We start from the raw sequence: 138,802 nt of genomic DNA, 5'->3' as shown, positions 1-138,802 counted from the left end.
TTTTCGTTGTGAAAAGTGTGAATCCTTAGAAATCTCGTTATTCTGAAGGACCAGCAAATAATGTAACTCGACCAGTAAATCAATATTGAGAAGAAGATCACCAAAGATGTTGCAAATTTAGGGGGTTTATAACCCGCCCCCTCCCCCTCAGGGGCTGCCAAGTGAAAATGTACGTGATGTGCATAGAAAAATGCTATCATGTGTCCAGACCTACACAGTATTAGTAGATGCCAAGAAAACATCACTAACAGGGATTCAAAATAGCACTAAAAAATCGCCTTGCCGCTTTGCGGCTCGTGGACGATGCTTCGTATATTATGCCAGAAAAACATCACTAATGGGGATTCAAAATAGCACTAAGAAATCGCCTCGCCGCTACGTAAGAGTCAGCAGCCTACACAAAAACGAAAATGCAACTTTGCGAACCTATTCGAAATTTATTGAAAGGAAATTTCTTGGAGGGAAAATGTTGAAAAGTATCACTTAAGGAAAAAATCAATATAATTATGTATTTTGTATGCAAATGTGACAGGTCGAAATGTTTCTTAATATTTGTTGCTGAGACAGCAACTATTTAACATGGGAGAATGTGACAGGTCGAAATGTTTCTTAATTCTATTTGTTGAGGAGGTCCCTGAATGAAGGATCCATGTCTCTGAATAAGGAGATCCCTTTAATTGTACTTCTGAGGTGGTCCCTAAGAGAGGGTATGGGGTGATTTAAAGAGAAGAATGGTGTCCCTAAAAAGGGAAGTTCACTTTGACCTTAGGTCAGAGAGGGTATGGGGTGATTTGGAGAGAAGAATAGATTTTTTGCCACATCATAGGGGAAGTGCACTTTGACCTTGGGTCAGAGAGGGTATAGGGTAATGAGAGAAAGGATATTTGGCCACATCACAGGTTGAGAGGGATGAGCATAGACCATGCATCCACTCAGGACTTAGGAGGTTGGATTTGACAGAGAAGCTAACTCTGAGTAGAACTTCATACTTAATAGTATTTCTGCAGCATCTATGGTAAGTTCTAAGTGGAATTATAATGTATTTGACATGCATCATTAGATTGAAACCTTATAGAGGAAACTTGATTACATGTGTAGTTGACAACTCCTGAGTGTCTTATTGAGTTGTGAGTTGTGTTTCACATTCCGTTGCTGTTATTATGTAATACTACTAGAAGAATCTATAGAGAAACACTCTGTATAGTACCCAGGTGGAATTATGTCAAAGTCAAAGTTGTCAAAGTCAAAGTCTTGCAATTGGTCAAATGTTGTCAAAGTCTTGCAAGTTGCATGTCACTTTCTAAGAATGTGAAAGTTATAGAAGTTATCATTTAAGTTACCATTTATGTTACAGAGTTCTTACTTCATCATTTGGTTGGAGATGGCATTTGGTTGGAGATGATGCACTAGCTAGTTGGTCTAATAGTCTTGGTGTCTTTGTAGGAGTCTCTCCTCGAGAGCTCAAGAGGGGTGAGTCATTGTAATAGTAAAGAGAACTATACAAAAAGGCAATTTATATTTCTGTATTCATGATTACTTATGCATATTTGGGCATTTTATTGTTATACCTTGCTTATTGCTTTTGGATGTTACAGTGTAACTATAAACCATATATGGAAAAGTATCCAAAATGTATAGTATTTCTATGGTGTGGGGAAAATGCCAAGTAGGACAATAGTTATTATTGATGTATCTATTCCTATGAATGATCATAATAGTTGTTATTGATGTATCTATTTCTATGAATGATCATATAGTTTTGCTGATGTTTAATATGTGAAAGAAACAAAAACTAATCTGTTTGCCTGTTTCTTTTTGTCTCATTAGGGGTTGATCCATCCTCAAAATAAATACCACATTAAACTCCAAATGACTTCGTCGTGTGTCATATGTGCCTGCTGTTACACAAATATTATATAATAAATAAATGATGGAGAAAAGGAGACTTTGTAAGATTACTTGTGTTGAATAAGAGGGCTAATCTGCCTTGTTATTTCTTACATTACAAATAGTACATTGTCAGATACTAACGGTTAAGAATTTAACGCGTGACAATAGATGCAATATTTAAGACAATATAAAGTACTACCATAACGGTGAAGAGAGATACAAAAACAAAGCAAAAGATAACATACAATTGTCAATATTTAGTAGGGAAAAAAAAAGAGAAAGTAAATACAAACAGCTTGTTTAAATTAGCATTTAAAGCATACAAATTACAAATCAATAACTGATTTACAAATGGCATTTTGATGGTCTCATTTTCCATTGAAAGGCTAGGGCTATCCTACATTGATATCAATACTGTCAAAATGAAAATAGATAAACCCAACATGCCATTTTACTTGCACATGTGTTTGTTGTTGCCTAGCACTAAACAAAAAAGTCTGTAGCAATTCTGTGGTCGGTGACCATTATAACAATATTATAGGATTTCTCGGTCAATTTCGTATGTTGGCCACACAAATCCATTTTATGTTTATTCAATTTCGACGAGAAATCCTATTTTAAAAAAACCTATACGAGCATAAAAGACGATTGCTTAGTTTCAGTTGGTGATAACATGACGCATATTATTTCGCTTTGTGCTTGCCCAACAACAGGGTGTTATTCGCCATATTGTGCCCAACAAAAAACGGGTAGGCCCAACTCTGTATATAAATGACTCTGGAGGACATAAGGTTTTGTTTTTACTCTTTGGCAATAGCTTGTCTGTGATTGTTAAATTCTTTACTTTGTCCCTGTATAACTACGTCATATAATGTTGTCCTAAATCATTGAATTTCTATATAAATTGTATTACCATGTATATATATATATTTTTTTAGTTATAGCTGTCTATTTCTTTTGTGTATAAATTGTATAAAAAAGCACTAATACAAAAACTATGTACAGGGACCTTTTTAACTTACATGAATTAAACAAAAAAAAAACACCTTCAACTTTAGTAAGGTACAATTACAACTTCACCGTGTCCTTTATTTCCTCTTGTTGGATGATCGATATTAAAATATAATTTACAGACAGTATACAAAGTAAGGGGCCTCAGAATGAACTCGGGGAGACCCCGCAAGTAATTGCTTGAAAGTGAGACAGTTAAGAATTATAAACAGTACATTGACGACGATTATTAAGGTAGCTAGAAACTGTCAACAAAGGCCTTTGACGGATAAATGAATACACCGATAGCGAGTGAATTATCTTCAAAGTGAGAGTTGAGCTGAGTGGTCTTTCCACAAGCCAAATTGATTTACAAAATGACAAATTTGTATAGGTTTTGTTGTAAATGATACGTTCTAGAATCTTGGAGAAAACAAAGAATGCTGAGATAGGTCTTTAATTGCTAACTTGTTTCTTTACTCCACTTTTGAAGAAAAAAAATGGGTTCTTCTTGCTAATTTCATTTTATCTGAGAATTTATCGGCACTAAGTGATAAATTAAATACGTAGTTTACATATTAGGTCAATAACAGGTTTAGTAATTTACTACAATTTACTATATTGCCCAATGAATAAAGAGGTGGCGCTATTCAAAAAACGTTCACAGAGTCATTAATAACTACCTCTGATAACACTCATGGAGAGGTATTGCTGACTTAATGTACTGTGTAGAGAGCAAAGAGTTGGACACACTATAATACAAAATTATATTCCGCTTTTGTATAGCGCTTGATACAAATGTCTCTAAGCGCTTTACATAATTACCTCGGTCATTGGATTCAATATTGCCTGCACACACTGTGTGCACAATCTCCACTCGCTGGGGAGCATTCCAGCCAGGCGTTACTTGACGCTCAAAAACTGTTTGACCAACAATGACGGTCGCATTCTACCGGGTACCGGTACCCATTTAACACCTGGGTGGAGAGTATTAAGTGCAGGTTAATATCTTGCCGAGGGATATTAGTGCTGTCTCGGGATTTGAACCCTCGACCTTTGCATTTCCAATAAAGCGCCTTAAACCACTCGACTACGACACTCCTACTATAGCGAATACTGCTTTTTAGGAGAAGCTTAAACCAAGAAAATATATGTTTAATGTTGTCATCAAGTGAAACAAAGGTGGCCGAGCTGTGTTCAACGATAGCTCTAACCACTGTACGTGTACATGGAATATCAAGTTGAAGAGAAACAAAGAGAGAGAGAGAGAGAGAGAAAGAAGCAGAGAATTTTTATTTGCATATGCTTTACATGAAAAAGAGAAATACCAGTTCATTGTCACCCTCCGACACGCTTCCCGAGTTCCTTTAAACTTTAGTCACATGATCTGCATACAATTTATACAATTAAACTTGGTTGAGCGTGGCAGACAAGCAATGCATTCTGATCTTACAGAAAATTAGCGATATTTTTCCCCTGGCACACGTGGAATGACTTCTGTCGGTGAACAACATGAACTTTGTACCCCACCGAGTGGGCTACACTGGGTGCAATCTGCCTGTTTACTACTAAACTTGTAAGAAATGATTTCAATTGTACAAACACAATAAACAGTTTTTGTATTATAAGCCTAAAAAGCTAGAAGCGTGTTTACTCTATATACTCTATCAATGAGTTCTAGTGCTCAACACACGATACCACATGTTGCTGTTGACGTGCATTTGCGCTAACTGAAAGCAATTATTAAAGATCAGATTGGACAATAAAACTTGCAAAGGTTTACAGAGATATATGCAAGTTAACGAAACAGCAGAGAGAATAGAGCAATTACTATTTACTGTGGTTTTGATAGAATAACATTACAACGAAAAGGCACAGCTCACAAAGCCTGTATCAGATGATCACATTAGATCACTAGCATTAAACGTTGCGACGTAATCATGTGTGTGTTCTTTACTCCCTTGCTAGTAATTTATTTCAGAGAATGTATTTACATCATACCCTTTATATAAGAATGGATAAAATGCTGGTAATCAGATTTAATAATGCAGTTAGTTAGCGGAGACAGGCTTTGACTAGCATTTAGCACCAGAGGACAATTGAGGAAGCGAAGCGAGTGATGAGGGGCAGGCGCGGATCCAGGATTTCTTAGGGGAGGGGGCCCAACTTTTTTTTTTTTTTGCTCCCGAAAATTTGAAAATCGCGCAGTAGGGGGGGGGGGGGGGGTAAGCGGACACTTTTTTTTTTTTTTGAAGTCCAAAAAAAAATCGCAACGACTGAGCCAGCCGAAAAGTCGCTCAGTGGGGGGGGGGGGGGGGGGGGGGGGGGGGGTAGTGAGCACATTTTTTTTGGGGGGGGGGGTCCTCGAAAATTTTAAAATTTGCACCCCCCCCCCAAAAAAAAAGGTAAAAATCGCGTGATTTTGCATGATTTTTTTCTCAAGGGGGGGGGGGGGCCCGGCCCCCCCCCCCCCTGGATCCGCCACTGGTGAGGGGTGCGGGAGGGGTGTGGGAGGGGGGCGTTACCCATCCCCGTAAAAATTACCCCTCATTCGGCAAGAGATTTTTGCATTTTGATATGTGTAAAAGTGCTCTTCGGTGCATGTTTATAGTATGCTTTATTATATCCGAGAATCTATCTCCATCATACCCTTTATAAGTTCAGCCCACGGTGAATAAAACATAGGTGTTGCAGAGGACAACGTGATAGTCCAGGCCTTGTATTTCCACATTAGACAAATTGAAATCATTGTAAATCTCTAAATACCACCGAGAAGTTGTCAGTACTCATTATGTTTAATTTTACTTATGTCTGTAACATATACGTTATGATTGCGATATGATATACGTGTAGAAAACTTGTTGATATGCTTTAAATAAGTAGGGTAGAATATTATCGCTTTAATTAATCAAGTATGTCTTTGATAACAATACATACAAGAATCCGAAATAGAGTACATTCTAAGAAATCATGACAAAGTGGGACTTGTCAAAGTAACTGATTTTTGGAAGAAAATATCATTAATTATGAATACTAGAATCAACAGATTGTGCAATGCATATGTTAGATGTCAAGAGACCCTTATATTATATATTTATATAATTGAATTCAGATGTAATTATGATTGAACAAATCACTAGAAATTGGTTATATCTATATCTTATTTAGCAGGGTGTTGAGCATTTATGTAGCTATACTGTAACTGGAACTAAGGGAGAGGAATGAACCGTGGGTCTATTCAGGTCTATCCAGCGACGGGGGCTTACGTCAGACAGACAAGTCGTCGTCATTACACGCTTCATACAACAAAATAATGAAGGCAGACATAGCAAAAGATGGTGTTCTTATCAAGTAAAATAGCCAACACTAGCAGTAGAAACCCAAACTGAAGACATAGCTATTAAAGGATATACATTAATCAGTGAATTGTATTAATCTTCTGTTTAAGCCCCATATGCTGTTGATTCATTTATCAATTTTCTTGTAACCCTTGTTTCGAATAGTTTACATTAATAAAGGTTTATTCAACTGAATTATTTGTGTGACTTGGTCTTCGGTTTGCAAGATACCAAAGTCTTAGTGGCAGTATTTCCCACCTTCTGACACTATCACGGTGAACATGACGGACAAAGAAAGAGGACAAAATATACAGTTCCTTATTCTACCCTCAACAATTGCTTTGGTAGACAAAGGAACATCCCTTCACTGCTATTATGTAAAAATGTGTAGAGCAGGTGAATATGCATGTGAAACCTGTTCTACACATTTGTACATAGCAGTGAAGGGATGTTCCTTTATCTACCACAGCAATTGTTGAGGGTAGAATGAGGAACTGTATATTTTGTCCTCTTTCTTTGTCCGTCATGTTAATAGTGTATCCTAGTGGTACGTGCTCGGGTTTAATCATCCCCTTATGCCACCCAGGCGCGTACGCAGGGGGGGGGGGGGGGGTGTTTTGGGGCATTTTTTATGTGTGTATTTTTAAGAAAACCCTCCTAAACCCCCCTTGTTTTGTTTAACCCCCCCCCCCCCCTTGAAAAAATCCTGCGTACGCCCCTGATGCCACCCATCGGTCTACGCCGTAGCTACAGAATGGTTGACATCATTTTGACACGCTCCCTTTTGTCGCAAATGTGTGTATGAATTAAAACATGAAACGCAAATCATGTGGGAAAACCCAAGCCGTATCGTTTGCTGCTGACTTTATGCTTTGATAAAATGAAATTCGGATCATTGTCATCACAGGAATAACAATGGCGGCCCGATTTATACAGTTGCTCTGCATCTCATACAATGTATGCATGACACTTTATGTGTGCTCGCTACAGGGTAAGTCTATTCTAGTTGAGTCTGTTGAGATGCCAATTACATATATATATTTAGATCAAGATATCATATTGCGACGAATGATGCACGTACATTAATATTCCCTTCCCTTTTCCTTGTCTTTTGTAGTTAAAGGTAAAGACCAGTATTGGAAACGCCCCAATTTCAAAAAATGAAATGGAAGCTCTCATTACCAATCATGTAAAAGAACATGTTTTGACTAATACATGATGATACAAAATTTGCCGGGAAACCGCCTACTAATTCATATATTTGGTAAATTTGTTTCTCTCATGGTCTGTGAGAGATATAAGGTAGTCCCATATACATCTTTCTGTATATAGTGCTTGTAACTTTACGAAGAATGGGCCAAATTTCTTATCATTTTGATGATTCCAGAACCTTACAGATGCTAGATGCTAGACGATCAACCTTTTATGATCGATTCCATAACGTGTCTTTCACAATGCAATCGCATGACCATAACTGGTCTTTACCTTTAATTGTGAGTATTGGTTCATGTATCCATGTAATTACCCTTTCCCTGTTTTAGCGTGTATTTGTATTTTATAAACTTTACTTTAGTTAATTATGTCATTTGTAGTTAAGGAGCCTATGTTGTGGTCGAGTGGATACGTCGCCGGACTGTCGATCACAAGGTCCGCGCTTCGAGTCCCGCCGCCGCACTAATGTCCTTTGGCAAGACATTGATCTACATTTGCCACACTCCACCCAGGTGAAGTAAATGGGTACCTGGTAGGAATTTATTCCTTGAAATGCTAGAGCGCCGTATGGCAGCCGTGCTAAAGCCAGGGTAATAATCGGGAGCGCCAGAAGGGTCAAATCTGACCGACATGAGCGCTATACAAGAACCCGCTATTATTATTATTATCCACAACACTGAAGCTCTGCTTTTCCATAGGTTCCGCCTCTATATCTCTTAAGTTCAACTTAATGGACAATATTCTGAATATTGTGTACCGGTACATGTATATTATAATCATTTTTCAATATGTTGTTACACTCTTTGTAAAATGAGATATTGTGGAAACCAATAAACCACTATCTATCTATTAATTCCACAGTCCTATTTCGTCAGTAATAATATACAGCGAGGTCACTTGGCAGTTGTATATAAATCACATAACGGTAACGGTATATAACAAAAATACCGATATGCAGCATGCAGTGCGTTAGTCTGATGGAGAAAAAAATGTCGGTTTTTATGGGGGGATATAATACCAGAGACATGGACCTGCTCATACCGTAGGGATCCACATACTAATGCAGGGACATAGTTGATGCAAACATGTATAAACCGCTCGTTTGACCTTAAATTGCAATAATGACACCCGTACGTGAGTCGGTTGCAAAATCCGGACAAAAAGTGGAACTAAACGAGTATATGTCGACTTTAGATTTCGAATTTCAAGAGGGAGAGAGTTCCAGCCCCCCCCCCCCCCCCCCCACTCTGGGGTCGGAGGGACCGCATGCGTGTTCCCAAAATATCCGGTAAAGGTACTTTTCACACACCAAAGTTCGGCTCGTAGGACACAAAAATCCGGTCCGTATTGACTTTAAACACCGAACTTAAGGGGTTGTTTTCAAAAGGAGGGAACATGCATACGCGTACCCTAAATAACACTGAGTTGGGGGGGGGGGAGTTCTAGGAATATGAGCCAGTGTGTCGAATTGATTTAAGGGCTTATACGGTTTTCGGATTTCTTAAATGGAATTGTCATTTTGTCTAGTGGGATGAGGGAGACTGTTAGGTGTCCTTTTTAGTGCAACGTGTAGATGCATGTAATCACCCTTTCCCTGTTTTAGCGTGTATTTGTATTTTATAAACTTTACTTTAGTTAATTATGTAATTTGTAGTTTAGGGGCCTATCCACAACACTGAAGCTTTGCTTTTCCATAGGCTCCGCCACTATATCTCTTAAGTTCAACTTAATGGACAATATTCTGAATAGTGTGTACCGGTACATGTACATAATAATCTTTTTCATTATGTTGTTGCACTCTTTGTTAAATGAGATATTGTGGAAACCAATAAACCACTATCTATCTATTAATTACACAGTCCTATTTCGTCAGTAGTAATATACAGCGAGTTAACTTGGCATTCGTATATAAATCACATAACGGAAACGAGGGCGGCTCTTTCACGAGTTTTGTTAAAGGTACTATGTCCCTTTTGCAGCCAACCTCAAATTCTGTAGAACTTTGCAAGAATTATGAATATGTCATGTATGTCTTATCTGTGAAATTTAAACGTTAGCAGTGTCCTAATATTCATATTATGCAAGGAAACCCGTTTGCTTGCTAGACTTCACTGTCAGACACTATTGAGTGACTGACTGGCTTTTTTTCTTCTTTGGTAATAACATACATAAAATGAGCTGTAAGGGGTACATGAGCATTTGTCTACATCAATAACCCACACTTCTTGTGATGGCCAAAATTAAACTGATTGAATCTTTGCGCAGCATAAAACGTATGACCATTGGATTAAATGGTCTGAAAATCAAGACTATTACTTATTGGCACTATAGCTCCTAAATCGATTTGACAACTAATAGTCATTATTTTCCCACTTGAAGACATTTTCAAGCCCCACCTATTTTATGGAAGTTCTAAAATAGTATTATCTTTCAAATGCCGTTGGAATTTTATCTTTTCATATTTTGGCCTACAAATGGGACATAGTACCTTTAAAGTAATACCGATACGCAGCATGCAGTGCGTTAGTCTGATGAAAAAATGTCGGTTTTATGAGGGGATATAATAGAGACATAGACCTGCTCATCTTTGCTTTGCAATAATTCACCACCCAAAGTTTTTTTCTCAATATTTGGTAAATTTGTTATTGCCATTATGAAAGTTGTTTTGATTAAGGGATAGCTATTGGCATACAATCAATCGTCTTGATAATTTTGGTAATTCAGTATGGATTATGCTTGAAAAGGGTTCGAAGATCTGAGCTGGAACAAAATACATTGGTGTCATCAGCGAGTTGTATATTGTACTGCATTTGATAAATATAGGGTATTATTACCCGTATCAGACATCTGAGCGGGTCATTTACAAAACCGTATTGCCCTAGTTTCCACTAGCAGTGGGAACGGAGGGGTATATTCTTGGTATTTTCCTTGGTCTCCCTGTGCGTATTGACTTTGCGTGTAGAGACGAGTGAAAATATACCTTGGTATTTTCCACGGTCTCGCATTTTCATTGCGCATCTATTAATATTATGCGTACGAGAACCTGCGCACTTTGCGCGCACTCTATTGTGACGTAATAATCACACCAAATACACACTGTTTGTAGTGTATCGAAAATTTTGTCAAGCACTGGATGCACAGTGTTGGTTTGACAAAGTTTGTTCAGTTCTTGAGATTGTCATGGTGGATGTCTGTATTTGCTCTAGATGTATGATTTGGATAACAATAAAAATATTGACTGGCTTTACTTTCGGGGGATATCAGAAATATTGACCGCGCTAAGACCATATTGCCCTCGTCTTTCGACTCGGGGCAATATGATCTGAGCTTGGTCAATATTTCTGATATACCCCTCAAGGCCAGTCAATATTATATAAATGTCTGGCGTTCCCCAAGGGATAGTGCTCGGACCTTTAGTCTTTCTAATCTTTCTATCCTCGACTGTACGACTATACTCTGACGACTGTATTATATACTCTGACAGTAAAAATCAACTTGACAATGAAATATATTGAGAAATACATTGGGTCATTAAACAATGTATTTCATTGTTTTGGAACCATGATAACCATGGTTACCATGGTGGATGGTAATTTGGACAAAAGTACCATGGTTACCATGGTACATTTTTGTAAGGGTAAAGAACATACCCAGGAAATCGGCAAGGTGCAGAGAAGGGCAGCAAGAATGGTATGCAATGACTACAGACAAACTACCTGCACTACAAAAATTATGGTGGGGTTAGGCTGGGACCTGCTTTCGACTTGAAGGAAAGTTTCGAGGGTGCGCATATTGCACAATGCCTTTGGGGGTACTTGGCCGTGTTGGTGTCCGACTACTTGCGTCCAGCTACACGAGCCACCAGACGTACTTCAAGAAACTCCTTCAATAATCCACTCGCAACAATTGTTTAAAACACTATTAGATTCCACACACAATCAAGGACTGGAATTCAGTACCCCCCCCCCCCCCCCGACGTTCAAAGGATCTCAGATATCGACATCTTCAAACTAAAAGCAACCAAATTTTTCCCGCAACCCAGACTCAAGCAATAAGAACTAAATAAGCAACAGTGCGTACCCCCTCATCCTCTTCATTTGGTTCTTAACGGGACGTTGAGGAGTATACCATAGAAGAAGCAACAATTAATTCTGTATGTTCCATGTCGCTCTACTGTAACCACAGCACATGGAGGTTTTAAGGAGTTTTAATACAATGAGACGAGAACATCACAGGAAGAGATTAAATATTTAGGTTATAAGATACAGATAATGTAACGCTTTATATAACCTTCCTCATTATAACATAAACCGCGGTTTACCGCTTCATATCTATAGACGAGGTTTTAATTACAAAATATCTGTGGGAACTATTGTTGTCCTCATACAGGTGTTTCTGGCGATGTACCAGATGGTTTCGTGTACACTGATTTACACAAAACAGTACGCAAGGGAGACAGTGTCGTACTGACATGTCGATTTCGTGGGACACCTTTAGCTGTCTATTGGAAGAAAGGAGATGACCCACGATCAGCACCAAACCTTGTCTCATGGATTCCAACCGATGATATAACAGGGTTATGTGAAGGTGTACGGCCATGTCAGATCATGGAGATGAATGAAGACCACTCTTTGATCATCAAAGAAGTCAGCATAGCAGAACAAGGTCGATATATCTGTAGGGTATCAAGTAAGGGGATACTGATACACAACTTTACGGACATCAGTGTATTTTGTGAGTAATGCATTAAGCCTGCCGAACAATACACGATTCTCCCACGATCCGATTTTCGTAGAAAGGGCGGTTATATCATATTAGAAATTTAAACAACAACTATAACCGTCTTTATTACTAGGTTACTAAATAATGATGAGAATTTAAACAACCGAAATTGTTGTGCATTTAACTCTTCTAGTCGGAATAAAAGCCAAATCAGCGTAAATACGTAGCCAATTTTGTTTTCTGGTCTGGCGTCACTGCGGTTCTGAGCCGATTTAGCTTTGTTTTCCTCCGAGGAAACGTAAAATTCTTGATATTCAGTTTAATTGGATTATGTTGATATTAAAATCCTGGACCATCGAGATTTAACAGGTCTCATCAAATGATATTGCAAATTCATCCAGAATTGGATCATAGTCAGATTGTGTAGTGTGCGCCGAGATTTAGACTTACTTTTCTAGAATATAATTTTCCAAGTCATAAAAATAGTGATCATTCAGGCTCGATACATGACCATAGGCAGATCCAGTACAAGACCAAACTCGACCACCCCTTTTATTGAATCCTACATTTATCATTGTAAAACATATTACTTTGCGTCATCGCTACAATCCCTCGCATGTTTATTTCAAGTTTTATTACATTATAGAAGCTCTGTCTAATCTGATATAGTCCAATCCTTTCTAAGATCATTAAAAAAGAAAAGAAACAATAGAGAGAAAAATGGGGCTCAGAAAGCCCTCCTTTTATGTTATCAAATTCCTTGTATGCGAAGTGAGACAAATCACGTTAACAATTGCTGTGAATATTTCTTTAGGAAATATTTCATGATTGTATTTCCTCGTTCACAGACAAATAATTTATTGGGAACATTGTTTCTTGTTATATTATAGCTCCTCCAATGGAACCCTTCCCAATCATCAATGAATGTCAAACGATCTCTCGAAACGACATTAAAACCACCTGTACTATTTCAACGAACCATTCAGTGAAGATAAGCTGCACTGCTTCAGGTTACTATCCAGATATCGATCTTTACTTTCTACATGAATCCGTAAGTCTTCACACGAAAGACACGACTGAAGTAACAAATGTTGACGGGACGAAAAACAAAACCATATACGCCATCGCTACAGCCAGTGAAAGCAGCTACATTTGTATCGCGTCCGATATTCCCGGATTGCAAGAGCAGAAAACAACAACAGTTTTAGTTAACCTACCAGAAACCCCTTCCCCCATGCCTACTGGATCCACACTTCCGATGGTAACTCGATATCGCTTTGAAACTGTAGCGAACCAACCAACCAACCAAACTACCGTAGCTACAATTGACAAGACAGATGGAAATGTAGCTAAAGTTGGTGAGAACATGTATATTCTTCCATTTCATTATTTCAACAATTGTGTCAAATACCAGAAAAAGTAATTGAAATAAAAATTACACGATAATTTTTTTTTTAAATTTCGCGACAATAGATTTCTCTTCCGATATAGACTTTACAAATACATTATGCGCTGATGATATACTTTAATCTATTTGCAGTTGTACCAGTTGTCATTCTTATATTGGCTGGGATTTCTGGTTGTGTTGCCATCATAATTTGGTACCAGAGGAATCAAGGTATGTTTATATATGGCTCGTCATAACTGCATGGGATGAGTTATGTACTCTTGTTTTCATCAATATTGCAAACAAAAAAGAAAATAGCTCACAGTGCAAAATGTACGGATTTATTTAAAAAAATTATGGAGCCATATTTTCCTATTTTTTGTTTAATGTCATGTATTATGGCGTTGAATTTGTATTTGGTGAGCTTTTGATCATCACGGAATAGAATCTGAAACGAAAAAAACTTGAAAGAAAATATCATTTTGAAATGTTATGGGGTAATATAAATAGATTTAAGCCTAATTTGTTTATCAAAATACCAACACGAAAAATAAAGTACATAAACTTCTACGATTACTAAAATAACAATGCTATAAAATTGGATACATCAAAAAGAAATTTCTTGAAGTGCTGTCATGCTGTATAAAACCGGACAAGGCAAAACAATTGTACATTTAGTGTTTTTATATTATTAAGTGTTTGGCGTCACCTGTGCCTGGGAGGCGAAAAGCGATCTGAATCACTAATGGTGTAGATTTGTTTCTAAATAACTCGTCGCCTGGCTGGCAGAAGGGCGTTAGCTCAAATTTCAGGTCAATAATAAACTTTGAGCAGAAGAGCGTTAGCACTAAATCGCCTCAAACTTTTATAAAACTGACTTATTTCCGAGAACAAATTTGTGGCCGTCTTCTACTACAACATTTCTATTAGTCTTTAATGTATTAAACTTAAACCAATTTTAGGGGCGGCAAGCAGTTTAAATATAAAACAAATCTTTAAAGGCACACTGCCATACTTGTAGCTACTTGCTCCCTCTATATAGAAAACTTCCCCAATCGGTGCCTGTTGGTCCCCCATGATCCTCTTTTTCTTATGTTAAATGAGAGCTGAGTTAATGAGATAGCCACCTGTCACAGCGACCTCGCTGGCTCGCTGTGTGGTCTAATCCCCTCTTGCCCAGTAGTGGTGACGGTCTTTAAATGCGAATATTTCGAAAAGAAGTTTTAGAGTTGCTTTCACGCTAACGTCATTCTGCCACCCGGCCGACGAACTGTCATTTTAATTCGGTCACACTTGTTTCATGTGATGATATATGTATTTTCCAATATCATTTTCCATGCAGGGCACTACTATACGGTAATCAATCAGCAATCTCCAGCACCTTCAGAGGGAAACACAGAAGGTAAGTTATTTCTTGTATCATGACAGAGTTGAAGAGTTGAAATTAATTTCTCTTCAATTTTTCCATTTTAGACAGAACAATTTGATTTGTTTTCTTTTTTATTAAAACACTTTTATAAGAATATAATATGCCATCTATTAAAAAATCGTCCAATTTGTACACTGAACATCATGTACATACGCTGTTGCTAAATGTGTCTTTCATCGTCACCACCAGCGGATCTAGGATTTTCCAACAAGGGGCGGAGGGGGTGGGGCGAATTTGGTGTGCACGCGGAAGCGCGAGCCCCTCCAAGCCTTTTCTCCCCTGCGCTAGCCTTTGGACAAGGCCTCGCGCGCTGCCTGTCTGCTGAGCAGGGTCTGAAAATAGACTAACGCAGTGTGGCTTTACAGCAGTCGTCGTGCGATTAGTCTATGTATTCAGTCGCGTTTAGGGAAATAACAGCACGAGTGCCTTGACTAAAGGCTACCCCTGCGCCCGATTAGTGATCGATTCTGGCACTTCGTTAGCGCGGTTATATGTGCATGCTGGAGACTTAACAAAATTCCTACTCAAGGTGTATGCTATTCCTATTTCATCATGTATATTGGTAATTTGTTTTACTTTCAAGAACTGATGCATTAAGCGTAAGGCGCAGGGCACAGATTAAATTTTAAAGATCACTTTCACAAATCAAATTTTATTTCAATTCCTGTCAATTTTTTCAGTCATGACAATAAGTTTCCCTTATAAGGTAACATAACATTACGATAATGTCTCTTTCGCTAAAGCACTTCTACGAATGATTTGACGAAAATGAAAAGGCTGTTTCGGGTGGGGCCCATGAGCGGAGCCGGTCGGCTTAGTAGCAATTAGAACCTTCGGGATGGCCATCAAGAGCGATAGAAATTGTACTTTTCTCTTAGTAATATAACACAACCCCAATTATTTCAGGCTATTGTTTTATAATTTTGTTTCTCTCTCTTTTTCCTCTCAAGTCTCTTTTACCTTCTTTTCTCTCTCTTTTCCCTTTTAATCTAGATTTTTAAAAATTGGGAGGACGGTGAGCGATTAGACACCCTCCTAGGTCCGCCACTGGTATCAATGAGCCTACACCATTCTGATTTTAATATGCTGGTTGTATAATCATTGAAGGAAAGCACTTTTGCGCTTGGTAATGGGGCTTTCACATATAGACTCCGGGGCCCATACGGCGAGTAAAAACAGCCATTTTGGGAATTTTCGGCCGGTGTCCGGCCGGTTGCCATAAAGTTCCTACGGGCACCGGGACAGTTTTTTAAGCCGTACGGGCCCCGTGGTGCTTATGCTACGGTCACAAAGGTTCGTACGAACGATAATTTCGTACGAATCTCCCTGTTTTTCCATTGTCTTCCCGAATTTCCATTGTCTGAAAATCGTTCGTACGGCGTTCGTAGCAGTTCGTAATGGCATTTGTGACCGAGGCTTAAGTTGGCTGCTCCCAAATCTCCCGGCGTTTTTATCTGACCGTCAGGCCGTAGAAAGCCCGTAAAGGGCCCGCGGACAACATTAAGCAACTTGACCAAAGACAAGTTCACCTCTCGAAGACTTAAGAATGATGAAATATTCAGGGCCGGATTTTTCGAACTTGCTGAAGAAATCATGCTAGTCGAGTATCCCAGATTCCCATCTGCTTAGTTCACAATTGCCTTTCACGGGCTGCCTTATAACTAAATCGCTCACTTACATTACCAAAACATAAAGAGAATGTTCGGCATAATCATGTCAAATATTACATTTGATAGTATGACCAATTCAGGATCTGATATGGTAGCACCCTTGGTTGTACATTTATGTGCTCGTGTATTTTTACTTATTTTAACTGGATTTCGTGGACATCAAATAATGTTTACACCATCGTGGAAGAGCAATGGCTTAGTGGTAGAGCATTGGTCCTATAACCTGGAGATCCCTGGTTTTGAAACCAAGATAAACTGGTGTACATTTTTTTTTCTAAAGTAGTCTCCCCCTCTGTTAGTTAAATTCTGTATCCAGTTGAATGTTTAATGCCATCATGTCTAAGTATTTCATTCCTAAACCTATAACTTTCCAAAGATGCCTTCTATATTATGTAACAACATTATAATCCGAGCATGCCCAGTGTTATTAACATTGTATATTTGATCCGCATTAGTAGGTTTAAACCCTCACGTGCTTTTTTTTTTTTGCATTTCAGTTTGAATAGTTCGCCATTTTTCCCTTTTCCCCCTTTGTTCTTCTAAAATTGAATAACCATATCTGTCATTGGTATTGCTTTACATGTAGATGGAAAATGTTTATCCCCAAAATTATGTCCTTTGTACATGTCAATTATCATATTCAAGTATGATTATGATTGAAACATAATATAGTTAATACATAATAGTTATTACTCTTCTTCTTCCTTTCTGAACTATCCTAGATTAAACTCCTGAACAAACAAAAAATCCGTTATCTTTAATATTGAAACTAATTAAATATCTTGCGTGTGGCAATGAATCGATTAGACATCATATGTAATCCGATGCTATTTCTTTACATTACTACTAAATGGCTTTCCTTGAAAGACTTGAGTTATTTACTGACACCGAAATGTGATAACTCTCAATTTCTTTGTATAATTCTATAGTTTTTTTTTAAATTTATATTTCTGCATTATTATTGTTTTTATTTTTGTTGTTGTATGGCTGCACATTATTATATAAGTCTTCCTTTAATCCCAATGTACATGTATGATTTGTGATTATCAATTGCATCTTGTTCCTTTTTATGCCTACACCTAATGTTAACTTTTATGTATTATGTATAACATCGTATTTAAATCTTTTATCTTTTTTTAAACATTTATTATTTCATCAGCATGTTCTTCTGTTGTTGCTTGTGTACCTAACTGTTATAATTGGCATGATTGTTTATATTTGTTATTTTTTTTTATCTGTAGAAGATTTCACCCTTCGGCCTTTTCGATTTAGCTTGTCCATATATATATATATATATGTATGGTATAATTGTCTTTTTACAAGTGCCTTCTTTATTTGTTTATGAGTAAAAATGTACATAAAGCTTTATGGAGAGGCGACGTTGAGACTATATTTTTAATATTTTCATTGTTATTGAATGATGAATTAGGTTGAGGGAGGGGATCAAGTCTCATGTGAGTATTAGTCTCGAAATTATTTGCATTATTATTAATGACTTTGTATTCGACCCTGCTTAATGTCCTTATTTTGATACGTTGCTGATCATACTCAGAGGTGAAACAATTTTATACGCAGCCAGAAAAAAGAAAAGATTGGTAATTTAGAATGTGATTTAAAAAGTCAAAGATAGATTTGGAGAAGACATTGATATCTAAAACGTACAAAAATAGAGTTTTAGTTATATTAAGTGAGAAGAAAGTTCAGTTAGAATCGTTATGAAAAGAAAAAAAATGGAAGGAATAAATCTGAGATCTTAAATGAAATGGATGGAATATGGCGGGAAGCATCAAAATGTTGTTTGAATTTAGAAAAAAGAAATGCTGTGAATAAACGTATATGCAAATTGGTCACTACTGAAAACAAGGAGATAACATCGCAGGATACTATATAAAAAAAAAAAAATTATTCTATTCTAAATATTAGGAAGTAATCTTGTTGTTGATGTAGACTTAAGTACAATATTAAATGATTCAGAAATAAGTAAATTAACCACTTCAATGTCACAGAAGCTCGAAGGAGAACTCTCCTTTGAAGAGGTTCATCAGAGATATATAAATATGAACAAATAAAACATCACCTGGTCTAGATGGATACACCGTCGAATTTTTCAAACATTTTTACAAAGAATTACACTTATTTTTTGTGAGGTATTTGAACTCTGCATATTTATCCGGAATATCCTATACACATAGGCCTAAGTTGGGATTAATCTCTTTAATTCCCAAAGGAAATAAAGAAAGACATTATTTGAAAAATTGTAGATCCATATTTGTATTGAACATGGTTTAAATTAGGTTCTGCTTGTGTAGTAAACAGATTGAAGAACGTACTTCCTTTTCATATACATGAAAATCAGAAAGGCTTTATGTCAGGGAGTTGGTTTTGTCAATGATATTTTAGAGACAAATGGTGACTCTTTTTGCTCTCTGGAATATTTCCTAGAAAAGTATCATATTCAAATAATTATTATTTTTTTATCGTGGATTATGCGATGCAATTAGACAAGGGTTCACAATTATACTATTTTTAACAAGGTGCCACAAATCCCTTTTCCCAGATACAATGGCATTTGTCATGAGACGTATTAAATGATCTTCACATATCTATGCAATTTTATTAAAGAGAAGAAAAGGAGGATGTAAAAGTTTCTTAATTGGAAATGCGTTTCCGACCAGAATGACAAGAGTTGGAAAACATATTGTTCCATTGGGTTTGATTGTACCATTGATGAGGGCTGACGATGGTTTCAGTTTAAGGTTTTGCAACGCATATAATATACGAACGATCTACTGTGTAAAATATGTTTTAAATTAATTTAGTCCCAATAAAAGAATGTACATTTTGTAATGAACAGATTAAAACAGTTATACATCTGCTATGTGATTTTACGCATGTTAAACATATTCGGGATAGGTTGGAGCACTGGATATATACTGGAACCGGAAACGAATTAATATTTTCGTTACAAGATAATTGTTGGGGTTTAAGACGTTCAAATAGTTATGCACTCAATTGTATACTGATTGTGGTGCGACAGATGGTGTATACTTCTAAAATGAAGTAACAATTGTCCGACTTTGATAATATAAGAGTTGCGATTATAAATAATTGCAGATTCGAATTGTAGAAATAACAAATTCACGAGAAAATGGTTTCAATTCAGGAATTTGTTTACGTAAAATAATTTTTTTTCTGTATTTGTTATTCTTTCCATGAATATCAGAATTACATTATCAAAAAATGGTTTCAATTCAGGAATTTGTTTACATAAAGAAAGTTTTTTCTGTATTTGTTATTCTTTCCATGAATATCAGAATTACATTATTAAAAAATTTGTTAGTTTTCTGTCAACCAACAGTTGAACAATACTTGTATCTTGAGTAGTCAGTTTTGTTTATGTTATAAGTGTTAATTACCTTTTATATATATATATATTTTTTAATTTGTTACAAATAAAAATCAATAAAATCCCTGTGGAGGGAAAAATATGGCTCTGAAATGGGTTATTTAATGCACTAGAAATGTGTTTTTGCGAGCTGCATGCGTCTAATAGCACCAGACGTGTAAAAAGGCTTACACAAGTGTTTAAAGTGGCAATTGGATTGGTTCTACTTTAGCACAATTTGGGCAGTCCCTATGCGTGCCCTTACAGGTGCTGCCTCAAAATCTTGAGGTGCTAAAATTAGCACTTGATTTTTTAGAGTGAAGATACGCGATAAACAAAAGAGAAATGACAAGGGAGAAGGGGGGAAAAGAACGAAACAGGTCTGTTATGATTCGTGTTTCACCACGGCACCTTCCCCTAAGCCATGCCCTTATTAATTCAGATTTCATCTCCGAGTAAGACCAGTGCACCCCCATCGTTCCAGCGCTCCCTTTATCTTTGGAGTCGGGCTATGCCACTGCTCATACCCCCTACCCTTAATACCTCCATACACGGAGCAACGCCCCTCCCCCACCGTCCCCGTTGGCAGATCACTGTATCTTCGCGTGGTTGAATGGGACTTTGTTCATATCTATTTTGATATTTGCTTTCTTTATGAAAATGCCATCGCCATATCATTGTGTAAACTATGTGTCACTGCGTATACAATATAACGTTTCGATTTCTGTCTGGCAAAGACAAGGCATATCATTTGCATAACTTCTGAGACATGGCAGACAGTAGTGTTGCAGGTTCAGGTATGTTGATTTATATTTATAATAGCAAATAGCGAAAAAGGTTAATTTCTTACCATCCATTATTTTTATATTTATGTCCCTGAGTATTAGACATATTAGACATCAACAAACAAAATTAACAAAAGATTTAACTCCGTTTCGTTGACAATTAGCCATGGCTAATTGTCAACGAAACGGAGTTAAGTCTTTTGTCAATTCTGCTTTTTGCTACGACAGGCAGCCAGTGAAAACGAATTTGTTTGCTAAAATTATGAAAATGTAAGGGCTTCTTTAAACAAACAGAACTTTGTCATTTCTTGCTCATTTTTCCTGATTGAGGTGTCATATGAAAGGGCAGAAACCCAACTTTCTAGAAATATGATTTTCTCTTTGAAATTCAGATACCACCCGCCAAACGAATTTTCGGTTTCCTCTCTTCAAATTGATTTTAATCACTCATGCGTGAAATATGCATCATAATGAGTTGCATCAAATGAACAAGGAGGATCTAAGCTTTCCAAATATGTGTCATTTATTAATTATAAATGTGATTAAGTTATGATAAAACATCGATAATTCTCGGTTTCGTTTTTTCTGGGACGCACTGTACAAAGGCGATTAAAAAAATATTGTTACAATGGTTCATCTTACTACTTTAAATTTAATTTAGCAGAAGTATCGCCGAATTTTGTGTTTGACGAGGAGTCAAAGACCTTAACTGTGAGACACGTTGACACACTCCATGTTGGGAATGTAGACACAGTCCACGTTGGAGACATTCATCATCATGTATTGGAAAGCGTCCAGGATCAAGAGGAATATGATGGATCTACCAGTTACAAGGGTGAATTCATGTTTAGCATCGTTCTGTCAGATGAAGATTGAAATTCATTGTGAATTTATCTTGTTTAATAAGCTTAATATAATTGATTTTATAATAATAATATCAAGAAGATATAAAAGCATTTTCGTCTTTTTTTTTAAACAAAAACTAATGATGATAAAAAGTCATGTTTTGGAGACATTCATTGGTTGATACGTATCCAGAAATGGCTCATTATGAGAAATGTTTATCTCTTGAAAATTAATTACGATCCTAAGGTTAAAAGAATACGAAATGATAACGATTTAGAGTTTTAGTCATTCTTAATAATCAATAATAATTCTTATCCAAGTTCTTAATGAAGCTCCAAAACAAGTTTAAAACTGTTGCCCATTATATTTAAAGCTAACTACGAGTTCATAATGAAAGAATCATATCTGTTTCAGAGATGGAAGTGGATACTAACATTGAGCCCGTAAATGAACCCGTGACAACAGGAGAAGATGAGGCTGGTGCTATTGATGCTGATCCCAGAGATCTGCAGCACCTTGAAAAAGTGCTTTCAAGTTGTCACAACCCAGGAAAATGGGAAAATAACCAGCAAATGTGCCTCGAATTAGTATCCCTGTTCGAGCAGCAAGGTCACGCTTTTCTCACTAAGGTTCGGTTTGACTCGGTGTACTTCTTTGTTCGTGTCAAACTCGGACCTGATCATGATGCCTTTCTTCAAGCCTGTACAGACGGCACACTCTCACGAGGCTTGACAAAAATCCTCGTTACTCCAGAACTTGAGGAAGAAGTTGGAGTCAAACTCAGAGTAAGGCTGGACGTAAAAGAGACATCAAACACAAATAACGTCTCGGCACCAGCGGGTTAGTATCACAGGATGGAGTCGATGAGGGAGGGGGGGGGGCTAAAGAAAGTTGTACATGATAATGAACGAGATTATACGGTACTCGCTTGTAATACATTTTTAACAGTAATGTATTTTTCACCTGCAAAAGGTGTTCATTATTGATGATTCAAGGATTGTTGATTATTGATTACTGATCAAGCACATTCATGACTTTGACAGTTATTACTCTAAATGCATGAACTAGGAATTCACCACGTGTAATATATGTGGATATTTGTGCTCATAAACTATGTGCTTTAGTACGAACTGCCAACTGGTCTATTCGAACTTTACATTCTCGTTGGCCTATAAGGGAGTTTACAGATAGCACATGGTACAAATGACCCCAAATATCCACAGATCTTTTACACATGGAGAAGTTCCACTTTGAGCATCTTAGAATAATAACTGCGAAAGTCCTAGATGTGCTTCGTGAAAACCTTTTGTTTGCCCTCTTGAAAAGAATACTTCCACCTGCGTATCTTAGAATGTACCGTTGGTGCATAAATGAATAATGTTACATTACTTTCATGAGCGCATATCCAGTATTCATCTCTGTGAGTTTTACCTTTTTGGTACAAATGACCATTATCTGCTCATGCTCAGACTGCAACCGTAAACTGGCTTATTTAGTAATACCCAGGATCTATGCGCTAGGATGAAATATGTGTATTTTGTTGTACCTTGAAGAGTTATTATTCTCATCTTCTTAATTTTGAGCAGATAAGTCGGCACAACTTTCGGGAGAGGGTAACAGCGCTGCGAACCAGGCAGAACCTGGAATAAGGTATGTATGAACAAGGTACTCAATTAGTATTATGAATACACCTAAGATTCTCCTTATTTCCGAAAGGAATAGCTATAGCTACTTTTACGATTCAGACAAAGATATGTTTTTTTTCGTTTACTTTGTTTTGTTTTGTTTTTCCTTTCATACCGTTTCACCATTTTTTTTTTTTAATTCCTTCATTAGTTTGACTCCCCTATTGAAAAGTGTTTTAAAATCATGAAAACAATTCTAGAAACAGTACACAAGTTTCCATTTACCAGATTTGGCTACGTATTTATTTAAAATGTTAAATGGTGAATAGTGCTTTCTCTATCCTTAATAATTCGCTTCTTCCTCATTGCCTTATTCGCTTGTTGTCTTTCTGCCCTTCTTCATTTAAACTAGTATCCTTTTCTTCTTTCTTCAAATAATCGGGGCAGAGGAACAAGAATCAACAAAAACGTCTCCCAGGAGCAACTAGACAAGATCTCGCAGGAATTTCCTAATGCAAACTTCGAATCCTTCAGCAAAATATTAGGCGTTGGGGCGAACCAAGCCAACAACATCCTGACGAAACAATGCAAGGACTACCGGAAGGCCATGATGGAAATCCTCATGGACTGGAAGAACAGGACCTGTGGTCCTTGCTCAGAACTAGAAGCTGCTTTGAGTGCCTCAGGGGCAAAAGCTTTGATAGCGGATATACTTTATCGATAGAGCCCGGGGTCGGTTATGAGCCAAGAGACCGAACTCCGTCTCGACCAAAATATCGGTCTCGTGGGCCTACTGAAAGGTTTATCTGAAAGCTTGCGAGACCGATGGCCTACGACAGCCACGAGACCGATAGCCCTTGGTCGAAAAGGAATTTTAGTTCATTACTTATGTAGAAAAAATAGAAATGGAATAATTGAATTTAGTAATGATGATAATCATATTGATAATAATGCATCTTGTATATATCGTTGGCTAATTTTTCTTCTTGTACTACCAGATTTGTTGTACAATTTTTTTAATGCAGACATATTACAATTGCGAATGTATAACTCAACGTAAGGACTTATTTCAATAGCCTTGTCTATCACAGCCAGAAGTATGCGGACATTGATATGACTATCACGTAATCCGAACATGATTTAAGTAGGATTACGATAGGGTATTGAAATTGATTGCTGATTTTTTTTTTCTTTGAAGATAGTTGCTATCGTGTGACACTTAAATTTGGCTATGGGGTTCCACGTGACTATGTATTATTCTTTCCTATCGTGCTTAAAAGCTGCTTTAAAATGTAGATCGCATACGGTTAAAATGTTATAGCCTAAAGGCTCGTTCAGATATGAATCAATACCGCAGCTATTTCTATTTATTTGTCTTTATGTGATGTTTAATGGTGAATATTTTTTTTGGAAAAAAGTTATCCTTGGCGAGTATCTGGAAAAAGAATTTGGCATAAACTACGTCAAAGAAATATGATTAAAAATTGGTTTAATTTCAAATTACTCGATAAGATAATTGAATGTGAAAAAGTTCTACATCTTTTCAAAAATTATGATCATGATTGTTGTTTGAAGTGCAAATGCGCAGAAAATCATTATCATTTATTTTATAAGTGTGATTACTCAAAAATATTTTCTCGGAAAAACAGAATTACTTTTTGATAATGAAAACATTGATTACAGTGATAAAGTTGTTGGCAAGCAGTGTGATTATATAAATTCAAATTTTGAATTAGAATCTATAACAAAAACAAATATGCATATCAACAACTGTTAACATGAAATCACAAAGTCACATAAGTAGACATGACATCGATTAGCTTAAATTGTAAATTTGCTGGGTTCATTTGCAGTATTTCATTTATTTTCTAAAAAGAATAAAACATTTAATTATGCGATCAATGACACTACTCACAGCAGAGTTAATGTGTATGTAAATGGACAAACTTTGCTTTGAATGATATGCCCTATAAACCCATCAAGATCCTACATCAAGTTACGTATACATGGAATCATGTACAGTTTTAGTTATCTTGTCGGAAAGTGTTTCAACTCCCAGTCGACAATGTCATAAATGACTATTTAGACATCAACTAGATCTATGAACATATTGTAAATAAAGTAGATGATTCGTATTCAGCATGATTTTGCAGATCTAAAACATCAAGAAGCTCCTGTCGAGGCAAAGCTGCATTGTGAATAGTGCACGCACAAGCTGTATACAGTTGACAGCTACCACTGCTGTCAACTTGATTTAGAGGCGCGATAGCTTAGTCGGTAGAGCAGTGGTCTCGTTATCAATTGACCCGAGTTCGAAAGCAAGTCGATGCGCTAGTGCCCTGTGGTAAGGCATTAATCCTCATTACCAGCTCCCTCGGAGACCTTAAGCCGTCGGTCTTCTGGTTGCTTACTAACAAGCATTTATTGCTTTCTTAGCTGTCAGGTAAAATAACCACCACTATCACTATCACTGCATTGAATACACGTATACATCGACCCTTTGGCACACACACACGGCCATTCAGATAATGGGGGGGGGGGGATATACACAACGGCAATTAAGGGCTTGTTTGTTGTGTGTATACTGAGTCAGGTGTATACCTGTGTGTGCTGAGTGGGTTTGGGGTTTATAGGTATTTAGGCTTGACTCAGGCGCGGATCCAGGGGGGCCGAGCGGGCCTTGGCCCCCCCCCCCCGCAAAAAAAAAAAAAAAAAGGAGAGAGAAGAAAGAAAAAGAAGGGAAAGGGAAAGAGGAGAGAAAGGGAAAGAAAGAAGAGGAAGAAGAAAAGAAAAGGGGGAAGAAGGAGATCGGGGGGCCGCAAGGGCCTTGCCCCCCTCCCCCCAATAAACAAATAATAGAAAATGAAGGAAAGGTAAGGAAAAAAGGAAAAGAGGAGATACTGGGGGAGGGGGGGCTTGGGGGAAATCAAATTCAAACGTGGTTTATTTCTAATTTCACAACGGTGGATTACAAATAACGCTGAAATGACATAATTTCCGAGATTTTTCCTCATTTTTTTTGTAAATTATACGTTTTTATGTGTTTGTTGGAAATGACAAATTCCTAAATTTACAGCCAGGCAGGAAATATGATTTTTGAGATTCCTACATGTCAGGGCCCGAGGAACGGCGGGGATCGGGAGCCTCGAGCTCCCCCCCCCCCCCCCCCCACTTTTTTTGAAAAAGTATATAAAAGAGAAATAAAATAGAATGAGAGCAAGAAAGAAAGAATAGTTAACAGCCAGTGTTAAAAAATAATGAGGCATCAAAATTATGCTCATCTGACGGTAATTTAATGCCTAAAACCCCTGATTTTTTTTTTGGGGGGGCTCCGCCCCCTGGACCCCACGCCAAATAGTGACCTGCCAGTGTCACAAAATAATAAGGTATAAAAAAAATGCTCATCTGACCTCAATTAAACGCCTAAAACTCCTGAGCTTGCGGGGTCGGACAAGGTATCAAAATGTGTTTATCTGCCACTATGACCCTTGCACTGACCCTCGCGAGAAGCCAGGGAGGGGGGCGGTCCCCCCAAATCGGAAGAGGACGTAGGAAGAAAAAGAACATCTTAAGAGTATAGAACACGGTACAACGCATCGTCTTCTTTCTCTAATAATTTAATGAAACGTCAAAGCTTCGCGTAGGAGGGGAGGGGTGGGGGACTGAATTTAGACAAGGATTAAAAATCGAGAACGGTACAACGAATCATCTTCTTTCTCTCATCATCTTATGAAACGTCAAAGCTTCCGCGCTTCACGCGATAGGGGGAAACCTGAATTCAGACGAGGATTCAGAGGCGAAAACTGTACAACGAATCGTCTTGTTTCTCTAATGATTTAATGAAACGTAAAATCTTCCGCGCTTCGCGCGGGAAGGGGTGGGGAGAATAAAAATTCAGAGGAGGATTATTTTCGAGAACGGTAAAGCGATTCGTCTTCTTTTTCTCATATTCTTATGAAACGTCAAAGCTTCCGCGCTTCGCGCGGTAGGGGTGAACCTGAATTCAGACAAGTATTCAGAGGCGAGAACGGTAATACGAATTTTTAATGATTTAATGAAACGTAAAAGTTTCCGCGATTCGCGCGGGATGGAGGGGGAACTAAATTCCGACGAGGAATATTTTCGAGAACGCTACAACGAATCATCTTCATTCTCTCATCATATCTTATGAAACGTCAAAGCTTCCGCGCTTCGCGCGGGAGGGGGAACCTGAATTTAGACGAGGATTCAAAGGCGAAAACTGTACAACAAATCGGAAGGGACGTAGGAAGAAAAAGGAGCAGACAAAGAACATCTTAAGAGTATAGAACACGGTACAACTCATCGTCTTCTTTCTCTAATAATTTAATGAAACGTCAAAGCTTCGCGTAGGAGGGGAGGGGTGGGGGACTGAATTCAGACAAGGATTAAGAATCGAGAACGGTACAACGAATCATCTTCTTTCTCTCATCATCTTATGAAACGTCAAAGCTTCCGCGCTTCACGCGATAGGGGGGAACCTGAATTCAGACGAGGATTCAGAGGCGAAAACTGTACAACGAATCGTCTTGTTTCTCTAATGATTTAATGAAACGTAAAAGCTTCCGCGCTTCGCGCGGGAAGGGTTTGGGAGAATAAAAATTCAGAGGAGGATTATTTTCGAGAACGGTACAGCGATGCGTCTTCTTTCTCTAATAATTTAATGAAACGTCAAAGCTTCGCGTAGGAGGAGAGGGGTGGGGGACTGAATTCAGACAAGGATTAAGAATCGAGAACGGTACAACGAATCATCTTCTTTCTCTCATCATCTTATGAAACGTCAAAGCTTCCGCGCTTCACGCGATAGGGGGGAACCTGAATTCAGACGAGGATTCAGAGGCGAAAACTTTACAACGAATCGTCTTGTTTCTCTAATGATTTAATGAAACGTAAAAGTTTCCGCGCTTCGCGCGGGAAGGGTTTGGGAGAATAAAAATTCAGAGGAGGATTATTTTCGAGAACGGTACAGCGATGCGTCTTCTTTCTCTAATAATTTAATGAAACGTCAAAGCTTCGCGTAGGAGGAGAGGGGTGGGGGACTGAATTCAGACAAGGATTAAGAATCGAGAACGGTACAACGAATCATCTTCTTTCTCTCATCATCTTATGAAACGTCAAAGCTTCCGCGCTTCACGCGATAGGGGGGAACCTGAATTCAGACGAGGATTCAGAGGCGAAAACTGTACAACGAATCGTCTTGTTTCTCTAATGATTTAATGAAACGTAAAAGCTTCCGCGCTTCGCGCGGGAAGGGTTTGGGAGAATAAAAATTCAGAGGAGGATTATTTTCGAGAACGGTACAGCGATTCGTCTTCTTTCTCTCATATTCTTATGAAACGTCAAAGCTTCCGTGCTTCGCGCGGTAGGGGTGAGCCTGAATTCAGACAAGTATTCAGAGGCGAGAACGGTAATACGAATTTTTTTATGATTATATGAAACGTAAAAGCTTCCGCGATTCGCGCGGGATGGAGGGGGAACTAAATTCCGACGAGGAATATTTTCGAGAACGCTACAACGAATCATCTTCATTCTCTCATCATCTTATGAAACGTCAAAGCTTCCGCGCTTCGCGCGGGAGGGGAACCTGAATTCAGAGGCGAAAACTGTACAACGAATCATCTTGTTTCTCTAATGATTTAATGAAACGTAAAAGGGGAGGGGGGGGGAATCAAAATTCAGACGAGGATTATTTTCGAAAACGGTTCAACGAATCGTCTACTTTCTCTAATGATTTAAGGAAACTTAAAAGCTTCTGCGCTTCGCGCGGGAGGGGGGAACCTGAATTCAGAGGAGGATTAAGAGTCGAGAACTCTACAACGATTCGTCTTCTTTCTTTTATAATCTAATACATCGTAAAATTTTCCGCGCTTCGCGCGAGAGAGGAAAAACTAAATTCGGACGAGAATTATTTTCGAGAACGGTACAACGAATCGTCTTCTTTCTCTAATAATTTAATGAAACGTCAAAGCTTCCGCGTTTCGCGGAGGAGGGAAGGGGAAACTCGCCCCTCCCTGCACCGACCCCCCCCCCCCGCATTATATGTCACTGTTGGTCACCATTACGTACCAATATTTGGCTCGCATAATTTCAAATTTGGGCCCCCCCCCCCCTAAAAAATCCTGGATCCGCGCCTGGCTTGACTAGTGCAGACCTTCTTTTCGATAATTCAAGCTGTTGCACAATCTGTAAATGTACACACCATCGATAATAGCCAAATGAAAGTTGAGAGTTTTCCCCTAATAATAATTGGATACGTCGTAACTACATTAATGCTTACTTTTTGATATAATAAATTTAAATCAGATTTCTATCTGTACTTTTCAGCTTTTCAATTCAAATAATACCTTAGAAAACTAATGGACTATGGAATTACATCAATATTTGTTTTCCAATGGTGGATATTTGAATTAATTGCGACCAAAGCAGAAAAGTACATGCTAATACCACACAGCAATGGTACTGAACCATGGTTAGATCCATACAAACATGGAATTGAACAATACAACTGCCATGTACCGCAATGTACAATGTACCATGTACAAATTCGGAAGAACCATGGTTACCATGCTCCTTGTTTTTATAACCATGGTAATACCATGGTTCTTGCCTGGTAGTACCGTGGTAAGAAACGAGTACCACGGGTACCATAGAGTACCATGGTTACCATGTTGTTGTTTTTAAAAGTGTCATACAATGGAGTAGTCCCTACCCCCCCCCCCTCAACACACACACTTTTTTTTTTTTTTTTTTAACAATTTTGTTTTATTTCTCCAGATGTGTAATACAAACCATGACATACAATTGAATAAAATAAAGTGTTCAATATTGATGCTTTTACATAAACATAATTAAACACAAACTTATTTGCAGTATAATATAACTTAGCAACAAAGTAAACGTATAAGTACTTAAACATAATATGTCAATTGTAAATGTTATTTACTTATATATTACTAAAAATAAACAAATCTGGAGGTAATTTAACTGAAACCATCCTGCCCCCTCCCTGCCCCCTCCATCACACAGACATACTCACCCTCTATCACACAAACATACTCACCCACTCACACACATACTCACCCACCCACCCACCCACCCACCCCCCCCCCCCACACACACACACACACAGTACTCACTCAGTGGATGTCTGCCAACATTCTCAACTCAAGAAAAATATACTAAACTAGACATAATACTTGTTTGGAACAAGTATAGGTGGGCTGGTCAACTAAAATTTGAGACAAAATAGAGCAAAAATAAGCGAGATACTGCTAAAAAACAATGTCATTGATGTAATGATGTAAACGAATTTCACCTTCCATAGGCATAACACGCAACGTAAGAAATTTTTGATATGTGCCCTTTAATAGTAATTTTCACTATGATGAAGTGATCAAAATGAAAAATGGTGTTGACTGAGCTTGTAGAGAATAGTGTTAGCTACATCATATCGAAATTTGGAAGAAAATCGATCAATATTTACAGAGATACAATCAATGTTACATAAATATGCTGACGTCATTATATGCAAATTCGTATTTTGAGTTCCAAGGCCATTATGATGATGTCATGATACACTTAATGGCCAAATGAGACATGGAATCATATTTCCGACTCATACTCTATCTAAATATGAAAAAACATTGAAGGTCAAGGTTCATTCCAAAGAGCTATAATGGATTGTGCATAGGCATGTTTTTGCCCATATATGCTATGTAATAAAAGAGCTCGCGCGCACGGACATTTATCTTGAATTGACGCTCATCTTGTTATTAATGGTCATAAAGAGATAAACATGGTATCAAATTCCTCGAAAAAATATGAGAAATATCATGAAAGAAAAAAAAATGGCGATCCTATGTTGTGTAATGGTGTTACGCGCGAAAACGCGCGCGCATGCCCGCGCGCGCGATTTTTTATAAAATGCTTAAAATGACCTGAAACGTATGCAAAAAAAAAATTTAGACGATTCTGAGCATTTTGCGAGCGCACTGACGCGCGGACGTACGCGCACGCGCGTGTTTTTTTACCTGAAATTGACCGGACTGATATTGACCTTGATCATGATAAATATGAATGAGAAATACCTTTTGGTTATGAAGATATGATCATGAGATGATTTTCAGAAAATTTCACAAAATGGCGCCTAGATGACGTCATCAGTCAAGGTCAAGGTTAAAAACCTTACCTTGCTTTGTTCATATGCCTATACATATGTGTGCTAAATTTCAAATTATTTGATTGAGCCATTGTCAAGTTATCTTGCTAACAAAAAAGTGGTTCAAAATAAGAAAAATAAACTAGACATGTAATACTTGTTCGGAACAAGTATAGGTGGGCTGGTGAACTAAAATTTGAGACTAAATAGAGCAAAAATAAGCGAGATACTGCTAAAAAAACAAAGTCATGTAGATTCATGATGTGAACGAAATTCACGTTCCTTAGGCAAAACACGCAAATTAAGAAATTTCAGATATATGCACTTAAATCGTAATTTTCACTATAATGACGTCATCAAAATAAAACATAATGGTAACTGAGCTTGTAGAGAATTGTCTTAAGTGACTCTCACACTCTGCCGTGTAGGCCTACCGTGTGCCACCGTGCGCGAAAATGTCTGCGGACGGTGGAGAACGGCGAGGGCACACGGTGGTTCGTTATCAAAGCGGGCAACACGTTAATAGGGCGTTGGCGCTTATTTACACCCGGTGGGACCCGGCGAAAGTTTTGGCATGTTCAAAACTTTGGCCGGCTGGCACCGGCCGCAAGTAAGCGGCAAGAGGACGGTGTTGAACGGTATGAGGACGGTATGAATACGTTATGAAAACGGTCACACTGTATGAACACGTTCACAACACGCTCATAACCCGTTACAGAACGGTGATGAAAAATGGAGAGCGGACTGACCGTTGCCGTTCAAATCGGGGTATTTATGGCAGTCGTGTCATGACGTCAGCAGTCCGGGGACTCGCTCACAGGACGCTCCGAGCGGTGAGGGGACGCTAAGTGACTGGTAGGTGGCTGCTACAAACCCGGTGCATACGTTCGAGACCCGGTATGGGCCCGGTATGGAAACGGCCAAAATTTTCAACAAAAGTCAATCTGGGCGGTGAAGACGGTAGAAGCACGTTCAACACCCGGTATGCGCCCGGTCAGAAGATGGCAACGAAACGGTGAAAAGATTAACTTTATGAATTTTTTTTGCGGCCGGGGACAAGTTCGCTCAAAACCCAACGTTCTGGACTCTGTTTTTTTTTTAATAGCCCGGCAGGTGGACGGTAGGCCTACACGGCAGAGTGTGAGAGCTCCATTAGCTACAACACATCGAAATTTGGAAGAAAATCGGTCAATATTTACAGAGATACAATCGATTTTCCATAAATATGCTGACGTCATAATATGCAAATTCGTATTTTGAGTTCCAAGGCCATTATGATGATGTCAGAATACACTTAATGGCCAAATGAGACATGGAATCATATCTCCGACTCATACTCTATCTAAATATGAAAAAAAATTGAAGGTCACGGTTCATTCCAAAGAGCTTTAATGGATTATGTATAGGCATGTTTTTGCCCATATATGCTATGTATTAAAAGAGCTCGCGCGCATTGACATTTATCTTGAATTGACGCTCATCTTGTTATTAATGGTCATAAAGAGATAAACATGGTATCAAATTCCTTGAAAAAATATAAGAAATATCATGAATGAAAAAAAAATGGCGATTCTATGTTTTGTAATGGCGTTACGCGCGAAAACGCGCGTGCATGCGCGTACGCGCGATTTTTTTATAAAATGCTTAAAATGACCTTAAACGTATGCAAAAAAAATTTGAGATGATTTTGACCATTTAAAAATTTTGCGCGCGCACTGACGCGCGGACGTACGCGGACACGCGCGTTTTTTGACCTGAAATTGACTGGACACATATTGACCTTAATCATGATAAATATGAATGAGAAATGAATTACCATTATGAAAATATGATCATGAGTAAATTTTCAGAAAATTTCACAAAATGGCGCCTAGATGACGTCATCAATCAAGGTCAAGGTTGAAAACTTTGCTGTGCCTTGTTCATATGCCTATACATATGTGTACCAAATTTTAAGATATTTGATTGAGCCATTTTCAAATTATCTTGCACACAAAAAAGTGGGTCGAAATAAGAAAAATAAAGAAACTAGAAATATAATACTTGTTTGGAACAAGTATAGGTGGGCTGGTCAACTAAAATTTGAGACAAAATTGAGCAAAAATAAGCGAGTTACTGCTTAAAAATTCTTTAAAAAAAAAATATCATGTAGTTTCATGACATGAACGAAATTCACCTTCTATAGGGATAACATTCAAATTATGAAATTTCTGACATGAGGCCTTTAATCGAAATTTTCATTATGATGACGTCATCAAAATGAAAATTAAGCTTGTAGAGAATTGTCTTAGCTACAACATATCGAAATTTTGAAGAAAATTGATCAATATTTACAGAGATTTCCCATAAATATGCTGACGTCAAAATATGCAAATTCGTATTTTGAGTTCCAAGGCCATTATGACGATGTCGTGATATTTGTAATGGCCAAATGAGACATGATTTCATATCTCCGTCTCATACTTTATCCAAATATGAAAACAAATTGAGGGTCCCGGTTTATCCAAAAGAGGTATAATGGATTTTGTATAGGCAAGTTTTCGCCCATATATGCTATGTACTACAAGACCTCGCGCGCACGGAAATTTATCTTGAATGGACGCTCATCTTAATATTAATGGTCATAAAGAGATGAACATGGTATCAAATTGCATAAACAAATATGGGAATTATCATGAAAGAAAAAAAATGGCGATTCTATGTTATGTAATGGTGTTACGCGCGAAAACGCGCACACATGCGCGCGTGCGCGATTTTTTATAATATGCTTAAAATGGCCTGAAACGTATGCAAACAAAATTTAAGACGATTTTGAGCATTTTCTAATTTTGCGCGCGCACTGACGCGCGGACGTACACGCAGGCGCGCGTTTTTTGACCCGAAATTGACCGGACGGATATTGACCTTGATCATGTTGAATATGAATGAAAAATGATTTACCGTTATGAAAATATGATCATGAGTAAATTTTCAAAAAAATTCACAAAATGGCGCCTAGATGACGTCATCAGTCAAGGTCAAGGTTGAAAACTTTGCTGTGCTTTGTTCATATGCCTATAAATACGTGTGCCAAATTTTAAGACATTTGCTTGAGCCATTTTTAAATTATCTTGCACACAAAAAAGTGGGTCGAATTAAGAAAAATAAATAAATAAATAAATAAATAAAGGCGATTTTAACAAAAATATAAGGTGGTCTGTATTATATACAGCCCACCTGATAATAAATAAAGGCGATTTTAACAAAAATATAAGGTGGTCTGTATTAGATACAGCCCACCTGATAAGTTATCCAGGCCGCAAAATCGAGTTACGCTTTTTGACAGGCTTACGGTGGAGAAGAAAGCAAATCTTAATTAATCTTAAGCTGTTCCCACTTTAAGAAATGTGATCCTAGCTTTCCCATTTTAATTGCTATTTTCTTTTCCTCATCCCTATACTTAAAAATGCTTTTTTTCATCTTTTCTAAAGTTAGTACTCGCCCCCCCCCCCCCCCCCCCCCCGATCTTGACATAAATGTAACATACTTCACCATGAAAATGATATAGTCCGGCAGCCAAATGCAGATTATTGGCCTAACCTTGTTTTAGGGTCTATAGTTTTTTTTTCAATGGATTTTGATTGCCTAGACCTTCTATTTCAAGAATCCGATTGCTGACACTCTGTCAGCCTTGAGCAATTTAAGATATATGACGTCATACAAAATGGCCGCCAAAGTACATGATTTTCCTTTAAAAATGAATAATAAATATATAATAAGGATTTTTTCTACAATTTTTGGCAGCCAAATGTCTGTATCTCTCTAGGACCATCACTAACAAAATGTTTTGTGATGTTGCATGGCCATAGATGACCAGCTTATTTGCATATTTTGAAATAGCGCCCTCTATAAACATATTAATTTGAATAAAATATATGTGCCAGCCAAATGCCAATTTCTTAAATCTATGTCACGTTGAAATCATATTAAATGATTTTTGGGGGCAACAATTGCAGTTGTGCTGCATAATCTTTCATCGTGTTTGGTACAAATTTAGATAGGGTACAGTGTAGGTGTGGGGAATGGAAGACCCTTAAGCACATTTGCATAATTTACATAAACATGAACAATGTTACACATACAGACATTTTTGTATTCCCTTTAGTATTTTTTCTCTTTATTTTGTAACGAAATTATGGTCATGATGTAACTGATTAATAAGATAACAATGATTAATGACGTCATCACCAAAGGTCTCTCATTACCTACATGTGTAGGTAATAAGGGAGAGTTACAAATCAAGACATTTTAAATACAATTTGAATGAAAATGGGATTGTTATAGTTAGTTCAAACATTTTTTGAAAGAGATATATGGAGCCAATGAACTTACTGAAATTTTGAAACGATTTACAAACAATGTGGCCCAAAATATTTCTGTAGTTTTTGTTTACAGTAATAAAGGTGTTCTCAATTATGTTAAAATACTTTCAGAATAATGTTCTGGCAATATGACTTTTACATTGATCAAACTCACAGCATAGAAACAACTTCTTAAAATTGAATGCATTCAAATTAGAATGGTGACACGTACGACCAAATATGTTTCATGATAGTGCCTTTCAACATGAAATGGACAACTGGGGAGAAGTAGGCCCCCATCTTGGACCTGGTGTCCCCAATTACCTACACACATTTCTGATCAGACACCAATGTGAATTGCAACACCCATTCACAACATACAATGGCCATAAGCTTTCTGTGATGGTTGGCACATTTCATAAACTTCCTTTTAAAACTAATTTTTAAGAGCCACCCCTAAATATCTGCATACACCACAACATTCAGTGAAAATTGTGTTTTTATATCGGAGCAAATTTTTACGATCAAAATTGCTAATATCTTGGTCAATTTTGCCAATTTTCTCGGAGAGAGAACGCATTGTAGTCTTCGAAATGAATTGGATATATGCAGAAGTGTTGTTTAAGGCCACATATGTCGCTATATCAATATTGGAGCCAACACGGACAGACAGTGATGGGTTCAAGCTTGGTGGTCTCCAATTCCCTACACCTACCCTACATATGTCAAGAAAAAAAAATGGCTATGAAAGAATTCATTTTTCATCAAATCGGTGATAAGTGGTTTTACGGCACACATTATTATTCAATTAATAGGCTTTATTTAGACCAGCATTGCTCCAACGTCAGTGAATGTGGATAAAGCAGTTGACATCTATACTAGACAGATGCATGAATTTCAAAAGATATTACCTGGTGGATTCTATGACACAATTTCCAAGAAAGTTCAAACCATGGCTGCCATGAAGAAGTCAATGTTGGGATACGAAAATCTATGAAAAGTTGATCTACTCCAGAGTAATAGGACTGCAGACAAGTTCAAGAGAGGTCAATATCAAGGACATTTGTCATAAGAGCTTTCACCAGTCCCAACAGCACTTTTTGATGATTCTGGAAACGAGCACTCCCATGTCAAAGACGGACTTATAGAATTTGACAAAAGTTGAGATGTCAGCCAGGCATGAGACACTGGAACAACCTTGTACAGTCATTGATGGTTGTGCTCTGCTGTGGATGAAAATCTGATGATTTTTGCTTGGTGTTTGACAGATCCGAGAGTATCTAGAGGTCATAACGGGTCGAGAGTCTTCCAACTGAGTCCCGCGTCACTGCTGCCCTCCAAGAAACTATCTCTTACTATTCGTCGTCGTCGTCGTTGTCATATAGATCATGGCTCACCATTGTGACCCGTTTGATGAGACCTTTTGATCGGCATCTGTCTCCTGCAATCCGGTAGAGTGTCTTTAGTATTTAGAGGGTGGCTAGTGATTTCCCGAAGGTCGTCAGTCCATCTGAGCTTGAGTCTTCCTTTGTTACGTGTTCCTTCAAAGGTACCTTGAATGATAATTTGTCAAGGTTGTCTCCTGATCTTCTGCTAACGTGACCAAACTATTGTAGCTTGTACCGTCAATCCTGGTAGCAAGTGGCGGTTGATCTCCGATGATGGACATTAATTGTGTCCATTGGTGTTGTAATCTCTTCATGATATCCCAAGTAGCTTCCTCCAACACCACATTTCAAAGGCAGATATTGCCGAGCTTCCACCCTCCTTGACAATCATTGACCCAAGAACATTATATAAACTTGTCCACTTGATCAACTTCTTCTCCATCAACCACCATGCTCTGTTGCATGTAGTTAATTTCCACCAATCATGATCTAGGTCTTTTTCCCATTGAGGTAGGGTCCAAATTATTCACTTGCATCCTTCACTCTTTTTTAAAGAGTTCTAGTAGTTCTTCTGATGTTCTTGTTATAAGTGTTGTCAGTGGCATACTGAGCAAAAACACTTAGAGGGGCAGAAAAACAATCTGCATTACCACCACTCATACATGTTACATGCAGGCCCCACAGAACTTTTTTAAAATCGGGTGGGAGGGGGGGGGGGGGTGAAGTATTTACGATCAGGAAGAGAGGAGCGCAAATTGGCGTGGTGTTCAAGGGGCACAGCCCCTGGAAGCTCAAGGGTTTCAGGCATTTATTAACTGTAAGATGAACATATTTTGATACCTCATTTCACCTCGGGTCACTTTCTTTCTTTCTTTCTAGTTCTCTTCAACATACTTTATACAAAAAGTGAGGGGGCTCGAGTCCCCTGAGCCCCGCTGTTCTGCGGACCCTGACATGTAGGCTTTTAAATAAGCATACTTTTTGCTTGACTGTGAATTTAGGATTTGTCATTTTCCAACATACGCTTAACAAATAATAATTTACTAAAAAGTGAGAAAAACCCCAGGAAAATCATGTCATTTCAGCAACATTTGTAAATCACTGGTATCGAATATATAGAAAAAAACAGTTTGAATTTTGTTTGGGGGTTTAACTGTCCCCAACCCCCCCCCCCCCAACCCTTCCCCATCAATACGCCAGAGAGTGTTGTATTGTCGGCGTATCTTAGGTTGGTGATCGTTCGTCCACCAACAGAAACTTGACCATAAAATGCCTTTCTCATAATGAATACAGCATAGATGGTGATAGGATGCAGCCTTGACGGACAACTTGACCAATAGTGAACCTTTCGGTGTAGCCATTCTCTGTTCTTACTGTTGCTTCTAGGTATTGGTAGAGCGACTGGATGAGTTGAATTATATATGCTGGAAAGCCCATCCAGCTCATAATCTTCCATAGGCGTTTATGTTGTACGCAGTCAAAAGCTTTGGAAAGATCAATAAAGCTAGGGAGAGAAGTTGTTGAAACGTGTCTCTAGTGTTGCTAACTTCACTATCTTTTCATGACAACAAACTACAGTTGATCGACATCGTAATTATATGCGCGAGTCTGCAGGATGATTGGGTGCTCAGAAATAGGCAAAAGCACAAGCAGGCCTTTACCGTCAAGATGAGGTTCCTGTTGAAGTGATTCCAGGCAGTGATGTCATGGCAAGGAAAGGTCTGTCCACAACATAGTTATGATGAAGCAGGCAACATCGAAGTACAGCAAGCGATTTGAATTGATGCTAATGAGAAGATGTATGTTAGGGTCCTAGTGGATGACACAGACGTCTACGTACTACTTTTGCACCGATCATTATCTACATGACGGACTTATAAAACGCCAATGACCATGGAGACGCCCCTTCACAAATTGAACTGTTATTGATGTTCCTGCTAATGTAGACAAGTTAGGAGATATCATTCCATCGATGTTGGCAGGACATGCGTTGACGGGATGCGACACTCTTGGGGCATACTTTGGCATTGGATAGGGTACAATGATGAAAGTGATGAAGCAGAAGATTCGACTCCCTTAGGACTCAGTTGGCAATGTTGATGCAGCATATGGTCATATGTCATCACTCAACCTACTCAATGCTTTGCTTCATGTTATGGACAGTCAACAACCAACTGAATGTCAGAGGCTCGTATCAACGTGTGGCTATCAAGGGTCCGAAGACTAGGAGCTCCAAATACCCCCAAACCTTGCCTCACTACCTCAAACTACCTCAAGCGTTTGTAGAAAATGTTATTAAAAGAGAGCTCATTTGCAAACATGCGTGTGGAAGCACGCATTACAGTCACGACCTCACTTTGCAGAATTAAGTGTTAAATGACACCCTCTTCCGCATGGAATATTTTAGGGCTCCCAACACTTTAGAGGGCTTTTAAACAAATTTCAAGATTTTGAAGCAAACTTATAAACGGATATAGTCCTGTATCGTATCGGTAGTTCGTAATTTGTAGGTTAATTTAAAGAATCTAGTACCTTAGAATACAAATCTAGTTTCTTAACGCTGTCACTGAAAATGGGCATTTATCACCATATGCCACCTCATATCTATGGGACAGAGAGCATAAAATTCAACCATGTTTTCTTCGAGTATAAAATTACAAAATAAAAATAAATGTGCAGCACAATTTTTACTCACTGTATCCAGTGCATCTGACTCATGACATATGATAATCTCATGTTAGAAATTGGTATTTGGCCATCATTTTGAACTATTCAAGTTAATGTGTCTATAGAGGGCGCCATTCCGAATTATGCAAATTTGCATATCATTTGTGATCATACAGCATCGCAATTTTTATTTAGTGATGATTCTAGAAAAAAATTAAGATATTTGACTGCCATTTAATGTAGTAAAATGCTGTTAAAACTTTTTATATCATTAATTTTGGTTAAAAAGGGGATTTTGGCGGCCATTTTGTAAGACGTCACATATCTCAAATTGCTCAATGCTGACAGAGTGTCAGCAGTCGAATTCTTCAAATTGATGGTCTAAGGAACTATAATCCGAAGAAAAAAAAACTATAGACCCTAAAACAAGGTATATCGAGATGGCTGCCGGACTAATAGTATTACACATTTTTATTCTATATGAACTACCTACCAACCCAACAAATATATCTCGCCATTCTAAATCTTTAATTTCATCTAACTCAAAAAGTTGTATTAAAGCCTGCCATAACCTTTGAACGCTCCCACAAGATAAAAATAAATGTTTGTATGTTTCTATTTCCTGCTTACAAAACGAACATAAATTATCACCAACAAAACCAAATCTATGAAGATGCTCATTAGTGTATATGGCTCCATGCAATAATTTAAATTGAAATTCACGTTGTTTTCTAATGAGTATAGTAATTCTTGGTCTAACAAATATTTCTTTTAATTCTTTATCTATAAAATCATAATCATTTTGCCCATCCCTTACCTGCAAATCATACGTTCGTTGCAGTGCTTTGATAAAATAATCATAGATTGTTCTTGAACCCACATCCACAAACTGTATTTTTTTACTAGAAATATGGAAATAAGTATTAAAGCTTATCAAATAAGTATTAAAGCTTATCAAATCAACCTCGAGGAATTCTATTAACCCTGAATCATCCTAAGATTTCGCTTAGCGTAATATCCAGTCTACAGGATCACACAGAACTCGCTCTCAACTATCAATCATCATCATGTCAGGTCGAGGAAAAGGAGGAAAGGGACTCGGAAAGGGTGGTGCCAAACGTCATCGCAAGGTTCTACGAGACAACATCCAAGGCATTACCAAGCCTGCAATCCGTCGACTTGCTAGAAGGGGAGGTGTCAAGAGGATCTCTGGTCTCATCTACGAAGAGACACGCGGTGTACTGAAGGTCTTCCTGGAGAATGTCATCCGTGATGCAGTCACCTACTGCGAGCACGCCAAGCGAAAGACTGTCACAGCCATGGACGTGGTGTATGCACTGAAGAGGCAGGGTCGTACATTGTACGGCTTCGGCGGCTAAGTGTAGCAGACCTCTCTCTCTCCTGGCTAGAATAACAAACGGCTCTTTTAGACAGTATCCAAAGAATAATTGCTTGACATACTCGTTTCGCTGCATCTTTACAGACCAGAAAACCTCAATTCATCATGGCTCCAACAGCTCAAGTTGCTAAGAAAGGCTCCAAGAAGGCAGTCAAGGCCCCTCGGCCCAGCGGTGGCAAGAAGAGGAACATGAAAAGGAAGGAGAGTTATGGAATCTACATCTACAAAGTCCTCAAGCAGGTTCATCCAGATACCGGCATCTCCAGTCGGGCCATGGTCATCATGAACAGCTTCGTCAACGACATCTTCGAGCGAATTGCCGGCGAATCTTCCCGCCTCGCTCAGTACAACAAAAAGTCAACCATCAGCAGTCGCGAGATTCAGACCGCCGTCCGCCTCATTCTCCCCGGAGAGCTGGCAAAGCACGCTGTGAGCGAGGGTACCAAGGCAGTGACGAAATACACTACCTCCAAGTAGACAGGTCATATCCTGCTCTAATTGGACATAATACACACACACACACACACACACACACACACACACACAACGTCCCCGTTGGCAAGTCGCTGTATCTTTGCGTGGGTGAATGGGACTTTGTTCCCCTTCGCCATTTGTTTTCTTTATGGACTCGAGAATCATTGCCATAATATCGCTCTGTATACTGTATATAGCTGTATATACAATAAAACGTTTCGTCTGTCAAGATTTCAGTCTGGCAAAGACAAGAGCACACCTATAAACATAACTTCTAACCCATGGCAGACAGTAGTACTGCCGGTTCAGGTATGTTGATTTATATTGATAAAAGCAAATAGCGAAAATTGGTAATTTCTAACCTTCGAATATTTGTATATTTATGTCGCTGAATATAGGACATTTCTTTTTAAAAAAATGGACTGTGGATCACGTATGGTTCGGGGTGCGTGTCACGCCGGGGAACTAACTAATGTCCTTTGGTAAGACATGAATGTACATTAGCCATACTCGACCCAGGTGAAGTAAATAGGTACTTTGCAGGTGTCAGTTCCTTGATATTCAAGAGCGCCATAATGGCGGGCATGCTAAGCCTAGGGTAATAATTGTGGAGCGCCAGGGGTGTCAAGTCTGACCCTCCTAAGCTCTCTAATAAGAAATACTATTTGTAATTCGTGTAATTTTTGTTATCATTATTATCATAGTTAATATTATAGTTTGTTAATAAATATTCTTATCATCATTATTATCATCATTGATATCATTAAACCAGGCAGGATGCTGTCTTTGACGGACATGAAACTGAACGAGATAGGGGAGGCTCTGGGTGACAATGAGAATCTCATGACTCTTGGACTACATCTAGGTTTCCCACAATCCAAGGTGAAAATGTTTCTTGCTACAAATCGAGCTGATGGCAATGTGTCCCCCAAAGGCACCAAGAATATGCTTTTTGCATGGAGGAACAAGACTTCCAGCGCAAACCAGGTGAAGAACCTTCGTGAGGCCTTGGTGAAAGCCGATTTGAAGCTCGTTGCCGACGAGCACCTTAGGGATCTCCAGTGAAATCCTTCAATTTCCAGATCGATTCAGGTTCAGAATCCAGGGTGCAGGTCCAGGATCTCCGTGCTGCCATGGTATACGTTGATTCGGGCAGTATTACTGAAGAACACCAATATGGATTTCAGTTAGTTAATACCAGAACAACTTTGTTAGCTGCCTGCAAGAACAATGAACATGATGGAGATGGTTGTTACAGTCATTATCGATAAATGGATATTAAGGCATTCTTGCGGGCATGCAGCCGACGAATCGATGTCATTTGAGAGATTTTTACTTCTAACTTTTAACTTTGGCACGTGTTGTGTCTAGTTTCATGTCAGATATATCGTGGCATCATTGCGGGGCATAGACGATTACATTATTTGAAATGACGAGGTTTTAAAGTTTTTTTGAATGGCGGTTTTCCATTGCTCCTGATGTCATAATTTTATTATGCCATTTGAGAAGAATTTAAGAACATAATGCCATCTTTTAAATAAGCTTTTTTTTCTTTCTTCATTTTTATCTCTAATAGCAGTGATGATAATTAAAGGACGACTTTATGCGTTTAGGTCTATGTCATAAAAGGGTCGAATAAATTAATTTTGTGGGGGCCAGCCAGCCCCTGAATATTGGCAAAGTTAAACATCTAAGTGACATTTAACTTTTTCTTGTCGAGCTCAGCTCAGAGTTTTCACCATTTTCGCTCCTTTTTTTTCCCAAAATCTGCCACATTGTCATTATAAAAAAAAAATTAAACAATAATGTTTCAAAATATTTGTATATATATAGATGTCTTGGTGACAAATACATTAAATTCATTTGATGACTAATCACCAGTGCGAGGTGATTGTTGATAAGGAAAATAAAATTGCAACTCATGTGTTTGTTTATAATTTACTTGTTATTAAAGGTAATACAAAGTTTTGGTATGGGGTCATGAATTTGGTTCAAATGAACATATTGGAAGCATATGCGATCCTACAATATTCAGTGATCGTTGTCCCGGTTGAAATCGAGTCTAAAGTTATGAAATTGTAAATAATAATCTCTTTTTGTTGTATAGCTCCCTCTCAAGGTCAATATATTAATTTAGCTATAAAACAATGTTTATTGACTAAAATCGACTGATTGGCTATTCCCATTTGGAAATCATATATCACAACTGCATATTCTGATATTTTCAAGGTCGCAACTACCATAGTACGGCCGTAGGCGCTATTTGAAATGTTTATATTCAATTTTTCTCAAAAGCAGAAGTGTTTTCGGGGCTAAATTTCCTAGTGTTTATATTATCCAAATATATCAAAATTGTAAAGAATCACTATCCACCCAATTTTCAAAATTTCCCAAAACTTTGTTTTACCTTTAAGTAGTGGTAAGTTATGGTATTTATTTTCCAGTTGAGAATATATTCAGCTGTATGTCTTTTTTTAATGTAATAAACACTGCACAGAAACTTAACTTGCTTTCTTCGCATTTCTTCGCGGACGTTGGTTTGTCTCACGTACAATTTCCCACAAAACAATAGACACCAATTGACGCAATACCTATTTTACGTCTTGATTAGCTCCATGTCAACACTTTTAACACCAGTATAGATTAATATTGCAAGGGAAACAGTTATATCATCTAGAAGCCTCGAGTATTTCTATCCAATGATAAATACAATTCCCAAGAGACTGCATTCTTCAAAATACAAGTCGTCTTCATTCACATGCTACTTATTAAAATGGAAAATGTTTGCATAAGAATAGTTAATTGGACTTGACATGCGTTAGTTGAGTAACTGCGGTAATGAACTGAAGTTGATCATATTTACAAAAATTATTTTATTAAACGATCTATCCCTTCTTGATGAGTCGATCTGTGTATGCACCTATAATACTTAACCTGACTACTTCGTATGCTTTCTACAAGATCAACAAGCCAACATATAAAAAAGATAACACACATACACACACACACACACACGCACACACAGGGGGAAAATACATAGGGAAAGATGGAAAACTATCGGTCTATGTGGCTGTTGCCATTTAACTAGAGTGCACATACGTGTGACGTGAGTTTACGAACTTAGGGTAGATTAATAGGTTTCTACTTTTCAACATATTCTACAAACTTGAAGTAAAAGTAATTTTGGAAGTTTATAGGAATATTAGCAACCGCGCACATTATGATTCAAAATGTTAAGATTCAGAAACTGAATTAGATAGACTTTATTTTTTTAATTAAATGTTATGTTCTAGATTGTTTGCCTGAGGCTAATAAACTAGGACTTTTGGATTTGTAAACAAAAGATGCTTATGAATACTTCATTTTGGTTCGATACTTCGGATATATCTATAAGAATAATCACTCTGCAATATGTACTTTGAAATTATAATAATAGATTAACTGATAACCTATTAACAAGTGCATTGCATACCTAGTCAAATATGGACACTGTTAATATTTATCACCAAAAAAACAAGTATACGGTATTCTGATTAATGATATGCATTTACAAGGAAAATAGTGATAAGGCCTCGAGAGGCCCGTTGTCAAAAGAATATATTGGACTCTGGTCCATCTTTTGTCTGCTGTCATATTTCGTTTGCAATGAATTATGTCATCAGACAACAATCAGTCGTTGATGTACCAACACACAGAGAAGCAGACTTCTTTCCCAGTAATTATAAATCGCAACTGGGCCTTTGAAATAAGTCGAAACGGCTGTTCAGGTAGGTAACTTCTCATTTTCATTCTCTTTGCCCCTTCCCCTCTTCCTCTCCCATATCTTTTTCAAAACCATCTTGAGATATATTCTATTTCGTTTTATTCTCCTCTACCCGGCGGTGTTAACTAGTTGGGTATATATAGATGTATATATACATATAGCAAAGGCTTAACATACACATATAATATTTTTGTGTGCGTGGGCGTGTGTGTGTTCATAATGATTTATTCACGTATTGAGGGGTTTTAGAGCGAGAGGGAGTTTGAGGTATTCTATATTACAATGTTACCATTCTGTCCTTATTAGTCATATTATTTGAAATGTATGAGCTTGTTTTTGTATGATGTATAAATTAAAATGGAATTTTGATTTCAATGAATTTGTTGAATAGAAGAAAAACAAATAATATTTTTTTTTTGTTAAATGAGATTTGTCGAAAGTATACAGATCACACTTTGAAGATAAACATTTTATGCCAATTCATTACCAAGTTTTCACGGGTCTCCTTATATACAAGTATACAGTGTCCCCCCCCCCCCCCCCCCCCCCGAAAAAAAGAAGTCCGGACATAAATTATTATTGTGAGCATAGTATGTTTTTTATAAATATGATTCTTGCTTTTCATACGGTAGAGTCTCTCGAATTCCTTCGTAGAATACTATAGAGGGCCTCCTAATTGTTGGAACAGGCACGTCTGGGCTTTTACTCAATCAGGTGAGTTGATCAAACTTGAACAACTTTTACGTTTTAATATTGTTATGCTAAATATTTGTTGTGTATATGTGCATTGTGTCAGAACGCTTGCAGTCATTATTTTGATGTATCATGTGGGTTGATATGATTATATCGAAAGCGAGGATTTAATGTTGAAATGTGTGATGCTTAGTGATATGATTCGTTAATATATATGCGTTTACATTGTATTACATGGTCATGTACACCGAGTTGAATGTGGTATCGCTAATGTTGTACCTGGTCCCCGGGCCAAGGTTAGGGCCTACGCTCTAATTTATGTGATGAGTATAGGTCTTGGTTCAGGAACGAGGTCAATGCGAAATATGGGGAGCATAGAAAAGAAGTGCTTATGATAGAAGATGGGTATTTAAAATCATTGCATATTGTTTGTATTGTTGTTGCTATAATGAGGGTATATTAATTATGGCACATCAAACAGTGATTATCAAACGGCTTTGTCTGACTATCTATTCAGCCATTAGGTAATTTTCTAGCGCCTTTTATAAAACATTATTGCTCATATTGTAGATTGCTATGAAGAGAAAATTGATATATTTTAAATTTATATGGAATAATAGGAGTAAGAGCAGTGTTTAAGGTTATACTAGGAGATTATAGGAGTTTGTTTAGAAGTTGCAAAAGTATGGAAGATAAATACACGGACTGGAGTAATTGATGAAAGTTAGCTTTGATGTAGATGTGAGGAGATTTATTGTTTCCAGGATTTATCAATGTTTCTGGTCTTGGGATATCTGATATTTAAAAGCAGAGATGTTTTATCTTTGTTCCAATGTTATGATATTGTTAGTTTCATTATTCATTATAAAATATGTGCTTCATTTGAAAATGGGGAACCAGGATAGCCCTAATTCAGTTTATGTTGTTAGGATATTTGCATTGTTTTGATATTACACTGTACAAGTTAGAGGTATATTTTATTGAACAAGAATTAAGGATAAGATGACTTATATCATTTATTCAGTAGTGATATATATATACTCTATATATAGAGGTCACATGATAAGGTTATTAAACCTAGCTTGGTGTGTTGGTTTATCCAAATTTGTGAATTTAATGCTTTACAGGAGTTATATATTGAATGTTGCTCATTTGTCTAAGAATTTGGGTCAGGTATTTATCTGTGTTAATGTTAAGAGTTTCAGCTACTGTGGCAATTGGTTTTGAAAGGGCAAATTTACTCGTTTTATATTTGATAAAATGACATGTTTTGGGGAATGCATGATCTCCATGATAATCAATATTATTATGTGATATGTAATGTGTCAGTTACTGATTACTACTTATAAAGACCTCTGTGCTTTTACTCATACAGATACTGAGACCCGTTCCCCACTCGGCTTTGTGTTCTTGGTCTCTACAATACAGTAGAGGTAATATGCTTTCAAATGATATTCTGATATCAATAATCCATTTAATGTTCATAACATTTGCAGACCCTTTTATATGAAAAAGATCTGTTCTATTTACCCTCACCATCGAAAATGATAATAATAATACAAAATAATGATAAAACCGTTGTTAACACAAAGAAGTGAAATAAATAGAAAAGCTGCAGAATAATGTCTGCAGCTAAAAAAGTAGACATACTCATTGATCAATTAAATATGCATTTTAACAGCATTTTTGAAATATTAAAGCGTCTTAAAATATATATATATATCCTCTACTTTATAATGATCTCATTACTTTTGACCTATACAAAAAGGAATCTTCTCAATGTTTGTGTTTTCTTCAGTTCATGTTCTACTCTGATGCACTTACCATGCCAATGTTAGTGTCACTGTTTTATCAAATTCTGGCACGAGTGGATTTTGGCTTTCCATTTTTCTAAATGATGTTGGTCTTCGAAGGCGTATTTGGATAAATGCAAAGTATGTATCATTTGAAAAAAATATAAATTTGACCTTATATAAGGGATGGAATTATATGTATACACCCATTAATTTGTTCACTAGAACGGATTGTTTTAGTGTATTTTGTTATATTTTTAAATGGGACACACTATGTACATATCACCTACATAACATCTAGATTACCTTCAAATTACAAACTATTTATTTTTCATATCTTGCAGCTATTCCTCACTGAAATCAACAAACATCTGGTGGTTCATACAAAATAGAAAAAAATGAGGTACGTCAATGTAATATTAACGATTTAATTGAAGGTGTTTCTGTTATCAATATTAAGGTTATTATTATTATTATTATTATTAATATCATTAGTGTTAGTATTATTGATATTATTATTAATAAAAATGCCAAGTACCCATTTTTATAACAGGTGGTCTGGGTGAAGAAAGGCAAATGTGGATCAATATCTTGCCGAAGAACGTTAGTGCCGGGTTGCTATTCGGACCCCCAACCTTTGGATTGAGACCCTTCCCATACTTCTTTCATCCCGTATTTTATTTTCTGGAAATTGTACAAACCATGTTTCAAATCACCTCAACGATGAGAAGTCCTTTTTTAAAACAAATTCATGGGTGCCTAGATCAAGAACTTCTTTTTTCTACCACTGATGGTAACTTTGCTATCAATATTAACTACGCTAGTAAAATCACTCAGAAGCCAATTAAATCAGAGTTTCCATGAAAGTTACATAAATTACAAATTTACCATCAATGGTGAGTTTCATGCAACGGGGCCCCCATTCATAAAATACTGAATATTCATTTGAAAGGAGCCTTTTATAATATATTCTCTCTTTTTTTTTCTTCTCATTTTTAATATGTTTTATGTCTTTGTTTAATTTTCTTGCATGTATATAAATTGATCTCTCTATTTTCTCTCTCTCTCTTTCTCTCTATCATTCTATCTCTGTTTCTCTCACCCCCTTTGTGTCTCCGTTGCTCTCTAATTTCGCTCTTCCTCTATATTTCCCTTTATCTCATCCCTATCCTAACTCTCTTTCTCCCTCTATCTCTAAATTTCTCTCTTTCATCGTTCGTTCCCTGTTTCTCGCACTCCCTTTGCTCTCCGTTGCTCTTTACGTTCTATCTCTCTCTCTCTCTCTCTCTCTCTCTCTCTCTCTCTCTCTTTCTCTCTCTCTCTCTCTCTCTCTCTCTCTCTCCTCCTCCCCCTCTCTCCTCCTCCTACACCTTCTCCTCCTCCTTCAGTGCCAATATCCCAGTTTCCGAGGTCCAGTTACAAAAGCTTGCAGCTGAATTTCCCCATGACAAGTATGGCCCACTGTGCTTGGCGCTTGGGGGCACTTCAAACCAGGCCCAGAACAGATTGGTCAAACTCAATAACGATTACCCCAAGGCAGTCATGGAGGTCCTCATTGCGTGGAAGAATCGTACAGGAGGTTATATGACTGAATTAACCAAGGCTCTTAAAGAGATTGAAGCTGGCGGACTTATACCTATTCTAAAACAGCTTTAATTTTCCACAAAGTGTCTACATCCAAAAGATTCCCCAGCATTCGAAATTAAAACATTGGGGAAAAAATAATGTCCACTTTGCTTTTACATTCTTTTACTTACCCAAGCCATTGTCGCAATTTTAATCAGCTCTTGCGAAAATGGCTCCTACACTAACCGTATTAACTTGAACCCTGTGCTGTTGTATCTCACACTAACCTAACCCTGAACCTCAAAATAAAACTAAAATTAAACCCAAATCTAAACCTTAACCTAAACCTAAGACCGAATTGCAATCTTAAACCAGACCCATTGCATTTTCAGCAATAAATCCAAGAGTGATTGAGGCACACTCACACAAATACACACGCAATAACACACGAGATACCACACAAAAAACTTTGTGTGTCACCTCCTGTAGCGTGCGAACATTATTGCATACTTTAAACCTGATTTCTTTACAATGAGGTAGTAAAATTGCCCTCAGGTGTGAATGTATGATTTCTTACACAACAAAATCGATCGTGATATTGCTAAATTTTCGGTTCCTTTCATTAACATAAAAATAGATTTTGGTCTGGAACACTTTTTATCACATTCCCTTACCTCCTTTGTACTGTTATTTACTGTACTCTTAAACCTTCCACAACTCCTTGTTTTGAGTTTATGTTCTATGAACAACAAACGTTAAGTAGACATTTATCTGTTGATTTGAGCTCGACATTACGATTTTTTCCTTCGTTCTAATGCCTTAATGATACCAGCTATAATTCCAACAATGAGTTCATTCGTTTTTAATACCGTTTTTTACTTTGTTTAAGATATTTAGTCCGTTAATTATTCTGTTGTAGTGGTGTATACAATATACTTTATCTTGAGAAATCAGTGGGCTCGATAACATCTGTAAAAGTGGAAATTATTAAGTCCGTCTAAATAGAAGTATAATGACAAAAATATCCATGATGAATGACGTAAGAGAAATAAATGCATTAAATTGAATAATTTAAGTACTTTAATTGCAATGCATTTGTACGGGAATGTGAAAATGTAACATTACATGGCGCTGTTTATAACTACAAGATATTTAATGTATTGTGTGTCCAAATTATTCTGGTTGATCTAGCGATCAAGTTTTGTAATGAACTGTATACATGAATCTACGAACTCGTACCTTGCTATGATACCATATTTCATGCATGGTTATTATTCTTTATTGGCAGTTATACAATGTTAATGAAATGCTAGACAAACAAAGAAGATGACAAGCAAAGCAAATAACCACTTTAACATTGCTGAATAAAGTGCGAACAGTTTATGTGTGACATGCTTGTGAAGGCAAAGTCCAAATGTGTTATTGACTGACTAAATGTAAAGGTTTGTAACCATGGTAATAGTTGAATAAAAGATATGATGATAATAAAAGTACATATGAACAGTGCAATATTTTCACATTTGATATTTTAAATGAAATGACCTGTAGTATAGTCCAAATTTATCATTAGCGGTTCAGTCACTAAGGAAGTTAACAGTGGTGACCCATTAAATACCCCCTCCCTCCTCCAGTGAGATAGAGAGAGAGGAAGAGAGAGAGAGAGAGAGCGAGAGAGAGAGAGAGAAAGAAAGAGAGAGAAGGGAGAGAAAGAAAGAGAGAGAGAGATAGATAGATAGAGATAGAGAGAGAGAGAGAGAGAGAGAGAGAGAGGGGGGGGACAGTTGCACAATTCGTCCCTATTTTCACGAAGTGACGGTAGTGAATGAAAATCGCAAACAATTTGCGTGCGGATTTTCCTCACTACCGTCACTTCGTGAAAATAGGAACGAATTGCCTCTTTGCCAGCGCTCAAAATACACGGGGGCGATGGGCGATTCGCCCCCGTGAGCTCCATAATCGCCCCTGTCAGGTTGCTCACGGGGGCGATTGAAAAATTAAAAATCGCCCCCGTGGAATTATAAAATAAAGATTGTCTTTTCTGATATAACTTTAACACAATATTGAGTATCAATTTTCAAACCTTAAACCAATGAAATGGAACTTATACCCCATTCACAGTGGCCTCAAACACCGCGACAGCAGCGGGACTGTCCCGCTGCTGTCGCGGTGTTGTCTTCAGTGTGAAGGCTCGGACCCGTTATAAACTATCGCGGGATAACACCGCCTAGCGATAACGCCGACACAAACTATCGCTAGGGACGCCTAGCTACAGCAGCGGGACAGTCCCGCTGCTGTCGCGGTGTTTACTCAGTGTGAAGGCTCTCCGCTATAACACCGCGACAAACACGTGTGATTTGTTTACTTACCTATCACTGACCTCTTTTCTACAGCAATGGGGAACATAAAGTGAAATAGAAATAAAGTAACCAGTGGATTCAAATTGATTTTATTATTATGTAGGTATTATAATTATCCAAATGAAAAATATTTCACACTTCAAAAAATTAAAATATTCTGACTGGAAGCAATAAAAATGCTAGTTTTTTAAAAAGTAATATGATCGAGGATACAAAAAGCAACTTGACATGTTTACCGCGCAATTTCAAGCAAGTATTTCCGGTCATATCGGGGTCACTCGCGGGTCATGAGCCATGCATACACGTGTTTGTTACGGAGGTAATAAAAATCACCCGCTGCAGCGTGAATGGGTACATGATATTTATCCCGCTGCTGCAGCGGGATAACTTTTCTACTGTGAATGCATTTGTAGCGGTGTTATGGCGGTGTCGCCGCTCCGCTACAACGCCGCTACAAATTTCAAAACCACTGTGAATGGGGTATTAGATGGCGCTTTCTCTCCCATCTCTATGAGTATTACCGATACAAACAACGGAAGCTCGCAGTGCAGCTAGTGCGGCCCTCAGCACTGGCTATACTGCTCCGGTAGTACCGGTGTGCACGCTGACGCCCAATATCTGCTGGAGCTGGAGACGATCGCGCAAGGACTGAAACATGGAGAAGTTTTTCGTTGTGAAAAGTGTGAATCCTCTGAAATCTGGTTATTCTAAAAGGCCAGCAAATAATGTAACTCGACCAGTAAATCAATATTGAGAAGAAGATCACCAAAGATGTTGCAGGGGCGGATCTAGGCGGTTTAGGGGGTTTAACCCCCCCCCCCCCTCCCCCCCCCCCCCCCTTTGGCTGCCAAGTGAAAATGTGATGTGCATAGAAAATGCTATCATGTGTTCAGACCTACACAGTATTAGTAGATGTTAGTAGATGCCAGGAAAACATCTTTTACGGGGGTTCAAAATAGCAACAACGAAAATCGCCTCGCCACTACGCGGCTCGTGGACGATGCTCCACATCGTATTTGGGTTACCCCCTCCCCCCGCCCCCCTCCCTTAGCAAAAAGTTAGATCCGCCTCTGTGTTTTGGAAGGATATGGTAAAGACTAAAAGTAAAGAAAGAATGTAAATAATTAATAAGTAAATTCTAAGAGGGAAATTGTCGACTTAAATAAATGATAATGATAAAATACCAAAGAATTTAGGAGTTTCATGGGTACCAATTCAATGGAAATTTGTATTAAAATAAGAGCCCCCATCAGCACTAAAAGAACCCCCGTGAGAAGGCTCACGGGGTCTCTCTTTTTTTTGGAAGAGCCCCCGTGGACAAAAAATTAATTTGAGCCCTGGTAGTGACGATAATAATGGTAGCATTATTTATTTTGAACTATCATCAACAATAATATGATAATGATTATGATAATGATAATGGTAATGGTGACGATACGGATAAGCCGTAGACGAAAGACTTCATGCATGGCTGATTGTCAACGAAACGAAGTTAAGTCTGTTGTCAATTCTGCTTTTGCTACGGCAGGCAGCCAGTGAAAACGAATTTGTTTGCTAAAACTATGAAAATGTAATGCTAGGAGTCCACTGGGCCAGCGCCAGTTGGTGCCAGTTCGCGCCAAAGATTATGTGATTGGCGCGTAGTGGCTCGCTGTGGCGCCGAATTAATGTCCGCTCGGCATGTGTCGCCAAGTGGAATAAACTGGGTGCCATATGGCGTGCGCCAAATGCCACCCGGCTTGCTCCAAAATGTTGCGCCAGTTTGCGCCAGTTCGCGCCATTACACGGCCATTTGATTCCAAAATTAACCCTGTTGGCGCCATTCGCGCCAATAGACGGCTACTTTGCGCCACTTGGTGATTAGTTTGCGCCAAAGGTCGCCAAATTGGTTTGAACTTGCCACCGCTTGACGCTACTTGCCGACTATATAAATACCGGCCATCGGCTACCTGGTTCAGACCCTCCTCAGCTGCTGTATGCAAGGGCGTCGCCAGAGGGTGGGTGTGGGGGGTGCGACACCCCTCCACCTGTCAGGATATTGTCGGTAAAATTGCGCTGCCGTCGGGAAAAAAGAGAAAAGGGGGAGGGAAAAAAGAGAGGGAAAGGGAAAGAAAAGAAAAAAGAAAAGGAAAAGAAAAGAAAGAAAGGAAAAGAAAGGAAAGAAAAGAGAAAGGAAAGAAAGAGAAAAAAGAAAAAGAGGGAGAAGAGGAAAGAAAGGAAAAGAAAAAAAAGGAATAAAAGGGAAAAAAAAGGGAAAAAGGGAGAAAAGGGAAACAAAAGAAACGGGGGGTGAAGAAAGGAGAGAGGGGGAGGTAAGAGCCTGAGAAAGGGGGAGGTAAGAGCCTGAGAAAGGAGGAGTGGGAGTAAAAGAAGGGGGGAGTTGTGGGTGGAGTCGTCTCGTCAAGGAAGCAAGAAAGACATGGGTAAATATATTGTTGTGTCGGGTCAGATGTGTCGGTATTCTTGCTCGATCCTCGTGTACTATATCAATGCAAAAATTTGAAGTCGGTGAGATGTATATTTTCGGTCGGCCGAAAAGTTTTTTTCCCTACGAACTGTGACTTTGTATCCGCTGTGAAGACTTCGAGAGTGACTACAACTACAATACTTGTATTTTCTGGAAGTTTCACTTTCCTATAATATCAGGTAAAGAAATCAGAGGTTTAAAATTTTCGGGGAAACTAATTCAAGCAAGGATTAAGAGTCAACAACGGTACGACGAATCGTCTCCCTTTCTCTATATTTTGATGAAACGCCAAAATTTTCGCGCTTTGCGCGGATGGGGAAAACTTCATTTAGACGAGTCGAGAACGGTACAAAGAATAGTCTTCTTTCTCTAATAGTTTGAAGAGACGTCCAAGCTTCCGCGATACGCGCAGAGGGGGAAAACCCGAATTCAGATAAGGATTAAGAGTCGAGAACATTGCAACGAATCGTTTTCCTTTCTCTATTTTGATGAAACGCAAAAATGTTCGCGCTTCGCGCGGGAGAGGAAAACTTCATTTAGACGAGTCGAGAACGGTTCACAAATCGTCTTCCTTCATTATTTATTGTTCCTCCCACCTCAACAAAAACATACGGTGAACGTTCTTTTATGCACGCCTCCTCAGTCTTATGGAATTCACTTCCAGATTCCATGAGAAATCACAATAATTTGAACAAGTTTAAGGTTTCTCTTAAAACGTATTTATTCAATGTTAAAATTGTACACTCATGAACTCAGCGTCCAACACTACATGTACTTCTTTGTTTCTAAGTGGATTTTCTAATGTGTATGACTTTTTCTTGTAATTCTTTCCTTTCTATTTGAAGCGCATAGGGACATGCTATCCTGTAATGTGTTATGCGCTATAAAAGAACTGAGTATTATTATTATTATAATTTAAGGAAGCATCAAAGCTTCTGCGCTTCGCACAAGAGGGGGAAACTGAATTAAGATGAATAGAGCTTAATAAGAGTCGAAAACGGTGCAACGAATCGTCTTCTTTCTATAATAATTAAATCAAACGTCTAAGCTTTTCGCGCTGGAAGGGGGAAACTGAATTCAGACAAGGATTAAGAGTCAAAACAGTAGAACGAATCGTCTGCTTTCTCTAATAATTTAAGCAAACGTAAAAACTTCCGCGCTTTGCGCGGGAGGGGGAAATTTCATTCAGACAAGGATTAAGACTCGAGCACTGTTCAACGAATCGTCTACTTTCTCTAAAAATTTAATGAAACGCCATAACTTCCGCGCAAAGCGGGAGGGGGAGAAACTGAATTCAGACAAGGATTTACATCGAGAACGGTACAGCAAATCGTCTACATTTTATAATAATTTAATGAAACGCCAAAGCTTACGCGCTTCGCGCGGGAGGGGGGGGGGAACTTCATTCAGACAAGGATTAACAGTCGAGATCGGTACAATAAATCGTCTTCTTTTCCTAATAATCTAATGCTAAGTTCACACCGACGCCGAATTGATGGCGCATTAAATCGGCGAGCAAAGCGGCGGCAAAGCGTAACAAAGCTTAATTAAAGCGTAAAGACCGTAATAGAGCGTGAGAAAGCTTTGAGCAATTCGGGACATTCGGCAAGAGCGCCAATTTTTTTTAAACTGTTTAAAAATTTGAGGCGATCTGTCACGAATTGCGTAAAGCGGGGAGAGCGTATTAAAGCTTATCAAAGCGTCACAAAGCTTATCAAAGTTTTGCTCAAAGCGTAGGAAAGCTTAACAGAGTTTAAATTTTTGGCGCTCTTGCCGAATGTCCCGAATTGCTCAAAGCTTTCTCACGCTCTATTACGGTCTTTATGCTTTAATTAAGTTTTGTTACGCTTTGCCGCCGCTCTGCTCGCCGATTTAATGCGCCATCAATTCGGCGTCGGTGTGAACTTAGCATAACATATCTCGGGAGATCGTGAGATTTTTTGAAAAAATGACGCCGAATTGATCGCCGATTTAAAGCGCGACATTCGGCGTCGGTGTGAACTAGGCATAAGGAAACGTCTAAGCTTACACGCTTCGTGCGGGAGGCCTAACACCGACATCCCCTGATGAGCGCGCTTCGCGCGCTTTTTAACCCTTACTGTACTGGGCTATTTTGAGCTCAGCCGTCGAAAATCTGATGAACGCGAAAATGTGCATGTTTGTAGATATTTACGTAAGGGACAAGATGGTATAATTAGTTTTTTCTTAATATGCACATTTTTGTCGTTATAGCCTAATTAATTATGCAAAATGCTAATTTTATGCATTTTACAGAAAACTCTACATATTTGTCTGTAGACTTGTGAAGAATGTTGAAAATGTATTGAATAAGTGTTTCCTTCATCTCAAATTCACGAGGTTACATTATTTGTATGATATTTGAAAATGCATAGGTTAATTTGCATAAATTTGCATAAATTGTAGCATATTTTTTATGACATGCGCATACTAATTGTTATGTAACACCTTACAGGTATATCCGATTTTGACGAAAATAGTATCAAAATGTGCGTAAGACTTAAGAAAAAAAATGTCATGAAATGACAATTCAAAATTCCAAGTGGTTGCGGCGCAGTCTCCGAAAATGTCGAGGGGGGGGGGGCCTCCAAGGCCCCCCCCCCCCCCAGTACAGTAAGAAAATGATCATTTGCGCATACGGAATTACTATAGATAGTCCATAGGAAAAACAATTTAGCTTTCGGCCCCGGGTTTGTAGGGTTAAATTTGTAGATATTGGGACATTTAATTTTGTCGGTAATTGGTGGCTAGTTTTGTCGGTAATCGTTGCCCTCTACATCCCCCCCCCCCCCCCCCCACTGAAAAAGGTCTAGCGACGCCCCTGGCTGTATGAACAACATCTCTACTAAATATTTACAATTTTGATATGTCTGAGGATTTTGATAATGTTGGAGTGATGATGCTGCTCCATCACAAGATGATGAGAGATGCTGAGGTGGCCACTGCCTATTTGGCCATGTGGCGCGAAATCTTATTGGCGCAACTTGGCGCGCGCCATTACATTCCAGTGGATTCCAATAGGCGGATTGTTTGCGCCAAAGGGCGATATGTTCGCGCCATTTGGTGCCACATGGCGGACACTTGGCGCTGATTGCTCGATGCAAGTGGCGCGACGAAAATTTCAAACATTTTGAAATTTTCTTGCCGCCACATTCAATTTTGGTGCCGTTACGGGCCACCACGAGCCAGTTGGGAGGCAGTTTGAGCCACTACACGCCACTAGGCGTCTTATTGGCGACACTAGGCGCCACAGTAAATTGCATTGGCGCAAACTGGCACCAACTGGCGCTGGCCCAGTGGACTCCTAGCATAAGGGCTACTTCAAACAAACAAAACTTTGTCGTTCCTTACTCATTTTTCCTGATTGAGGTGTCATAATTATAAAAGGGCAAAAACCCAACTTTCTAGAAATGTGATTTTCTCTTTGAAATTCAGATACCGCCCGCCAAATACCTTTTCGGTTTCCTCTCTTCAAATTGATTTTAATCACTCATGCGTGACATATGCATCATATGACTTGCATCAAATGAAAGAAGAGGATCTAAGCTTTCCGAATATATGTCATTTATTAATTATAAATGTGATTAAGTTATGATAAAACATCTATAATTCTCGGTTTCGTTTTTTCTGGGACGCACTGTATAGTAACATGTAGACAGAAATCATACACTGCGAATTCGTTGTGTAACGACTTTACACAACATTGAGTGGTTCACTCCTTACACAGGGGTTGTGTTAAGTTGTGTAAATAAAAATTACACAACTTTACACTGCAAATTCGTTGTGTAAAGTTGTGTAATGTTTTATTACACGACTTAACACAACCCGTGTTCAAGGAGTGAACCACCCAATGTCGTTACACGACGAATTTGCAGTGCAAACACATGTAAATCTGAGATTGTTCATTAATTTTATGTTATTAAATACAGTTTGCAGAATCATCAGTAAATAACTATGTTTAGCATTTACAGTCTATACACAGTGGTTCCATAAATTGATATCTCTGTGTTTTGATCAAGCAAAAAAAATGCGTTTCCGGAAGCGAGAAAAAAAAATATGGAAAGAGGGGAAGGTCGAAATCTGTTTACGTGCAATACTTTTAGTGCACCACGAGGACAACTATATTATGTCAAAGTCATGTTAATCCAGATAAGGTTATTCGAGGAATACACTTTCAGATTCATATTTAAATCCCAATAAATAATATGTAGTCACAATTAGATATAGTAAGGTACAATCGACATGTCTACGGGTGCTTCCACTAAACGACATGACTTGAAAAAATAATATGAATGGATATATATGTAATGTTATAGATTAATCATGGTAAATTATAAGTTATTACCATGGAAATATGTAGTTTGTTCTCTTCCTACTTGTATTTCTTCTCTCTTCTCTCTCCCTTTCCCCTTTCCCAATCTTTCGTAAGTACATCTATATTTACGTAAGATAATAATGATAAGACAGAGTGAAATAATTAAAGGTACATTTTGTTGTTTACAAAAAGATCCCTTTCCCTATATAAGACCGATTACATGCTATTTGCTAGATTCCATCTCTCACACGGGTACATGCTAATTTGGAAGTCCTAGTTTATGGCCCAAATATGGTTCCAATTAATATTCTTGAAATGTGTTATGGAAGTATGAACACAATCGACTTAAAAATATAGTTTTATTTGATGTTTTGTCTGACCCAAACGCTTTTGGGAACAAAATAGCAAAGACTTTCGAAAAAGGCAATTCCAATGGCCTAGCCCTCACCCATTGACATTTTCGAGCATAACAATGATGTATTACGTAATCTGAACATGATTTCTAGGGAATTTACAATAAGGTATTGAATTTGCCCTTGAGTTGAATTCTCGAAAGTCCTTTGCGATCATGTTTAGGGCTGTAAACTTCATACAGTCATCAAATAAACAGAAACGTTGATGTGCATGGTCGGTAACATTGTATGGGACAAGATTACTTGGACTTTACATCACCTGTGCGAGGTGGGGCATGCTATTTGTTAGCTTAAAATAATAGGTATTATTAATAAGTAAATAATGAGAGAGGGAGATAGAGAGAGAGAGAGAGAGAGAGAGAGAGAGTGAGAGAGAGAAAGAGAGAGATAGAGAGAGAGAGGGAGAGAGAGAGAGAGAGAGAGAAGGGGGGTATGGAAAAAAGAGTCACGAAAAGTTGCGTGATCAATACAAGGTTATAGTTAATGGTGTCACAGTCTTGTAGGTATCAAATATTTTGTCTAGATATCAATTGGCACAAGGTGATAAAACATACATTTGTTTGTCTTGTACAATGATTGCCTGAACGAGCAATATAGCTGCAAGATAACGTTGTTGTATATAATCTCACACGTATGTACGTGCATCACAGTGAAGACTAATGAAAAAGCAACGAGGAAGCTAGTTCACACATAACAAATAGATGTAATTAAATGTACTTCATTAAAAAAGAAAAGAAACTAAATCAATCACTGAGAAGAAAAGCACGCACGTGCAACGAGGAGAAAATAAGAATAAGATAACTGTCCAGTATATACATCATCCATCTTTCGAAACTAACTACGAGGGTGGCGCTAATTTTCTCTTTCGATTCATAATTAAATAGAGAACAGGATGAGCTCTGAGTTTGTATGTCGACCATTACCATTAAAACCATTTTTTTCTTCTTCCGCGAAATTCTATTTCTTCAAGCGAAGCATTAATCAGGGGGGGGGGTCTGGTCTAGGTCTCTACTTTTCTGAAGAGGAGTGTTAATTACACTTGTGTAATAAGATTGACAAGGTCTTCATGTCTTTTGTCCTTTCTGCAATTTATTCTGAATAGTTTAGTTGTGTTTTGTGGCCAAGTTTCTATTTCGAGATCACCCCCGCGTGAGAACAGTGAAGTTATATATTTTCGAGCTCAAGTACTTCCTTATTTCAGCTTTTAATCAACTACAAAGGCGATATGGGCGCGACAAAAAAAAATAGAACAAAATAGGCTAAAGTTCAGTCGATTGCAAGGGTTTTTCCCTCTGGCATTCACGAGTGTCTGGTCAAGGTCTCTACTTTTCTGAAGAGGAGTGTTAATTACACTTGTGTAATAAGATTGACAAGGTCCTCATGTCTTTTGTCCTTTCTGCAATTTATTCTGAATAGTTTAGTTGTGTTTTTGTGGCCAAGTTTCTATTTCGAGATCACCCCCGCGTGAGAACAGTGAAGTTATATATTTTCGAGCTCAAGTACTTCCTTATTTCAGCTTTTAATCAACTACAAAGGCGATATGGGCGCGACAAAAAAAAATAGAACAAAATAGGCTAAAGTTCAGTCGATTGCAAGGGTTTTTCCCTCTGGCATTCACGAGTGTCTGGTCTAGGTCTCTACTTTTCTGAAGTGGAGTGTTAATTACACTTGTGTAATAAGATTGACAAGGTCCTCATGTCTTTTGTCCTTTCTGCAATTTATTCTGAATAGTTTAGTTGTGTTTTTGTGGCCAAGTTTCTATTTCGAGATCATCCCCGCGTGAGAACAGTGAAGTTATATATTTTCGAGCTCAAGTACTTCCTTATTTCAGCTTTTAATCAACTACAAAGGCGATATGGGCGCGACAAAAAAAAATAGAACAAAATAGGCTAAAGTTCAGTCGATTGCAACGGTTTTTCCCTCTGGCATTCACGAGTGTTCATAAAATTATATAATACTTGTATATGTTTAAGAGAACTAGTCCTAACGAACAAAGAAAACTCCAATTTGACTATACTACATTGCGACGATCATATCTCCTATACAGATTGAGTAATGCGTATGCAAATGAAGATTAGATTTATATTTTTAGAGCAAAATCGCCTACATTGATAAGCGTGGTATCAACGCAATAAAATCAGCTCGTTCGAAAAAATACAAGACATGAAGTAATTTGCACCTAGTAGTTAAACATGGTCTTGCTTCTGTATAACATACGTACACAGTGTCTATGTAAGATAAAGTTAAGTGATTGTGACGATTGGTTTATTTTTCTGAAACTTTTCTGTTTCTTTATAAGTTTATGGATTTATGTATTTAACCAGAGAGTGTAACGAAACAAAAAATCCAATCTGAAGCTATACTAACTTACACATTGCGTTTTACGCTGTCAACTTATAAATATAACATTTTCAAAGAAAAATCGTCAACATCTATAGAAATGTCATAATCGGTTTAATTTCTGAAAAGAAATCAAGGCCTAAGGTTTTGTTTTCAAATCACAAACACGAAGTGAAAATTGTCTACATCACAAGGCAATGTTAAAAGCTGTCTTTTAATTTGTCGTTACTTTTCTTAACTTTAATGATCTGCATTGATTTTTATTTGATAGTTTGTATTTTGATATGTTTTTTCAAGTTTATACTCATACGCGAATGTATACGGGCTTGGACCAGATATTTCGTACAAAGGGAAGAGATCTGACCACTAGCTGCATGTTATAACTTGTAAAGTTGTAAGAGAAATAATGCCGACTATTAATGATAATGATGAAATAGCAAATAATTTAGGAGTTTCATGGGTACCACCAATTCAATGGAAATTTGTATTAAAAAAGAGCCCCTGTCTGTACTAAAAGAGCCCCCGTGAGAAGGCTCACGGGGGCGCTTTTTATTTTGGAAGAGCCCCCGTGGACAAAAAATTAATTTGAGCCCTGCTCTTTGCATATTTATCCTGGCGGGCGTTTAATAAATCTTTACCTGAATATTGTACATGTATATGTGAGCCTACTTAAGGCCCCCCCCCCCCCCGAGAATGACCGGCCCCTAATCTAAAATGATTTTGTCAAAACAGACAGGAAAAAAATACGTTTTTCAAAGAAAGTAGTTAAAGAGTGTGTTTGCTTTGACAAGGTCGGGGGCATGTCCCCGTTTTAAGCTGAAATTGAGTTCTAGTCATATGACTGCATTGTAAATCTATAAGTTACACACAAAAAAGAATTATTGTGTAGTTTATGAGAATGATTGTGTATTATTTTTTTTAATAGACAAGCTGACAACAAACCAGTTAATCTCTGCTGAAAATCGCCTACAATCACCATACACAAATATGGGCATTGGAAGTATACGCACAGGTGACATTCAAATTTGGTCCTGAGAATTGGAGTACTGAAATGTTAAATCACCATTTAAAAAGGCCGAGGAGTGACCAATTTTTCAAAATGGTAGAATAACACTTTGAACATGATGGATCCAATATTGTAAAGGTTGAATCTAGTTAGAAGCATCAGTCTGACATTTTGAAAGGGTGGTCACTCCTCGGCCCTTCTAAATGGTGATTTAACACTTCAGTTCTTAAAATGTACATGTACGTACTTAGATTATGGGCTCATCATTTCAAGGCTAGACTCACACTCAACTGCTTTCAGTCAGCTTCTAATTGACAAAGCAATACATTAATGGTCATGATGATGATGATAATTATAACACTAATACAAGTAATAAGTATTATAATAATATTAACGATAACAATATTGATAATAATTGAATGATGATCTTCAATAAAGGGGATATTTAAAAGTTTTCTCCCCATTGTATTTTCCATAAAATTAACCTTTAGTTTGATTTCCAAAGACCTTTCGTGCTTTTACTATAAGTTCAACCATGCTAACATCCTGAGTCGTGAAAGGCGGAAGATCAAAATGTCTGACACGTGAATTGTCTTGTCTGTAGTGAACTAACCGTAACTCGTCGTGTGGATTCAAAGATACCGCTTCTCCGCCAACTTTGATGGCGTGAATTTTGAAATAATGGACATACTTTGGTTGAATAATATTTTTGTCCCGGCCACAGTTCTGCGGTGAAGGATAGCTTGGTCTCCACGTATTTCTTTCTATGATCGAATTATTGGTAGCCCCCGCTGACTTATCGAAATCATGGCGACCGAAAAACCAGTTCTGCAATCTAGCAGCCCCCATCGTCTCAAAATATGGACCTTCCAAATAATCTGTAATTTTTCGCTTGCTAGCATTCATTGGTTGCACAAACTCATCCACGTCTATTTTAATCATCCATTTTGTTCGGTACCTGTTTCTCCATAGGCAGTCGTTTTCATGAGCAATCTGCACTTCCAAATACGTCTTCTGTCCAAGGGCAATGTGTGTCCATGGTATGACTGTTACGACGCCCTCCGCGATCTCCCGACGAACAGTCTTCCGGAGTTTACTCGTTTCCTCTGGCTCGTTATCATAGAGGAAGAAGTGTTGCACACCCACATACCTATGGAAAGCAATCCATTCTGGTAGGTAGTGATCCATGTTTCTCACCATGGTGCACGCTGATAGGAGATACCGTTGAAATTTCGATGCTCCAGATTGACAAATTGTCAGGTTGTCATAGGCGTATCTGCGATACTTCTTGACATTCGAAATACGCTGCAGGTTCAGCGAAAAATTAAGACGCTTGTGTAGAAACTGTGGAAGCGGGCAAGTGAGAACGATATTGAACTGTGAGATGTATCCAAAACTAAAAAAATCTTCCACGATAGGATCACACAATCTTCGCTGACCATTTTCAAAATGGGCGACGAATGTTTCGCGCGTCCAGTTGTCTGCGAGAAAGCGCGTGCCGATAAAGACGACGTTGTGAGATACGGGATCAGCGAACGCTGAATGAAGTTTAGGCATTCCTTCTGCTTCCAAAAAACGTGAAAAGAAACACATGTCACTCCTCGGGAAGGGATAGTGATAGAAACCTTTTCTTGCGAAATCGGTTTTGTTCTTCGATTTCACGTAGACGCGTCCATCCCAATCAACCAAATGGCCAGTTCTTATAGGTGGAGAGCTTCCGGCAAACGTCCTGAACATGATTGAAGAGATAGAACACAACAACCAGAATGTTGCCATACTAACCAACACCCATGTGTAGTCCATCTTTCTTCGTCGTAGCCACAGTGTCCTGTTAAAAAGCGGCATGTTGATAGCTGATCACGTCAAGCTCATATACCTCTGGATATAAACCTTCCTTCTAATTTCTCATTGTTGGGCATCATTCTGTGACCAAAGGTTCATTATTCGTATTATTCGAGTTCGTCAGATGGAAAATGAAGAAGCGTTTTTTTTTATGTGGCGAGGATGTGGCTCTGTAAGAATAGAAATAGTAAACAAATAGGAAAAATAAACATGCTAAATAAAATTCACAGTTTCAATAATGGCCCTTTATCCTGCATTCCTGGTATATATATATTTAATTATTGTGTTAAGATTACCTCTAAAAAAGTATGTGTGTCATTTTATGTACTACTTACTCTTGGTGTATAATGATTCTCTAGTTAATTGTAAATGCTGTGATTCCGTTTTGATTCAATTAAACATATGAAAATACAAAATAAAATGAAAAGAAAAAATATACAAAAGCCCTGTATACCATGTCAAAAAAGATACAATAGTCAGGAAAAGAAGTTTTCTTCAAAAAGTTCAATTTAGCTATCAGAGCCTTTAAAAACTACCCATATATCACACCCCTATTCGCTCAAGCTCACTATATTACACTAATTCCAAAAACACAAACAGATTTCTATGGATAGTAAAGAAATTATAAATAAAATTAGATATAATTTTTCGTTTCTGCCATGTAATCTACATTAGCAAGCTACAACTTCGGAAAAACGAGAACAGGCAAATTCTTCGAAAACGGGGAATTACGCACAGTAAATATATAGCCCTCATCGTTGAATGCAAGGCATTGTGTACAAAAGGAAGGGGAAAGTCAATACGCTGGTGACATACCTTTTTGGAAAAACAATGCTTTGGCTCAACTATCTTCAAAATCCATTAATGATAAGTCTGATGAAGTACCTGTCAAATAGAAAACATTTGAAAGAAAATATATCTCATAAAAAGTGGGGGGGGGAGCACTTTGCCTTTTATAGTGCTTTTTGTACACGATGTGCTTTGAATGATAACGTGTCTATATTCATTATGCGTTATTCCCTGTTTTCGAAGAATGTGCCTATTCTCGATGTTACGAAATTGTGTCTGACTGAACAGTCAGGGTGAAAGAAATTGTCTGGGAGCTAATACATGTTGATTAGTACATGAGAATCGGTGTGCAGTGCGGGGCTTTGAAATCGTCAAAATAATATTAACGGGAGATACCCAAAATCACATGCACCGCATTCAAGAATGATCGAATGATCATATACTAACTATAAAATACGAGTTTGTGCCATGAACGAATTTGAACTCTTTGAAATCATTTTTTTCGAATCTCAGTCATGTGACACAGTGTGTGAACAATAATCCTTTTTAAGGGGACATTTGTCCTAATTTGATCATTACTTCTTTTGAACATAACAAAACAAGAATGAGAAACCTCACAAATTTATTTTGCATTTTCCGCAGACCTCGACCTTCTTTGCAATACCTACAAAGCCAAGCCTTAGTAGTTCAGGGGGGGGGGGGGTGTTTCACAAATATCTTAAGTCGAACTTAACTCTAAGTTGGACTTAAAAATTAAGGAGCGCCATTTGTAACTGAAATATAAAATATGTTCAAAAGTGAAAATTCAAGTATTTTAGACTTTTTATAAATTCCACATCAAGAACATGAAATCTCCTTGATAATAGAAAATGTGAAAGATTTGAATCAACATTGTATGCCTTTTAAAATAAATTTAACAAAATATTTTCATAGATGATAATGGCTTTCCATAATTGTTAAGTCCAACTTAGAGATAGGTTTAACATAGAATCTTTGTGAAACACCCCCAGGAAACAGGGGAGATGTGGTTAACATGTTGACAGCTACATTCGTACATTCCCATAGGCTTAATACAGGAGCCATCTGGGACCAGGAGGCAATGGATTAATAGAATTGTAGCAAAAAGAAACATTGATAGAAGGACAAGTTATTGACTATCGTCAATAGACAGCATCTGATCATTTGATTCCTGTATGGTTACGAAAGAAAATATAACTTAAGCCAACATACCCTATTTCAGTTCACTAGTGAACAACAAACTAAGGAGATGCCAGACTCCGGCACTTAAAGATAAAGTTGAGTTCTGGTCATGTGATTGCATTGTGAAAGAAACGGTGTGGAATATATCAGAAAAGGTTGATCATCTAGTATATAAGTATTCGTGTGTATTGCAAGGTTCTGGAATCATCAAAATGATAAGAAATTTGGCCGAATCTTGGCAAAGTTTCAAGCACTGTACACAGAATGATGTATATGGGACTACACGAGAACATGACGAAAAAAACCTACCACCCGATTTTTACGATGTTTCATGTCATATTTAGAATATGAAGGCATTTGAAGAGCCATGCTCTAATAACAATGATAACGCTCACAAGTTATTTTTTACCTCTTCCCAAAACCCAACCTTCTCTTTAACTGTAGCGTGAAAGTCAGGAAATAACTCGTCAAGGAAAAAGTCTTGAATGTCTTACCAATTTCTATCCTGTCAGCAGATGTAATGCTTGTTAAAAGATGTTAAAGCGAAACCAGCTGTCCTCCTGATCTATACTTCGATGACAGAGCGTAAGATGGAGCGTTTTCTTTGTGAGGTAATTCCAGCATAGAACTAGTACATTTATGCCTTTTGATGTACTGTAGATGTGAAACCCCCATGAATATATCACATACACCGATCACATTTACACACATGATGATGTATACGTATTAAACGTGGGGCATATACTTGTTTCTCTTTTCTGTGTAGGTCTTGTTTTTAAGGTAAGGAAGGAGATCAATATGCCTATATTGATCGATTGGTTCTCCATTGTTCTGTTCTTAAGAGTAAAGCCCTCAGCCCTTACAAGGTCCAGTGCATTTCGGGATCCGACGTACTGCTCGCTGTGACGCCTGCCATTAATCAGCTACAGCCAACGAGACCGATATCATTGGAGACCGACAGTGTCGATAATGTCGGTCTCCAGGGTCCTGGCAATTTCTTTTATGGTTCACTAGATCGACAGCCGACGAAACCGACAGTACACTAAACGGACCATGTCGATGTTGTGGACTTTAACCCATTTTCACATGCTTCATGAGGCTGACGAAACCGATAGCCCGCAAGACTGACATTATTTTATCTTCCCTAAAGTCTTACTCATTTCTTGTATTGTCGGTCTCGTTCAGCTTTTGCCGAACTATTCTTTTCTGTATATTGTTATCATCTTTAGTACCGTATTGTATTTGTCACACCTTTCGTTTGGCTCACTATTGTATATTTACTGTATTTATAACCGTATTGTATAATTTGTAAACATGAGTAGTTTTGGTCCTTGGACCTTTGAAGTATGTATATTTATATGACTTTTTAAACCAAAATAAATATTTAAAAAAATACAAAAATAAAATAAAATCTTTGTTTTGACCGTCTCTCGGGCGGTCCATCTCGTGAACCTTTGGTTAGTGTCGGTCTAAATTGCTATCGGTCAATCGTGATGATCTCCCATTCTTTGAGGGGGGGGGTGAAGAAATTCGCCTTAAATATAATGAAACGATGGCAGATGGAGCTAGTACAAAAACAATTTTTTTTTAGGTAAACTAAGTTCTCTCTCTTCTTTTTTATTTTGTAATGTTGGTCTGTCTCAAGCAATAAATTTCCTGAATAACATCTATCTATTTAGTTCTTATCTGCAGATCTTTTACAATTCGCCAAACCGCTTTGAAAGAATTATGAAATAATCCCTTTTCAAACAAAATTGTCGTGACTGGTCACTTCCTTTTTCAATACTCTTTAGACATGCCCTTTATTTTTTTCCTTCTATCACCTTTGGATCATAGACCAGAATTTGCCGATTTCATTTGAACGAACTCCCCCAACACAACGCAATCTCATCCTCATTGCTGGAAGCAGAAGATGGCGTGATCCCCGAGTGTCTCCGCCCGGTGGAAAAGAAAAGAAAAATCTTTAGTCTAGCTGGTCTCATTCGGGCATAGTCCATCCGTAGGCTTTCAGATTCCTAGATCACGCCCTCTTTGGCTTGCAACAGGTAGGGCTGGGGGAAATTGCGATCGGAAAATAAAATAAGACCGGCCAGAATCTGGACTACGTTTGGTTACCCATGTTTGTTATGTTTGGGGCAATTCCACGGTACCGGAAGGACACTCAGACAAGATTTTTGAACTTCAGGTTCATACTAAAGGAACTGTTTTATTAGTATAAGATGTGAAACAGTACAGATATAATACCTATATAAGTGCCTTTAATTCTCCCCCAAAAAATTGTCATTATAGTTTAGTAGTTTAAGAATGTGCATATTAATTATCTCGGTAACGGAAGGACATAAAAATGGACATGGTTTTTCCAGTTAGGCCTAATTAGTGTTTATCCAAACTTTGTGAAGTTGATGAAGCTTTCCACTTGACTGAAACACATTTTGTTCCCCATAGTTTAATACATACTAATAAAACATTTCTTTTAGTATGAACCTGAAGTTCAAAAATCTTGTCTGAGTGTCCTTCCGTTACCGTGGAATTGCCCTTTGTATGTGTTGATAACTTTCACTTTTCTGTATTAAGGACATTTCACTACTCTGTAATCGCGAAGATAGGTTCCCAGTTTCTCGTTGTTTGTAATGTGCTGTCTCTCAGATTGATCTATTAAGTAAATTACCTATTAAACTATAAAGTTCAGTCTATGTTATAATGTATAGCTGTGATAACAGTCCCGCACGTCTTGTGTTTAAATAAGCGGTCAGTAAGTCATCTACTCACCAAAGAATGATCGCAGTATGTTAAGAGAAGTTGAAGTTCTTGGAAAGGTGGTCAAATTATTTGTGAACGTTTGAATTTCCTATTATGCTATTGTGGAAGAATATGACAGAAAAAACTAAACGCCCCCTGAAAAGGATGGGTCTTCTTTATGTAGTCTCATATACCCAATGTATGCGACTATTGGCAAAAGTGGACCAATTTCCCGATCATTTTGACGATTCAAACCACATAGTACACACCATTTTCTCTGTGCTACATGATCAGCCCTTTAAAATCTATTCGACACAGTTTTATTTACAATGCAATCAGATGACCGGTACTAAACTCTATCTTTGAAATTAAAGGGAAAAGATCAAACCCTCATAAAAAAAATTGGAATTGAGAGAAAACAGACAAATTATAGAAGCAGATACGGACAGTTTGCACGATATTAGGTAACCAATATGTACGTAATTTTTTGTTTACGTTGCATTAAAATCTTGTAATCACTAATCACTTGTAATCACCTCTCTTTTAACCGCATATCAATAACTCAATTATTTTGAATAACCTCCCAACTAATCTAAAAAATAGTAAGACCGTAAAACAGTTCAAACGATTAGTTAAACAACCCCTCCTGAACTGAAAAATTAAAATATTTTGTTGATGTTTCCTATCTTTTATTCCTTCCTTCCCCTTCAACTGAGAGATCGAGCACCAAAATAACCCGGCCTTTTAAAGGGTTAACTGAAAAGCATACCGCCATGAAGCCTCGGTCACCCTTGCCCACTCGGCGAGCTCTGCAAACATCGTTTATTGGATCAAAGTCGCTCAGTCTACTGCAAAGACCGCTATATTAGCTGTGTTCTTATGGTCCCCAGTGTTCAAAGTGCAAAATGCTTTGCTATTATCTTATCAATATCCGTGCCCCCATTTAAGTTACCATTCCAGATGTAATGTAACCATGCACGCACAACGTGACTGCACTTTGTTTGATAGCCCGCATATCCATGCAACAGAATCAGCTTTCGTCTCCGATTTCGAAATAGGAACGATTATTGGATGACAACAAACACGTGTAAGTTCATTTCAATTTGTTCTTTTATACGTGTAACATGATTATCTATTGTTATTTTCAATGAACTTGAATTAAGTGAGAAGAATATTTGGAAGTCAATTGCTCATGCTAGACCTTAATTTGGAAACAGTTGCCGCAAGGCATGTGTAACATTCCAAGTGTAGACTGTGTTAAAAGTGCCCTTAAAAGTCATCTTTTAAAAATTTCTTTCTAGTAGGTCTAATTGAGTGTTCTTATTTATTATTGTGTTCTTCGTGTTCCTACTTATCTTTTGCGCCTGGGCACATCATTCATGTGGAGTTGGTGCATTGTATTTAGTGACATCAATAATTGTGCTGCCCATCTTTACATTGACTATGAAAGCAGACAAGGAGATGGATTGAAAGGCTCGGTTTAGATCCAGAAAAAAAGCATTCTTTACAAGCAGAAAAGTCATTTACACAGCTAAGAAGATAGGATAAAGTGTAGTAGAGTTCTTGAATGTTTTCCTTACTATTTAAAACAATGAAAATCGTGATTATTTTTCATTAGTTTCTCGATTTGTCTAGGCTATTAAGCGGGATTGTTTTACTTGCACCTCATTACACGGGAAATCGCTTTAATAAGAAACTTTTTAGCATCGATCGTAAGGAGCAGCATAACGACTATAAATGTTTGTAAGACATATTATAGTATAGCCCCTTTCCTGAATAAGTAGCAGTAAGATCTGCAAATGCTGCTTTGTTGCCTGCGTAACACAACATAGGCGCTTGTCTATGTACTTCCATGACACATTTGTTAAAGTTAAGGCTCTTGGGCCTATATACATGCAGTGCGTCCCAGAAAAAACGAAACCGAGAATTATCGATGATTTATCATATCTTAATCACAATTATAATTAATAAATGACACATATTTGTAAAGCTTAGATCCTCCTCTTTCAGTTGATGCAACTCATATGATGCATATTTCACGCATTAGTGATGAAAAACAATTTGAAGAGAGGGTAGCAACAAGTAAATTTTAGGGCGGTATCTGAGTGTCAAAGAGAAAAACACATTTCCAGAAAGTTCATTTTTTGCCCTTTCATATGACACCTCAATCAGGAAAATGAGCCAGGATTAACAAAGTTCTGTCAGTTTAAAGTAATGCTTGCATTTCCATGATTTGATTAAACGAATTCGTTTTCACTGGCTGCCTGCCGTAGCAACAAACGGAGTTGACAAAAGACTTAACGCCGCTTTGTTGATGATCAGCCATGCACGAAGAAGACGAAAGACTTGATGCAAAAGTTGACACAAATATAAGAGCGCTTCGCCAGAAGATATAGCGATGTTTTGATGAAGTAGCATCCATTAAGCTTTAGATATTTAGAATGCCTAATTCATGCTCTAAAATTATATTAAGTGACCGACCATTATTTCGTGCATGATGTGTATTCCTTGGTGGGGCATTGTGTGAAATCAAAATAATCATATCTAATTTTAGATTAATAATATTATTAATAATTTTTAAAAAGGTTAAAAAAGTAACATATTACATGTATAAAGCGCTTAATGACGGCACACTTTATTGAACACAGCTGAAAGTATTCTTCTAAAGTGGGCAAACAAAATGTTTTCATGATCGAAGCACATATTTGACTTTGGCAGGGATTATTTTAAAGTTCACAAAGTGGGCCTGCTCCTTGACTTGTGTAAAAGATCTGTGGATATTCGGGGTCATTTGTACTTTGTGTTGACTAAGAACTGTATGGTCGGTCTATTGTTCTGTCAGGCAGATAGTGTACTCTTTTGGATTCATAAACCAATTGAAGAGAATCTAATGAGACCATCTACAACCTCGGTTTGCACAATTAAGGACTAACAGATCGTAACCAAATCAATGAGCAACATCTTAAAACAGTAAATTTGTTTGTTTGATTGATTTTATTTCTGCGTTCAAAAATATACAAATTCAAAGTCAAAGTACAAAATTTCGAACAATAACAAATACAATGAATACAATGTTTACAAAAGTAATTAAATGAAAAATCATGTACAATTATATCATTCGATAAACATGTACGAAGTCTATCGGTTTTATCGGACTTGCCTGTTGTGATGATAGGTTCATTTTTTGTGATGAACTCGGCTCTTTCTCTTTTACTGAATAAAAAAGTATACTTTGGAGTCACCATCAGAATGCTTAGACCAAAATGCTTTACTATGTTCTCACTATTGCAGGTAAATACATGGATATAGGACGCCATCTGTTGGCCCGTGGTGAAAGTTAAGTGCCTTCTCAAATCATCACCTTCACATCGGCTGGAAATTTAAGGATATTACAAGGATAACATCCGTCGTCATGGAGAATATGCAGACTCCGCCCACAAGATACAGCAGACTGAGAACTCAGTCCGAGCATTCAGAAAGCGACTGGGCTCATAGGAGACATCACATGACCAGTGAAGTCGCGAAGGAAATGATACCTTTGGCCGGAGCCATCATTATCGTCATCGCCTTATTCATAGCAACCACTATCGTTTACCTTCACACGTCCTCCACTCCGGCCCTGCGCGCATTGGCCGAAAAATACAAAGCGCGTGAGTTAATACGCAGGAGGTCGACTATATTACCACAGGATCCACCATCGACTATTTTTTCGTCACCCCGTGGTGACATGTGCTTCCTGAAGTCAAAGTTGACGCGGACGGGTATGCCGACCGTACATTCCATTTTCGCTGACCCCGTCTCTCATAAAGTTGTTATTGTTGGTGTGCGTCTGCAGTATTCGGACTGGCGAAGTGATGATTTTGTGTGCGAATACGAAAAAAACAAGCGCGTTGCCTGCGACACAGTGGTTAACGATGATAGGAGTTTTGGATATAGACCGCAATATGTTATTATAATAACGTGCCCAATACCAATGAGCCTTCATGAGAGAAAAAACTTGTCAGTCTCTCTCTATCGCGGGGTAGAGGGTATTTATTCAAGAACGAATTCGTACGAGAACATCACTGTGTGCTCCTCAGGCGCCTCAAAACGGCAACGTCGTATGTTGAGTGTGTGTACGATGTTGAAAGACTCGGATGAATTCGTGCCCGAGTGGGTGGCTTTTCATCAACATGTCGGAGCTGACCACATCTTTATTTACGACAACCAAGTCGAAGAAAAGAGCACGCTTCGTGAAACCGTCGCCCGCGAAATCGTGAGCGGCCTGGTCACTGTGATACCCTGGTCCCACGAATCGACAGCGTGTAAAAATTACCTCGAAGTGCAGATCGCACACGAGAACGATTGCCTGTGGAGAAATCGGCACATGTCGAAATGGATGGTGAAAATCGACGTCGATGAGTACGTCCAACCGATGAATCCGGACAAACCGCGGATCACGGACTACCTAAGCGATCCGTTGTATGACCGGATTGGAGCAGCCCGATTGCAGAACTGGTTCTTCGGGCGACCGAATACAACCGAACCGCTTGGTGGGCAATCGCTTATTCAGAGGAATCAATGGAGGGCCGAGGAACCGACAGAACCGAACGCGTCGCACGACAAAAACATCCTGCGACCGATAAACGTGCATTATTTCAAGATACACGCTATGAAACTTGGAGGTCCTGCCGTCACACTAGATCCATGGAAGGAACTCCGTATGGTGCATTACCGGGGTGATAACCCGAGGAAACTCAACTTCAGACTACCCGACTTTAGTGTCCAAGATACGAGTATGTCGGATATCATTGATTTGATAGCTCAAACAAAACCCTTAACGTAATGTGATGATGAATTTACAACTATATTATGCCGATACCAATGTGGTATATCTCCATTTCATAGGATATACGGCTTTGCACTTGTTGTGATATTGCATAATGTTATATTTATTTCTCGCTCATCTCATGAATGAAAAAACCTGGACTGGTGTTTCTACTTCTAGTGCATTTCTCTCTCTCTCTCTCTCTCTCTCTCTCTTTATTTCTTTCTCTCTTACACACACACACCCTCATTCTCATTCAATCTGTCTCTTATGCACACGTACCCTCAGTCTTTCTCTCTATCGCCCACACAAACACATTCTGTCTCTGTCTCTCTCTCTCTCTCTATCCCCTCTCTTACTCATTCTCTCTTATACTCCCCTATCTCTTTCATTATATCTCTTCTTTTTTTTTCTCTCTCTCTCTCTCTCTAAAATGGAAAATGTTAAAGTTTTAATTGTTAAAATTTATCCCGAGTTGCCCCAAATCTCGAACGGCTATGACCCTTTCCCCTTTAAACTTTTTTCCAACGCGCCTCTGTACTCTTGCACATTATCGTATTTAATACCCGCTCTTGTCAAGAAGCCATTTCGAGAAGATATGTATTTTGTTTTATTTTGGGGGCAGTGTTGTCTGGTGGGAGGGGTAAGTGGATTGGTGGTTCTTATATTAATTGTATTAACATCACTCGCGAAAATTTAGGGAGGGGGGGGGGCTTGAGGATTTTTCTGTTTTTGAGAGAGGGATGGCTTATATAAGCCACTGTCCTCTTCCCTTGGTCGAGAGGCCCCCCACCCCCCCCCCCCCCCTTTATGGATGACCAAGTGTCCTGATGACTTATATTTATAACGAACACAAGTATGTTATTTAGACTTTAAATGAATTCTAGAAAAAAAAATCTGACTTCTTGTCTCTGTGATGACGATCAATATATTATTGTTTATCGTTGTTGACAAATCGATTTGTAAAAGAACAATTTTATTTCATGTACGTCGTGGAAAACTTGCAACTGGCAATATTTTTTTTTCTTCTTTATCCTTTACAGCATTTCATAATGCATTCATTTGTTTAAACTCTCAATCACAGGTACTTTTTTCATTATGTGGAGTTATTGGTCTCATTCATTAATTTTAACTTGGTAGTTATTCAATTTAATTTATAATATTTTGAAATAACTATTCCAAGGTATTTTAACAATGTATGTTATCTCTATAATAATAATGATAATCGTAGTTATAAAACATTTTTTATCTTAATATATAGTGCTATGAAATTTGTATGTTAATGTTAATTGTTTATCCCGTGTTCATATTTGCAGTTCAGTCTACTGCTTCAAACCATGTTACCAAATAAAACTATGTTGATATTGAATTGAATTGTTGATGATGTTGATATCTAAATTAATATTGCACGATAAAACTGTCCGGCTGATGAACTGCGGGTAATGCTCGGCCCCGTTGCATAAAACTTACAATTTCTAACAACTCTGCCATCAATAATAACTATACCATATAATGGCAGCATCACTAAACAGCCAAACAAATCAAGGTTTCTATTGACGTTGATTAATAACAAAGTTACCATCAATGCTTATTTTTATGCAACAGGGCCCTACCAACTATTCAAATCGAGACAAATCGTTTAAATTCGTGTATAGACAGCAAACATCAACCAGAAAGTCCCCCGTTTCTAAAGGCCCGGTCACACAGAGGGGACGCATGGTGAACACACGGCCAGCGCATTGGACATTTGCTATTTTGGCCAGTGCGTCATCACTCGTTACTCGTTCGTCGAGCGCGCTGGACCCACGCGACCGTGCGTCCCCCATGCGTCCCCTCTGTGTGACCGGGCCTTTACAGAGAGTGTAGCGTTTGTAATATGTTATATACATTTAGTCACGGAATATTGAGGCGAGTACGCAGCCAACAATATATATTTATTTTACACTTGTGAAGTGTATTTAATGTGTTTGCCGTATATGCAAGGCGACTAAGGCAGGAAGCTATACTGGGATGGTATAGGTGAAGAGAGTAACTGCAAGGAGTGCCATGAAGTGCAGAAATGGTGTGTGGACAAAGCACTTGTCAAATTACAGCATTGTGAAAGAAACGTTGTGAAATCGATCAAAAAAGGTTGATCATCTAGCATATAAGTATTGGTGTGTACTGCAAGGTCCTGGAATCATCACGATGATAAGGAATTTGGCCCAGTCTTGGTAAAGTTAGGCACTGTACACAGTAAGATGTAAATAGGACTACGCACACGTACGCGACACGTGCGTTATATCTATCAGGTCCAAAAATATATAATAATTTACCAAATATATCAATTAGCAGGCGGTTTCTCGACAAAATTTGTATGATCACGTATTAGTCAAAACATATTCTTTCACATGATTTGTAAATTGTAACAAGTGCTTCCATTTCATTTTTTGAGGGGGCATTTCCCAAACTGGTCTTAACCTTTAACATTATGTTCAAAATGTGAGCTTGAAATATCACTTCTGTAATAACTCTTCACACGTACACTCTTAGCTAACATTAAAGCGAACTGTGAGTATATTACTTGTCGCATCCGTGCCTGCTTGTACAACACCATCCCTTGCGCGCCATATTTTTTTTTTTTTTAAATCTTCGTAATCCTTATTTGTTACCCTATGAAATGCCGGGTGAACTTCTTGAGCTTGGATTTTATAAATTATATCTATATCAAAGCTATTTGTTATAAGCTATCAATATTCGGGCAACCGTCAACTCACCTTCAAGTAGTGAAGTGATATATTAGTGGACCGACTTGAAATCATATACACATACTGTATGTGACAAAGCGCAGCAGGCGCGGTTCTAGAAAATTGTATACACGCACAAAGACACACACACCCACACACACATACATGTAAATATATACACAAACACAAGAAATAACAATTCTTCATACAATAACAGAAATCGTTTTAAAAATTAAAATTTAATAGAAAATGTATGTATGTATTTATGTGCTGTACATAGAAAAGGGGCATTTAATTTGGCGTTCTTGCTTCTTTTTCTACATGTGCTTCGCTAAAATAAATTTATGTTCAATCTCTTCTCTTGCTATCCCCTTTTTTTGTTAAGCCGCTACTTTGGCTTTGCAAGAAATAAACAAAACTAATGCCTGGGCCTTAATTAGGATTGTTAAATCTCGAATCGTTTTTTAAATAATATTCACCTTTGATTTCTAGTCATGAATGAGACTCCTCGCTGTAAATTACAGCAAACATTGTGATTAAAATTAAGTCGGTCGGAATGATACAGTGATTACAAATCAGATGTTCTCATTCTATTGCTATGAAAATTATAGTTCAGTGTTTTATCATGTTTTATAAAAGCGAACGATAAAATGAATGACTACTATGAAAATGTGTTTGAAATTCAGTAGCACTCATAAATCGTGATCCCATATTTTCACCGACGACAATTGCTATGGGCTATATATATATCGTGTCAGATTCATAGGGTTGCAATGGGGTTTTACGTTAGATTTAGGGTTAGCCTTGAGTTATAATTAGGTATAGTTCGGTGCCCAGTGTTTAATTTGGGAATTCGGTTAGTGTCGGGAAATGCCGCTAAACAATAATTGTCGTAGGAGCATGTCTCGTAAAACAAATAAAAAGGCGGTCGTTATTAATGCACCATTTTCAAAAGATCTAAATGAGGAGTTATCTCCTCAAATTAGCGATTTACAGAAATAAATATATTCTCTATCACATTCTTGAGATATAAAAATATAGTTTTCAAAATATCAAAAAACATTTTTTTTTTGTAATACCCAATGCAACTAATAAATTGCCAATATACGCCTTCATGTATACGGACAAGAAATAATTGTACATGAATAATAATAATAATAATAGTTCGTCCTTATATTATATAGCGCATTTCAGGACCGCAGGCCCTCTCAATGCGCTTTACAGATATATATTGTTACCCCGGTCATCGGATTCATGCTTTACTCAAGGCATGCACATTCTCCACTCCCTGGGGAGCATTCCAGCCAGTCGCTATTTTACAATTAACATGACAATCATTACAATCATTCACAAATTAGTCAGCTGCAAGATATGTCGTAATGATCAAAGTTGGAAAGTAGCACCTCGTGCCCCAAACATTGGCCAAAGGGTTTGTCATTATAATTTTCGCAATAAAAAAATATACGTCTAAATTTCAAGTTGTATAAGGTTAAGGCGTCACTGCAATACTGTGGGCATCGATCTTATTCTGGAAAAAATGAAATGCGAATTTACAAGCCTCTGCCCACGTAATACACCTTTTTCGTAACGTAATCAGTTAATTCACAAATGTTGTTAAGTGCCCCGTTACAAACTATTTAATTCACCTGTTACAAATAATTGTATTTCAATAGTAAGAATGCGAATTTCATATATTAATAGGCCATTTTCGTAATGTAACCAAATTTAATGCATACTTCTTTGTAAAGTTCCTCCATACAAATTATTTCATTCATCTGATAAGAATAATAGTATTTCAATAGACAGAATCCAAACTGCATACATTAGTTGTTGCCAGGTTGGACAAACATTATGAATGACCTAACTAGCAACACTTGATATATGCAGTTGCAATCTGACTATCAAAATACTATTCAATACTATTATATTATTCCTATTAGGTGAATGAAATAATTGGTATTTAGGCATTTCACAAACACTTATGCATTAAATTTGGTTACATTAAGAAAATGGCCTATTGTTGCTTGGAGGTCTTCCCCGTATTTTACCGACTCCCCCCCCCCCCCCTTCTCTCTTTTCTCGCCCTTTTGTATAACCCCACTCTTCCCTGCCATTGTAGCAGGTCACTCTACTAAAAAGCTCGGATTTGGCTTGATTTGATTTGGCGTGATTTGAAAATGCACAATTTACTCTTCGAATTGCGCATGGTGATTAGGTCTGAATCAAACTCTCTGGCCCGAATTCACAAAGGAGGTTTGTCGACAAACCTTGGTTTTCGTACGTCATATGACGCGTTTTTACGCGTTTTTACAAACCTGGTTTGTAAGAATACGTCAAAACGCGTCATATGACGTACTAAAACCAAGGTTTGTCGACAACCTCCTTTGTGAATTCGGGCCTCTATGCAGAGCATTTATGGCGCCTAAAGCGTTCGTTCAAAATGATGTTCATTCATCGAGTTCACGAATATTTGGCCCGATCTCTGCAAATGTTGAAGAAACTTCCCGGACTATTTCAGATTCTCCTCAAGCAAGGCACCCGATTTCAACAAGTGATGAAGGGCACTAAACGCTGCGAATGGAGGGAAAAAAGAAAGAAGAAGCGATCGAAAAGACATTATAATGTATACATGTATGTCAAAATAGCATTCTCAAACCAGGGTGCCTGTAATAATCGTCACACTACTGGGAAAGGGGAGCTCCGAGATGTATTGCCATATAAGCAGCACAGGACGAGAGAGAAGTTGTTTGTGGGACAGAGAAACAGAGAGAGACAGACAGAGAAAGAGAGAGAGAGAGAGAGAGGAAGAGAGAAAGAGAGAGCGCACGTGTATGTGTTTGTCGGTAGAATGTGGGTATGTGCGCGTTCACGTATTGTGCGTGTTGAAGATAGAGATAGAGCGATAAATGAAGTAGGATACAGAGATAGTGTGTATTTGTGAATACGTATGATTGTGTATTAATGTGCGTGTGAGATACAGAAACAGAATAAAATCACATGAGAAAAAAAATGAATTGTGTGTGTGTGTGTGTGTGTGTGTGTGTGTGTGTGGTGTGAGAAAGAGACACATACAGTGACAGATGAAGAGAGAAAGAGAAATAGAGAGAAAGAGAGAGAGAGAGAGAGAAAGAGGAGATAGAGAGAGAGAGAGAGAGAGAGCGAGAGGGAGATGGGAGAGAGACTATAATACAAACTTTCCAACGTTTAAGGACGCCTTCTGCGATAATGATATAACCTTCAGGGTCAATACTTGAATGAATGGGCTCTACACGGGCAAACAAGATAAGTACCCACAACAGATTCTGCTTAATTGAAAACAGAAAGGTTAAGTAAGCCTTTCACCATTAAACACACATAACACTCATTGGTATCCAATCGATCATTTACTTAACCTTTCAAAAGATGACAATTCAGAAGTATTAAGTACACTGAGGTACTTTTTTGGTTTATAAAGTAAATTGTGTACCGCACCTGTTCAAATTGCTTCACACTTGACCGTCATAATCGCGTATTATGATATAATATGTACATTGTGTCATTCTATTTAATGTCAAAAGGCGAGTTTTTACACAAAAGAGGAGGTGACGTAAATCTAATACTCATTTTCTTTGTTTTTCATTTGTTTTGCTTTGTTCACCCTTGAACAAAATACATAAATCTTTGATTTTACAAAATTCACTTCCACACTAACTTTACTTTCAAATAAAATTTCCTATTGTAAATCATGTAATTTCGTTTTATTTTGTGGTGTTACACCACGCACCACATAAGTTACAATTCATGTTAATTGGTGATTGATTGAAGAATATATGACCAATTCTAAGGAGTTACAGTAAATTTTAAGGACACATTGTTCATAAATGTTGATGTTACAGCGCGCTAGACTTAGCAAATATGGTAATCATTACCTCTTTGCCTATTAGGTACCGCTTTCTTTTCTCTTCGTGGACTGAGATCGTCGCAACTGAATCGTCTCCTTATATCGCCTCCTTGTCTTGGACTGTTGATTTCCTTCACATCTGATAATGAAACAATATCGGACATTATTTTGGTACGAGTAATATCACATCATGGGGGTGTTTCACAAAGATCCTAAGTAGAACTTATCTCTAAATTAGACTTAATAATTATGGAAAGCCGTTAGCATCTATGAAAATATTGTGTAAAAGTTTTTTTAAAAGGCATCAACATTTGTTGATTCAAATCATTCATAGTTTCTATTATCAAGGAGATTTCATGTTCTTGATGTGGAATTTATAAAAAGTCTAAAATACTTGATTTTTTGCTTTGCAATATACTTTATTTTCAGGCTACAAATGGCTCTCTATAATCTTTAAGTCCAACTTAGAGTTAAGTTCGACTTAGAATCTTTGTGAAACGTTTGGGAAGCGTTTCACGAAACTGTCATATGAACAAGTTAGCCGAGAACGATTGAAACGCACGTGCTAAATATATTTTAACATGGGCTTCAATGGGATGTCGGTGAACTTGTACTTAAAACGGTTACGTGAAACGACGCCCTGGTGAATAATGTAGACATCCACAAGGCTCCTTTGTAAATTAGGTTTGCTAGGCTCTGAACAGGACTATCCTGCTTTTAAAGAAGACATGAATTAAAACAGATGAATAACTATAGCGTACAACATTAGCTCAATTCCTTTTTGCCACACAAATGATATCCATGTGCTGCATTGTATTTATCATGGGGTAGATCATCCAACAGTCTCCAATGTATAAGATTAATTGAAACCGGGCCCGTTTCATAAAACTTAACATGGATGGTAACTTTGCCAATAATTGTAACTTCCATGCAAACTTTGCTTTGATTGGCTGTTGAGTGATGTTGCCATGGTAGTTACAAATAATGGCAAAGGTCCAATCCATGTTAAGTTTTATGCAAAGGGCCAAAGGTATTAAAAGAAAGTCACGGAGCTAATCAGGACCAGAGATGGGTTATTTTGAAAAACCGCTTTGTTGCGCAAAGCATTCTGTCCTTCAATTACACTGTGCATATTATCTTATGCAAAAATGTACGTCTGTCATACGAGCGACCGTGTAGAGAAGTGAAGATTAAAGCAACCGAAGAGTTAAAGCTCCACTGTACTACTTGTATAGCTACTTGCTCCCTCTGTATAGAGACAATACCTAATCGGTGACCATTGGTCCCCCATGATCCTCTTTTTCTTATGTGAATTGAGAGCTGAGATGATGAGAGAGCCACCTGTCAGTGACCACCCATCAGCTCCTAGCCAAACTAGTACAGACGGGATTTAAAGCGTTCTTACTTGTGCACAGGAGCTCATGGTGAAGAATGACGTCACGTCGGTGGACCTGCTCCTTCCAGCTATAGTTATCACTGATCGGTATTGAGTGGACGAACGATACACAGAGACGACTGGGGTTGGTACAGCTGTATCGAAGCAAGAATGTACCTGGAAGGCGCCCTCTAAGGAGGGCCTCCGTGTCGTCTTTGGGGATGTCCCCGTGGAAGAACCTTGATCAAAACAACAATGCAGTTTCAATAATAATATGTACGTTTGTATATAGCGCCAGTGGCGGATCCACCTTTTCGGGGGGGGGGGGGGGTGCAAATTTTTAAATTTTCGAGGACCCCCCCCCCCCCCCCCAAAGAAAAAAAAAAATGTGCTCACATTCACATTCAGGCCTATGTTAATCCCATTTAATACGATACAATGGAAATGAACAATAAATACGACTACACCTATTATCAAAAAAAAAATCAGCTCCGGGGCAATTTCTTTACTCTATAGTATCTTACAATCAAATCATATTCGGATTGCGTAATAGGTCATTGTCATGTTTGCACATTTCAATGCGTGACGCACAATGCTATTGTATTAGGTTGATTTTTCGACAGTAGTTGTTAAAAAATGATTTAAACGTTTGTTTCTTTATTTCATTACATAAAATATTACCTGAGTAGCTCTAAACACCCCCACCAAATACCCCCCCCCCCCCTCAAAAAAAAGAGAAGAAATAGTGGGAGTTTTCTCACCTGTAGAGACGGTCCACCTGGAAGAGAGAGAGAGAGAGGAAGAGAGAGAGATAGAGAGAGAGAGAGAGAGAAAAAAAAAACACAAATACCATCTTTATCAAGTTTTGTGTAGTTTATGTCGAGTGAAGTGATATTCAATCTGCTATAAAAAGTCTCCTTTTTTGTGAGGCAAAGACTCGCGCACACACACACGTATACAACTACATATCCAAACCTTAACATAGCAACAAATGGAAACATGTTAGGTGTATGTTGTTTCTTTTTATGTCTATTATTTTTAGTTTATGTCGAGTGAATTGATATTCAATCTCCTATAAAAATCTCACATTTGTTTTGTTTATGTAAGGCAAAGACCCGCACACACACACACACACACACTTATACAACCACACATCCAAACCTTAACATAGTAACAAATGGAAACATGTTAGGTGTATGTTGTTTCTTTTTATGTCTATTATTTTTAGGGGGAGGGGGTTTCAGAGGGTTCTTGCATTTATTTTTCACATGAACCTCACTTGACCCCCCCCCCCCCTCTCCACACACACACACACACACACACACACACACACACACACCAATCCTAAAACTGCCACTGATTGATTATTATGAAATCACATACAAGTCAAAAAGAAAAATGTCTGCTTACTTCTCGAAACCAACTTTCCACCTTGATTTTCAACCACGCTGAGCCGGAAACATTTGGTTGGTTGCTTAGCCCTGATGTCATGCTTTCGTCACCATTCTCACTCCGTGGCGACAGCGCGAGGCGGGACGATGTCAAGGAACCATTGCTCGACTGTGTCCTGGAGTCGAGCGCCCTGATTGGTTCGTTTGAGTCCCCCTGGGGTATTGCGTCTCGTAAATGACCAATCCTAATCTGGCTTTTAAGGAACTGGGATACATTGGTGGCAGTGCCTGTAAGTAGTTTGTTGTGGGCTGTTTGCACGTTGTTCGCGTCGACGATTTTGACAAACCGATCGAAATTTAGGGGGTCGATATAGTCACCTTAAACGAAAAGAACATAAACGAAAACCACAATGAACATGACTTTGTAATTATAGTATATATTTAAAAATTGCGACATATTGAATAAAAGCTTCAGAGAACTGATGGAAGGACTAGCGCATACAAATAAAATGCAGGATCCAAAATCCGAAGAATGATAAAATACATGCATTTTGGCATTAGAAATGATAACTAAATCATAAGTTATTTAGTCATTTGAAAAGATCCATTATTCCTCTACGGAGAGTGGGTTTGGGTCAAGGTCTCAAAATCTTTGTAAGAAAACAACAACAACAACAACAACAACAAATAAACAAAACATTGGGAGGGGGAGGGGGCAAGTGTTCGCTAGGGCATCTTTTTCATCATATTTTCGTTATAGAGGGGAGGGGGGGGGGGGGGGGCTCATTCCCCCGAACAAAAATTCTTCCAGCCCACCATCCACCGCCCTCCGTTGTTATTCTAAAAGCGCGCATGTTTGTCGCTATCGCTGAACCAAAGTATTTTGTTGGTATGTCATTTTGATTGATACTTCAGCAATAAAGGAACATATATATTATATGACAAAGACAAACACAGAAAATGAGATCATAATAAGAAAAAAACCAGAACTAAACCTGATTAATGGTCTATGCAAGGCAGGGAACCGGAAAAACTACCCATAACTAAAATAGCTTTTAACAAAAATCAACGTAGTATTTATACAGATTAGCGAGCTACGTAATGTGATAAATGTTGTAAAATATCGAAGGAATATTAAATGTACAACATATTACACAAGTTTAATATATGAATTTCGTGATACTTACAGGTGAAGAACGATGCAAGTCTGTCCAGGGGGCATCGCGGTTCTCTCCCGATGACTGCGCATATCGTGTCGTAGAATTCCCGCAATTCAACCTGTGACAACAATTTCGAACATAATGATATTCACGATTGCTCATAAAGTTGGAACAACTTTTCTTGACCCCTTCATGAATTGATTGAGAATATATGATTTATCCTTAAAGGTATCGAAAAGTTTTGGAAACGCCCCCCCCCCCCTCAAAAAATGAATTGAAAGCTTTTATTACCAATCATGTGAAAGAATATGTTTTGACTAATACGTGATGATACAAATTTTGCGGGGAAACCGCCTACTAATTGATATATTTGGTAAATTATCACATCAATCCGGCCTGGATAGATATCGCGAATGCACTTTAACTTTGAATATTTGGGTATATATTTCTGCTTTTTCGCGAATTTAGGTTGAAGTATTGCCATCTAAACAATAGTGAACGGATATTTTGCACCCAAAACCCTTGAACCGCAATGTTACCACTACCGGTCTGTACCTTTAAAAATTAAAGTTCTAAAGTCGGTATTAACTTAATCTATCAATAATAAAGCATATCGTCACAATCAATCCACAGATGAGAAGAGGAAAGAAAAAATACTCCAACTGTATGGGCAACCGTGCATCAGTTTGCCTTCCACTGCATGGGTACATTATTTCCAGAAATTTGGGCGTCTACCAGGGACACTTTAAACCGTTCTATTCCAGGGATGAAGGTCTATGACGTCGTTTTCTGACGTCATTCCAAATTAGTAATAACTAAAGGTGTTTAGAATTATGATATATATGAAAGTCAAATTATTCTGGAATATATAACATGACATCAATCCAAAGTGCTTGTAACAGGGAGGAATGACCCATGGGGGCAAATATTACTTGGCAAAATTGTTATTAATCCTTATGACAATTTTGACTGCTTGCATGAATCTCAAAAATATACCTAAAGTATTTCTTTGGTTGACACAACGGTCTTTTTCTTTTGCCCTTCACAAATAGATTGATGATAGATTAAAGCCCCCACTGTCCTACTTGTAGCTACTTGCTCCCTCTATATAGAAAACTTCCCCAATCGGTGCCTGTTGGTCCCCCATGATCCTCTTTTTCTTATGTTAATTAAGAGCTGAGTTAATGAGATAGCCACCTGTCAGTGACCTCGCTGTGTGGTCTAATCCCTTCTGGCCCAGTAGTATTGATGGTCTTTAAAGAATTTTTTAATTCATTGAAAACAAAAAATAAATGTTAAAACTTACCTCTTCTTTGTCATCGAAAATCATTTCCCAGAAGTTCTTCACTGTGAGGAAAATAAATAATAAAGGCTTGTTTAGATATGCTGCGGCATAACCGCGGCACAACCGCGGCGGTTAACTATTAAGCGTTGGTCACATCCCATCGTGCGTGTTTTTAGTCCGTACGGTTTTTGGGGAGGCCACGGCCGCCACGTTTTTCTGAAAACGTAGGGAGGGAGTGGCAAAGGCAGGGAGGGAGTACCGGCAACGCGCGTCACACGCACTGTGTAAGTACGTGGCCCGCACGCCACGCCTGGCCGTGAACGGTTGCGTGCATCGTACGTTGCGCACGTGGTAAGTGCGTTGTACGTGCTTACAACGTACAGTCTCCGTGCGGTTGCCACGTTATCGTACGGAGGCCGTACTTACAAGTGCTGCTCACGTACGGTGTCCTTACTCACTCGCATGTTGTAAGTGCGTGCACGTGCGATGAACTCGGTGTATATATAGGACGACATTCCGATGTTCTCCAGAAGTCCCAGCTGTTGCCGCCTCAAGATGCCGCCCATTCCACCGAAGAGACTATATACTGCATAAATCAGTGCGAACAACGTGCGTTGTAAGTGCTTACTCGGTACGGTCCACGTGAGTTATGCGTGCTCATTGGATAGCTGAACTGGGGAAGTGGCGAGTAAGCACGGACCACGCACTTATCACGTGCGCCTTTAAAAGACGCACGGAGTCAGTGCGTTGTGCGCTCGTTGGCAGTACCGGGCACGCACGTCACACGCACTGGGGTGAATCGGTAGCCCGAACGCAGCCCGAACGTAGCGAAAGTTCCTCGTGCACTAAAAGTGCTACGGTGCGTCTGCGTGCTCCCAAATCCGTACGGTGGCGGTACTCGTCACGTACGGATACCCAAATTTTGCCCACGTTTGTGCACGTAGACAGCACGCACTTGCAAGTACGGCGGGATGTGACCACCGCATTAGGCAAAACGCTTCACATGTCAGTCTCTCTCAGACGCATAGACTTTGTCGCGCGCAGTTCTCATTTATTTACACGGACAAGAAAAAACGCGACTGTTTCGTTTTGTCCAGTAACGTCGGCAACGTCCGTTGTCGAGACATTTTTCCACACCTGTCATTCTCTATACCCAGGTTTAAGTTGGTACCTGGCAATAGGGTAATAATAATTGACGGGCCCTCAGGAGAAACACTATTGAAGACGATGAAGCGTTCCTCGGCCCTCAAACTAGTATGATTATTGTTATTACTATTATTAGTATTATTAGTATTATTATCAACAATATTATTATTATTATTACTATTATTAATATTATTAATATTATTATTAGTATGAGTAGTAGTAGTAGTAGAATTATTATAATTGTTATCATGATGACCATCTACTGATATTACTTTTACATATCATTGTTATTATAATACATTATTATCAATATTATTTAGCATTATCGCTATAATTTTCATTGTTATTGCAACTGACGCTACTTTATCATTACCTTTTCACATATATGATGATATTTTGCCACATTTCATTTATCATTTACCATCCATATACTCCTAATGAATTGCGATACTGATTATTTAATTATATCATTAAAAATCTTTATTTTCAATTTTCTTTATGGATAACTGATTTTATTATTAAACCGAAGTGGCGTATATATTCAATACTGAAAGAACGCCATTAAACTATTACCAACAACAACAACAACAACATTTACCATAATCCAGTTTTCGTACAAGGAACAAGAAAATATCCTCCCGCCCCTACCAAAAAAAAATGTTAGTGAATGACAAATAAAACCAACATACTAAATCATAGAAAACTATAATATGATCATACAGTACGTGCTACCTTCCTCTGTTTGTACGTGTGATAATCTTGTGTTTGTTCTTCGTCTGTCGTTTGTTGATAGTTCAGCTGATAATCCCTGAAAAACAAAGAAACAAACGAACAAATAACATAATTATTATGGGTATTATCTTCCATTCCACTCATTATAATGAGTTTTTACTCACTGATTCACATGTGTCTTCGAGCAATATTCCGACAATTTGGCTGTCCCAATTCTCAACCAAAATTTTTTTTTTAAATCGATTTCTTCATTTGTGTAATGTCTAAATGTGATCATTCATATTCGGTATGATATTACATTAATACGTTTTGTAATAGAAAATGCAGAAATGCTTTGTCAGTGAAATGTATTTAAAAAATAGAAAAATATAGCCTATAAAAGATTAATATTGGACAAGACTGTCAAAGGAAAGTTTAGTTAGCGGCAGAAGACTTGCAATATTATGAAGGGATGTCTTTTTTCTTTCTACATAATTGTACATCTCTATTTGAAATTATTCCCCATTAAGTAGGAAATATATTTTCTTTGTTGTAGAAATTATGAATGAAATATGTTGCACACCGATCGTCATAGACGAGAAAGATTTTGATTTCTATCACTCGGGAAAGTAACATTGTGATTGCATTTTTGTTTCTGTTTCTTTGCTTGTCTTTTGTTTCTTCAATTTTTGTTAGTGTTCGTCCATTTCTTTACTTTGCTTTATGTATGTCTTCGTATTCTTTTTGTTTGTTTGTCGTTTTTATTGTTATTTGCTTGTTTATTTGCTCTCGGAAAAATAATAATAATATTGGATTCTTATGATATATATAGCGCATGTATCGACCTTGCAAGGTCCTCAAGGCGCTCCAACATTATCCCGGCTATGCTAGGCTGCCGATTTCGACTCTCACAGCATTTTAACGAATTCCTTCCTACCGGTACCCCTTTAACACCTGTGTGGAGAGTGGCAAGTGTAGATTAATGTCTTGCCAAAAGACATTAGTGCCGCGGCGGGACTCGAACCGCGGACCCTGTGATTCACAGTCCGACGACTTATTCACTACGCCACAACACTTCTAGAATAGAAAGCTCAAAACTCCTCATGGATTTATTACCTTGGCGACTTGATTAAGTTCGTTCAACCTTGTTTTCACCCGGATGGATACGGTGTTATCCGGAAGTAAAAAGCTGTCCAGACTGGAATCACTCGTTGCCATGGTGAAGATATGCCTGCCGACGTCACATAAGATGGGTGAGAGTTGTTCCAACATTTCCTGCGAGGCTGAGCAATCCGAAAGGGAAGCAGTGAATAAAGAAAAGAAATATTTTTCAAAAATAATATCGTTGAATGTAACTGATTGGCATAATTCATCGACGCATTAACAAGATAGCAAATCCAAAATGTGGATAAAAAACAATGTACTTTTGAAGACGATTATGATTATACAGCTCTGATTTGGAAAAGAAATATTCGAATGAAAATATATTTAAGAAAATAGTCTGTCTCAATTGAAATACACTTTTTTTAAAGGTATTATGAGAGGCACCCTTTACCCCGCCCCTGCACTCCTCCCCTCGAAATTAGACCTGGGCGCCCCCATGTGGCATGAATGCATCAATGCTATGTAAGGTCGTCGGTTGGCATTGTTAAGGTCATAACATTATGTACAAGGACGATACTATAGATTATGATACCTTTTCTGGATCTTGACAGACAATATTTATGTATTATTCCATAATTATTTTCTCTCATGTAAGCCTTTGCACAAATGTAGTCTAAGAGAGCTGCACCTATTCATGATTTGCTTTTTGATCCATTATTTTGTTGTTTGCAGTTACACGAAGTATAATTATCTTGCATTTGTTTATAATGATTTTCAATCATTTAGAAATAAAACCAATCATGAATTTGAATTTGAATTTGCTTAACCTTGTGATAAACCGATCCCTTCAGCAAGGTTCCTCTGCCCATCACTGATACTCTGGCCAAGAATCTGCAGACTAGTTTCCAGGGATGTGGCAAACTCGGGCAGAGCGGCCTGTAGCTCTCTATATAACGACCATGCTGAGTCTACCAGCCCCTGTGCAGCCCGTAGCACCCCGTCGTTGCCCCGTCTGATGCTTTGGGTGGCCGCCTCACGCAGGCGATCCGCCATTTCGCAAAGCTTCAATGTGTAACTGTCGAATGTGAAAATGGTTGAATTTACAAAGTGTTTTCTATAGAGAGATGCAAAGGGAATTCATTAACATAGAAACAATAGATACTGTATGGAATGTGGAACACTGACTAGTTAAACAATTAAATACAGCACAAAGAAGTTAGAAAAGATGCGTTTTGAAAACATTTCTTGAATGCTGTGATAATTTGATAATTCTTTCATTCAACGGGTAGGAGTCCCATATTTTAGGGTAACTTTTCTTTTTACTTAAGTTTTTACTTAACTTTACCTTAAGAAAAAAGCTATATCTATCTCCTGATGCGACGGATGATGTTAAAGAAATAAACTAAAGGGTGAGAATCAATTACTGAGCAAGTAACACCGTTCAATACGTAATAAAATATTGATTTAAAAATGCAACATCAGCCAATCAATACCCGATCAAAAGGGGGAGAATGGACATTTTGTAATTCATCCCTGGTATCGAAAATAAGAAGATGATTAAGGTGAAAAGGAGAACAATAAAAATAAAAAGTTGAGAAGAAAAATGAGAATCCCCTCAGAATACGTTCCATTAAACTTCTGTAGAATAATAGAGTGTAGAGTGCATAAGAAAATGATACGTGAGATGCTGATTAGGCAGTTGAAGTTCATGGATCACATTACACGTAAAGAAGGCCTAGAGAATCTTGCTTTGACGGGGAAAATTGTGGGAAGAAGGAGTAGGGGAAGAAGGAGGATATTTTGGATGGACAGTCTGCAGAAATTGTTGGAAGAGAGAGGAGTGAAAGAACTTGGAGTGATAATACAGAAGGCTAGGAGCCGACGGTTGTGGAACAGCATGATCGCCAAAGTCAAACGATATGGCACTTAGAGAGAGAGAGAGAGAGAGAGAGAGAGAGAGAGAGAGAGAGAGAGAGAATAATTCATTTGGTGATGAGGGTGCATTGGGGATAGGGGTGCGTTTTCTATAAGGCGCTAAAGTTGCAACGGCACGATTGTCATTGTAGGCATTTAAAAACCTATTATAAGACTCGTTCCGGTGGATTACTGTTAATAGAGTAAGATCCAGACTTATGTCAACGAATGCTTCACCAGCTCGCAAAGTATGGTGTTTGCGTCCTTCCCCCTTTGTGCCTATGTTTACAAAGACCCGTCTTTATACATAGCATCACCTAGGATAAACATAGTAACGCACTACAAGAATGTACATGAGATATAATTGTATTGGGTTTAGGTGGCGGGGGAGATGGGGGATGGTCGTGGGACGGGGGGGGGGGGAGGGGAGGGGGGAGGGGGAGGGGGTTAAGAAGAACCTTTGTGCATCAAATTTGAATATGTTAGTAAATCAGTATATTGCCAATGATTATCCTTAACGAACATTCAAGAGACAAAGTTGGGAATTTGTTTAGTTCAATATTTGTTTGATTGCTAACGTTCGCTTTTAATACCTTCAATTCTTCAACATTGCAATGCCATTTATTCACATTGCTTATTTCTTCTTCACGACAAAACAAATTAAGACCCTTTGTTTCTTTTTTTCTTTTTGGGAGGTTTTCATCCAAAAAATGTAATATAATAGGTCATTTGAACTCATGGCGGAAAATGCCTTCCATGTCATGGAAAGGGTTAATTGAAATAATTATGGTAGTGCATTTTTCATAGCGACCGATACCTAAATGTCATAAGAAGCCATTATAGTAAAGTCTAGAATATTACTAAAGCTTAAATATTGGCATACAGGGAAAATGCACGTGCTTTTAAAGCCCTTGCTCATTTCCTTGTTGCCATGACAATGACACAAAGCATGCATTTTTAAAGATGTAACCCCTCCGTGGGTCTGTCGTCTATGACGCCTGATCATAATGTTATTGAACAATAAAGCCGGATGAATGGGTAGTGGGAGCGATAAATCAAAAAAACACAAAAGGACAAGTCGGCGACCGGGATATCAAAAAGATTGATCATGATCGGGAGTGAGAAAAAAAACAGACAAAAACATCAGAACCATATATATATACATAGCATTAGCAAATACTAGCATATCAAATGCGGCACCATTTCCTCAGTGTAAAGAATAATGGCGCAGAATATGAAATTGAGTGTCTATCTCATTAGGTATATGCCAATATATGATTATGAACGTGTTCTCTATGTTTTTTTTTAAAGCATGGTATTTGTAACTGCACAGATCACTATGTCATCATACAATTTAAACATATAACTGTCGCTATAACATGAGAAATTAAGACATAATATGATGACTATACATTCTAATCTTCAGAGCTCGTTTATAGCATATTATGTGTGGTAGAAAACTATTAGCAGCATTTACATATCATATATAATTATATATCTATATTATATACAATCACCAAAATAAGAAACGGTGTTTATTGTTAAAAATTTACATATAAACCGTCCCAAAAATACATGTATATCAAAATAAAGGAAAATCAATACTCTACCAACATCAAGATCACGTGTGTTCTCTTTTTACTGAGTGTATTAGATATTGATTAATGTCCACTTGTAGGCGTCATATCTTTGATACATTTATCTCCACCAACAACAAAGTATAACAATGTCCACATTTTGGAGCTGTTTCATCGGTTCAGGATTACGATGTGCCTGTATAATTTTGTAATCAGTAAATATAATCTGGATTTTGAACTGTTATCATTATGGGCAACCCTCTGCATGAATACAGATTCCGAATTGAAAGAAGATATGTATATACACATGTAGATTTTATCAGTTCTACTCATTTGAAAATTTTATATTTAGTAGACCTGCTATAACAATGCAAACTTCAAGAATCAATAAAACAGACAGGCATATGCTTTTAATATTATACATTCAAAATATGTATGGATTAACATACAGTGAAATTATTTGAAAGCCGTACCCCATCCACATCCCCACAGAAAGGGGGGGGGGGGGAGATAATATAGATGAACATGATGAGAATGCGGTAAAGGATATAGGCCTAGTGTAAGATTATCATACTTAGTTCGATATATATTCATCGGACACAATTTCATTAAACAATTTTTTTTTTTAAATAATATTTTCTTGAAGCAATCTGCCCCCCCCCCTGTGTATTAGCCCTTATAATGGTAGTATATGACACGAATCCTATATATATCATTCTACAGTAGAATGTCAGTCAATTTGTAACTGCTTTGTGAATGTCGATATAACTACTGGTTTATTAATCAGCTTTACATTCCTAATTAATAGTTTGCTCTCTTACCTTGATATCTGAGTTATTGATCCAATTGCACACTAATCGAAGATTTTTAAAAACGTCTGTTCATGTTATCAAAAAATCTCACGCAGCTTCTAAATATATATGCCTATAATTGTAGTCCAAATTCAGAAGGATATACTGTATGTCCGGGTTGAATTCATTTCTGCTTCGGAGCTGGTTCGCCGATCTTCCAAATTGTTATAAATGAATCGAACCCATGGGGGCTGCAGGCCGGTGCTCCAATATGAGTGTTTTAAAGTTAGGGTAAGCCTCGATCCGTTCCGGGGATTGTTATGCCCCCTTGTCCTTCAGGTTTCACAGCATCATATCACCACTGGTTTCACAGGAAACCTTCACGAGCATGAATTAGCCTTACTCAAGTCTCAGTCAATTTTCGGAAACGAATCCCTCCAGTCAACAACAAGCTCTTGCTTTTATCTGTATTACTTTCAATGACATAATCACGAAACCATAATAATATAGGCCTAACCACTATAGTATTTCAAATTACGTTTTAAGCCGGCTATGCATGCCGTCACTTATTGTGTTCCCTCGCTCTAAAGAACAGTTACTTTTGAAGAAAAAATAAAGTGCGCTTTTGAGAAAGGCAACAACTATGAGGTCGAGAGGAAGAAATGCACACACAAAACGACAATACTATCTATGTCAACAATACGTTATTGTCTGCAGAATCGATTTTTAAAAACAGGCCAAGTTACAAACCAGTCCCACCAATTGTCAAGGCCCAGAAGACTTCAAAAGGAGTTAAGATGCACTGAAGAGTTGCCTTTGCGATATTTATCGACCGGTACCTCCTACGATTTGACTGACTGGTAAACCTGTTGTAAGCAGAATAAGATATTGGGAAAGATAGACCTTGGGTAGAATTCATTTTAAAAAAAGGAATTTATTATAACTAAAGCAGCTACTACTACTACTACTATACCACCACCACCACTACTACCTATACTACTACTACGACTACTACTACTACTACTACTACTACTACTACTACACTACTACTACTACTACTACTTCTACTACTATACTACTTCTACTACTTCTACTACTACTACTTCCACTACCCAGGGGCAGCGATTACTTTTCATGACAGGGGGGCCGGTGCGAAATGCGAGGGAAAAACGGTATTCCGTTGGTATCACGGTGAAACCCTCGGAATACAGATTTTCTACAATATTTACTCGAACATTTTGAAGGATATTTTGCGAGGTAGCGTAGCAACCGAGCAAGAAGTTTTTTTTTTTTTTTTTTTTTTTTTTTGCATTTGTTTTAGTCTAAACGCTGCACTCTTGAGCGCTCCAGAGCCTAAAGGTGTGTTGCAGTCTTTAGTCAGTATTAATGTTGCTATACATTTTTTTTTGCACTTCTCAAATTTTTCGGGGGGGGGGGGAGTCTGGGAGATCCCCTCTATACAAAATTGAGGGGGGAGGCGTGTCCCCCCGATCCCAAGATCGCCGCCCCTGCCACTACCACTTTACTACATGTACTATTATTTACACTAATAATAATAACGATAATAACACACACACTAACACACATTGATAAATCTCCGAGTCGAAAATTAACAAATTCTTTCTCAGACAAATTGATTAATAAGTAAAGGACTGACATAATTATACAGCATAATCATGACTAAATTAATGAAGGTTAGCGGATCCAGCCGGCGGCGAGGGCGGGCCGGGGCCCAATTCGTGGGGAAATATTTAGCGCTGAATCAGCCGGTGAATACGCGGGGGGGGGGGGGGGGGGGGGGGGGGTAATGAGCACTTACAATCTCAATTAAAAACAACCTATTGGGGGGCAGGGGTGGGGGCCTGGGCCCCCGGATCCACCCCTGATTGTATAAAAAAAACATACAACGCTCAGTTGTCAAGGTGGTCAGTTGATGGGAAAGGACATATAAATGTCTTTCGTTCATCTAACTGACTGATGAATAACTGGCATGATATTGTCACAGAAGTCATTTGCTTTTGGATGTTTTTTGTAGGGGTATGGAGGCTTCAGCGGCACACCCGCCGTCAAAACCAAATCTGAGTACCCTCCCAGTATGGCTTCCTGAGTGAGCTACCACAGCCCAGGGATTACCCAACCAAGTACCAAGGTAGTACCAAAGTAATATAAAAAATAAAATAAAACATATGACATACATGTACATCAATAAGTCAAAAGATACGTGATGTATACATTATTACAAATCAACAAAAGTAATTTAGTTACCCTTTAAAGGATGATGAAGAGGATATGAAGAGGAGGATGAGGAAAAGGAGAAGCTCTGGATATGCTGAATATTTTTGTTTTTATAGAAGACCAGTTAGAGAGCTTCGATTGAACTGATAAGTTGTCTAGCTTTATTGAGGCACTGTCAGTCAGACATCTTTGTACTCATGTATGTATGTAATATACAAGTACTCATCGTTTCATATAACTGACCTGGCATATATGTCATGGGTTGCAGGTCATTCTATATTTAGTTATAGTCTTTTAGCTAGTCTGTATTTGCAGACTCTGTTAACTAGCTATCACTACACTGACAATGCGCCTGTCGGTTTAATGAAGTGTTTTTTTTTTTTAATCATTAACTGATCTGGATAGTCAAATCGAAGAGATGATTGAGAGAAACGAGGCATAGAAGTGAAAAACAATAACATGACATGAGCGAAAATACGAAAAGACAGATTGGGAAAAACAAATCGAAGAGAGGATCGAGAGAAACGAGAGGCGGGGGCGATGTAATAGCATCAAGGGGGTGCTAGAATATTCCAGATATGGTATAGAGGCATCAGCATCTATTCCTTTAAACTTGTTCCATTTTTGTTCTATTGTGTAGTATTCCTTCCCTCAATCATCCTCCAGTATGTTATACATATACATGCATTTTTATCACACGTCAAGTCCTCTGTATTTCCCACGTCTGTCTTTGTCTCTCTCTCTCTCTCTCTCTCTCATTATTCCGTCGTCTCTCCGATCCCGCGTTATCTCACTCACTCACACGCACACATTCTTCCCCCTCCTCTTTCATCTCTGCTCCTACCATACATTCCCCGTTTCTCTCTATCCATTTGTTCCATTTTTTTTCTCTCTCTCTCTCTCTCTCTCTCGCTATCCTTGTGTCACTCCCCTCCCTTGCTCATCTCTTTCTTTCCCTTGTTTTGTTCCCCCAGTCTGTTTGTCTGTGTCTCTGTTTGCCCCCCCCCCCCCCCCTTTCTCTCTCTCTCTCTCTCTCTCTCCCTCCCTCCCTCTCTCTCTCTCTCTCTCTCCCTCCCTCTCTCTTTCTCCCTCCCTCTCTCTCTCTCTCTCTGAGTCTCTGTTTTCTGCTCGCCATTAACTTAATAAGTAAACAATAATTGCACTGATTTTCTCCAACCATATGTTTTACACACATTTATTGAAAATCATATCAACAACAAAAACCGTGCTAGAAAAAAAAGACAAGTATATGGGCACAGTTCATATAAATTGTTAATGAATGTATCCTGTGCAACATATAACACATATTTACATGAAAGTGCGTCAAACACTTTGAGCACAAGCCAAAATCTCATACCCTGGCATAAAAAAACAGGAAATCTTTTCAAATGAACAAATTCATTATTTGATATGTGTCCTAGAGATTTAAAAAAAAATTTAAACAATTATTTAGCAGAAATAATGTAAAGTGAGCTTTGGTGACGTGTAAAGAGGGTAGATAATTTGATCATGACTGTTTTGCAAATGAAAATAATGACAAAAAGGCGTGTGTGAATTCGAGTTCCCACCTTTAAAAACCAAAATAATGAACAAAGATTTGTTCATTTTGAAAAGATATACTGTCACAAGTCGATAAGTTTTACATTTGGAGGCAATTGGAGAATGCTCGTAACAAGTTAACATAGCCTTCCATAATGCGACAGACAAGAATGAATTGCACTACAGTCTACATAAAACTGGTCGATGGAGCACATCCTAGTCTGGGTTATGTTTATTTTTTTATCATTCTACATTTTGCTGTTTGGGTCTATAACTTTTTATTCAGAACCCTTCAAATATATATATCTGTTGATATTTAATTATATACCAGATGCATAAGTAGAAACTTAGGAAGGGAAAAAATATCTACACACATTGCATTCATTTTGCTTGCATGGTCATATCCCATTCGATGCGAGGAATTTTTTATAAGGTAAATAAGGTAAATAAGATATAATAACCTTAAATTGGCAATTTGTTGACAGGTTCAAAATCATTAAATTCTGTCAAAATTGGCAATTTTTAACAAATTGTTGACAAATCTCATACACATAGATGTTGTTTGTAGAGACTTTGCATGTTACCAGAATAATGTAGCAATAAAAGATAAAATAGTATCGTTGCCAATTTGAAGATCAATGAGTAATGAATTAAGCACTTAAAATAAATCCTATCCTGACAGAAAACAAGAGATGAAGTACAAACAAAAGTACTGCTCATAGTGGATATAAAAACCTTTATCCTTGTTAAACAAAACATTTCATACTACTTAGCAAGGGGAGGGGAGATGCTCAAAAATAATACACATGTTTAGTATGAATGTGTGAGAAGATAATTAGCCACAATTGGTGATTTTTTTTTCTCCATTGGATCACTGAAAAAAGGATTGTCTGATTGATGACGTAACTTGAACAATTTTGGTCTGAAGAAGCTAGCAGCTCGGCAAGCGATAGCTTACCTTAAAGAGAAGGTTGAGTTCTAGGAAGAGGTAAAAAATAATTTGCGGGCGTTATCATTCTTATTTGCAAGTGTGGAAGAACATCAGATAAGACATGTTCCCTGAAAAGCATGGCTCTTCAAATGCCTTCATATTCTAAATATGTCGTGTAACATCGTAAAAATCCGGGTGGGATTTTTACGCCACGTGTTTGTGTAGTCCCATATACATCTTTCTGTGTAAAGTGTTTGTAACTTTACCAAGACTTGGCCAAATTTCTTATCATTTTGATGATTCCAGAACCTTGCAATACACACAAATTCTTATATGCTAGAACATCAACCTCTTCTGGTCGATTCCACAACGTTTCTTTCACAATGCAATCGCATGACCAGAACTCAACTTCATCTTTAACACGTTAATTTTCTACTGATAGTGAAAAAATGACCGATATCCAAATCTGTTGCTTGTACAGCATAACTTTAACCCATGCAAGTAAATTTGAACTAAGTAAATGGATAAGAAATCCCCAGTAACATTCAATGTTGACCATCTCATTCTTACTGCTGTTGCATATCTTTATGTTTGGTTATAAATATTCACAATCACTGCTGTCTCACATGGACTTTAGAAGCTATATTTTCATATAACCAATACCCTTATAATTAAGAAAATGTACAAAAGTGTTAGAGAAATATGTGATCCCAAATAATCTAACGTCCGAGAATATCTTCTTCAACATAACATTTTAAATCATCGCATGCACATACAGGGTTCCCACATCAATTAGAGAACGGAATTCCATGGCTTTCCATGACCAGATATGTACAATTTGATATGGGTCGAAGTATCCAAACACCCATTGTTCACACGGCCCACACTAACAATCAATTTCCATAAATTTCCATAACTTTGGGAGATTTCCTTTTTATTCTTTTTTTATGATTTTCAAGAAGAACGCATTTTCCTTGGCTTTTCCAGGTTTTTCTTGACCATTGGAACCAAGTCACCTGCCGAGACCCAGAAGGGCCTACACTACATGTAAATCAAATGATTGAATATCCTTCTGTCTTGTCAACAGACGGTATAAAAGTATAAAGTAAAATCCAGATATACATGCAAATCCATTAAAGACATACATCCCCAAGTTTCCATGTGTATTTCCACACAGTTTGCTTCAAAACATTCCTTAGGAATCTTTGTTCGCACCTACCAGCCCAGGGCCAGCTGATCATACATGTATTTACTGTGCACAACAACTGGGGGGTGTTTCACAAAGATCCCAAGTTAAACTTAACTCTAAGTTGGACTTAAGAATTATGGAGAGCCATTTGTAGCATTAAAATAAAATATATTCAAAAGCAAAAATTCAAGTATTTTTGACTTTTCATAAATTCCACAGCATGAACATGAAATCTCCTTGATAATAGAAAATATGAATGATTTGAATCAACATTTTATGCCTTTTAAAAGAACTTTTACAAATTGTTTTCAAAGATGCTAACGGCTTTCCATAAATGTTAAGTCCAACTTAGAGATAAGTTCAACTTAGGATCTTTGTGAAACACCCCCAGGAACTCCAGGCATCGTCCATGGTGAATACTTAACCAGCTTGCCCTGCGTAGCCGAGGTGCGCACAGACATTACCACGGAACGTCCTTAAACCAGACTTGGTGAAATCACCTATTTACGCTGCACGGAACGGAACCCACGGCTTACTTGGAAATGATTTAAAACTTGCTTGGAAAGCCTTCAATCATAAATAGGGAGGGAGGTTCACGATGATAAATTTCCGGAAATTGGTTGGGGAGGGGTGCCTATTACGGTAAGATCTGTCTGTTGTAAAAGTGAATCCACTCTCAATGCTTAGTGATCTATTATGTGGGTAAATGACCAAAAGGTGTCCTTTCCCAATAGGAGCCACCCATTAAACTACCAGGGAAAAAAATACTTCAAAAATTTTGGAGGCTACTTTTCAAGCTCGCTTGCATGAAAATAACACTCTTTAATTTGTTTTGCATTGAACTCTATGCAAATTTGTTTTGGCTCTTTTATGACTTTCGGGGACTCTTTGGGCATTTCGGGGGCTACTTCGCCAGAGCCCCCGTGTATTTCACTGTATACTACATGTCATCTCTGTAATTAAATTATGTCCCTGTCAACTATCGGCCGGGAAAAGCTTAAAATTAAAGCCAAGAGGCTTTCCATGGCATCTCTCACAGAGTCAAACCATTTATAGTTAGGGGGAAGATGAATCTGAACAGTTCTGCACACAAATACAATCATATTCCCTACCCAGAATATATCACACAAGCATAAAACAACCAGAGTTGCCAGCCATCCACTTTCACTATAATAATAGTATAATAATAGTGATATCAATAAGGGAGTTTAAAGATAGCACATGGTACAAATGACCCCAAATATCCACAGATCTTTTACACATGGAGAAGTTCCGCTTTGGGCATCTTAGAATAATAACTGCCAAAGTCCTACATGTAGATGTGCTTCATGAATACCTTTTGATTGCCCTCTTGAAAAGAATACTTCCACCTGCGTATCATAGAATGTACCGTTGGTGCATAAATGAATAATGTAACATAACTTTCATGAGCGCACATCCAGTGTTCATCTCTGTGGGTTTTACCTTTTTGGTACAAATGACCTTTTTGGTACAAATGACCTTTATCTGCTCATGCTCAGACTGCAACCGTAAACTGGCTTATAGCAGCTACATATCCATCACAGGGGATGCTCAAGGTGCCGATAAAGTACAGTCAAACCTGTCTACAGCGACCGCCCAAGGGAAACACAAAAAGTGGTCTTTGTAGACAGGTGGTCTTTGTAGACAGGTGGTCTTTGTAGACAGGTTCCTTTAGTACATGTTTCAATGAGAAATCATTTTCAAGGGAAACAAAAAATGTGGTTTTTGTAGATAAGTTTCTTTAGTACATGTTTCAATGAGAAACCATTTTCAAGGGAAACAAAAAATTGTGGTTGTTGTAGACAGGTGGTCTTTGTAGACAAGTGGTCTTTGTAGACAGGTGGTCACTAAAGCAGGTTTGACTGTAGTACTATTACCCTGGCTTTTGCCCAGCTGCCCTAAGGCACTAAAAAGCATTCAAGGAATAAATTCCGACCAGGTACCTACTACTACACCCGGGTGGAGAGTGGCAATTGTGGATAAATTTGAATCTTTCTGTAGTTGGTAACGGAAGGAAATAGCATGGACTTGTCCTCTATTGCAGCGAAAGGGTACGGCTGATTTATCCCTTCAAGATTTTCGCAAGAGGTTTTATAGCAAATGACTAGGGTCATCGTTATAAACGATACCCAAATGTCCTCTCTGCGAAGCAAATAAATCATTGGCCTTTTTTATGAACGGACAATGATATCTTGTTGTATTATTGTCAAAGTGGGTGGCTGGCTGGCATCAATCTACAATAACTACGTTTCTTGAGATACTAAAACCCCTGCTGAGCCCGACGAATCTGCCTTTTCTGTTGGCGCCTGGTCCGCGGGCTGCTCTCCCCGTACTTTCAGATTATGCTTCTCCCGGTACTCGTTGATCTCGCGACCTTTGCTCTCCATCTGTTTGGTCAGGCCCTTGGTGAGCTGTTCAATCTGGGAGAGAGAGAGCAAGAGAGAGAGAGAGAGAGAGAGAGAGGGAAAGAGAGAGAGAGAGTGGAAGGGAGAGAGAGAGATTGAGAGAGAGAGAGAGAGAGCGAGAGATGGAGAGAGAGAGAGATGGAGAGATAGAGAGAGAGAGATGGAGAGAGAGATGGAGAGAGAGATGGAGAGAGAGATGGAGAGAGAGAGAGAGAGAGAGATGGAGGGAGAGAGAGAGAGAGAGAGATGGAGAGAGAGTGAGAGATGGAAAGAGAGAGAGAGAGAGAGATGGAAAGAGAGAGAGATATGGAAAGAGAGAGAAGAGAGAGAGATGGAAAGAGAGAGAGAGAGAGAGAGAGGGACCATCAGTGTACATGAATACAAAGACTTTCAATAACTCACCAAGGGCAATCTCAATGCCCTTCTGTACTGCTGGTAAAATTAGTGGTGGTGGTGGTTATTTTACCTGACGGCTAAGAAAGCATAAATGCTTGTTTGTTAGTAAGCAACCAGAAGACCGACAGCTTTAGGTCCTGGCCGGGTTATGTAATGAATCAATATACCCTTCACACATTTCATAAGGTGATGTGCACGGTTACTGGTAGATTTGTTAAAGTTTTGTGATCGTGTCTGTGGCAGATATGCTTCTAATACCTACGGTATTTAAAATGAGCAATCATTAGAGAAAACTTGTGGTGGCGATATGTGGTGATGGGTCCCTAAAAACAACAATAAGATGAACCTTGAAAGTAGCAGGGGTAAACTGTTTCATTCAACATTTACAGTTCAACTTTCAGGCTACATTGTATGTCATGTAAGTTTGACATTTGTATTTACATGTAAAATTGTAAATCATCGAATGCCAAGACCCTTACAGTATATAGGCAACTTAATTTTGCTTGGTTGATGGTTTTGAAAAAGAAAAAAAATATGAACAATTCAAAACAAAGACAAACACAAAACAACAACTCCTTGAAACCCTTGTGCAATATGGAAAAGAAATTGTGAACAGAGTCGAGTGCAAACAATAAACAAAGAAAAAAAATGATAAGTAATATCTCTCCTTACATTAAGCTTGATTTAAAGGGGAATTCCACCCTAATATTACATTGGTTTTAATACAAATAGAAAATCTAAAAGAATTCTGTGAAAGTTTGAGAAAAATCGGACAACAAATAAGAAAGTTATGAATCTTGGAATCTTTGAGACAAATTGGCCATGCAGTCAGAAATTATGATGTCATCCCCTCACAATTCATCACTGATCAGAATGAAAGAATGACCCAAAATCTCAATTTCTCTGAATGTTAATTGAATAGAAGACCTATCTTACATGTACAGTATGTATATGGGGGGGGGGGCATGAAAGAACATGTTATCCATGATATGATCGGGATAGGCATGAAGAAAATATATATCGTTTTATCAAAATGGAATGTAATGGCATTTCTTGACATCAACAAAGGATAACATGTGAGGGGCCGACATCATATTAATAGACCGAATTGCCAATCCGACTCACAGATTTGCAGTATTTCATGAAAAGTTATGGATTTTAAAAATCCATAACTTTCTTATTTATTATCCAATTTTTCTCAAACTTTCACTGATCTGTTCTTCACATTTTCTCCTTGTATTTAAATAAAACAAACTGATTATCAGGGTAGACTTCGCCTTTAAAAGCATACCTGTTCTTTATTGTGTGTTAATGCCGGAAGAACATCCTTCACCGTCCTTTCCACCAGAACTCCGCCCACCAAACGAAAACACTTCCTCTCTCCATCTACCTCCTGAAGGGTTTCTAACACCAACCTTGGATTAAAAGGATTAAAAGGATTAAAAGGAGAAAAGTTAAAGAGGTTTAGTTTAGTTAAAAGGTAATCATGAAAAATAATTGTGAACTTCTTTGTGTGCCATTTCGCGATGAATTTCATGGTAGAAATGTTCCTGGAACACAAAAATTGCTCCTCAAATGACCCCACACTCAATAATGAGAAAAACCTAAAAACGATGGACCAATTTATTTTCCTATAACATGTTTGTGTAGTCCCATGCATCTATTTCTGTGTGCAGTAGGCCCTACATGCAATTTTCTGGAAGACCCAAGTCCACTTCTTTTCATTTTGATCATTACAAACTAATGCTGTACATAGCGGAACCAAGCACAATGTTGCTGAACACGGCACTCTGAATCTAATCACTCTAATCGTACACAATAGTCTTGTTAAAATAAATATATTCAGGACTCATGCGACTGTGATAAAAAAGATTGGCCTTTCGATACCTTTAAGTAGTGCTGCATGATATCCCCCAAAATATGAAAACATATATCGAATCTTAGATATTCAATATTGAAATTTGCCATCATTCAACATACTGCACATCCTTTGAGTAGAGAGTCTGATCGCGCACTCGGTTTTGTGTGCTTAAAACCTTTGCCACTCATGCAAAATTGGTCAACGTTTTTATTACCAAATTGTGATTTTCAGTTCACCTTTGTTGCTCGTGATCCTCAAGGCGATGCACAACAAACGAATTGTCATATGAAAGAGACGATTTTGCTCCATATGCCCATAAAGGGTCAACTCGGAGCTCTAAAAATATCTTGATCAAAACGTTGATTAATACATTGATTCCATCGTTTTCAATAATTCAACCATACTTGTGAAAAATGAACCAAAAATTGTTCAGACACCCTACAGGTACAACTTTACGCACTGAGCATTGTACAGTGAATTAACACCTCCCATTGGCCGATCACTGAGCTCTTTTTACTTTTAAGTGAGAAAGGGCCCACTTGTAAGCAGAGAACACTGACATGTCATGCTTTAAACAGGTGACGCACTTCACACATACAATGTAACTGACGCACACTAAGCATAGATACACACATACAATAGATAAAATCAACGAACATATTAGTACAACTTGCAAGTTTGTAGCTTAAATATGACAAAATGAGAATTTATCAAACTTATAAAGGCTTAAACTAAAGTAAAATAAGTTTAATATGAGGTCAAATGCAAAAGCATAAGCTTTCTCCTCGCTCTATTAATATGTTATACATGTAACTATGAGCGATTGGCAGCCAGCATTAGCCAATCAGAAGGGCCCTTCTTGTTGCAGCATGGAAAAATATGGCTGAGACCAGTTGAACGTAAAACGGATCCGCATATTGTAAGCTATTTTAGTATTTTTCTACTTTCCCTACCTCAAATTCAAGCAATACTTATAAATTATGTGATACACTACTTTGCCATAATAGCAATTATTGTAAAAAGGCACACACTTGGGTATTGCGCTTAACTCTGCGCCGGAACAAACATTGCAAACTCTTGTAAGAGGTCAGGGTTTTCGTAATGTAAATGATAAATCACACATTAAGTTAACTTATCAGTAGGCGCTGGTTAGAGAATAAGGATCGTTCGCATAAACGTGGGTCTTCTTTGTAAGAAATAAGAATCATCCACATTTTCCGAAAGATTCTCATTTCTGATCCCCATAGGCCCCTATTGGCAATGCAAAAACAAGATTATGCCATGCTGCTGCTTGGTGCGTTTCACACTCAAGACTTTCACAGAACGAATGATAATTCCTTGGGAAGACAGACGACCCATAATTAAAGTAGACGGTGAACTGGGGGTATTTTATTACCAGAATCTGTTTTTTGCATTAATGTGCGGACTAGATCTATCCTTCTTTTTTTTAAATTTTAGGGCGCGATTTGTCAGCGTTTACGAGGATATCCTTGTTATTTTATTATGCAGACAAATTTCCTTCTCTGAGATAGGCACGCTCACGCATCACAAGAGGGCGCTTTTATTTTGATTCGTTTTGCTGTACAAAAGTTGCGACCGGCCTCAGACGTCAAGAGGCTCTATCGAGCGTTGATATGACGTTCTTGTAATGCTAATTGTTCCACAAATCGAAACACTGCTGGCGATTTTAACATTGTATGGCATACTTATCTATATGTACTAACAAGTTGCTGCGCGATAAACTTTGTGAAAGTCCCCAAATCGGTCCAGAAAATCACTTGTAAGTACCATATTTCACTGAATTCTGTCAGATTTCGTATCAATATCTAAAATGTTCTACCTCGCACATTGATAATTCAAGTATCACCGTGAGGGGGGAATTATAACCTTCAATTTAACACCGATATCGGCGGGGTTCTTCCTTGCGAATGAAAGCGAATCCTGTTTGCCCGGAGGCTGTTCAATCATGAAATCAGCTCCACCAGTGTTCCCGGCGCTCAGTTCGCGGGATTTTCCGGGCGCTTTGGTAATTTTCCGGGCAAAGCGGTTACAGCGCGCCGTTACCACATGCCCAGTCTCAAGGCGTACGCGATCTGCTCGGTCCGCTCATCACCATGCGGCATGCAGTGAGTCATCACCGCGCAAGCGCAAGCGAAGTGATGATGCTCTCGAAGCCGACGGCTGGCCATGCACAATTAATTAATTAATTAATTGCAAGAAAAAAAATTAAATCCTTGAATTTTAGGCAGTGTTGCCCCCAAAAAATGTTGATTTGTGTTGCATGAGGCTAAACCTACCATTTGAGGCAAGTTTCATTACCCATCGCGAAAAATAAAAATTTACGTGAGCCTGCCTATCTGAGACTGACAAGCGCTCCTATCCTACTCCTACTGCCAACAGTATTTCCAATATAGCAATAGTATTATTTTATTGTTTCATGCACACACCCAGTCCAACTCGTTTTCCTCCATCACAAGTGTGTTGAGCATTATCATTTTCAGATTCAGATCCATACACTCAGTCACACTCACGGCCCACTATCGGGGAAGGATGGCAAGCAACCCCTGGCGCTTCGGGAGGGCGATGCATTAGCGAAACGGTCACGAATAACTCTTCACCGTGCTCACTCGGGCGTCATTGACTTTCGATATGTACGACCAAATTAATCATTAGTTACCTGTGTTCATTTTGATCGGAGTCTAGCTCTGCAATCTTGGAAACAAGTGCTCTCTGATCTTGCCTTAATTGGTTGAAGCCAGCCACAATTTGTTCATGAGACATCTTTTTGGCATTGCCCATTTTCACTACTTTCTTGTCTGCCATTTTAAGCACGATGATAACGTTGTAATTCGAACGTAGAGGGCAGCTCGGCATATATATTTATCTGTCGGGTACACTAGGCCCGACACTAGGTCGAGGTTTCATTTCCCAAATCAAACCCAATTTTGTTGTTGTTGTGATTACCGGAAAACTAATAAGAATACTTTATGTAAGACTATTGTGCAAGCCTGAAACAATACCAATTGTAAGACAAATTGATGTTAGGTTCTCGGTCAGATTTGTTTTATTCATAATAAATATGGAACAACTGAATATAAACTTCAAATTCAACAAATTAAAACTTGTATTATCTTGATATGCTGCTCACATTCACAGATCAATAAGGGGCAGGGCTATTATGTAAATTATAAATTTAATGATAAGGTCTCTATCTATTTGTTTATTAATTCTTTGATACATTTAATGATTAACTGACACATATTTATGTATTTAGAAATATTCCAGATTCAATTTCCTTTTTTCGTTATTTACATCGTTTGTCTCAATACTCATTTGTTCATATTGAATCATCCATTTATTTTATTTACTGATTTATTAATTGAATACTTATCCATTCATTCGTTCAATTTATTCAATACGGCTCTGTTTCTTCATTCAATCATGTGTTTGACTTGTACTTTTCATAATCACTATTTTAGGGGGTAAAAATGGTCAACTCTCGGTCACTCTCTTCAGACATAAACACCCAAGTGAATCAATCCACACCATGGGGGTGTTTCACAAAGACTAAGATTAACTTTAAGTTGGACTTAACTATGGCAGGCCGTTCATGCCACTGTTGCTCTCACCATTTACTGGCACATTTGGTCTCTCAAGGGACGTACAAATCATGGTCACAAATCTATAGAATTTACATTTTTTTGATAATTCATTATCAAAGGAAAAAAAATTATGTAAAAATCATAATGGTGAGAGCAAACAGTGGCATGAACGGTCTGCCATAGTTCAGTCCAACTTAAAGTTAATTTTGGTCTTTGTAAAACAGCCCCCATGTTCAATAATAAGCTTTCCTTAGATGTCCATAAGTTGCATATCAATAATGTTTTATTCTCCTTTTCTGTCTACATCATCATTTCAATTGATACATTAACAAACAAAAAAGAACAAAAAAGGAATATCATCAGTTGAATGTTCACCTTTGACCTTGTATACCTTGAGTGGTATTTTCTTCTCTATTAGGGGGAATTAAACCCTAACAGTGCAACATGCAAAGGACTTTCAGCTGTATAGATAGGAAAACAAAGATCAAGCTTTGTATGGAAAATAATCCTATTAGTAAAAAATGTAACAGTAAAAGTGCATCAGTTAAATGACAATTACATGTATCTGTAAAACAGAGGAAAAAACAGAGCTCAACTAAATTGGAAAACAATTATAAACTGCAAAGAGATGAAAATGAAGAGAAAAAAAGAAGCAAATGTGGCATTAAATATAGATGAGACAAAAACCAATGTGAGAAGTTGGATAAAGTACAAGCTTTTCATAACTTATTATATGTACCTTGTTCATAATCAATTTGTGGACTTACAAACAAGTCCTTTCCAATAACACAATAAGCAAGATCTCTATACTCTCATCAGATGGCGCAGAGAGAGAGGGAGAGAGAGAAAGAGAGAGAGAGGGGGAGGGAAATAGAGAGTGGGTAGATGGAGATGGAGAGAGAGAGAGGGAGAGACTTACTTTATTCCAAACTTTTCACAAGTTTTGCAATAATCAACAATATCAATATTCCTCTTTTTGTCATGTTAAGTCGATCAGAAATAGCCAATTTTATAATTTAACAATTTAACAACGTTTGGTCCTATTTCTTCAAAAGAAATGTAAATTAACATAACAGCTCTTTCCATAATCGCTGGATCAGTAATTCTATAAAATTTATATATCTACAGAAAAAATTGACAATAATAAAACACATAAATAAATACACAACAAGAAATGAATAAATGAACTAATTGGTATTACAATGAATTGATTAATCAATCAATAAATAAGATACACAACTGTATTAAAAAAAGAATCAGCTTTTGGCATTAGATTTATTATCATTGATTATTAATTATCTAAAAAGGTATCAAATGAAAAATGACAAAATAAAGACAAATGCATTTACTTTTAGACACCACCCCCCCCCCCAAAAAAAAGGAACACAAAAAAAATTTACCCAGGAGATAGTACATTCACTTAAGTTAATGGAAATCATAAAAAAAGAAATGATCAAAAAAATCTTGAATACCAACCTTGAACAGTCCAACAAAATGCCCTGATTTGTAATTAGGGCACTTTCAAAATGAAGAGAAAAATGGAGGTGGGGGGGGGGGGGGGGGACTCATGGTTTAGACAAAACTTCAACTACCTTACATCTATCATTATTGTCATTATGATAATGATGCCCACCGTCTCCCTCTGCCCCCCCCCCCAACCCTTTCCGCATAAAATAAATTTTGAACAACAAAGTGAGAAATAGAAATGGGGATTGGGAAATGGTTCATGAAGAGAGGATGATAAAAAGAAAAGAAAGAAAAAATAACAAAACAGATTTTCGTTTTTTCTTCTTCCAAATTCAATACCCAAGAAAAAGAAAAACATTAACACAGACATGTAACTTTAATGCTCTATTCGGAGTAAGAGCATTTCTCACTTCTTCACACCTCCAATAAAAATATATAATTTGCTCCAACGCTATACTTTAATTTGATGAATGTAATAGATTGTAATATTGCATCTACATAATGGCAATAGCTTTCACTTCAATTGCTTGCAGTCCATGGCCAAAATATCTTAATAATGGAAATTTTGATTGGGGTCAGTTTCGTAAAAAGGGAACTCACTGAACTGGAATGACATAATTTAATATATTAGCTGATTGAAATATGCTTCATAGACAGGTTTACTAACATATTCAACCGGTGCTATAGTTTTCTTTAGAACTATAAGTTCAAGAAAGATTACCGACAGTCCTTTTCAGGACTCCCCAATCCTCCCTCCTCTCTAACAGGGTGCAACCGTAGGCCTACTGTATAATATATGGATGTTTATTTCCTGGGTTCCTCATGACGAGGTATTCCATTAACCTGTTAATAATTAATTAACTACAATACTTGGAATCCAGTTGGCATACCTTATTTGTTGCTATGTTGGGCTAGCCTTGGGCAAGCTATCAGGTTGTCCAGAACAACCTTTGTTTGAAAAATATGAGTAAAATTTGAATATTTGTGAAAACCAGTCCACTGCCCCGCAACGATTCTTCCATGGTCATGAAGGGCTTTTCGATTGTCAGGTCAACATAGTGAACCCTAACCCTTACCATAACGTAAACTCTTTGACCATATAAAGCCTGCAACAGTTTTCACGAAAGCATAAATAGGATCAATCCATCCATCTATCCAGAAAGGTATTTGATGTGTTGTGTTTTCCTTGCATCTACACATGTTTGGGCCACTTAATAATAATATTAATAATAAAAGTGGAGTCTTGTAAAGCGCTCATGTCTGGCACATTACCACTTTTGGCAATCCATTATTATTACCCAGCTTTAGCACGGCTGTCATTACAGCACTCCAGTATCTTAAGGAACTAATTCCTAATGGGAAGAAACTTTCCTTTATTACATGATAATGATTAATGTTAAATGATTTGATTTGATACATTGGCCATGGAAAACAAGGAATTAATTGCCTTTCTTAAGAACAATCAAACAAAGAGGTTTATATTTAGAATCTCACAAAACAAGTTCAAATCCATTGACATGAAGAAGACATTGTTACCCATAATATGCATTTAGGACCTGAACTTAACGTTATCTTTAAACACTTAATTTTGGGAAATGCCCAGGGGGGTGTTTCACAAGGATCCTATGTTTAACTTAACTTAACAATTATGGAAAGCCGTTAATAGCATCTTTGAAAATATTTTTAAAAGTTATTTTAAAAGGCATAAAATGTTGATTCAAATCCTTCATATTTTCTATTATCAAGGAGATTTCTTGTTCTTGATGTGGAATTATGAAAAGTCTAAATACTTGTTTTTCCTTTTGAATATATATTTTATTCTAAGGCTACAAATGGCTCTCCGTAATAATCAAGTAAAACTTAGAGGTAAGTTCGACTTTGGATCGTTGTGAAACACCCTCCAGGAGTTGACCGTGTCCACTAGACGTCCAGCCTAGGCCTTGAGGAGAGCGTTAACCACGGCCTGGACGTTGAGGTTGCGGAGGTCGCGGTAGGTCTGACCGGTCCCGACGAAGACGATGGGCTGACCGGTGGTGTAGGTCATAGAGATGGCAGCTCCAACCTGGTGAGTGGAAGAAAAAAAGAAAAAGAGAGTAGCGGTCAACATGGGTGTTGACCATTGGATCATTGGTCAATTATAGTCCTTCACTGAATAAAGCAAATTATGCAACACCTACGTAGATCCTTGTCATTTGATTGGACGATTGTTGGTCACATGATATTCAATAGATGGTATATTGCACGGTCGTGCATTTTTGGTTATATGCGCCGTGCATTTTTGGTTATATGCAGACTGCGTACCTCTCTGCTGCATGTGCGCGTATCCCTGCGTGTATCTGACGCGAAGGCAATCTGCATGTAATCGAGAAGGCTTGACTCGAACTTTAATTTATCTTTATAAGGAGTAAAGCATAATTTGTTGATTAACGTTCTATTAGGTCTTCTTCGATGTTGTATAAAACAAATAATGAATGTTTTTCATTCGTTTAATAGTGCAAATATGTTCATTCGTTGAAAGATTAACGTTAATTCTATTCAACTCGGCTGACGCCTCGTTGAATAGAATGTTAATCTTTCAACTCATGAACATATTCGCACTATTGAACTCATAACCATTCATTATTTGTATACTATAATATACATTTATTTAGTCAAGCATCGATTAGGCTGAATGAATGAATATTATATTGATTAATTTCATCATGTGATTTAACGGTTTTTGAAGACGAATTTTCAATTTTTGTTTAGGGTTAATATTTGGTTTCAATACAAGAAAGGGACCTCAAAACTTTTCAGCTGTTTCGGCTGCCATACACTAGTACACAAGTATCATAATCCTTTCCCTCCCCTATAAATGATAGAATGACCCTGAACAAAGCTGGTCATCAACGGTGAGGACTGTTATTAGTAATCCATTAGATCATAGCTCCTTTCTAAATTATCCACAATCGAGAAAGTGCATCATCATCATCATCATCATCATCATCACCATCATCATCATCATCATCATCATCATCATCATCGTCACCATCATCATCATCATTATCATCATCATCATCATCATCGTCACCATCATCATCATCATCATCATCACCATCATCATCGTCATCATCATCATCGTCACCATCATCATCATCATCATCATCGTCACCATCATCATCATCATCATCATCATCGTCACCATCATCAACATCGTCACCATCATCATCGTCATCATCATCATCGTCATCATCATCATCATCATCATCGTCATCATCATCATCATCATCACCATCATCAACATCATCATCATCATCATCATCATCAACATCATCATCGTCATCATCATCATCATCATCATCATCATCATCGTCACCATCATCGTCGTCACCATCATCATCATCATCATCGTCATCATCATCATCATCATCGTCATCATCATCATCATCATCGTCACCATCATCAACATCATCATCATCAACATCGTCACCATCATCATCATCATCATCCTCATCATCATCAACATCATCATCGTCACCATCATCACCATCATCATCATCATCATCATCATCAACATCATCATCGTCACCATCATCACCATCATCATCATCGTTCCACATCCATTTTTTCACATGCGGACGTTCGATTCCCCTTATGGCCCTGCACCAGGTCTTCCTATCTTCAGCATCTGTCTGGGCGAGGCCAGATGCTCTCATGTCTTCTACGAGTGTCTGGGTCTTACGAGGTCTGGGGCTGGAAACCTGGAAATTCACTGCTCTCTGAAGCCGTTGGCTTTCTTCTCTCCTCATCACATGTCCACCATACCCCCCCCCCCCCCTCCCCCCCCATATTAAAAATTATCATGGTGTTGAATACCATCCATACCCCTTAATAATTTCAAGTTCCAAATTTTTATTGTTCCACATTTTACAAAAAATATAGACATACTGTACATATAAAATTATACAATACATGTAGTATAAATGGGCACGTCTCAATGGCTCTCAATTCATATAATATATTAAGTGAAATGTGAGGAACCTATTAAAAAGCAGTGCGTGCATATTATAGGTTACTACAAAAGTAAGTATTGTAGAAGAAAAAAACTGTAGCAGTAGAGAAGGATGTAACCAAGAGGGGAGAATTTAAAACCCAATGGAATAAGGAAATTTGTATACAAAATAATGGAATGACCCTGTACAAACCTTGTCATCAATGGTGTCAAACTTGGTGAGGACTATTCCATCGATGAGACGGGGGTCGTCAGAGTCGGAGAAATCGGCCAGGGCGTGGTTGAACTTGGTGAGCTGATCCACAGCCTCGTTTCCTACCAGAGCTTCTCCAACAAACAGCACCAGGTCTGGACGATTCACCTTGATCAACTAGATAACAAGAAAGGCAATAGAAAAATTAGTTATGCAAGGTTTTGCGCTTTCTAAAATATAAAATTCAATCAATTTTCCATGTTTCTTTCAACAGTAAAACTTTTTAAATTCATGACCTTTTTCTCAGCACCATCAAACAAATGTGGTCTATAATAAATCTAAGTTATACAATGTTATGCAAATACATTTAATAAATAAAGATTTTTTAAAAATATGGGTGGGTACAGATAAGATAAAGCATACAAATTGCAGCAAAATTGGAGATACAATAGATATTAACGATTGAGTGTAGGTCAATTTTGATATTACAGGGCCCAGGAACCAGTTTCACAAAGCTTTTTTTCAATGACAAATGACACAAATCAGTGACAAATCTGTTGATAACCAATTAGAAGCCAGGATTTCAGTAGCTTATAACAAAAAATGTCATTTGTCACTGATGATAGGTTTTGTGAAACGCCTCCCAGGAGTAGAGATTATTATAAAATCTAACCTTGGAGAGTGCCCTCATGAGTGGCTCGTTGTCCTGCATTCGACCAGCTGTGTCTATCAGCACCACATCAAAGCGATAGTCTCGGGCTACAGCAAATTAATTGATTGAAAGAAGAAAAAGAAGAGGAGGAGGAGGAGGAGGAGGAGGAGGAGGAGGAAGAGGAGGAAGAGGAGGAGGAGGAGTAGAATGAGAAGAAGAAGAAGAAGAAGAAGAAGAAGAAGAAGAAGAAGAAGAAGACAAATTAGAAGATTAAAAAGAAGAAGAAGAAGAAGAAGAAGAAGAAGAAGAAGAGGACAAATTAGAAGATTAAAAAGAAGAAGAAAGAGAAGAAAATAACAACAACAACAATAATAATAATGATAACAATACAAATAATAAATGATAAAATAATAACAACAATTAACATTAATAATCACAATAATGATAATCAACAGTAATAATAGTAAGTTCGTGTACAGCACTCATGTCCGGTACACTTGAAACTCTTGGCCCTCCCTGTTATTACCACACCTTTTAATACTAGATGACATTTTGGTAACACAATACACATGCTTACTAATTCTATGAATACTTTTGCGATACAAATTTATCTTGATAGCTGAATAAAATTGATAGAGGCTTGCCTGACATGAATGAATGAATGCAGAGTGGATTCCATCAATAGAGATGTCATTGTGTAGGGCAGGATATAGAATAATCATTAAAGGGGACTTCATAAGTGAAACATGCATGAATCAAAATACACTGTATATTAGTCACAGGTCTATTAAAAGCATGTCTGCACTAGTTTGGTCAGGGGGAATTAGACCTCCCTGCAAGGTCACTGACAGGTGGTTCTTTCATCAAAACAGCTCTCATTTAACATAAGAAAGAGGGGATCATAGGGGACCAACAGGCACCGATTAGGTATTGTTGCTACATAGAGGGCGCAAATAGCTGTAAGTAGTGCAGTGGGGCTTTCAACAAAGTTTCTGGATATGCAGAAGTCGTGAACATATCAACGTTGCTACTCACCAAACTTGATGGCTTCCATAGCGATTCCTGCTGCGTCCTTCCCGTACCCCTTCTCGTAGAGCTGAACAGGGGCGTGACCCCCGTGCTTCTCAGCGGGGTGAAGGGCATTGAGATGGCGCTCGTGGGTGCGTAGCTGCTCCACGGCGCCGGCCCGGAAGGTGTCGCAGGCGGCGATCAGCACGCGGAAACCGTTCTCAATCAGCCAGAAACAGATCTAGTCCAGACGGGCGAAAAAAATCAGATCATTAATATGTTGGAATCGATCGAAAGGGAGGGATAGAGAGAGAGAGAAAGGAAAAGGGAGGAATGAAGAGAGAGTGAGAGAGAAAGAAAGAAAGAGAGAAAGAAAGAAAGACAGAGATTGAGAGAGAGACAGAGTCAGACAAACATTGAGTGAGAGAGAGGGGGAAAGGGAGGAATGGAGAGATAGTGAGAGAGACAGACAGACATACAGAGAGAGAGGGAGAGAGAGAGACAGACAGAGACAGGCTCAGCCAAACATTGAGTGAGAGAGAGAGAGAGCTTTTATTCTCATATAACATACATTTTCAATAGGCTCGAGCAGAGATATAATCAGGTTTAGTCGCATATCTTATAACAAAGAGCTCAGGGACTATGCGCAGGATCTTTGTTGAGTGCAGTTTCCATTCATTTACAAGTAAACAAATCGTGGAAGCTTTTTTGTTGCGGTTTAGAGCACCATATCTGAACCAGCTTTAATTTCCCAAGCTTTAGGTTAACGGTTTCCTTAAACCATTTCAAGCCTGACTTAATTGCAAATTTCAGGGCATATCTTGTAAGTGGCAAACTATGCATAATTTTCTTGTAGATGCCATATATACTCGGCCTGATTGGGGTGAGCAGGTGGACCACTACACCGGGGTTTCCCCCTACTCTTATATGAATACCGTAATTAACATTGTATAAACCGCCCTCATGTATTAACCACACCCCTCTTTTTCGCCCTAAAAAAAAAAAAAAAATTCTGTCGGCTGCAAGCCAGGTCAGTGTTAAAAAACCCATGCGGAAGGCCTTTCATTTAACTGCGAGGTGCAGCTGAATGTGTAAGATCATTAATGTAAATTAAAAAACAGTAGAGGACCTGGGATAGAACCTTGTGGTACGCTGTGTGTAATAGAAGAAAAATTGGAGGAATTATTATTATAATCTACATACGGTATTGAGATCTATCAGAAAGATTACTTTCAAACCAAGATGACGGACAAATTTGAGTGTTGTTCTAGTTTCCGAGTGGTGAGTCTACACACCGATTACTGAGATGGGAGACATTGCCAGGCATAGCACCAGATGGAGGGGCATAAATCGAAACTTTAAATCATTTTTTTTTTTGTACCCGTGTATAAGACGCACCCCCCGACTATGAATTTTTTTCGGCAAAAAAGTATGGTTAAAGATGAAGTTGAGTTCTCGTCATGCGATTGCATTGTGAAAGCATCGGTGTGGAATCGACCAGAAAAGGTTGATCATCTAGCATATAAGAATTTGTGTGCATTGCAAGGTTCTGGAATCATCAAAATGATAAGAAATTTGGCCAAGTCTTGGTAAGTTTCAAACGCTGTACACAGAAAGATGTATATGGGACTACACGAACACGTGGCGTAAAAATCCTACCCCCGAGTTTTACGATGTTACATGACATATTTCGAATATGAAGGCATTTGAAGAGCCATGCTTTTCAGGGAACATGTCTAATATGATGTTCTTCCACACTTGCATAATAAGAATGATAATGCTCACAAATTATTTTTCACCTCTTCCCAGAACTCAACCTTCTCTTAACGTTAATTACGGTAGTGCAGTGGGCTCCTAACGTGCAAGGGTGGTGACTCTCCTGAACACGGGGCCTCCATTAAACGTCCTAATCGCCCTTGATATATAATAATCTCATGGTAGTAACCTTTGCTAGATTAGTGGACTTGCCGACACCATTCACCCCACAGAACGTGATGGAGAAGGGCTTGTTACGGGCCTTGGCCTCCAGGGCATCTCGGAGGATGTCTACGCGTCGTCGTGGCGACAGGATCTGAACCAAGGACTCCTGTAGGGTTTCCTTGACTACGGATGTGACTCCTGATAAACATAAACATGTAACACCATTATTTACTCACATATTATTTAATCACTCGACTGGAAATTACTCAACTGAAAATTTTCAAAAGAAAGCTTAAGAAATATCTTATGATGTTTGAAGGTTTGCATGGTGGTATGAATAATCACGGTAGAGGTTTACAGTACACCATGTGTAAAGTCCTAGAAGGACTAAGGAAAGTGGATAGAAAATAGAAGTGAAAATAGAAAGGCGAGAAAGTGGAGGTTGGAAGGAAGAGTATCTTTCAGAAGTGAGTATAGTCCTGAAAAGGACTGTAAACCAGAAAGTTGTAGATAGGATGAGAGGTTTGAGTAGAAGACTGGATTGAGTTGGAGAGTTGAGTAGAGTTGCAGAGCAGGAGCAGGAGAGTAGACTCGACGTTTCGGACAGGTTGACTGTCCGTCTTCAGGAGTGAGTGTTCGCTATGCGTGCGGCGGTCCTTATAATGGCGTGAGTGCGGACTTGGGGGAAAGCACTGGGCCGGCGGGCTCGGCGGGTTGGCAGGTAGCTGTCGGTGGTGGCGCTCGGTTGCGTGAATTGGCGGGAAACGAGTGGGCGGCGGTTATGCGGACGTCGTGTGGTTGGTGTCGGCGGAGTAGCGGGCGGTGTGTCGGCTGATGAGTGGGTGTATCGATCGGCGGTGAGGACAGCTATTAGTGGTGTCGCTCTGTGTGTGTTGGTCGGCGGTTTCGTAGGCGTAGGTTGTAGCGAGGTGTAGGCGTGGTCGGTGCTTGTGTGGGTGAAGTGGCTAGTTGAGAACGTGTAGTGCTTGTTTGAGTAGGAGTGGTTGGGTGGTTGCAGGTGGTGTTTGGGCTGATGTCGGCGGACTTGAGTGCTTGGTGCTAAAGGTGTTCCATGAAGATGTTGGCGATGATTGGTGAGAGTGGAGATCCCATGGCTGCTCCTTGAAGTTGTTTGTAGAAGTCGTTGCGCCATTTGAAGGAGTTTGAGTGGAGGCAGGTGAGAAGGAGGTCGTGGATCTGGTCAGGTGTGAGCTTGGTCCTAGATTCCAGGTCTGGGTCTGAGATGAGGCGTTGTTTGATGATGTCGCATGCTTGGTCTACAAGATTCCCTGCGACTGCGGCAAAGTCTACATTGGAGAAACCGGCCGCGATTTCGACACCCGACTCAAAGAACACAAGACCCACCACCGACGCAGCGACTGGGACAAGTCAGCCATCGTCAAGCACGCACAACAAGAGCTCCACCGCATTCACTGGGATAAAAGTCACCTCATCACCACCATCCGACATTGGCACACCCGAAGGGTCCGAGAAGCCATCGAGATCCACCAACACAACACCGTACCCCAAGACCCAGGCCTTCACATCAACAGCATCTGGCACCCAATCCTTCCTCACCATTCTACTTCCGACCAATCTTCAACCAACTCCACAACCAGCACGCCAACCACCAACACGTCACCTATCCATCCATCCGTCAGCCCAAACACCACCTGCAACCACCCAACCACTCCTACTCAAACAAGCACTACACGTTCTCAACTAGCCACTTCACCCACACAAGCACCGACCACGCCTACACCTCGCTACAACCTACGCCGACGAAACCGCCGACCAACACACACAGAGCGACACCACAAATAGCTGTCCTCACCGCCGATCGATACACCCACTCATCAGCCGACACACCGCCCGCTACTCCGCCGACACCAACCACACGACGTCCGCATAACCGCCGCCCACTCGTTTCCCGCCAATTCACGCAACCGAGCGCCACCACCGACAGCTACCTGCCAACCCGCCGAGCCCAGTGCTTTCCCCCAAGTCCGCACTCACGCCATTATAAGGACCACCGCACGCATAGCGAACACTCACTCCTGAAGACGGACAGTCAACCTGTCCGAAACGTCGAGTCTACTCTCCTGCTCCTGCTCTGCAACTCTACTCAACTCTCCAACTCAATCCAGTCTTCTACTCAAACCTCTCATCCTATCTACAACTTTCTGGTTTACAGTCCTTTTCAGGACTATACTCACTTCTGAAAGATACTCTTCCTTCCAACCTCCACTTTCTCGCCTTTCTATTTTCACTTCTATTTTCTATCCTTAGTCCTTCTAGGACTTTACACATGGTGTACCGTAAACCTCTACCATGAAGAAATATCTTGTAAATGAATATGTATGACTAGGGTTATTTTTACATAAATGACTTTTCTGTTTTTGTTTTTTGTAATGGATTTGTCTGGTTTATTTCTATATATTGATGTTTTGTGTTATTTTAATCTTTGTATTTCTATCTTGATTTTAGTGTATTTAAGAAATTTTGTATGTAAATTTTATTATCTTTGGGAATAACCTTGATAGGCCATTGGCCTCTGTGTTTTCCCTCCACATTATGATTTAAATTGAAGATGTTTCATTTTAACGTTTGTTATTGTATATATGCATATAAATTGTACTTGTGCTTTATTTAAATCAGATTTGGAAATAAAATTTGGGCTTGAACTTGAAATGCAAAGGTTGTTGGGTTCACGATTACAATTAAGATAACATATTTTATGAAGAAATACGACTACCATAATTTGAGAAAAAAGGGGAAATATATTTCCGGTGAAAACGTAATGGTTGGCAGCTTTGTAAGAGCTTTACTTTGTGATTCTTGTAGGCCAACTTACTTCCGAACGTTCCAAGGACTTTGCCTTCCAGCTTGGTGGCCACAGACTCACACAGCTTCTCAGCTATGTCCCGGGCAACATTCTTAGCTGAAATAAAAACACAATACACAGTATATGGTTTGGTTTGGTTTGGTTTGTTTTACCAGACTGGTACTTTTCATTGCTTGTTTAATATATAGAGGGAGCAAGTAGCTACAAGTAGGGCAGTGTGGCTTTAAAGCTTATCTGCCTTGGTTTACAGGAGGGATTAGACTGCCCTGCAAGGTCACTGGACAGGTGGTTATCTCATCAACTCAGCTCTCAGTTAACATAAGAAAAAGAGGATCATGGGGGACCAATGGTCACCGATTAGGCATTGTTTGTTATATAGAGGGCGCAAGTAGCTACAAGTAGTGCAGTGGGCCTTTAAGAGATGATATAGAGTCCAAACCTGACAAAAAAATAGCAAAAAATCATTTTGAAATGCCTCCTCCTGTTTGGTGCTGTTTTTCGTATTTGTATTTTGTGTTCTTCTTTGAGATGGTATAGAGCGGCATATGTTAAAGGGAGTGTAGCATGGCAAATACTGGTTAACACCATCTGCCATTTCTTTTGGACAACAGCATGTAACCGAAAGGACTTGATTAACAGTCAGAAACAGAACAAAGTTCTCCTCACGCTTCGGTTTCGCGTATGAGGCACACATGTGAATACTGCGGTCGCGTCGTCCGTAGTCGCATTATACCTGATTGGCCCCGAGTCAGGCCACGGAAAAGACACATTGTCTTGTCATGATACCAACCCTTTAAAGTGACTCAGTAACATTGCCAAGGATTCTGAAACAAAATCCTAGATTTAGCTCATGCTGCAATCATAATTAAAAACCTTTAGGTCAGTCAGGAATCCCATGACTTATAAGTCGATCGCCTGTCTGATTATCGAGATATTCATGATTGGAAATCGGTTTTTTATAACACTACATTCTATTGGGGAAAATGAGTATGGTAAAACCGGTCACTAAAAGATTTTTTACTTTTTGAAGCACTTCATGATTATTTTGAATTGCAATTTTTTTTGCGCTTCAATATTACACCATATCACAGACACTGATAACACGTAGGGCCATGCATCTCAGATTTTACATTGTTAAAAGATGCCTTTAATGGGACCTTACCTGTCAGGTGATCACGCATCTTATCCAGCACGGGAGCCATAGTCTCCTTGTCCAGGGTTTTGGAGCCAACCAGACCACGGAACATGTTGAACATGCCAAAGCGACTGCCAGTTTTAGCCTGGGCTCTGGAGACAAAACAAAGAAACTCTTTGAATGAATTGCACCAATTTCTTATTTTTTCAATGCTATGACATAATATGCATATTGTTTTTAGCCTCATCAAACAATATTTTTCTTTACATGTATATAGATTTTAAATACCAATAATATGCATGCACTTGCAACTGTCATACCACAATATATTTAACGCAATATGCATTACAGTGTAATTCACATTTCGTATGATCTCATGGCAAGTATTAATACAATGTAAATATGCTAAATTCATACTTTGAAGTACCAATATTGACTTGAATTGAATTTATTGTCAGATGCTTGCTACATGTATATACAAAGTATGGAAACACATGCTCCACCATAATCTTTGTGTTGAAAGCAGGGAGCTTTTTAGACTGGGCCCTAGAGAGAATAAAACCCAATTAGTTTTGAAATCTGTTAGAGTGTATTGTACATGTACAAATATATAGTGTGCTATTATCATGTTATTGCAAGCAAATATTCCTAGGTCTTGTTGTATAAAGAGTTGAGATTGATTGAAATCAATTGCAACCCCCATCTCTAAAGTATGCAGTTGCTATTAATTCAAAAATTGACACTGGGGGATGTGGTACATGAAAGAAATATTGACTACATATTTTCGGGTCACAGTAGAGTTTCAAGATTACCCTGGGCAATAGTTTTAACTGTGCCCCTCAAATAGTGCTGTAAGTCAGACGCTATGTTCGTGTTCGGTTCGGTTCGGCAGAGTTCGGCAATATTTCACCCGAACTTGGTTCGGTTCGGGGTTCGGTAATATAATAGCAAGCAGCGTTATATCCACGGCGGTCGGCACTGGGCGGGCCGCCCGGCCTGCCGGGCCCGACCAGCACGGAGGACTTCTGCACACTGCCACCGACCAGCACGAATTTCACATTAAAAAACTGCTCTAAACGTAATTATTTGTGAAGAAAAATACTACTTACATTCGTATTTCCGTCTTGAATCGTGTTTTATTTTCAATTTTAAAAGAATCATGTTTTCAATTTGTCAATAAATGATATTTTTTAAAGATTTTCCGACACGGTTGTTGTCTAATGTTAGAGTCATGAAAGCTGCCATCTTGAATAGAGAATTCAGGCTCGTCAATAACCCGTTTTTTATAAGATTTTATTTTCAATAGGAAAAATATAAAATCCCTATTTTTCCTGAATAAATAAATACCATACTGAATTGAATATTTATTTCATTATTTATATTGTAAAATTTGTCCGATATTGTTACAATTAAAATATTAATTTGAATGGGTTTGAGCTGAACTTGTTTTGATCACGAACATGCCACATGTATTCTTGTTTATGGCTTGCGATCGCAACGTAGCGTGGTCAGGATTTGGGATTTAAATGGCGCCAGTGAAGTCGCGCCCACCACTGGATAGGCATAAATCACAAAGGCAGAAAATTGGGAAAAAGTAAATATAAAATGAGCAATCATGACATGAAAATTAGGTACAAAAATGACAAGTTTATTAGCTTGCAAAAACGTTTACATTTTTCTGCCGAACATCCGAACCAGGCCTTTGTGTTCGGTTCGGTTCGGTTCGGTTCGGAAGTGCCATGTTCGGCGAACTTCCGTTCGGTTCGGCGGTTCGGCTACAGCACTACCCTCAAAGCAGTCATTATCTGTACTTAACATATCCCTTTGATGTCTAAACAATCTGTACCAGCTTGGGAAAGTGAATGTTCGATGTACAATAATGTCCCTTGATGCTTAAGTTTGAGAGTGTGGGGAATCAAGAGTAATAACATAGATCCGGGCCCAAGTTTCATAAAACCTGTAATCAATAACAGCTGCCACAAATCTATGACAAAATCTGCTCACAGCCAATCAAATGCAAGGATTTCAGTAGCTTACAACAATTATCCTAACTTGTTATTGATACCACGTTTTGTGAAACAGGGGACTGGTATGATAGACTTACTTTGGTTTGCTGGCTGCCTTCTTAACCTCCACCTCCTCCTCCTCCTCTTCTTCTTCCTCCTCTTCCTCTTCGTTCAGTCCATCAATGTTGGGCAGCTCTCCTTTCATCGTACCAACCCAGGCAGACTGAAGGCGATAGAAGTGAAAGAAAGAGAGAGAGGGAGAGAGTGAGAGTTGGGGAGAGAGTGAGAGAAAGTGAGAGAAAGGGAGAGATGGGGAGAGAGTGAGAGAAAGAGAGAGAGAGAGAAAAAGAGAGAGAGAGCACGAGAAAGAAAGAGAGAGAGCAAGAGAGAAAAAGAAAAAAAAAAGAGAGGGGGAGAGGGGGATAGAGCAAGAGATAAAGAGAGAGAAAAAGAGAGAGAGAGAGAAAGAGAGAGAAGAGAGAGATAGAGAGAGAGAGAAGGAAGAGAGATGGGAAAAATGAAAACGATTTATTTCTGGAAATTACCTTATCTCACAAGAAAAGTTACAAAGTACATGTACTTAGCAAATGTTACGCTGATAATCATCCCTTACATGATCCAATATGAACTATTTTGTCATGAAAGTTGCACTAGGTTTGAAGATAAATGAAGTTAAAAGCAAGGAACACAATCATGACGAAAAATTGAACAAAAGATATTGGATGATTGATTCCCTAGTTCCCTTCCCTCTCTCTCTCTCTCTCTCTCTCTCTCTCTCTTTCTCGCCCACTTTGAAATGAGTATCTCTTTCATATCATTATGACCGGTCTCTTCCTCCCTCGTCTCTCTTACTGAATCTCTCATCTCTATCTATCTCCCTCTATCTCTCTTTCTCGCTCTCTCTCGCTAACTTTATTTAAGTCAGTCGCTCTCTCTCTCCCTCTCTTGCTTTCTTTTCCCTACCTCATCCTCTAGATCAAACTCCTTATGTCCGTTTTGTCCATCGGTGGTCACATTGGTACCAGGGGGTTTCTCACTCCAGTCTCTTCTTCCCTCTCCTCTCTTACTGAATCTCTCATCTCTGTCTCTATCTCCCTCTATCTCTCTTTCTCGCTCTCTCCCGCTCACTTTGATCTAAGTCCAACCGTCTCAGTCATACTCTCCCTCTCTCTCCCTCCCTTTTCCCTACCTCATCCTCCAGATCAAACTCCTTATGTCCGCTCTGTCCCTCGCTGGTCCCGTTGGTACCAGGGGGTTTCTCACTCCAGTCCATCCCTCTCAGTAATTCCCTCTCTTACTTTATCTCTTATCTCTGTCTCTGTCTCTCTCTATCTGTCACTATCATAAGTCCAACCATCTCAGTCATTCTCTCCCTCTCTTCCTCTCTTCCCTACCTCATCCTCCAGATCAAACTCCTTATGTCCGTTCTGTCCCTCGCTGGTCCCGTTGGTACCAGGGGGCTTCTCACTCCAGTCTAGATCGGGCATGTCTTTAGCGTTCCCTCCCATGCCCCAGGTGGTTGCTTGCTTGGTCTTCTTGGTCGGCTTGGAAGTCACTTTCCTGGGAATTTAAAAAAACATGACATTCAGTTCATTTGTTTTTTAAAGTTATTTATGCAATCAACAACAATTTACTATGTATAATAATCATATTTGGTTGAATATGCATGATTTCGTCACGAATGGTGTGTTTCATGAACCAATAAACATCCCCAAATTGCTGATGTGAGATGCTTGTCGGATACTTTACAGGACAGAATGGGCATTGAGCCATTGAAATGGCACACACACACAAAATATAATTTTTTTTTTTTAAATATCTAAGAACTACAACTAAATCGTACGGGTAGGTAGGTCTGTTTCTATGTGTCTTTAAAAGGATTTAATGATAGCACAGTGGGTTGGCTTTGAACCAGTTTTCTGTATAACTGATCTTGACAAAAGTCGGCAACCACATGAAGAAACAACTTTGTAATTAACAAGTAGACGCGCCTAGCATGGGAACACAAAACAAGAGCTACATGAACCTACTACAAGACCATCTTGCACTTTTTTCCCAGAAATTTAACTTACGGTGATTTCTCTACTTTCTTGGGCTTGTTCCTGTTAAACATCTTCTCTCTGTTACGGTTAATAGTCTCCTCATCCAGACTTCCACTGTCGATGGTTTCTGGTTGTTTTGCTGGTTTCTTGGAGGGTTGGGGACTAGATTCGGTCTTATCTGAGTTGATGAGACACAAAGATTACAAATTCAATTCAATTTCATTTCTACTTTTGTATTCGTCCAGATTAAACAATGGAAATGTTCATTTTTGTTTACAAGCAATAAAATTATAAACAACTGTTAAAGCCCCACTGCAAATAAAATAAAGTACCGCTTAGACATTGTTGGCTGTATTTTTTTTGTTAATTTGATTTGATTTATTGATTTCTGCATCTTTTTTCTTTTTTCATCATACATTTTCATGAACATAATATGGTTTGATACAGTATTTTAAGTGTATATAATTTTATACAGATAATAAACAAATTTAAACATATACATTGAATGCATAATTAACATACATTAGATGATGTATAGAGGGCGCAAGTAACTATAAGTAGTACAGTTGGGCTTTAAGTACCCATCTTTCAACAAAAGTATTTACCAACATTTTAGGAGCAATGATGAAAAAAAGCACCTTCTACTATCACTTTTCCATATATGCTTGTACAAAATCTGGTGAACAAATTCTTTTTTTCTCCAAAGTTACAAAAAATGGATTTAGCTCCTTTTGAAATTAAACTTACTTCCTTTCTTGGCTGCTTTGTTGGTGATATTCTTCTCCTCTTTGCTGGGGTCTATGATCATAGATGCTACAGTCTTCTTGGATTTGTGAGATTCTTCAAAACTCTTCATCTGTATCAAAAATCAAGATAAAAGATACAATCAGGAATGCAAATATTTAGAATACTTTATAATTATCGCACAACCAACTGAGCTTAATAAATTAAGTTGTTATGACTGTGTTACAAAAATTAAATTATATATTGTTTTTTTTAAACCAAGATGGTTCATTGAAACATATCTTCGCAGACGGAAGGCTGAATTGTTTTTCAGATTAAACAAACAAAAATACTGTAGGCTAATGTACAATAATAGGCTTTAGAAACAAGTTGCACTGCCCTTTGCGACTGATCCAAAAATCTTGAAATCTTCAGTCAGCATTTTATTAAATTTTATTCTTTTTAGTGTTTAAAAAAAAAAAGAATAAAAAAATATGTACCAGCTTTAACTCCTCTCCGAGAGACCCAGAAATGAGGATTAATGCCTTACCAAAGGGCACTAGCGCATCGCCCTGGTTTCGAACCCAGGTCACCGGATTACGAGACCACTGCTCTACCAACTGAGCTATCGCGCCTCCTCAAAAAGTGTATTCATATACAATTTGATTTGCATCAAGAATTTGATTTGTCTCAAGAGTGAACGATACTACTAATTGGTCCCAATTTAAGGAGGCATACATGTACATGTGATGTAGCTGATTCATATTTACACCTTTAACATTTTTTGAAATGCTTTCTTTACCTGCTTGCCTTTCTTGGCAACTACGCTACTCTTCTCCGCCTCCCTCAAGACCCGCTGGAAATCATCGCTGAAATCAAATTGGCCAAATATCCTTCCGCTCCTCAGCACATCCTTGTACTTGTCTCTGAACTCCCGGTGAATATCATCAATGAACTTGTCAATGTACGCCAGTGCCAATATATTTTGGTAGGCAACCTGTTCAAGCGGATCAATAAAAGGTTGTTAATCTTTGCTGACTTCATTGTTAAAAGCGATACTGAACTGATGAACTTTCTACCCTAGTGCACTGTTTATTGCATAGCGCCATCTCATGGTTAACCTGCCAACAGGGCGTAACCGCTTGAGAGGGCCCAGCAAGGGAAGCAGCGAGTTATGGGATCATACTGCTACAGCTGACCTGTGATGGCATTAGAGGGAATGTTGTAGTAGTGATTGAAGTACAGAATGGCTTTAAGTCAAATTGGGCAAATATTCTTCTGATTTTTAGCTCATTCTTGTAGTGAACTTGTCTCAAAATTGATGTAGAGCATCATTAAAGGTACTACAAAGTTTTGGGAAATATTGAAAACTGGTGGATAGTGATTCTTTACAATTTTGATATATTTGGACACCCCTGTGGAAGTATTATAAGCACTGGAAAATTTAGCCCCTAAAACATTTCTGCTTTCAAGAAAAATTTAATATAAAAATTTACTGGTGCTCCTGGTAAATTTTGATAAATTTCATATAGCGCCTACGGCCGTACAATGGTAGCTGAGACCATGAAAATAGCAGTATATGTCGTCGTGATATATAACTTCCAAACGGGAATAGCTAATCGGTCGATTTTAGTCAAGAAACATTATTTTATAGCTTAATTAATATATATTGACCTCGAGAGGGAGCTATACAAAATAAATAGTTATCATTTACAATTTCATAACTTTAAACTCGATTTCAACTGCGACAACGATCACTGAATATTGTAGGATCGCATATCATTATAATATGTTCATTTGAACCAAATTCATGTCCCCCATACCAAAACTTTGTATTACCTTTAGTATTGTATTACCATCAGTTCTTAACGCACTCCATTGGTCACCCATGAGTGAACGCATTGTTTCAATATTATAATCCAAGATGGCGGCCCGCATGTTTTGCCCCTGCTCTTAGACCAATATTATTAATTTCAAAGTCATGAAAAGGCACCAAATATCAACAAACATGGTCTACAACAACTCCAAATGACAAAATAATTCCAGCTATTAATTTTGTTTGAGCATTTGATAGCCCAAAACTTGAAAATTTTCGTCATTTAAAAAAAAAAAAAAAAAAAAAAATCAGCCGATTTTTTTTTGTCGATCTTCCGATCCAATACCGATCATAGGTGGAGGGTGTCGCTCCGATCTTCCGATCAGATCAGAGCGCCAACTTACAGGGTTACTTTTATTTCATTGTGTCAATTGCTCTCCTCCCCACTATACTATTACTTTGATAAATCACTACATTCCGTCCTGATATTTACGCTCTAAAAACTTCAGGTTTCTTGTTTGTCATAAACTCAATACTAAGTAGGGGGGGGGGGGGAGGGAATCTGTGCTCATGCAGGGCTTTCGTTGTGGAATGCTCTCCCTCTCGACCCAGGGTCAGGTTTAACCAAATTAGTATACAGACCAAACAGTTTACCCAATAAGTGAACTTACCACAAATATGAGTTCAAACTCATTGTCTAATTTATGTTTGAGCGTCAGGGTTCCATGGTTAAAAGAGTTGCTTCCTCCACGCTCCTACAGAGGAAAGAGAGAGAGAGAGACAAAAAGAGACATTGTCGAACATTAAAAGGTATGTGCATGGGATGTTAAATTACCTGGCATTGTGAAGGAAACTTTCCAGTGATTAAGATAGAGAAGCAGCTTGACTGTATATTGTCACATAACCAAAGTATACATTCACTGACATCCTTTTAATAATGTACATGTTGACCAAAAAGAAAAAGAAGGAAACAAATTATATTTAGCGTCCCCATTATTAAGGCTGCCTGATTCTTTCCTCTTTTTTTTGGTGTGGAAAAAACATAAAACTTGCTGCTAAAAAGATCTTTCTGAAAAAAATAAAATAAAATATAAAAGCTGGCAGTCATCTTTAAAAATAGCCTCGCCGGACATCTAAGAAAATGTACTGAGCAGCCGTTTTGAAGAAAAAGAGGGCCTTCTCCTCCTTTTTTTATTAAAAAAAAGGCAGGACGCAAAACATTTATACATGTAGACATGTACCGTAATTAACGGTGTATTAACCACACTTTTTTGCCGCAGAAAAAAATTCAAAGTGGGGGGTGGGTCTTATACATGCACACGGTACACACACACAGAAAAAAGCTCAGTAATCGGTGTTGATTCACCACTCAGAAACAGAACACTAGAACAACACTCAAATTTGTCTGTCATCTTGGTTTGAAAGTAATCTTTCTGATAGATTTTAATATGTAGTTTATAATATCAATTCCTCCAATTTTTCTTCTATTACATGGGTACCACAAGGTTCTATCCTAGGTCCTCTACTGTTTTTTAATTTAAATTTACATTTTAATTTAATGATCTTACACATTCAGCTGCACCTCGCAGTTAAATGAAAGGCCTTCCCGCCTGGGTTTTTTAACACGGACCTGGCTTGCTGCCGACATAGTTTTGAACCACTGCATAGCTTTCAATGTAGAATTGGCTCCTATAGGTTTTGGGTATATCAGCCCCGGTTTCATTAGTTGAAATAGTTGAAATATTTATTGGTTACTGAATCATCATAGGTTATAACAATAATGTGACAATGTCTTTACATGAGTATAAAACATAAGTTAAATTACATTTCCACATTCAGTAAATCATAGATACATACGCTCGAAGAGGTGATGATACAGAAGGGCTACAGCCTAAGCGTGACAGCTTGATACGCTTGCAGCCCAGAAACATTTAAAATCATAACGATTGTAAAGTAAAGTAAATTACAAAACATAATTGTGGGAAAATAACAAAAAATAAACAGTGACTTGCAACCAAGAAAAAAAAAATGGGATAGAGGGTGCATGGGAGGGGGATTTTCCTGCTATATCAAGGAAATGCTGACAAACATATATGATATCATGTGTTAATTTAAGAGATTTGTCAATATTTGCTCAATAAAATTGATTTCACACTTTTCTTGAAAGTATATACTGACTTCAAGTTACGGATGTTAACGGACAGTGAGTTCCAAATATCCGGACCAGAATGTCTTATAGATTTCATAGCCATTGTTGTTTTAGGATTACATAAATGGTATTTATTTGATTGTCTGGTTGGGTATGTATGAATAGACCTATTTCTATTCAAACAAAACATTGGTGGGAAGTGGGAAGGTAGGGAATCATTATGTAGACAGAACATGAACAGTGCTTTTTGTAAAAAGTTAATATCAGTGACTTTCAGAGTTTTTAACTTCGCGAATAGGGGATCAGTGAAAGTACTTACCGTATCTAGATCATACACAAGGAGAGGAAATATTCTTGTTCATCAAATCTTCTTTTCCAAATTTCATTAGCAACTATGAACTATGAACTAGGAAACCCCAGATTTGAAGTAGTGTAATAGATGAAGACTGAAGAATCCTTGAATATGGTGAACCAGCAATTTTAATTGAATTAAAACCTCTTTCAATTAATGTTGGTTAAAATTTTGCACTGTTTCCAAAAATATAAGTCGCATTGACCCTTCTCAAGATTTGTTGATCTTTTTTAGCCAATTTTTTGCCCAAACTAACCATCAAAAATTGATCAAATCGACCCCTATCATGTCATGAAAAACAATGAATTCAACATTATCATTTTTGTAACTTTTTGGCCAAGAGATGACAATTTCCATTGACTTTTGTCAATAATAGAGCCAAATTTCAGTCAGAATAAATGAATGAATGGTTTTTGACATCCAATTCAAAATAAAGAATGTGCGCTGATAAAGTGTTATGAGAACAGTCAATCTCATTTTTGATTTGACATAGAAATGTTCAAACCACTTTGAATTGATCGTTGACTAGCATTTTGCTGCGCTGGCCGCTGGACTGGTTCAAAGATGTCAATCTGAGAGCTGAAAATTGGCCTGTCATGATTTGCTGTTGGGGCGCTGTTAATTGTGAATTAGGGGGGTAAGAGCCCTGATTATATATCTCTGATTTACCACCTCAAAAAGGCCCCAGTCCCCCCCCCCCCCCAAAAAAAAAAAAAAATACAAAAATACAAAAATACCAAAAAATACCAAAAAAATAAAACAAAAATAAAAGTTAAAACACACACAAGTCAAACATATGCACTCGGTTAAATTATTGCAACACCAATTTCAACTCGATCCACAATATTACGACAGAATTAGTTCAGTTATCATGCCTTGGCCAGCATAGGCCCAGCAATACACACATCACTCATCAACGTGCATGATCATGATGATCACACTCATTCATGCATCACCATCATCATCACAATCCGCAATCCATTTCCATTTGATCTGTACATGAAATATGATAACTTTAAATTCACTCACCTGGAGAATCCCACTTTTTATCAGCGAATTCACGGGCGCTCCAAAGGCTTGGCATGTTCCTTGGAAACACCAAAGAACGATCCCTCCTTTGCTAAAAATCGTGAAAAGGTCCAACATATTGTGACTTCCCGTCGTCTCCCTTGCACAATCAACACGCAATCTAACTCAACCTAGCTAACTAATTTTTGCATATCAATTCAATCTTTCTATGGTACCTTCGAAGCGTCAAAAACCAATGCAATAACAAAATGAGATAGAAATAGATCTATGCAGGCGCGTACACAGGGGGGGGGGGGGGGTTACGTTAACCCCCCCTTTGGTATTTTAATACCCCCCCCCCCCCGCCATCAATCCCTAAAAACCTCCCCCCCCCTTGTTTTTTTTTTTTTTTTAATTTAAATTAGACTATTAAAAAAAAAAAAAAAAAAAAAATATTCCCATGGCTGACCTAAAAAGGTGACCTTACCCCCCCCCCCCACCCAACGGAGCCAAATGTCAAATTTTCAAATTTCGAGACCAAAAAAAAAAAAAAAAGTGTCCTCTTATATACCTCCCCTCCCTTTCTTTTCCCTTCTCATTATTTTCCTTTTCATCCTTTTCTCTCGTCCGTCTTTCCCCTTTCTTCCCTTTCCGCTTATTCTCTCCTCTCTCTTCCCCTTTCTTCAGTTTCCCCTTCCTTTTTCTCCCCTCCCCTTTTTTCTCCTCCCTCTTTTCTTCTTATTTCTCTCTTTCTTTTTCTTTCTTTTTCCCCTCCTTTTTCGCTTTTTCTCCCTTTTTCTTTCTCCCCTTCTCCCATTCCCCCCTTTTTTTACCTGGGGGGGGGGGGGAGGTACCCCTGGGCCCCTTACTCGGCCACTGATAACCTTAACTGATCAATAAGGACATTCTTAGGGGACTTATTGCTCTTCACGGGGGCGGGGAGGGGAGGGGGAGGACCAAGGGCGTCAATCCGAGCTTCAGCATGAGAGGGACACAATAACTTTTTTGTTGTTGCCCAATTCGTCCGGAAATATTTAGCGGCGATTCAGCCTGGCACTGACCAGATAGGAAAAGGGGTAATAAAGGAAAATGTGCTTTAGTTGAAAGAAAAGGGGCATCGATCAGATTAAGGGCATTCTTCAGAGGTGTAAATTAAGGCGCTTTTATGAGAAGGGGGAAGTGGCAAGAAAAAGAGGCAAACGGGGCACTTATATCAGAGATGAAAAGGAAAGGGCATCGTTGTCAAAGTAAAAAGGGGCGCAAGGGGATAGGCGCACTTTGGGGATAGCTCTCCCCCCCCCCCCTCCTCTTTGCTTTCTCTTATTCTTCTTCTGCCTCTTCTTCTTCCACTTCTTTTTTCGTCTTCCTCTTCTTCCTCTTTCTTCCCTTCTTCACCTTCTCCTACTTATCACTATTATATTATTCTCTTTACTCTTTATTTCTATCTCTCGTTTCTTCTCAAATTCACTCTCCTTGTACGTCTTTTGAATCTCATACTATACTACTCCGTTTTCGCCTCCTATAATACCTTTTAAATCCAGACCTACTATATTGTGTTACTCAGTACGGGAGCCTATTCACATACAAGCTAAGCTTTTTATTTAGGCTCCCCACATTTTACATTGTTCTACCTAGCCTGTTATATATACATATTTCGAAATTTCGTACTTATTTTCCGTTTTTTTTTTTTTTTTAAATCTTTTTTTTTCTTCTGTGAAATCTATTCTTATAATAATATACGACTGTATAAAAAAAATATATATATATGTATAAAAAAAAAAAATATATATATATATATATGTATATAAACTGTTTTTCTATGTAAAATGTGGAATAAATAAACTTCAAACTTCAAACCTGTCGGTAAAGCGTCCGTCTGTCGAACCAAATATCCCGGGTTCGACTCCCACCCAGGCGGATGACTGAAGCCTGCGTTGTGTGTTTTGTTATACAGTAATAAGCTATTGAAGGTTGAAGAGGGGGGGGGGGGGAGGGGAGTGAGGAGGAGGCAAGAGCCCTTCGCCCCCCCCCCCCCCCCCCCCGTTTCCCTCTTTTCTTCTTCTTATTCTTTCTTTCCTTTTATCTTCTCTTTCCCTTTCCCTTTTTTCCTTCTCTCTGTCTCCCCCAGCTAGGGCTGGTTTTGTTTACGAAGCGCCCGTCAGGAGAGTACACGATAGAGTACACGATAGAGTACACGATAAAATTGACGATATCGTGAACTTTATATCGTGAACTTTTCACGATAAAATTCACGATATCGTCAATTTCATCGTGAAAAGTTCACGATAAAGTTCACGATATCGTCAATTTCGTGAATTTCTTCGTGAAAAATATGCGATAAAATTGACGATATCGTGAATTTTATCGCATATTTTTCACGATTTAGTCTATTCGCGATGTCCCTTCAGGGCCACCATACAATTATGTATGGTTTTGAAAATGGTACTCTCCCAAATGCGTTAGTACAAATATTTCGAAAGAACAATCAAATTCATAGCTATAATACAAGGCAGGCAACTGCACTTCATATTCCACGTGTAAGAACTGCTTTTGCTCTGAAGACGCTGGCTTGTAGGCCTACTAGTCCCAAGTTTTGGAACTCACTTCCTATCAATGTAACTAGATCTGATCTGTCAGTGTCTTTGTTTTTAAACGCAAATTGAAATTAGGGCCTACATTTATTGAGTAACTATTATGTCGACAATTAACGTAACAATTATATCACCAGAAATGATATTAAGTAATAATTTATTAATATATATTGATAACGTGCGTATTATATATTGTTTTTGATGTTTGATTATTCAATATAAATGTCAGCATTTCACATTCTCTCTCTCTCCGCCCCCCTCCTCTCTTCTATTTTTCTTTTTCTTTACACCAAATACCATTTTCCCCTATGTACACATAACTTTCTTCTTTCCCTGTTTTTCTCTGTTTTGTTGTTTTTCTCGTTCCAGCCTTTGCTTTTTTCCTCTCGATCCTTTTGTATATATTTTCATCCTCTCCTTTTCGAATTTCAAGCTATCCCTTTTGTAAATATTTCCCCCATATTTAATCATGTGTAGTTTTGGTAACTTTGAAACGTTTTAAAAAGTGAAGTATTGATAAATTATGTTATAGGCCTATGGGGATCTTGCTCTTACAAGCCCAGCTTTTCTAAGGTCTCCACTTCCTTTCATTTGGATATCGACTTAAAATTGCACTTAAATTGTTTTTTCTTATGCTATTTTTGTTCTATTATTATATGTAAAAATGTTGTGAAAGAAAGAAATAAAATGAACCTTGAACCTAGAACCTTAAACCTTCCCTTCGTGCAGATATACTACTTAACTAGTTAAAGGTTTTATCAATCTTTTGACTTATGATCTGTTCTGTTGTTGTTAATTACCATCATCATAGACAGGGCCGTAACCAGAGTTTGATGTTTGTTTGTTTGTTTGTTTCTTCTTTTTTTTTTGGGGGGGGGGGGCCCACATTCATGTTGAGGGGTCTAAACAATTTCAACCGATCCCCGTGCCCCCGTGCCCCCGGCGTGGCTACGTGCCTGATCATAGATAATTTTGTCATCAATATTATATTTATTTTGTTTCGCTTACACTTAGTTAGACAACCTTTTATTGTAACGAAATTGCTGACTTATATTTCGAAATATAATTAGATCTTAATCTGATGAAATTCGGCTCAATATAAAAATGGAGGTCTAACTTTTGGATGGAATACAAGATGGAAAAGGAAAACAAATTTGGGTTTTCCGAAAACTTATTTTGACCGATACCATAGATTCAATAACAATCATAATTTTATTTTTTTATACACGTAGCTAGATTCAGCTTTTACTTTGTGGACCGGACGTACGTGACCTATGCTTTTTGTTGTTGTTGTTGATCTAGTTTTTGGTAGGCTATAATACGTCTAATAATACGTTGACGAGTCGACCGAGTCCCACTATAAGGGGGTTCACTATGTACAGACAGGAAGGATTAGATCTCAGACAGGAATTGGGTTAAAACACCTTTAATAAGGCGACAACGGCCTTAGAAACAACAATCGGAATCTTACAGACAATCGTCCATTTTCTCCTCTCTCGATCCCTCTCCCGATCATATCGGTATCGGTATCGGTTATCACGATATCAATCCCTATACTCTCCCCCACCAAAAATACCCTACGGGGTTTTTTCAAATTATTTTCAAACATTTTCAAACTGCTCATAAAACAAGCCAAATCTCGCCCGAGACATATACATGTGAAGCAACAATTTTGCAACCAAGCGCGCGTACAGACAAAACAGACGACCACCAGTTCTCTTAATTTGCTGTGATCGCTATCGACTCTTTCTATGTTGAGTTCAGGGTAAATCTATACACCCAGTTCGCTTGTCTGCGCAAGATACCATCAGTACTCAAAAAATGTACACTGTAAGAATAACGAACATCGCACCCCAAAGGATAGCTTTTCCCCCTTTAAAACAGAGATGCAAAATACATAATGCCAAAAACCAACAAGAAAAAACGTCCAATACAGATTATCGTCTGAACATGTTCAAACATATCTATGAATACCTTCTCAAAGAAAAATCAAAAGAAGTAACACAGCACCAGCACAGCTGAGTGCTCTTTTGTTTGATTTCTTTCTAAAAGAAATAACCCTTAGACAAATTTGTAATTTATCCCTACCTGCATGGCTAAAGTGTAGGATGAATGACAACTAAACATACTTCGTATCCCCTATTAATTTAAATCCGTTCAGCAGGTCCGGCAAAAACATTTAAATATATATAACAATATATATATATATATATATATTGTTATACCCAATGTCAGGTCAGATATAGTGTTTACCAAAGTGTAGGACGTTAGCAAAACTAACATCTGTATATGTGTAAATTATAAACTACACTCAATTGGTAGTCCTTTTGTTTCGTTTATCTTTTGAAACACAAATTCTGTGTACATACTGTATAACAATTTCATGTGCACAAAAATTCAGTGTACATGTATAACTCTAAGTAAAAACACTAGATGCAAAGACAGAAAATTCGCAGGGAATCACAAGTTTATATACAGTTCCAATTTTCAACAATTTCCAACCGGTTGTATTTATCCTTTAACTGTAAAGATAAGGATCCGACATGTTAATATTATAATAGTCATCCACAATTCTGAAGAGTGCTTAATCCTGCACGAGCCAGAATTAAAGCACATGGGCACGCACCAATATAAATGGTTGACATTAAACATATAACATCAGTTGAAATAAGAGTCTGTTAGAATCTATATTAAGAGTCCAGATCAATTAAACTTAGCGTCCATTTAGTTTCGCGATCCATAGCCCAACTGTGACAGTCCCGCTCTCGACCAAACTGCAATCTTACTCGGCTATAAAGGTAAGTCAATGTAATCGTGAGTCGCGAACTTTCAACCAGTCCTGATCCAATATGCTACAATAAGCGACAATTTTAACAGCGTTGACAACATGCGAAGTCTATGTTCGAAGTAATTAGCACCCTTTCAATTGGTCCACATGAACAATACGAGTTATCTTCTTGTTGGCAGCGTTCACCACAAGAAAATTCACTGGGGTTAGTTTTTTCTGCACAACAAACGGCCCAGTCCATCGTGGTGCTAGCTTAGCTGAGAAGTTCTTTTCCGCATTTGATAGAGGTTTAGTCTTCACCATGACTTGGCTTCCTTCAGTGATGCGGCACTCATCACGGCTCTGGTCGTAGTATTGTTTGGAGCTACTAACAGCGCGTCGACGATTGTGTGCGATTTCTTCTTGCGTAGGAATGTCTTTGTTTCCCTCAGTCTGCAGGCGGTTAGTCAAGGGAGAAGCCAAGCGCCGTCCAAACATAACTACTGATGGTTCTACACCAAGTGTGTCATGACTACTGCTGTTCAGGGCAAACGCGAGTTCAGCGAGATGAACATCCCACTGTCGATGGTCAGATCCGGTGTAAGCTTGAAGCATGGCCTTGATGTTACGATTCACCCTTTCGACCCAGTTCGTTTGGGGGTGATATGGCGTGATGAAGATCTGCTCAATCCCCCAATCTGTGCAGACAGCTCGCAGAACCTTCCCTCTGAATTGGGGGCCATTGTCCGAGAGCAGGGCTCCTGGAGGTCCATATCTGCAGAACAGCTCCCTCACTAGAGTGGTTGCAACCGACTGGCTGGTAGCTGACTTCAAAGGCAGAATCTCCACAAACTTTGAGAAATGGTCGACAGCCACCAGAATATACTCATGCCCAGCATACGACTTTGGCAAAGGCCCCATGAGATCTACACCAACCTTTTCCCAAGGCCTCGTGGAGGTACTAGACAACATCTTCCCTTGACGTCTCTGGTAAGAAGGTTTTGTTTGAAGACAAACCTTACAACTGCGAATAAAGCTTCTTACAGACCGCGACATACCACTCCACCAGAGACCCATCGACTTCAACCTTTGAAGTGTCTTCTTTCTCCCAAGATGCCCAGCTATTGGCTTGCAATGACACTCAACTAACACTGCATTCTGAAGTGCCTTGGGGATAACTACACATTCATTCTTATACAACACCATTCCCTTCAAACTGAAATCTGAAAACCTCTGAACAGGACCTTGATCCTCCCCACCACCATTCTTTTGCTTTTCAAGGATCTGAATGATTGGCAAAAGATCTGGGTCACTCTGTTGTGCCCTCAGGACAGAATCCTTTGTCAAATCCAAAGGAAGAACGACTTCATCCGTGGCCTCTGACTTGCCAACACAAGATGGGCAAGAGTATTTGTCCACCTCCTCCGCCTCTTGAGAACCAATATGGACACAAACCTGGTGATACCACTTATCACAATCATCACATTGTACCCAACTAACCGACTCATCATCCGGGGAAATGCAATCACTGGCTGCACATAAGTCCTTTTCATGTCCGTCACAGACTCGATCCGACAAAACCCTGTTTACAACTCCCACCAAAGGGGCAACACCTTTCTCAGGAATCCTAGATAGTGCGTCCGGGACATGATGTTGCTTTCCAGGCCTGTATATCACCTGAAACCGAAAATCCTGAAGCCTCAGAATCCAACGAGCAAGTCGCCCATTTTGCTTCTTCTTCCGAAATAACCAGCAAAGTGCCTGGTGGTCCGTTATTACACGACACTCTCTACCTTCCAGATATGGCCGCCATTTCTCTAGGGCCCATACTACAGCCAAACACTCCTTCTCAGTAGTACTATAATTCCTTTCTGCAGCAGACAAAGACCGACTCGCATAGGCGATAGTTCTCGTCCCAGACGGTTGCTGCTGGATCAGGACTGCACCGACCCCAACATTGCTGGCATCTGTGTGTACAGCAAACCTGGATTCTTCATCAGGGTAGCCTAGTATTGGCTCAGTGAGGAGGCTCTCCTTCAAGGCCTGAAAAGCACGAGTGCAGTCAGCAGTCCAATTCCAGGGAACACCTTTCTTCTTCAATCCATGAAGAGGTGCAGCAACCTCTGAGAAGCTAGGAATGAATTTCTGATACCATCCGGCCATCCCAAGGAACCTCTCTAATTCCTTGATCGACCTAGGTTGGGGATAGTTAACAATGGTAGACACCTTCTCGGGGTCCATCTTGAGTCCATTTGAGCTGACAACATGGCCAAGATATTTCATTTCTTGGCAGGCAAACTGACATTTCTCAGTATTTACGGTCAGACCCGCTTGTCGTAAGCAACAAAAGATCTCCTGGAGATCAGAGATGTGCTGCTCAATATCCGGAGAGAAACACACAATGTCGTCCAAGTAGACATAGCAATTTCGCCCTATCAGGCCATCAAGCACCTTGGACATCAACCGTTGGAAACTGGCAGGACCATTTACCACACCAAAAGGAAGGACCTTGAAGTGGAATAGACCCCTATGACAAACAAAAGCAGTCTTCTCCTCATCCTCATCTGCAACACCCATCTGCCAGTATCCACTGCGCAGATCTAATGACGAGAAAACCGAGGCACCATGCAGAGAGCTCAAAATGTCATCCACTGTAGGCATGGGGAAGGCATCAATCTTTGTAATTGTATTCAATTTTCGGTAATCGACACACATCCTGTACTTCCCGTTCTTCTTAGGGACCATCACTACAGGAGCGGCCCAAGGTGAATCTGAAGGCTCAATCTTCCCCATGTCCAGAAGCTTATCCAACTCTTCATCAAGAGCTTGTCTTTTCTCAGGACTCACCTTGTACGGGTGAGAGCGGATGGGAGAAGCCCCTCCTACATCAATTCTATGAATAGCCATGTTCGTATGACCAGGTACCTCACTAAACACATCTGGGAAGTCTTGAAAAACCTGATCTAATTTCTGTCTATCTGCTTCAGTTAGATCAAGTTTCTTCATCTCATCCTCAGCTTGGAGATGAACATCGACTTCTTCTTCAACATGTGACATCTCCTGCCCT

General features: G+C 38.4%; 6 protein-coding genes and 2 long non-coding RNA genes across 9 annotated transcripts; 4 read left to right on the top strand and 4 right to left on the bottom strand.

Moving 5' to 3' along the window:
* The first annotated feature begins 40,854 nt into the window (after positions 1-40,854).
* LOC754479 (histone H4) lies at positions 40,855-41,279 on the top strand. The gene has a single exon (XM_001178441.4). The coding sequence runs from the start codon at positions 40,918-40,920 to the stop codon at positions 41,227-41,229; it is 312 nt and encodes a 103-aa protein (XP_001178441.3). The 5' UTR covers positions 40,855-40,917; the 3' UTR covers positions 41,230-41,279.
* A 1-nt stretch (position 41,280) lies between these two features.
* On the top strand, positions 41,281-41,757 carry LOC764521 (histone H2B.2, embryonic-like). The gene has a single exon (XM_030977657.1). The coding sequence runs from the start codon at positions 41,355-41,357 to the stop codon at positions 41,724-41,726; it is 372 nt and encodes a 123-aa protein (XP_030833517.1). The 5' UTR covers positions 41,281-41,354; the 3' UTR covers positions 41,727-41,757.
* A 5,788-nt stretch (positions 41,758-47,545) lies between these two features.
* On the top strand, positions 47,546-50,356 carry LOC105438476. The gene is made up of 3 exons (XR_970976.2): positions 47,546-47,612; positions 48,317-48,375; positions 49,361-50,356. It is a non-coding gene; the product is annotated as an uncharacterized LOC105438476 (long non-coding RNA).
* An 11,970-nt stretch (positions 50,357-62,326) lies between these two features.
* On the bottom strand, positions 62,327-67,028 carry LOC100891993. 2 transcript variants are annotated; one of them, XR_970978.2, is made up of 3 exons: positions 66,780-67,028; positions 65,113-65,181; positions 62,327-64,466 (listed from the first exon to the last, which is right to left on the bottom strand). It is a non-coding gene; the product is annotated as an uncharacterized LOC100891993 (long non-coding RNA). The 2 variants fall into 2 exon arrangements; XR_004062607.1 differs by lacking the exon at positions 65,113-65,181.
* A 2,929-nt stretch (positions 67,029-69,957) lies between these two features.
* LOC100891911 lies at positions 69,958-74,153 on the top strand. Its single transcript, XM_011666313.2, has 2 exons — positions 69,958-70,111; positions 72,316-74,153. Exon 2 carries the CDS (start codon positions 72,437-72,439, stop codon positions 73,847-73,849), a length of 1,413 nt encoding a protein of 470 aa, XP_011664615.1. The 5' UTR covers positions 69,958-70,111; positions 72,316-72,436; the 3' UTR covers positions 73,850-74,153.
* A 4,741-nt stretch (positions 74,154-78,894) lies between these two features.
* On the bottom strand, positions 78,895-93,760 carry LOC115920904. Its single transcript, XM_030977656.1, has 11 exons — positions 92,922-93,760; positions 89,437-89,684; positions 88,622-88,788; positions 87,527-87,602; positions 85,670-85,710; positions 84,391-84,481; positions 83,223-83,581; positions 82,574-82,590; positions 81,843-82,051; positions 80,466-80,576; positions 78,895-79,128 (listed from the first exon to the last, which is right to left on the bottom strand). The coding sequence occupies exons 2-11, from the start codon at positions 89,660-89,662 to the stop codon at positions 79,067-79,069; spliced, it is 1,359 nt and encodes a 452-aa protein (XP_030833516.1). The 5' UTR covers positions 89,663-89,684; positions 92,922-93,760; the 3' UTR covers positions 78,895-79,066.
* Positions 93,761-100,624: 6,864 nt separating this feature from the next.
* Positions 100,625-106,325, bottom strand: LOC589720 (prefoldin subunit 2). Its single transcript, XM_789355.5, has 3 exons — positions 106,146-106,325; positions 102,899-103,022; positions 100,625-101,226 (listed from the first exon to the last, which is right to left on the bottom strand). The coding sequence occupies exons 1-3, from the start codon at positions 106,289-106,291 to the stop codon at positions 101,050-101,052; spliced, it is 447 nt and encodes a 148-aa protein (XP_794448.2). The 5' UTR covers positions 106,292-106,325; the 3' UTR covers positions 100,625-101,049.
* A 3,987-nt stretch (positions 106,326-110,312) lies between these two features.
* Positions 110,313-130,572, bottom strand: LOC592583 (signal recognition particle receptor subunit alpha). The gene is made up of 14 exons (XM_030977654.1): positions 130,399-130,572; positions 127,540-127,623; positions 125,855-126,049; positions 125,077-125,185; positions 124,360-124,507; positions 123,682-123,847; positions 122,386-122,510; positions 120,309-120,433; positions 119,156-119,242; positions 116,327-116,499; positions 114,409-114,622; positions 113,395-113,480; positions 112,722-112,898; positions 110,313-110,599 (listed from the first exon to the last, which is right to left on the bottom strand). The coding sequence occupies exons 1-14, from the start codon at positions 130,513-130,515 to the stop codon at positions 110,471-110,473; spliced, it is 1,935 nt and encodes a 644-aa protein (XP_030833514.1). The 5' UTR covers positions 130,516-130,572; the 3' UTR covers positions 110,313-110,470.
* Between the last annotated feature and the right edge of the window lie 8,230 nt (positions 130,573-138,802).

The sequence above is a fragment of the Strongylocentrotus purpuratus genome, unplaced genomic scaffold, assembly GCF_000002235.5.
Source record: "Strongylocentrotus purpuratus isolate Spur 01 unplaced genomic scaffold, Spur_5.0 spur5_scaffold_1, whole genome shotgun sequence".
In the NCBI taxonomy this organism is placed as follows: domain Eukaryota; kingdom Metazoa; phylum Echinodermata; class Echinoidea; order Camarodonta; family Strongylocentrotidae; genus Strongylocentrotus; species Strongylocentrotus purpuratus.
This window is presented reverse-complemented; position numbering and strand designations above follow the sequence as displayed.

Excerpts from the sequence above, each read along its gene's own strand:
- LOC592583 (XM_030977654.1), bottom strand. The coding sequence starts at position 130,515 with ATGTTGGACCTTTTCACGATTTTTAGCAAAGGAGGGATCGTTCTTTGG. Across the intron at positions 122,511-123,681 it reads AGTTTGATCTGGAGGATGAG|TCTGCCTGGGTTGGTACGAT; the intron begins GTAGGGAAGAGA and ends TATCGCCTTCAG. Across the intron at positions 120,434-122,385 it reads AAGGCAGCCAGCAAACCAAA|AGCCCAGGCTAAAACTGGCA; the intron begins GTAAGTCTATCA and ends TTTTGTCTCCAG.
- LOC754479 (XM_001178441.4), top strand. The coding sequence starts at position 40,918 with ATGTCAGGTCGAGGAAAAGGAGGAAAGGGACTCGGAAAGGGTGGTGCC.
- LOC100891911 (XM_011666313.2), top strand. The coding sequence starts at position 72,437 with ATGGAGAATATGCAGACTCCGCCCACAAGATACAGCAGACTGAGAACT.
- LOC764521 (XM_030977657.1), top strand. The coding sequence starts at position 41,355 with ATGGCTCCAACAGCTCAAGTTGCTAAGAAAGGCTCCAAGAAGGCAGTC.
- LOC115920904 (XM_030977656.1), bottom strand. The coding sequence starts at position 89,662 with ATGGCGGATCGCCTGCGTGAGGCGGCCACCCAAAGCATCAGACGGGGC. Across the intron at positions 87,603-88,621 it reads AACTTAATCAAGTCGCCAAG|GGATTATCAGCTGAACTATC; the intron begins GTAATAAATCCA and ends TTTGTTTTTCAG. Across the intron at positions 80,577-81,842 it reads CCATGAGCTCCTGTGCACAA|ATGTGAAGGAAATCAACAGT; the intron begins GTAAGAACGCTT and ends TTTCATTATCAG.
- LOC589720 (XM_789355.5), bottom strand. The coding sequence starts at position 106,291 with ATGGCAGACAAGAAAGTAGTGAAAATGGGCAATGCCAAAAAGATGTCT. Across the intron at positions 103,023-106,145 it reads TCCGATCAAAATGAACACAG|GTTGGTGTTAGAAACCCTTC; the intron begins GTAACTAATGAT and ends TTTTAATCCAAG. Across the intron at positions 101,227-102,898 it reads TAACACACAATAAAGAACAG|ATTGAACAGCTCACCAAGGG; the intron begins GTATGCTTTTAA and ends TCTCTCTCCCAG.